This window comes from Scomber scombrus, chromosome 14, assembly GCF_963691925.1.
Source record: "Scomber scombrus chromosome 14, fScoSco1.1, whole genome shotgun sequence".
Classification (NCBI taxonomy): domain Eukaryota; kingdom Metazoa; phylum Chordata; class Actinopteri; order Scombriformes; family Scombridae; genus Scomber; species Scomber scombrus.
Genome location: NC_084983.1, coordinates 11165750 through 11287645, shown reverse-complemented (window position 1 = coordinate 11287645; position 121896 = coordinate 11165750). Strand labels below are relative to the sequence as shown.

The 121896-nt window shown below is 39.5% G+C and overlaps 5 protein-coding genes across 5 annotated transcripts in view; 3 read left to right on the top strand and 2 right to left on the bottom strand.

The window, feature by feature from the left end:
- Positions 1-4144: 4144 nt before the first annotated feature.
- On the top strand, positions 4145-29326 carry phldb1a (pleckstrin homology-like domain, family B, member 1a). The gene is made up of 24 exons (XM_062433188.1): positions 4145-4237; positions 4934-5057; positions 6145-6315; positions 7608-7733; positions 9041-10143; positions 13114-13350; positions 13513-13632; positions 13791-13928; positions 14583-14711; positions 16082-16237; positions 16343-16453; positions 16535-16624; positions 16739-16873; positions 17254-17376; positions 17568-17708; positions 17935-18075; positions 18827-18946; positions 19033-19111; positions 19404-19548; positions 19886-19976; positions 21581-21727; positions 22535-22754; positions 27475-27560; positions 28295-29326. The coding sequence occupies exons 1-24, from the start codon at positions 4178-4180 to the stop codon at positions 28433-28435; spliced, it is 4134 nt and encodes a 1377-aa protein (XP_062289172.1). The 5' UTR covers positions 4145-4177; the 3' UTR covers positions 28436-29326.
- A 7966-nt stretch (positions 29327-37292) lies between these two features.
- Positions 37293-41037, top strand: atf5a (activating transcription factor 5a). The gene is made up of 3 exons (XM_062433262.1): positions 37293-37454; positions 37771-38962; positions 39054-41037. Exons 1-3 carry the CDS (start codon positions 37313-37315, stop codon positions 39238-39240), a joined length of 1521 nt encoding a protein of 506 aa, XP_062289246.1. The 5' UTR covers positions 37293-37312; the 3' UTR covers positions 39241-41037.
- A 1071-nt stretch (positions 41038-42108) lies between these two features.
- stk36 (serine/threonine kinase 36 (fused homolog, Drosophila)) lies at positions 42109-47821 on the bottom strand. The gene is made up of 20 exons (XM_062433394.1): positions 47669-47821; positions 47454-47594; positions 47259-47336; positions 47021-47151; positions 46681-46930; positions 46416-46509; positions 46138-46325; positions 45878-46050; positions 45665-45770; positions 45440-45571; positions 45181-45357; positions 44983-45074; positions 44826-44889; positions 44628-44738; positions 44468-44542; positions 44250-44367; positions 44041-44167; positions 43748-43928; positions 42585-43526; positions 42109-42255 (listed from the first exon to the last, which is right to left on the bottom strand). The coding sequence occupies exons 1-20, from the start codon at positions 47750-47752 to the stop codon at positions 42160-42162; spliced, it is 3360 nt and encodes a 1119-aa protein (XP_062289378.1). The 5' UTR covers positions 47753-47821; the 3' UTR covers positions 42109-42159.
- Positions 47822-49228: 1407 nt separating this feature from the next.
- adamts15a (ADAM metallopeptidase with thrombospondin type 1 motif, 15a) lies at positions 49229-61218 on the top strand. Its single transcript, XM_062432734.1, has 8 exons — positions 49229-50264; positions 54357-54489; positions 54629-54796; positions 56509-56789; positions 56898-57075; positions 57178-57350; positions 58335-58510; positions 58642-61218. Exons 1-8 carry the CDS (start codon positions 49329-49331, stop codon positions 59432-59434), a joined length of 2838 nt encoding a protein of 945 aa, XP_062288718.1. The 5' UTR covers positions 49229-49328; the 3' UTR covers positions 59435-61218.
- A 57076-nt stretch (positions 61219-118294) lies between these two features.
- snx19a (sorting nexin 19a) overlaps positions 118295-121896 on the bottom strand; it is a 7663-nt gene continuing 4061 nt past the window's right edge. The window contains exons 7-13 of the mRNA XM_062433266.1: positions 121392-121510; positions 121053-121143; positions 120804-120948; positions 120413-120545; positions 119302-119486; positions 119110-119197; positions 118295-118886 (exon numbers count right to left, since the gene is read on the bottom strand). Coding sequence (XP_062289250.1) covers positions 118757-118886; positions 119110-119197; positions 119302-119486; positions 120413-120545; positions 120804-120948; positions 121053-121143; positions 121392-121510 — 891 coding nt within the window. The 3' untranslated portion in view covers positions 118295-118756. The remainder of the gene's footprint in view (positions 118887-119109; positions 119198-119301; positions 119487-120412; positions 120546-120803; positions 120949-121052; positions 121144-121391; positions 121511-121896) is intronic.

Below are 121896 nucleotides of genomic sequence, written 5' to 3'. Positions count from 1 at the left end.
GCTGGCAGATCTTCCAGTAGTCGTAGACATTTATCATTCTCACCCAGAGCTCATAACATGTGCCAAAGCTGAGGCCTCACTGCAGTCAGTTTCTCACAGTTTTTGATACAACCATCACAAAGACTATTGAAGAGAATGTGAATAAAATTACAGCACTGGCAAGAAAACAAGATCAGATGGCAAACTCAATTTGATATTGTTCACTAATCAAGCTAGATTTTCAGCATAATTTAGCTGTAAATCTGTCCAAACCTCCAAAGCTAAATAAAAACCCTTTTATGTAGTCCAGATGGTTTTAGCTTGAAGCATTGAACCATTCCATCACCTTTATATTTAACTTGATGTTACTGTGTTGAAGCATTAATGTGATTTGTTGCCTTTTTGTTATGAAAATGCTTCAAACTCAATTTTTTCAGTTCTCAGTGTTAATAATTGTTCTTTATTTTTTAAGATGATATTAATAATACTAATGCTGCTTGACACAACATCCTATTTTTTAACTTTAAAAAGAAAGAGTAGAGCTGCAAAGACCAGTCGATTAATCGATCAGTTGATCAAAGTTAAACGAATCAGCAACTATTTTGATAATCTAGTAATTGATTCAGTCACATTATTTGCTTCTAACTTCATGAATGTGTCGATCTGCTGTTTTTCTTTTTCACATTTGACAGTTTGTTGAATATCGTAAGGCGTTGGATTGTTGACTTGACAACAGAGTCAAAGACATTACTGTGGGCTCTTAGAAATTGTGAATATCATTTTTGCGTGTTTTTTTCATTGACTAAAAGATTAATAAGGAAAATACATGTCAAACTAATCAATAATGAAAATAATAATTTGATGCAGCCCTAGCAAAAAGTTAAATGCTCCAGTGTTATATACTGCAATTAACAAGATAAGATGTGACACAGTAAAAACTCAATTGCTTAAGATCCTGGTGTAGAAACGCATTGTGATCGTTTTGGCTGATCACGCATATTTCATGACCTGTCAGGTTTAATGAGCTTATAATAACATTCACCACAGTGTATTAATATGTATTAATCAGGATTTATATTGTTTATAATTATTCACTTGCTCTGTTAGTGTATTTGCGGCAGACAGTGCAAGTGATTAATCTACATTCAAAATAAAAACGTTCAGGGAAGCTCAGCAACTTTTCATCCCTTCAGCTGTAAACTCCAGATTATCACTGAAGGCGGCTGACTCAGATCATGAACCCTCACTGCAGACTTTGCTTCAAGACCATCTGGTTACTTAGCTGCCTCTGTTTGTTTGTTTTTATTTTCCTCAGTGACTCATCATCTGCTTCATTTCCTCCATCTCCCCTCTGGCCCAGACCATGGGAAAAGCCCTGAGAGATCAATAGTAGAGGTCTTTCTCCCACTCTCTTCCACTCTCTGTCAGTCTCTAAGCCAAATCATTCCTGTGGGACATCTGAAAAGATGGCTGACATGTGTTCGCCCACTTCCTGTGGAACATAGTATTTCTCTATCCCATCATCACTAATGTATCAAACACAGTGGATGCATTATAATGCAATGCTTACTCATATTATCATAAATGGCCATTCAACAGTTTTCCAGAGTGGAAATACCCTTTTTTTGGTTACATCAGCAGCACAGGACTCAGAGCAGGAAGTCAAAGGGCACAAGGTCTTTTCCATCTCCTGCTCCTACACCACATGTTATTTCTGCCATGGATCATGGTTCTAACCTGTTAAACTGTTGACACCTGCTTTACCAATCGACAACGCTGAGGGGACACACAGCATTGCATGGATTTGGTTTCCAGTTTCCTTTGATCTTCTGGTGCGGTCCATCTGATCTTTCTATCAATGAAAGTCCTGTAGAAGGGAATTCATCTCAGGGTCTCTCTGGGGTGGATCTGAATTTTCACACAACCCCTCTCTCATATTGTAGGGTGTTTTGAAACTTAAGACTTCAGTCCTTTACTAACAGGGATCACACAGATTATTTGCCAAAAAGAGAGAGGAAGTCAATAAAGAGTTAGAGGGAAGTAAAAGCACATTTTGGAGGGCAGTGCCGGTGCCGGGTCCCCCTCTGCTGCGTGTTGGGGATGTAACTCTGCACCGGGATGGGGAGGAGAAGGGGCTGGGAGGAGGGAAATAGCAGAGGAACTCAGAGAGTGAATGAAAAAGGCAAGGAGCAAGACATAAACAATAATGTGGACAGTGCTCTATGCAATAAAAATCTACAGACGAAATCATGGATCTAGCTGTTGTCTGGACTTTGTAAGAGAAGAGAGATGGTAAGCGTTGTATTTTTGTCAGTGAAGTAAGTGAACTGTTGACTGTGTTTTCCAGCACTGCAGTGTTTGTAAACTGACTATTTTTATGTCCCTATCTATAAAATATCACTCTCCTTTATTTATTCATTTTCAGTGTACAATTTTCCGTTTCTTCCTCTGTTTTGTCAGTGTTCAGTCTCACCAGAAGTAATTTCTCTTTAAAAGTAGCAGCCCAGACTGTGTGGCTGGCGGTGTCTATTTTCAGAAGCTCATGGCAGCTCTGCAGGGCATAACTGCCCCCATAATCACAGGTTACAGTGGAAGGCCATGCATTTGCGAGCATTAAAACTATTCTCCGGCCTGGGTGTGTACTGTATGTTAAATCAGTGAGGCTTGTGGGAGCAGGAGTACATGTGTGTATATGTGTGTGTGTGTGTGTGTGTGTGTGTGTGTGTGTGTGTGTGTGTGTGTGTGTGTGTGTGTGTGTGTGTGTGTGAGTCAGACAGATGAAGACACATTACCCTGCCCACTCTCCTGTCTTGTATCTGACTGCGTGGCTCAAAGAGGGCAAGTGTTGACAGCCAGTGGGCTGACAGCAGAGGCGTCAGGGGTCCAGTGTCAGTGTTGAACAGAGGGGACGGTCTGTTCTCTGTGTCACTGGGTCCACTGAGACACACACACACTGGACGGGATTGTCATATAGTGTGGTTTCACCCGGCAGCCTCAGACACAGATAGAACGCCCTGTTGTCTCAAACAGCCAGTGCTAAACTTGGAGTGCAGCAGCTGTGGGTGGTTTTTGGCTATTTTTTGTTAAAAATTCTAATTGATGAGTGATGTCAGCACCAAGCAACAAAGCCCTCACACGTTTCTGTTTGATGTAACAGTCATGTGTTGTTGTGTGAATGGGCTGATGTGGTCATTTCCTGAAATATAGACGCTGATATATAGACTGGTGAAAAATCACAAAGAAGACACAGAATAAATGAGAGACATAACTTAGACACTCAAGGTGTCTCAATACATACTAAGAAACTTTATTTGACATATTTCTATAATTTGTAACCGATTCTGTGATCAAATCTGTGGATTGACAGATTATTCAAGTAAATATAACTCTATTTTGAAATGTGAAAGTGAGTCAAACGTACAGTAATTTAGGTTTGCTCCATATCAGACAAAACAGACACTAGATAGAAGGTAGTTGTGTCTATTTAAGTTTGACTTAGAATGCTGATACAAGCAAGCAACACATGTGGGTGAGAGACGGGAATATCAGCCATGGTGATATAATATGGGCAGTCATCTGGGCAGCTTATGTGTCTACGTGTGACTGTTTGAGGCATGTGTGGTCCGCGTGGGCCGTTGTTTTCCTCTCGTCTGATGTGAGTGTGATGTGCAGACAGCTGGATGTAATCTGCAGCATCTGTCTGCAAACATACAGTGTGTGTGTGTTTGTAAGATCTGAATGTGAGTCATAGTGACTCATCAGAGGAAGTAGATATGACCCCTGATGTCTGAGGCACTTGCAGAGCTCATTCACACCTTCTGCTACATATCAAAAGTGATGCTACTCACATCATAACAGGCATCTTTTTAAGCAGCCAGGTTTGTTGTGTTTATTCTCTAACATGTAAAATCAGTAATGTCTCTTAGATTTAGGCATAAATCAATGCCAGCTTTCTTAATGGATCGTTTTGTCTGGTTGGTTCTGCAGAAACAATTACCCAGTATAATAGTTTGGTCACATGGGCTTATAACTAGGGCAGCAGGGTTTGTAAGGAAAGCACTGTTCCCATTGTAGTACAACTGTAGTAGCAGTATTCCCAGCACTCCCATTCATCCCCTGCTGCTCTCTCTATCCATGTGTATGTGTGTGTTTGCTTCAGGATCTTCATACATCAGATCACCCTGACAGCTCAGCCGACATGGACCGTATGAGCAGGAATAAAGTGGAACATGGGCGACAGACGCACCAGGTCTTACAGGTGAGTCATTTCTTACTTCGGGGCCAGTGTCAGTTTGCAACTGAAACAACTGAGGTGCTAAATCAAGTGTAACTGACTGTATTAGTCCTGAAGGTTGTTTCAATAAAGATTTTAAATCACTCAATCAGCCAATCAGCATTTGCTGTTTAAATAGGCTTTAAAAATATACATATTTAACTTAGTACTTAGTATTTATCAATTGTGCATCTTGTAAATGTTATTTCTATGCTCTCAAATATGGACTGTAATTGTTTTTAGTGTTTCTGACTTTTTATGAAAACATTTTCAGAATTAAAAAAATGTCATTCAAATCATACCACACCACTTCCCTACCAGTTAATTAGCAGGGTACAGCTACTGTATGTATTTGATAATGTGTCACCTCATTCACTGCTGTAGCAGAACAGACACAACAGCCCTTCTGTCAGTGTTGTATCATCAGATTCATATTTTGTATCTTCAATGTATGCATGTATCTTATTTGATTTTTTTTTTTTTTTAAATGAATATGTCAGGACCTGAATCAAGTCCACATAGTGCACTTGTCATGTGATAGTTATTTAATGCTGGGATTCTCTACAAAACTGTTGTGGGAAACCTAATTTACAGGCATCCTTTACTGTTAATACCTCAAGAATGGGTTAAAAAATCACATCACAAAACACTGATGTTTTTCTATTCATTTTGTTTTGACAGAGTACTCCTTTAGACCTGATTGAGACAGGCAAGTCCCTGAAAGTCCAGGCAGAACGCCCCCACCTGGTTAGTTTGGGAAGTGGACGCCTGAGTACAGCCATCACCCTGCTACCACTGCTGGAAGGTGAAGACCTCTGTGTGTGTGTGTGTGTGTGTGTGTGTGTGTGTGTGTGTGTGTGTGTGTGTGTGTGTGTGTGTGTGTGTGTGTGTGTGTGTGTGTGTGTGTGTGTTGGGGGACTGTTTATGAATTAAAGGGTGTCAGGTTCATTACAATAAGAATTTAATTAGGAGATTACTCATCTAAACTGTCAACAATTCTCACTATCTATTGATCTGTTTTTCTGATATTTTTTAATGTAGTTGTTGAGAAACCTTTCTCAAGTTTCTGTTTTGCCTAATTTATGTACAAACCACACTTCGCTAACATCTCTTCATGGTTTTGCCTGATCATGTAGGAAGGACCAAAGTTGCAACTGTATGACATGCTGAAGATCAGTGGACATTTTTTTTCTTTGACCAACATGGTAAAATACAGTGTGTATCAGTCCAGACATCTTTGTACTGACTGTATGATCAATAATCCTTGTAACTGTTAGCATCATTAGACATGTAGACATTTCTTTAATCATTCAAAATAAATCAGTTGGGTAAGTGGCACCAGTGTATGGGCACTTGTCATGAACTGCCACCTTCTAATCTTATAATCACTCATACTGTGCCACCATTGCAATTTCACCCTTGTCTGGGATTTTCTTGCATCATTTGTCTCGCACTGAAGCCAGACACCACAGAGGAAGTGAAAAGAGACATTAGTGCCTCAGAGAAAGGCCTTCTGGGATGCATTTTCTTTATGCTATCAAATGTGTTTGTGTTGGGTTATGTCTGTTATGTACCCCTCAGGCAGCGACAGAATATGACTGATAATCAAATTACAAGACAGTAAATAGTAGATGGTTATATTAATTCCCACTGACAAGATGCCTTTCATCTGCCAGGCAAAGCACATCTCCTGTGACTAACACCTGTCGTTCAACGTTTGACCATGTGCTGACTCTGTGTGTGACTCTGCCCCATGTGGCCTTGACCTCTGAGATGATTGTCCATCAAGTCTGGCTTTGAACCGCGGACCTAAGAATACTTCACAAAAGTAGTCACAGGTCCACACGGATCTCCAGTAACTGACACTGGGAAAATGTTTGTTGTCATTGCAGGGAGAACCACATTAGGCAGCGGGGTGACAGATATCCCACTGCAAGGCCCCAGCATCGCAGCTCAGCACTGCTACATTGAAAACCAGGCGGGCAGCATCACCTTGTACCCATGTGGAAACCAGTGCTCTGCAGATGGCCTTCCCATCACCAAACCCTATCGCCTGTCACAAGGTAAACACAGTCACATGCTTAAATGGCTGACATTATAAGCTTGTTTTTCTTGAATTTTCTATCAGTTATGTAATAATTTATGCCATAAAATCACCAATGACTGAGTTCTAGGTAGGACAGTAGAGCACGCCATGTCCACTATAGGGAGAGTCTAATTGGAAGTTTTTAAACACCCCAAAATCTGTGAAATCACACTGATGTACAGTCAGATGATTTATCATTATGGTAAATGCATTGCAGTATTAAAATACGAAGGGCTTTGGAAGCTAAACTGGGTTCTTTTGAGTGTTAGATATCTACATTGGCTGCAATGTGGACATAAAACAGTTTAACGTCACAGTGGCTAAACAGTATGCATGTCCTTCCAATAACATGCATGCTTGCCGTAAAAAAGGCATAACAGTCCCACCCCCTCAGTCCCCTCTCCATGGGATCCTGGCCAGCAGCTACACCAGAATGTCATTTGAAGCCGGGTGTGTGTGTGTGTGTGTGTGTGTGTGTGTGGAGGCAGCAGCTGCTGAGCAAGAATATTTAACAAGCTTTGCTTCATTCAAAGGACAATCATGAAACTCTGAACAAAACAACTCAAGGATGGAAGAAAACTGCATTTATAAGGAATAATCTTGCAGTAATGCTGTATGGATCTTTAACTTCTCTTTGAAGGATTTAATAAGTATATAACTCCCGGTGGAATATCCATAGTTGGAAAACTTCAGAGTGTGAATCTCAGGAATATATCAGGCAGCAGCCAGATATGAAGGGAAAAGAGAAGCAGTTGATTTCACTTACTGGTTAATCACACGTGAGTTTATTTATTTAAAAAATCAATGGGAAGATGAATGTACAGTATTACCATCAGAAACAAGCAAATGAGAAGGAAACTTTTTTTAAAGTCATAATTGATCAAGTTCTGTAATTGACAACATATATACTGTATGCATACTTACTTGAACTCCTTATTTTACTGCATGTCAAGCTGAAATGTGTTTTTCTTTCCAGGATTGTTAAAGTAAATGCTGTTGTTCAACAAATCAGGGTAGCATTCTGAAATTGTATACAGACACACAGCACATTATAGACATATGAGATGTGTTGAGCCATTATCCGGGGGATATTGTGTCAAAACTGAATTGGAATAAGTTATAATAGTTGAAGTTAGAGATTAGAAAAAACATCACCTCACCAGTTGAATTTGTTATAGCAGTACATTTATGGTAATGTGATGGTATTGCCTCTCTGATGGTGACACATCATGGTCAGCTTGCAACCCACATGCTCTTCTTTCCTGGCAGGGTGCATGCTGTGTTTTGGTCAGTCGGCTTTTTTCCGCTTCAACCATCCAGAAGAGGCCCTGAGGATAAAGAGCATGCTGCCTGGAGGGAGCCACGGACTGAGCACCGCAAGAACTCATCCCTCTGGTAAAGAGCCTGCTTTGATAATTAGACACTATGGTAAAGCAACATCTAAACTCCAAATTAACAATGCCTGGGATTCAGAAATAAGAAGGCCAGTGACAACTGTGTGTACGAAGCTTGTTTCCTCAGAAGCTATTCTGGGCAGAGCAAATGCTTTGGCCTGATAGATATTTAGTCACATAAACTGTTCTAACCACTTTGGGTTCCTACCATCTTATTGTAAAATCAACAAGTTACATGACAATGTTCCTGTTAATGCATAGCAGGGATTATACGATTGGATGCAGTTTAGATTTTGACCTTTGAGTAGGATGACATACATGATTAGTACAAGATTAGTTGTTTAAAATATCCATGTTTCTGGGCTTCTGTCCTCACAAATGGTTAATGAGATACAGTAAACATAATAAAAGTAACTCTTGAGTAGTTTGATAACTTAATGACAACCAACAACTGAATGACGTAACGTTCATGTCATATGGAAATTATACATATTTTTGTGCTTCTCAACTTTGATGGACACTAGCTCTTGATTTTCATATCTCCAAGCTGATTGGTCCTGATGTTGGAATGAAACATTGGGCATGATGCAGAAATAGCTTGTTGAGAGCTAATTATCTGCGGCCTACATTGTGATCTGGTTCACTTAAATCTCTGGTTTGACCCCGTTGTGAAAAAGGATTGTTGTTACACTTACACACAAGTGTGAAAGCTCAATACAATGTAAAAGTAGTCATTTTATTATTCTTGCAGTTACATTTACACGTTAAATTATTCTGGCCCATCGCCCGCTGGGACTGTTGCCTCGTGCTGTCGATGATATTTAGACTCCATTCTCCTCTGACCTTATTGGTTTGGCTGTCAGTGCCTGAGCAGTACAGTAAGAGCCGCCACACCCCACACAGTGTGTATGGTCCACTCTTTCCTGACCAGGCCCTGATTTCATCTGCCCTGAATGAGCCACAGGGCTGCAGCTTTTATATTTAGCAGCACCAGATCCCTGAAGGATTACGACACAACTGAGGAGCACAACATCCCGACCTCTGGGCTTGGTTCATACAGTAGAACAGGAGCTCGGAGACATTTATCACCATCTACGCCACCTGAGCAATGGTGTGTGTGTGCAACAACATGTTCAGGCATGTGTATTTTTCCTTTTATGGGCTTTCCCCTTTGTTGTACAGCACTGACCTGAGGTGTAGTGGATGTCAAAAGGACAAAGGTGACACAGGATGCATTCCTCCCACTGTGTGTTTGTTTATGTGTGTTTTTGCAACTGTCCATTTAAGTGTGTTTGTCCTCCTCCTCAGACTCCCATAGCACCCTGAACGGGAACCATCAGTCTTTTTCCAGTAACGGCGAGTCCAAAATCAACAACATAGCAAAGGACCTACAGGAATCTCTGGTGCTGAAGGCCACATCATCATCACCAGGTTCTGGTAAACAGCCTGTTCCTCAGACCTGTCCTCTTAACACACTCAATGGGAGAAACGGCTCCATGAAAGAGAGGTCCATCAGTGAGAACAGCAGCAGCTCTCTGGGGCAGAACCTTGGCAACAAAACCCCTCCAGTACCTGTCAGGTCCAACATTCCTGTCCCCCATCAACGGAGTTCACTCTCTGTGGCATCCAGCAGAACTAGTGGTGGTCAGAGGGCCCAGGAGAGCCCAAAGCTTCTGAGGAACGTAAGGGCAGAGGCTACGTCAAGCCCCACACCCCCTGGCAGGGGGTCTGGACAAGGTTCAGAAAACTCTAGTCTAAGTCACAGACCATCCCTTGTCAAATTTTCCCCAACAGCTCCATCCAGCCCTCGAGCAAGAGGTTCCTCATTACAGAAGAGATCCCCCAGCCCCATGAGAGATCAAGGTCAGCAGCACTCTCATGTAGATGTTCCTCAAAGGCTCAGGACACCAGAGCCTACTGGATCCACCAGCCTGAGAGAGCTTCCACCTCTCAGCCCTTACATGTCCCGCAGAGGGACTCCAGGATCACAGGGCTTGGCTTCCTCCTTCACAACACAAAGCTTCACTGCTATACCTGTGCCTGAGAGCCCCCAGGGCCACCACAAACTCATGGCTCCTTCAAAAGCAGAAGCCATGAGGGCACTGTATGCCCAGAATCCATCACCAGTCTCTGGGCAGGAGAAGCAGTTGAGGCCCAGCGCCGGAAATCCTCTCATCTCAGGCTCGAATCCCCTGTCTGGTTCATCTCCTCTCTCTAGCCCACACAACCAAAGAAAGACCCCTTGTGTGACCTTGACAGGATCATCTAGCAAAGAACCAAGTCTTATGAAACCATATACCCGGGAACGCAAGAATAGCATCTCTGCTATCAGTGACAATGAGGATGAGTTGCTGGAATACCACCGCTGGCAGAGAGAGGAGAGGCTGCGTGAGCAGGAAATGGAGAAGCTGGTAAGTCAGAACTTAGTCGATTTGAGAATAGACAAATATTTCAATATGATTGACATGGTTCGGTCCAAATCTGCACACTGATGTGAACTTGGCACTGCATTTTGGATTGCTCAGGATGTAATTGGCTGCCTTTGGTTTATTTGTTCTTGTTCTTTAGTATGAGTAATATTTGTATTTACTTTTAAGCTTCAATGATAATGTTTGGCCCAATGGCAGCTAGACTGAACTAAGTTACTTATTTAGTTGGGAACATTATCATCGAAAATTTGACAAATTATCTTTAGCTTCACTAAACAATATTAAAAACAACAAAGGCAATTGATGTGAATTGATGCAAAGAACACAGGGCCGACAAACAAGATGATTTTAAAGGATGTTAATACTGGAGAAGGCACTGACACTGCTGGCACCGTGTCTGCATTCAGATATCTTGTTTAAATCTCCTGGCATACAGCCGCCAGCTGATCCCATGTCGCCTGGGTGACCCAGGGGAACATTCTTGCACAAGTCTTGAGGTCCAGAGCAGAGGGTGTGGTTGGTCATTGCTCAACACTATATTTACCAAAAGGACGAGTGGTATTTACTTTCAAAGCAGCCTCTGCTTTACTGTAGACTCTTTTTTACTTGTACCCACACAAGATCAGACTGCATACTTGTTATCCATCCTCAATCCACACCCACCAAACCCCCAACCCTTCTTCAGCCCCCACACCAGTCTGCTTCTAACAGCTGAAGGGACCACAGAGAGAGAGGGCGGAGGGTGGGGGGCACTGTCGGCCTTCAGCGTCCACAGACTATTTCAGGAACCAAAAGGTTTCTGGTAACAAATAAGATAGTTACTGACAACGTGTGTCTTAGCTGAACTGGTACAGGTGTGACAGCAGTGGATACAGTATGCACATGTTTGTGTCAAAGCTCCTCTAACCTCGCATTGAGTCAATGAAGGCGAGTACAGACATTTGTTTGCCTATGGGTTTGTTGTTTAGATTTTGATCCATATTTGGGATTTCCTCCATAACGTGATTTTTACCCACTGGTATGCTGTATTCATGGTGGTAGGAAAGTGACTCTAAATAGCAACACATGCACATGCTAATTTTGCAAGTCCACCATATAATCCACATTTTTTCATTCAATATGAAGCCAGCCAGCCAGTTAGCTTAGCTTAGTTTAGAGTAAGACTAGAAATCGGGGGAAACAGCTAGTCTGTACAAAGGAAGAAAACAAAACAAAACAATTCAGTACCTCTAAAACTCACTACTTAAGTTATAGCTTGTAAAACATTTTTACATTTTACATTTTTTTATGTGGGTTAAATAAACAAGATACACCATGTTTTTGGTTCATTTTACTTCTGGAAGGAGCCACGTTAGCTGTTTCCCCCTGTTTCCTTTATGCTAAGCTAATCTAACTATCTCCTAGCTTCACATAGTCTACAGACATAAAAGTAACATCATTCTCGTCATCTAACTCTTGGCATGAAGGAATTTTCCTTCGAAAATATTTTCCTCAAATGTCAAACTATTCCTCTGATTCCTGTCTGTTGCTATTTTAAATACATTTTAATGAAAAATGAGCTGCATGTACATTTTAAGGGTCATGTTCTTGATTTGTTGGTGTTTCAGCCTTGAAAGAAGCAAACAAACCTGATAAATTGTAAACCTATAGATGAAAGGGACAAAGGGAGGATTTCCTCTCAGTGAAATGAATACCCTATATTTGGCATTCTGCTCTCTTGGCACACTTGGCACAGTTGTGCAGGATTTTTTAAAATAAAATTCACGTCATTGAATCCAACCTACACACGTGGACGTAGCTGCACTTTATCTCTCAATAAAAGTAAAGGGCATAGCTGGAGAGGAAGAAGTGTAATAGAAAAGTTAATTTTAGGATCAGTTCCACAGGGAAAACGCCCAACTGCTGGTTTGAGTCTGTTATTGAGAGGATTCTGGTTAATTGAAAGGGTTTCCTTGGTGATACATGAGACAATAATATTTTCACTGCCATTTCAACAATAATAATCATAAATAGTAAATAGAGAAGTTTATTTTAGTGTATAATGATTCTGTTATTGCAAATGACCTGCTTTACAAGTTAAATGTTAAATTTTATGACCTATTAAATCAAAGTACCTGGTTCAATATAGATATAGATTCAGACTGTTATGCCTAAATTTACTTAACCTTTTAGTTCCCAACTCTTAAGTTCAGATAAATATGGTTCAGGTTGGTTGAGCTGTAAATCTTGCTTTTGAGGTCAATGTTCATGACAGAGTTGGAGTTGTTATTTTCACAGCCTGGATAATTTAAATACCAGACAAAAGTAGGCTGTGTTTATTGAAATAACAATGCTGCAGCATCAAGCACAGTTATTCTAAGCCCTACCAGATTCCTAATTATTGTTCAACAGGAACGATGATTACATATTCTGGCCTGTTATTCTGGTAGATTAAAGCAAGTATTCTATTGTTTGGAGTGATGAAAAACAATAGACTGGCCACAAGCTAGAACCATATGTCATATCAAACAAATACACAAACTGGAAAATCTAAAAAAATAAAATAAAAATAAAAATAAAAAAAGAGCAAAATTTAAAACATCTCTGTACAGAAAATAAAAACCAAATGACAACTGGTGTAGAATTAATAACAGTACTCTGTAATCTGAGACATTTCCAGTCAGAAAACCAAAAACTGGTCAATGTTTTAAATGTATTCTTCTCACTGATATTTGTGTCTGTTAGATTCTGTTTTCCCGATCAACTCTATGACAGTTTTTTACTGTGAATCCCCTCCTGAGAGACAACTACATTAGCTTCAGCCACCCTGCTATCAGGTTACAGTTGTCCAGTGTCAGTAGCAGAGGGACAGCTGCCTAAATGGGACAATGTCACACAAGGACACTTGGAGCTAATCTGCAATATGATCTATATAGTACAACACCCTCTTAACAACTTATATCTCTTTTATAGGAGAGACAGAGGCTGGAGACCATCCTGAATCTTTGTGCAGACTACAACCATGAGGACAGTGCTGTGGAGCTGGCTGAAGTGGTGAGGCGTGGGCTGTTAGAGGGCGCTAGAGCAACCTGCTCAGACACAGGAGGGGTGATGTCCCTCCAGGGTGTAGACAGACCCCAAAGGATGAGAGAGAATGATGAGGAGACCCAGAGAGAGGAGTCTAGCAGCACAGAAAGCACACATCAAGAGGTAATAAACATTTTCATTCATGCAGGCATGCATTTATATATATATATATATATATATATATATATATATATATATATATATATATATATATATATATATATATATATATTTATACAAGTATTTTATTCTGTCTTTTAAAAAAACAAAAAACAAATCTGACAGTGTGAAGAGCAGGAGCAGATCTACATGGAGGAGGAGAGGAACAGGATTTTAGCCAGGGTTGATGACTTAAAGCACAGAGTCAGTGAGCTAGAGCAGCAGCTACAAGAGACCAAACAAGAGGTAACACACACAGTGACACACACACACCCTGATGAAATACTGTGTGTACAATTGGATCAACTCACCCTTGTAGTTACAGGAGTTGAAGTTGTTTTTAGAGCGTGAGTTAACACCTTTGCATGATGGTTTGTGCTCTCTGACTCTATATCTGTATCTAGGTGGAAATGGAGCAAGCTCTGCTGCAGGCAGAGAGGCAGACAGAGCAGGAGCAGGTGGAGGCTGAAAATGAAATCATCTCTCAGCTGCAGCTTAAATTCAGTCAGCTGGACAAGGCCGCCCAGAAAGAGAAGGAGAAGGTGGGCACCCAGGACGAAACTATGTTATCCAGAATAAACACTTGATATGTCCATTTACTCATAACAATGTGTCTTACACGCACGCAGTAAGTGTATGCACGTGAATGTTGGACATGTTCTTGATTATGTTTGAATATATAAAACCTCACTCACCAAATGTGCAAACAGTAAGCATATACAGTATCTATAGGTCCCTTTCTCAGATCTCAACTGACTTGCACTGCTTACTTAGTAGCTGCCTGTCCAAAAATACAAAACCCAAACTGTCTTCTGTCTCCAACAGTTCTTGTGTTTAAAAGGACAACAGTTGTAATCTGCGTTAATGTGCATTAGGCTTTTAGCTGGATGTGACACTAAAATGTTGATTCAGACTTGCATATACCTTTTCGTTTTCCTCCCATTTTGATGTTACCAAAATGCGTGAAGCCTTGCTACCTCTAACACTACTACAAACCTAACTTCTGCTTTGATATAACTTTAACTGCCTTGGCCTGTAAGCTTCAAAGCTTGGCTGCATGGATTTGAGTTGTCTGTGATTTTTCTTTTTTGTTTCTCCACGGGGTGGTGTGTGTGTGTGTGTGTGTGTGTACATGTGTACATTTGTGCGAATGTGGATACGATTGTGCGTATGTGTGTGTTTTTATGTGTTTTTAGGGGAGGGCTAATGTGTCGGCTGAGCGGAAGGTCCTGGAAAAGCAGAGGAATGAGTACAATGAACTGAAGAGGCAGTTTGATAAGTGCCCCTTGTCTCTAAGGGAACAGTTACAGGAGCAGCTCAGCAGGGTCAGTGTTCTCACGCAGCCCACTGGCTGGCAACAGTGAGTTATAATATACTGAATACCACAGTATTGTATGATCTGCACAGGAACGGCCGCAGACATAACACTGACTCTGTTTTGAAGCACTCATAAGTCTGCAGACTGTGCATTTCCTCTTTTTCTGCTGTTGCCCCTCATTACCTACACATATTAGATTATTATGTTATTTTCATTATAAATGCATTTTGTAGGTATGACTTGAGCAGGCGAAGCTTTGCTACTCCAGCAGTAATTTCATACTCCTGCTTAATCTCTGCTGTTCCCTCATTCTGGATGCTTGAAGTGTCAAATGCAATTAGTAATAATCAATAATGTTATTAACAGCTTCGCTCTAAAAATGTGCATGCATTTTACCATGAATGATTTAAGTCCACTTCACTGTTTCCATCAGAGCATTGCCTGATTTGATGGCATTACATTTTAGATACTTTATCACAGACATTTAAGGATAAGGCTGATGTTTTTGTTTATTTTTCTTATTTTAAACAAATCCCATGAAAACACCAAAACCAAAAATGTGCTTGTCCATAGCAGCTATAATCAAAAATGTTCACAAAACAATAAATGTATCAAAGCTGTTGTTCGTAGTGATAAACCTACAGAGAATTATCACCCGACTCTCCAGCTCCTCTCAGCTTTACAGAACTTTACATCGAGTTTCAGCTCATTGTTTACCTGTCTGGCTGCAAAAGAACAATTTTGACTTACTCTCCCCGCTCTCGCCATGTTGTTTAGCTGCAGCAGGCAGATGTTTGCATAGAAAACGCTCTAAAATCCCTCTGTACACCTGGTCAGCATGAAACTGTTGAACATATGGTGCATTTAGCAGTTAAAGAGCCAGATATAACCCTCAGGAAGTGGTAGAGAAAAACCGAGCAAAAAGCTATAGGACTTCTTTTTTTTTTTTTTTTTTACAACATATCTTAATTTAAAAACTCACGTATTAATTTGAGAAGAAAAAAGTAATGCACAGTTTACTTCTAGTTGAGTGATGTTTACATTGCCCAACTGTTTAAAAAAATTCCTTTTCATTTTTAAAAGATGAAACTATATATTTGTGACACATCAACTGATTTTCTTGGCCACTTGGGGCCACTTGAACACAACATGACATATTATCAACTTTTAACATGGGCACTAATTTGCAAATTTCAACCGGAGAAACATTGTATTGCTTTCATAGTTTTATAACACTTTTTACTTATATTTGTTTGTCAGGTCAATTCATTGTTTTGGTCTTTTCGTGGGATTTGTTAACAATAAGAAAACAATTGAATATTACCAGCTTTATCGTTTAACCACTCTGTTTCTGTGATTTCAAACTTGTGTGGACAGAAAGCTGAAGCTCTGGAGTCTGGGACCAAGCAGTTTGAGGAGCTGGAGTTCTGCCAACTGGAGGAGGAGAGCAGTCTGGAAGAGAAGAAGGAGACACAGAGCTCGCAGCTTCTCCAAGAGCGAGCCGAGTATCACTGCAACGTGGCCAAGAGGAAGGTGAGGTTACATGTAAAGTATGGAAGAAAACCCATAAATGTAAGAAAGAAAATATAATGAGATTATATAGCATGACATTAAGAAAGTGGACATTTTGATTCTAAGGAGAAGATGACTGCTCTGGAAGCTCAGGTGAAGCAGCTGGGCTTACAGGCAGTTCAAGATTGTGAGAGGATGGCTAAAGACAGGACGTTGACTGTGCAGCTGTTACACAAGGTAAGCCTCTCACTGTTAATGGACCCAGTGTGAAATGCATTGTATGTAATTGGTATTAATCATGGTGGTTCTGCCTCTTAGGAGCAGGACAGGTTATGTGCCCTGGAGAAGAGGTACCACACCTTGACAGGAGGGAAACATTTCCCAAAGCCTAACAGCAGCATGAAAGAGGTGAGCAGGATCACGATAGACATGATTTCACAATATCAACCACCTGGAAGAGAATCCCAGCAAAAAAAGAAAAAAGAAGTGGATTTCTTTAACTTAGATGAACTTTTTAAACAGAACTGGCTTCACATCAGCGAACCTGATCTTGCTCATGTGGACGGTCCTCCTCATAGCTCCTGTCCCTCCTCTGCCTCCTTCTCCTCTTCCTCTCACATCCCTTCCCCTGAACTCTATCCTGTTAGGCTACAGGAGGTAAATCTCATCAAAATCCTCTTTGCAACAATACCTAACAAATCATGAAATGCTGGCAGTTTTTTTTTGAATAATAAAAAAATAAGGCATGATGGTGTGTTAGCAAATACTGAAAAACAACACGCTTGCAGTGTGTCTGCTGGTAGAAAATTTCTGCGTCTCTCTATATACTGTAGCTTTATAGAGGTTCGTAATTTCTCTATATTAGTGGTTATGCCTTTGAGAATTTAAGCATCTGTGGAGAGTTATTAAACTGCGAAAGGACTGCCATCCATATCAGTTAAAGTTAAGATGTCCTCGTGTTTCGTTTGAAATCTTTGCATGACTTACTATAAGTGTTGCCATTTTCAGCTTATCTCTGTTTTTGGCTGTTGATGCAGGAGTACCTCAGGCTGTCTGATGTGTATAAGATGTATGGAAATGCTTCCATGCAACCTCACTCTCCTTCCCCTGCTGCTCTCCACTGCCTCTCCCTTGCTGTAGCTCCAGCTCTGCCATGTGAGGTAGAAACCTTGCCTGCTCTCTGCCATACTCTCTGATATATTTCTGACTTCTCTATGTGATAAATTGACGTTATTTCAATGATCTTTCTTATAGATGCATCTTCTTAATGTTCTTTTCCTCTTTCTGCTCTCTCCCTGTTCTGTACATGTATGTCTCTCTGTTTCTGTGTCGGCTGGTTGTCCGTGTGAAGGAGTACATCACAGTCAATCAGTTAAGCCAGATCTTTGGGATGCAGAGAGTTAATCCCTCCTCTTCCTCATCTATTCCATCATTCCAATTTGCCTCCTCTGAAACCATTGCATGTGGTCCTTCCTCCTTTCATTCTGCACAGGTTTGTTATTTTCGTCGTTAGGGTGCCAATTTTAAGGCCTGTTATTTTGTAACTGACTCTCCAGTCAGTTTTGCATCCCAAAGTAGATCTTTGCAATCTCAGCTTGATATGCCTATAAGAACTGGTCCATGTTAATCTTTCCCACCTGCTTCTGATGCTTCTGACACTGATTGTGTTGCTTCACTGCTCCTTTCTCCTTTTGTCTGAATGCTTTTCATCATGTCAGAGCCAGCCTGAGCTCAGCAGGAATGCATTGCCTCCTATTAACCTCGAGCGTTGGTACCAGGACATCATGGCTGCTGGTGAACCTCAGTCTGGTCCTCCACCACTGCCTGCCAAGTCTTTTTCTGCACGCAGACACGGGCAGGTAAAGTCTTCAGTCTTTCTTGCTCACTGCTTCCTGCTGTCTTGGTTGCTAGTTTTCAGTGTGAGAGTTCAGTGTTTTGCTAAAGGGCACTAATGGCCGGCCAGATGCAACATGGTGTCTTGAACCCCTGAATATAGCAGATCTTGTCACTCATACCATATTTTTATGACTAGGAAGACCTCTAGTGGATGAAAAAGACAGGGTAGTTTGTGAACCGCTCCCACTGCCAGAAAATGTGTAATGGCACAAATGAGAAGCAGAAAAATTTGAGGCTTTTTAAATAAGAATATGCTGATTAGAGATTATCATGGTGGCACCCAATGAAGCATTTTATCACATCCTGAAGAAAATAGTGCAAACATGAACCAGACCAGGACAACAGCAGTGTTACATATATCAGAAATCAAAAAACAAAGTCAAGCATAACCCAGTACATTTGCCCAGATTAGTCCAACATTTCTAGAATTCAGACTGTATAGGTAGTTTTGGTGTAACAAGTCATAAAGCACAAAAAAAAAAAAAAAATAAACACAAATTATTTAAGAGTCTTCTGATTAAAACCATAAGACACATTAATGAAATGTGTCATGGGCAGAAAACGGGTGCATAGGTGAAGAGTTTGTGGAGCCACTAAGCTGTGAAAAGTCTCAGAAAGAATCTTCCAGATCCTGGGAACAGAAAAGGTTTAATAAAAGGCAACAACCTTTAAATGAAAAACAAACACTAAAAAGATCTGTCTTTATTCACTCAGCTGTTGAAGTCCAAATCAGATGGTGAGGTTGGGCAATCAGCATTGTGTCCTCCTGTCAGCAGTGCTGCAGCTCCGGCACACTCCAGTGGTGTTGCACATGACAAAAATGCATCCACCAAGGTGAGAACATCACTTTTTCACACATGTAAACTGTGATGAAATCCTCTCAGTAGTTCACTGTGTGATGGTTTTCATGTGATTCTCAGGGGTTGCACTTATTGCTGAGGGAAATGTCTAACCCATTAGACATGGACTCCAGGAGGCTGTTAGCTCTGCAGAGCAAAGGTACTTAGGTCTATCTTACCTGGCATGACCTCAGAACATTTAGACAGAAAAAAACTCTGCATAGGAGAGCTGTGCTAATTTATTCTGAGACATGGAGAGGGCATATAATCTCTTTCTTATAAAGTCAATGGGAACAGTATGTCACCAATGTGTCAGGTTAATTTACAGTACGTTAAACCTGCTCAGTTTATAGTGTCTGATTAGATTCAACTAGTAGCAATTACTGAACACTATCAGTAGAGGGCACTGTGAGTCTGCCAAAGCTGTGTCTTCACCATCTTTGCCTACACAGATCTGTCTCCCACGGTCCATCACTCCATCCTGCATCATCAGTCGCCACCGAGCGGCAACCAGGCGTACGACACTCTGAGCCTGGAGAGCTCAGACAGCATGGAGACCAGCGTCTCCACTGGCAACTCCGCCTGTACCCCAGAAAGGTGAGAGGCTGGAAAATGAGCAGTTGGCTCTGTTTCCATGGGAACACTCAAGTCTGCCCCGTCTCCCAGGAGAAGGGTCACTGTGCTTTGTTTCCGTGACAACATGTTTTGTTACATGGCTGCTCCTGTGACTGGTACACCGGCTGTTGCCATGCCAACCCCTTCAAGTTTCCAGTCTTTCATGAAGTTAAAAGACTCTGTTTACTGGTGTTCATGAAGAAACCTTTGTCTTCTTACTGCTTTTAGAGTTTGGTTTCCAGGCATGTCTGTTGACTTTTTCATCCCGAACCTTGTTGTATCCGTGTCATCAGACGCTCCTTCCCTCTGTGTGTTGTAGTGCCAGTGGGTTAGAGGCTCAGAGGATAGAAGAGATGGAGAAGATGTTAAAGGAGGCACAGCAGGAGAAAGCCAGGCTGATTGAAAACCGAGTAAGTTTCCAACTTGAGTACATGACTGGACGACAGTTACGACCTTTATCTCCTTCAAGTTCATTCAAAGTTTCAACTGGTAATCCTGAAGTTATTGCCTCCTCACTTCTGGCATAACTTTCACTTTACTAGTAGAATGTTTTATGTGGTTTTCACCGAGCATAAAATGGATTTGTGTTCTCAAAAGTAATATTTATGTTTCTGGCAAATATTAAAAACATGGCATTGCAGCTAAGGAGACCTATGAAAATGTTATTTTAATGGTTTCCCCTTTGGTTTCTGAAGTATGGGCTGGGCAACAAGGATAAAAATAAGTGCCAAGTTATTAACCTTTTACTTAAAAAATAAAAAAATATTGCAAATCACATATGAAATAATCAAACTGATATTCAATGCAATTAACCACTATATCACTTCACTTTATTTAGTGACCTATTAACATCAATATGATGTAAATAGGTTAATTCATAATAGATTTATCTATTAATTTTCATCTGAAGTCCTTGGGCAGGTTGATGCTATAGACAAAACAACATCAAAGCACTATAAAAGCTTTGATACAGCAGAAATTAATAGGAAACCTGGTAAAAAAAAAACATTACAGACACAAACAAGCACATATAACAATCAAAACCGTACAATAAACCAGACAAAAGAAGCACAAAACTATAATCATCAAATCAAACAAATACCAAGGACACCATGGAGCTCACACAGATTCAGATACATCATGGCCACTGATGGACAGTGTAGGATGAAAATATATAAACTATCATGTTAGCACTGTTAAAACTTCAACAGCTACATTTTCAGCTTTGTAGCAAATATATAATTGGCTGTTAAGTCTCTCAGATCACTTGCGTTTCAACCACTTGATGCTTTAGTTTAGTTTATTACATTTATTTGTCTGGGACCATACACAAAAGAAAACAGTCATCTCACACACAAAGAAGAGATGTACTATACCAGTTAGCTAATAGTTCATTTCAATCTCCATTTATACAAACATTAATATAATTACTGATTAATACAAATACAAGTTCAGAATACAATAAATACTAACTACTACATTCAAACAGATCCAGCAAGCTTACAATTAACTACAATTTGATTGAAATAATTAACTTGGACTACAGATTTTGATCAAATGTTACAATCATATCGTCATCATACACAGCAACTCCCCTGAGAGTTGATCAACACCAACTTTATCAGAGGAGTCTCACATTTCTCCTGTTCAGTGGATAGAAAACACAAAGTGATCCATCAGTTTAAGGTGTGGTGAAATGATGCTGTAAGTACTTTGTTTACCTTTGTATTATTTCCACATGTTGAAACAAAGCAGACTTGTATGTAAGTGTCTGAAAGCTGCAAAGGATCATTTTACATCAGCAAAGCTTACCCTTCTATATACAGACTTAAGGGATATATTTTACAAAACCCTGAATTGGGACTTGAATTCTCATGTGCCTCTTCTGACAGTCATTCACTTTGTATTGCAATATTTGCCTACCATTAACATATTCTCCCTGTCTCCTATTTCCCCCTGTTTTCTTTTCTCGTCTCTCCATCTGTTCCTCTTTCTCCTCTCCCGACGCTCCCAGGAGAGGGAGGTGCTGGCTCGGCGGCAGATGTTGGAGGAGGAGCGGAGGAGGCGAGAGGAGGCCGAGAGGAGGCTTCAGGACGAGACGACCCACAGGCAGAGGCTGGTGGAGGAGGAGGTGAAGATGAGAGAGAAGCACTTCTCCCAGGTCAGTGGAGCAGCGGGAGGAGACAGCGGCGGGAAGAAGAGAGAAGGAGGGGAGGAGGAGGGGAGGGAGGCTTGGGGGAGAGGATGAGAGGCAAGACACTAAAGAGAGGCTGGGTATAAGGGAAGATCAAAGATTGTCAGAGAAGGGAGAGAACAGGGAGAGAGTGGAGGGTAGGCTGGATAGTGTGAGAGGAAGAACAGAGAATAATGGGCGAGGGGGGGCGGGGGCGCACAAAAATATAATATACACATAATTCCTGCTTTAATCTTGGCTGATTGTATTTAATTGCCAGCTTCTGTGGTATAAGTACCAAGAGAACACAAACAAATATTCTCAAATCATCAAATACATTTATCCCAATTATTATAACTCAAACTTGACATTTTGAGTCTGACTTAAAACTGATATAATCAATATTTGTATATTAACAATGGTTTAAATAACTATGTGTAAGGTGAAAGGTGCTTGAAGTGACAAGCCTACATAGGCTTACTGTATCATCCGTCTTTTACGTGCACAACTTTTACTGTTTTGATTCACTTTTTCAACTGCACCAGGCAGCTGTTTTCTGCCAAAAAAAACCCATGTGGCCAAAAAAATCTGTTGATGCAAGTTTAAGTCTTGCCTTGGATTTGAGTGTTCAGACTCTCACAGGAGACCTAAATGTCCAAAGACAAGTAAAAAAGCAGAAGTCTCAAGTTATGATTTGTTACGCAATTACAAAAAAAAAACCTTTTTAAATAAGGTGCGATAATCCTTCCCTTATCTCAAACCTCTTGGTAAGCAACATAACGTCTTTATTCACAGGCCCGTCCCATGACGCGATATCTGCCAAACCGTAAGGAGGAGTTTGACCTACGTGCCCATGTGGAGTCGTCTGGCCACAGCATAGATACCTGCCCCTACATCATCCTCACAGAGAAGATGTGCAAGGGCCACCTGGTGAAGATGGGTGGCAAAATCAAATCGTGGAAGAAACGCTGGTTCGTTTTTGACCGTCTGAAGAGGAACTTCTGTTACTATGCGGGTGAGGATCTGCAGCTTAAAGACACAATTACATTTTATCTATCATATAAAGTTATATCATTACTGGCTAATACACATGGCTGTTTCTATTCAGGAAGTCTCACTTGGATCAAAATCTCTTTTACAAAGTACGGCCTCTTGACAAATCACACATATTCAAGATCACAGCAAGTCACACAAAACCATCAGAAGTCCCTCAGGGGAACGAGTGTCTGGAACTTGAGTTTGTACTTTAAAAACCAACATGTCATTTGATCTGCTGTCATGGTTATAAGCTTTTTTTTTTTTACTTGATGATGATTTTCATTTAATATGACACTACAACATTTTTTGATGTAAACTGAGGTGAGTACCTGTCAAGGGAAGATAAATTCAAAATTAGCTAATATTCCTCTAAAATATAAAGAACTTTGGCTTGTGGTTGAGCTTTTATGTCTCCTCCACTTTGGCTTCCTCATGCCTTTGATGCCTACAGTTACAGCCTCAGTTAATTACTGTGCAAAGTCTTGTATACTGCCAGGTCTGCACAAGATAAAGAACTAATAGCACTTTTATTAACTTTTGTGGATTCCCCGTAAAGGATCCCAATATAGGCACATGTCCAGATTAAAGTAATCAAACCTATTCGGTCACATATCATTCCATTCATGTGTAGTATTTATAAACTGTGAACTTCATGGTGAAAAGTTCCTAGCTGCACCTGATTTATTTAATTCACCCGACATCAGCACCAAGGCTATTACACTTCGCTCACTTGTTATGTTTTGCAATAGTAAACCTGATTTCTGTCCCAACCGGCATTTATACAACTGGAACCAAACACTAATTAAAGCTGCACCGAGTGGCATTTTCCGCCTTGTTCTTGTGTGTTCAAACTGGAGTCAGTTTGTAATTCCCGTCTATCAGACTGTCCCCTGGATTTTAAATGAGAACAGTTAGTTTTCTGAATAATTCACAAGCGTGTTTTTGAGATGTTATTTTACAATCAAGTTCCAAATAGGTTCCAAGTATATTTTCATTACTGACACCCCTGTTCTCTTTGCTCCTCTCTCTCCACTCACTTGCCTAGCCCTTTCACCCCCTCACTACTGACGAAGATGATGGTGATGATGGTGATGAAATAAGATGCAATACTTTCTCTGGATGTGTTTTTCTTGGGGAGGAGGCTAGCTCCTGGCTTGTTCGTGACTAATAAAACGAAACTCACATTTCAAAAACATTTATCTCATTACTAAGCAGTTTTGACTTATGGAAAAGGGAAGGCAAGAGAAAGTGTCGGACATATTTCAAAAGACTGCCTTTAATTGTTGGTGGATGTTTGTCTCTTAGCCAGGCGCTCCAGTGTGCATGGAGGAGACGAAAAGAAAAGACCACTGTTTATTCAAACGAGAGTGGAATCCAGAAAACTCTTAAAAGGGATTTGATTTGAACAAATCTGATCTTAGAAGAGAGAAAGTCTCCTTCACCTTAAACGTTTATGGTTTAGCCACAAACTACAGAACAGCATAAGTTCAGTAACTGTGTCTTCCTACAAGCAACCTCATGTTCCACTGAAACACAACTATCAAACTCTTGAGTATGAAGTGATTTTAAAATGCCTAAAGGTATTCTGTGAGTAGGGAACAACAATCCAAAGGACTGGACAGAAGGTCTGACCTGCTTGAAGGCAAATGTTGAACTGAAAGATCAAATCTGATGTGTACAAGAGACATTTCTTTTTAAGATTTACAAAAGATCTTCACCTCGCCAGCAGGGAAAAAAGGCTACAAAAAACCACAGAGACAATCCAGAAAGTGTGACTGAAGAAAACAAGTCAAATTAATAGGATGGTAAAGACTTCAGGCAAAGCTTGAAATAGACTTGCACTTCTAATTAAGTTTTACTCTGATACAGCACTGCTCATACCTATTCATGGATTATGTGTTGCTGGGAAAAATACTTAACACCTTTCTTCTTTACAACTGCTTTTGTGTCTGTCTTCTCCATCTGGAATAAAGACGTAAAATACTTTTATGGACGAATTTGAATTTTTAGAAACTAAAAAGATTAAGAAAGAAAATTAATCATTTTTAAAATGACTCATTTAAGCCACATAAACTCAACACTCCCGGACTTGCTCAATCCAATTACATATTGGATCAAATTACATTACATATCAGCAATGTGACACTTAAATGAGGTGTTATTGCACTGATTGACAGCTGATAAAAATGTGTTGTCTCCGGCACTCTGCCCTCGCTGTGTTTTGGCCACATAAACTTTAGCCGTATCTGGCAGCTGCATGTTTGACTGAAAGGACACTGCTTTACCCATGGTTTCCCATTTGCGGACAATTTCAATGCATTTTGCACATTTACTGGCGATTGTTGACATCTCAACAAAAAGGCAAATGACTCCTAGCCTGTAATTTAGACCTAAAGCTGAAATTAACTAATCCCTGCGCATCAACCGAGGCAACCAGATGACTAATTACTGCACACAGCACAGACTTGGTTTCAAACAAGACCTCTGTATTAAAGTGTTGCCAATCCTGTCAGGACTACTTCAAGAATAAATCAGCAACATTCACAGCTGTCTCTCATGACGCCAAACTTTTTTTTAAAAAAAGACCCTGCAGCCTACTGTCTCCTCACCACCTAACTCTGAATCCACCTCACTCTGCCTAGATAATCCTGTACTTTTACTATACTTTTAAATCCAGAAAAGTGATTCATTTGGAATTCTCTCATTTCAACATAGGAAGTTTGTGTCATCAAGAACATTTTGATCATTTAAACATATTGGTAGATCCTGATAGTTGTTTTAATGTATATATTCTGTTTGCTGTTACTGTATCTAAATGCTTTAAATGTATTGCCCTGAAAATGTAATTTGTTTATAACTCTTCCCCTGTGATGGCAGGGATCAATAGGCCTCCTTCATCCAACTTTTGTTCCATAGCTAAATTGGAGGACATCCTCTTTCAATATGTTAATTGATAATCCTGGAGGACTTAGATCTTGATCGGTTATCTAATGCCAATTGTGCAGTAATTTGAACATTTAACAGCTGCTTACTGACCCTACCAAGCTCAATCCAAAAACTCATGACAGATCCACATTAATAGTTCTTAGAGATCTTAACTTTACCAATCGAAATAATACAATTGTAGCTGTTAATCAAAGATTTAAAGAGTATAGTGTTTAGCTTGATAAAACATTTACATTTTAACATCATATTGAAAATCTTATCATCGAACTGTGGTCAAAATCCAGCTTACCTTTGAATATAAAGTATTATTGAGGCAGTATTTCTGTCAATCCTAGATTATGGTGACATAACCTGCAGACATGTTGCTGCTTCTAGTCTCAAACCCCCAGACTCAATTTATCATCCTGCCCTCAGATTCATTACCGGAAATCTCTCTGACACCCACCATTGCTTTCTGTATGACAGGGTCGGTTGGTCCTCTCTGGCACAGACGCATGATAAACTGTATCTTTTCATCCATAAATCCCTTATTGGACATTTACCACCCATAACATCTTCAGCACATCCTTAAGATTGACGCTCTGACTACCCCCGAACAATTCAAGACTAGGATCTCAAACCACTTCACCTCAATGTGCAGTATTGTCCTCTTCTGATCTAATTAACCCAACACATTTCGTTTTCAACTTGTCAATGCCTTTCGAGGCTTAAATAAAGTTTTGAATGAATGAAGGAAAACAAGATACAAATTCCCCCTGTGAATTAATCCAATTAAACTACAACAATCCTCATCAATGCAAACATACCTGTTATTCATTACTAAATTGCTCTGACCTTTGGGCAATTTAAGTCTCCTTAAGTTGTATTCAAGCCATGACTGAAAGAAAAGGTGGAAAAGTTTTTTTAAAAATACAAATACTAGTGTTACATTAAAAATGAGTGAATCAAACGTAAGTCTCTCATTAATTTAAAGTAATACCAGTAAAATTAACTTGTTACTCACTTGGAAATGTATTTTGGCCAACTTCCTGGGAAAGGTTACATTTCATCTGTGTAGTTTGTTTACAGAGACATCTTACGCTGGATAAGTTACCTGATTATACAGCTTTTATGTCCCTGGATCCCTTATTCATCAGGATGTCTACTGGGCCTCACCAGTGTACTGTATGATCCTGTCCATTACATTACACAGCATTCCACATTAGAGGCAGGAGTTCTGCATTTTATATGTACACAGACTGACAGTTTTTCCAGCAGGAAGCTCAAATATATATCCCTCTCACCTTTGCGGTATGCTGTCTTTACCTACTCAAAGCTGACATAGCAGTTTAAAACAAAAAAATATATTTTTGTGCCTGACATTAGATTTTTGGAGTCATTTATTTCTAAACAGATAATTTAAAGGCAATAGCTTATTTTGTTGCTTTAGATTAGACATTCTATTGTAGCCCCTGTTTGATGTCATTGTAAATATAAGGCAAGATGTTTTGAGGCAGGATACTGTAATATGAAATATACCGTAATATATAGAATATGTCTAATTTACTTTTAAAATAATAAGAATATCATTTTTAAAAGACTTTTGAAATGAATGTATTATTATTTGTCAAAAGCCAAACCCACACAAACATGTATCCCCACATCACTGTCTGGCTGTACTGTCTGGTGCTTGGGCTGGCAGATGTCTTGCATCAGTACAAGACGTAATGTATTGTATCTTAATATTTTGTTTCCTCTTTTTCTCCTCTCAGACAAGCATGAGACCAAGCTGAAAGGACTCATTTACTTTCAGGCGATTGAAGAGGTTTATTATGATCACCTACGCAGTGCCGCCAAGGTAACCAACTCTAATTGTGTCATTACTTCATCAAGTATTTTATAATGTTCTGCATGGATGTTTATCAACTTTAATTTTATCAGTCAACTGGATGAGATCAAATCTGATGGGTTTAATTCAAAACTGCTATTTATTCACAATAGAGAAAGGTGTGCTCAGTATTGCAAAACCACAAATGACTCTGTACTCAAAGCCATCATTTAAAAGGGAAAGTCTTGAATTAGCTCTGACTCAAACAATCGCACATAGTAAACTTTCATTTTAATAGCGCGTATCCTTTTGTTTGATATGTCTTATTGGTCGAATTGTAGATATACTACATTCAATCACTTTGTTTTAACAGTAACAAATATTGTCAGGTGGTGAGCGTGTGTCAGTTCTTAAAATGTCCTGCTGCCAAAGTGTCTGTTACATACAAATGATCATATTTTCAATTAGTTATTTTTAGGGTTAGGGTTAGGGGCATGTAAAGGATCTAAATTAACCTGAATAAAGTTTTTTTTCTAGTGCTTCTTAATTTTAATTAATCAGTTAAAGATGCACATTGTTACAGCAATGTCACAGGCTCTAAAAAGTCTATTTTAATCTCCCAATTATGTTTTAACTGTTAAAATACACTTTCACATATTCTATTGTTCTGACAAAAGTCTCTGAGGAAAATGATACAACAGGTGCAGTTTGCTTTCTTTTGTTTAAAAAAAAAAGTCTCCCCCTCTCTCCATGTGATCCTCCAGAGTCCCAATCCGTCTTTGACCTTCTGTGTGAAAACTCACGACCGCCTTTACTACATGGTGGCCCCGTCCCCGGAGGCCATGAGGATCTGGATGGATGTCATAGTAACGGGTGCTGAGGGCTACACACAGTTCATGAGCTGAGGGACCACTGGGTGACAGATTTGGAGGATGACAGGGACCGGGCGAGCACCCAGACACCTGAAAGTCAAACTGAGCTGCTCTCTGCTCTCTCGTCCGTTGAAGCGGAGCTGGAGCTGAAATCAGTAACACGCAGCTTGATGGTGTGTGACGGATGGACTCTGAGGAGATGAATAATCCGCGGGCCCTCACAAAAAGCCTCACGCCTTCAAGCAAATTAGGGCTTGGTAATGAAACAGGTGCTTTTCAAAAAATGTATCTTTTAGCCAGTATGAGAAGGAAAATAGTTTGAACAACCTGCCAGTGGATCGATGGAGGGAGCTCTCATCTAGATCAATCACATTCTGTCACCAAAACACATTTTTAATAATTACAATATCATTTCTGGGGCTTCAGGAGAAATACTTTGAAGATTTTTTACTTCATATAAGCTCGAACTGTTTACACCTCTGAAGCTGATCTGTGTGTGCAGTGTTATCATTCTAACTGATGCCTTTCTTTGCCTTTTTGATACATTTGTACTTTTGTCAGAAGAAAAAATAATCTCTTAATCTTTCAAAACAATATTAAGTAAACATATTATATGAGTAAATATTCTAAAAATATTTTAAGAGTCATAATTATGTTACTTATTCAAATGAAGCATTACTTGGTGCCAAATACTTTACGTAATGTTTTGTCAGGCTGTTACAATACAAATGTTGGTATCGCTCTATATATTGTTCTAAGGGCTTTTCATTCAAATAACGCAGCATTAACATGTCTGTATTTTACACAAAATATATCAAAGAGAACCTTTTATTAGTATTTTAACAAAATTCATAAATTAGATTATATTAAAGTCCTATAACATTATTGTAAACCTACCATGTACATCTAATAAATGAAACTATATGATGCAATATATGATGCAACGGTTGGTTTGTTTTGTCTGATAAACTGGCAGTTTGTTGCTGACAAATGGGCTAAACTGAACACACACACACACACACACACACTTACAAACTTGTTCTTGCTTCCTTAATTAGTCTTTCCTCACAAACAAGTCAATTAATTACCAGCTTTCTTAAAACAATTTCATGCTCCCTAATGAGCTGCTCGCATTCACATTTACATGAAAACACACAATAAAAGGTGTTCCCCCTTTAAGAAACTGCAACTTGTATATTTACATAACAACAGTCAGGTGGTTTAATTAGTTAATTGGCTCATTAACTCCGATTTATCTACAGGAGCTGTTGCAGAAGTATTGACCCCCACATGCAGCGTGTATTTCTGGCACAGTGTGTTTGATTATACGGCTCGCTCTGCATTAGGTAGGTCACATAAAAATAAAACCAGGCTAAAAACATGAAATGAAATTACATGCAACTTAACATGCATGATTCAACATAGAGAAATTTGAAATCATGTAAAAGAAAAAAAACAAACTCCTTGCTAACTTTCCCGCTTTTTTCCGGTCAAGCAAAAACAGGTTCTTGTAAGAGTTTCTGTAGAAAAATATTTAGACGGTGCATCTCTTCTCGTGCCCGTGTTTCAAATCAGTCAAAGAGAGGTGCATGTACAGATGGATAATAATGTATGACTGGTGTGTGTGATTAATTTATTGCAGGGATCACTGGAATATTTAACAGACGCGTAGGTAATCACGGAAACACACCTTACCCCTGACAGGTACCAATTATATTCAGCGCTTGAAATGTTAATTTTTAATTCTCCGGTTCGAAGAGAAAAACATGTTATGTTTAGTGATATTTATTAAAATGAGCATCCAATCCTCCTCCTGCTCAGTACGGGTAAGAGTTCATACTAACTCTGACACTAGAGAGGACTTTATCAACGAGCAGCTTCACTGACAGCGTTCACACCATTTGCGCTTCTCTGACCTTAGGAAAAATGTTCACACATCCTGTCGTTCAGTATCTTTGAGTCTCTGGTGCACCCGGCTGAATAATAAACAGATATTTAGCATGTGAGCTCATTAGCGTGGTGATGAGCATGAGTGACACCTAGTCTTATTATTGGTGAAATATTAATTAGCCAAGAGTGATTCCCCCCCCCTCACTTTCACACACACAGACTGGCCTTTCCACTCCATCCTTTAGAGCAGAATTAAGATAGTCAGGCTGTGAATTAGTAAAGGTTTCACATGATTTTGTCAATATTAACGGGAGATATTAACCTTGTCTGAAAACAGCCTGTAACATTCTGATGAAATGGAGATATCACTTGGCTCAGAGGGCAAGTTTATTCCATCACCTGTCAAAGAAGTTCCACTCCCACATCCTTCACAACATTTCAACACAGACATGTGTAATTTATAAGTTCTCATATCCACATGTGAGTTCAGAGTAATTTAGGAGATTAAAGAGAAATATATCTCCTGCCCAACATGCCCTCACACTTACATGCGCTCGTAGTAGACAGAGACATAGAAGATGAAAGCATCTTTCACTAAATGCATCTGATACACCAGTGAAAGTTCCACGCTCACTGTTTACAGCTTTGAACAAATCATCTTCACTCTCTTTGAAGGGAATGCGAAATGACAGTCATTAATTCAACACAGCGTACACGATACACAAATCATTAAATTACAATAAAAAGAAACATGTTTTCGAATTTCATGGCAAGCACAACAATAATATCTGAAAAATATCCAGAGGGGAAAATAACTAAAAGCGCCAGCGCTGACCTAATGAGGCCAACAAAAACATCTATATGAACACTATAGCTGCACCCCAGCATAAGGATGGTGTTTTTATTTTATTTCACTGACTGCCGACCATGAAAGCGAAGTACTTTTCAATGTCAATACCGTCTGAAAACTTCATGTAATGTCAAATATCATACTGCATGTACAGTATTCAGTCCTTGTTATATTTGTCAAATGGTAAATATGGTTACACAGTGCATAAAAATGAAAGTAAATGTATCAGAAAATAATGAGGTTATTGCTTCATCTTCGTGTCAGTTCTATCCTGTTATATTATTATTTTGGGGAACATTGTTGTGGTACCATGACCTTGACCTTTGCCATCAGTATATTTGTTTGCTGGTAAGTTCGCTGATGAAGGAATTTGATTCTGTTTAATTAATGCTCTGAATAAAAGAATCAGCTACCCGCCTAAAAAAATAACAAATAAAATGATAATGATGATGAATCAAAATGTAATGGCACAGACCAGTAAAGCTAGCAGTTTGAATTGCTGTACTTAAACAGATTGATTTAGTCTAGAATTTAAAATCCAGTGTCAAAACAGAATGAAATCTTATGTGGTTATGTTAAAGGGTAGTTTGTTTTTGGGGGAAAAAAATGTATCTTCATTCACTCGCATATCCGTGTGTACATAAAAATAAAGTTTTGGAGACCCCCACCTAAAGCCGTTTCAAGTGACAAAACCCACAGTCCTCATCCAGTGTTAGTTAGGATGAAACTGATGTGAGGTGAATATCTTCCAGAGATTTTAGTTTTAAATCCCCCTTTGTGCTTTTTCAGACAGTGTTTGCTTGCTGAGCCGTGGCAGAGAGACAGTAAATGAAAAGCACTGTGGATTTTGTCCCACATCACTTATATGGAAACTGAAAAATATAAAAAGTGATCACTTTCTCGCCAATGTGAACACGAGGAACAAATACAGCAACCAATCATGATTTCAGTGTCCAATACATATGTAAGTATTGTTTTAAGACATTCAGAAAAAAAGTGAAACTATTCTTAACTTCTAAAGCGTGTATTAAGTTATAAGTTGTGTTATGTGAATGAAACATGTGGCCTGAATAAATATTGGCTGTGTAAAGCTCAAAGGTGACAGACGTGGAGCCTCTGGGGTTTAAGTAGTTCTGCAAAGCAGCATGACACAACTTAAGTGCTGTGAATGACATTGAGAAACCATTTGGGATCCATTTGTCATGTTTGCTTAAAGAGCTAAAATTTTGCGGAAAACAAGTGAGGCACGAACACTAAGTCTAAGTAAAAATCTGTGATCGCAGTTATTCTGTTATTATTGTTGTTCTGCTTTTCCTCACTTTAGGTGTAATTTCTGTAAATTCTATAACTTTCTCCCCCACAACTTTTTGTACAAGGCTTTTCATTCTTTCTAAACAATTTTCCATTAAAAAAAACACAATTGCCCATGATCTGTCCTCCTGCTGATATTGAAGTGAACTTTTACACTATGGGCTTCAATTTTTATCATGCAAGGTCAATTCAGGCTGAACTTTGTGTGTCATGCACAGCTTTATTCAGGATGCCTTTAGGAGTAAGTTAGCAATGGTCTCCTAAAACCCATGACATCCCAGAGGAAGACAAAACAGGCGCTGCAGTCCTTTACATCAAACACCTCAAATTTACCATGGAATCCTTGAGGAGCAGTAAATAAACATAAACGTGTGACTGGCTGGTTCAGATCTGTCACAGTTGAATGCAAATGAAGCTTAGTTTAAACATTCATGATTGAAAAATATATTATGCTTGTCGCTTTTTTAAATAGATTTGATTAACAGTTTTTATGCCAAACACAGAAACAAATGGGTGATTTGTAGGTTACACACACACACACACACACACACACACACACACACACACACACACACACACACACACACACACACACACACACACACACACACACACACACACACACACACACACACACACACACACAAAAACATCCACAAATCCCCTCTGAGATGCTTCCATTCACAAGTTGTAACTGAATTCCATGTTTTCATCGTATGTTCAAAGAGGGGCAAAAGTTAAGGACAATAAATTCTGAGAGAGATGATGATGAAATGATGGTGTAACCCTTACTAACGTGCCATACGTGTACTTGGCATGCAGCATTGACTTTTCTGACTTCTCCGCTCATACACAATATTCAGACAATGAATTTGGGTATCGATGGGCAACTTAATCTCGCTACAGACAATGATTACAAATAACTGAAATACACCTAAGTCCAGTTGGATCCAAAGTTGCTCATTTCGTCTCACAGGCTTTCCTTAATTAATAATTTGTTAAATTTGGTTATCTTGTTTTAACAACCTAGAAAATTATAATTATCCATATTATGTTCTGAGACACTGTGCCTATTTGATTATCTAAAGCAAAAATGGAAAGGTAACAGTATTTTGCTGGGTGATTATACCATTTTATATATGTTACTGGTGAATGACAAAGGAAATTGTAGTTAATAGCAGAGACAACAGGGAAATGCAGCAGCAGCGCTGTCATGAGCAGCACCTTGGATTTCTCTTATGATGCGCAAACAGAAAGCCCTCAGTGGACCAATTAATACAGACAGAGAGAGCAGTCAGCGATTTCCTGGGAGACCCTCCAACTTTACCAGCTACCACTATCTCAATCTGGTCTCCATTACGACCACATTTATCTAGATTGCATCAGGTAGCCTTTCTACAAATCTCTCTCCACTCATATGGTAGCTACTGCATGGTGGGCATTTTGCTGAACAGCTCTTCTGTAAGAAGGCTGTCCCTTTAAGTGACTCAGATTAACACAGACTTCTGGATGTCAGAACACTTTACATTTTCAGTGAAGCAGACAGACTTGTTGTTTCCAGTAGTGTTCATTGATTCTCGTTTTTTTCAGTGAAGTAGAAGCAGTGGCAGAATTTTTAACTTGTTAAATTAACTTTTTTGTGTGAAAAAACCTTATCAGACACAAATTATTCTTGTCAGCACAGTATGTTTATATGTCTTCCAACATGACTGGAAGGGATCTTTAACTTCATTTAAAGGAAATGTTTCATTTAGCCATTGTGGATATATGTGAATATTTGCAATCAATTGAAGTTGGATGTTTCTTGACTTCCATTCAACACACAGACATAAGTGGACAGATCTATTAGAGGCTAGACGAGAGTGTCCTGTGAATATGAAAATTCAGCAGAAAGGGCAGTAAGCCTGTTGGTGTTGGAAAAATTATAATGTCACAGAGATGCAAGTCAGCAAATGAAACGAGGGAACAGTTGGACAGAGAGGGGTGCAGAAACAGAGGTGAGGTGGGAGGAAAACAGTGGGTATAAAGGGAAAGAGAGAGAGACAGAAAGAGAGAGAGAGACGGAGATGCAAATCCCATGGCAACAGCAACCAGAAAACAAGTCTAAAATAGGGGGCAGTGTCCGCTATCGCTATAGCAACAGGAGAACACCACATTCACTCAGCTTCGGGATTTGCTGAAAGGGGAAAAACAAAGCTTTATTCCTAACATAACTGTTATTGACAGTCATTGCCAGTAAATTAATTTAGTTCCGCCAGCTGCGTCTCTCTAAATTAACCATAAAAATAAGGATTCTCAAAGTATATTAGGATGACAGTTAACAACACGGGGTGAATCATTTATCTTCCCTTGTTAACTGACTCACTGTCATTTCATTGAACAATTCACCAGTGAAGGTGATACCAATGTGAGCTGACAGCTATTGATTAAAGATGTTAATCCAGTAAAAATGTAATCATGATTAAGAGTAATTGCAAAATAATATAAAGAGACTGTTTGCCTATGACAACATACTAGAGTCATATTATTGGACAACTCTCACTGAATCCTGGAGGAAAAGTCTGAGTGATAATACATTACATTTCAGTTTGCTTAACTTTATAGACAGAACTTTTAACAAAAGACTTGATTACCACAAGCTGCTCTGTTTTAACAAAATGCCAAAGCTTTTCTCAGCTTTTAAAAACTGCATCACTCCTCTCCACACCCGGTTTGTTTACGTGAAACATGTGCACACTGCACTGCAGGAGGAAAAAAAGACAACAACAAAGTGATGCTTTGCCTTGCCTACCGTCGACCAATCAAATTTCACATGTAGCCGATTCCAACCAATCACGGCGCGTCAGTCTGAGCACGCACAGCCAATCGCTCTGAGCCTGGACCACTGATGCAACAGAGATGCAACTGCACACAAGACTTCTACTGAACAACAAAGTGTGTTGTAAATCAAATAGTCCCCTTCCAAAACAATACCATGCCATATAATACGATACACTCTCTGAGCTGTGGTGCAGGTGTGTATTTGAGAGCCGCGTTCACTTAAATCAAGCCTATCAGCAGGTTATGGACCTTCATTTCAATGAGCTGTCGACGCCCGTCGGTACTGCCCCGTCGCTATAGCAACAACCTTCTATTGGAAACAATGACAAGGCGTAACGCGTTACAAGTAATGTGATTACTTTTTGAATTAGGATTTCAACACTAGAAACAAAGTCGGAACCACTTGTTTTTGCTACACTTCGAAGGGTAAATTTCATTAATTATAGACGCTGACTCTAGTAGTCTTTGTCCTCTAAAATTATGGTTATTTTCTTGAAACCTTTGTAAATATTAACTCCCTCTCCATGGAAAGGTAACGTAACCTAATTTTGCAAGTTATGTTAGATTTGCTGCGTTTTAAGTTTCCTGCTAGTTCACTTTTATAACAAGCAACAAGTAATAAGTAGAGTCGTTACTTTCACAAAGGCGCCCAGCTGTGAGTTTGTGGGATGTCCTTCGGCGAGGCGCGAAGGGCGGGGGCGGAGGGATCTACACACAACTCGGGTGAGGCGGGGAGGGCGGGGGGCGGAGGGATCCACGCTCAGCACGCGTTGTCCCGGTGACGCAGTTGGTTGCTAGGTGTGAATGAACTCATGCTTTCTCACAATTAAGCTGCTCCTCAGTTTACAGGTCGACCACAACAAAGCAACAACTCTTCCTTTTGCGCTGTTCTGGATATCACGAGCTTTAAAAAAAAAAAAAAATGATGGCTCACTAAATTCGTGTACAAGTTGGGACCCAAAAAGAAGTCGTGCTTTGCTTTTTGCAACGCACCCAAAAAGCTCTACAGTTTTCTGCAAGAATGGAGTAAGTCACACTCTCTCTACTATCCATACAGCTGTGGGAAGTTTGCTACTCTGTTGTTATTGTTGCAATTTATCTGCTTGTTGCACATACAGCTGCAGAGAGGTCTGTTCTTGGGCTGGATGTTCTGTTTTATACAATTTATTTTATTTCAACATCTTCAAATAGTCTATTTTGCCTTGATATATTATGCTTCTTTATTAATTTTCCTCTCAAGGTTTGTTAGATAGCTGTGTTACTATATGTTATTTAATTATACAGTTGGTATAGCTGGTATCCACATTCAGTTGAAAGTCTTGCCAGGTTTTTTATTTAGATATCACATTATATTAATTAATCTGCTAAACGGCTTAAGTGATCCAAAGAGGTGATTATTCCAAAAAGAACATGTGATTGGAAATAGCTAATCTGCCTTAATCCAATTTAATGATCTTTCTCAGAGAGATAGAAAGAGAGAGATGCTGAGGTTAGGCTGGTGTTTATTGTCAACAGCTGGGCCCTTGACAGTGTCATAGGTCCCATGTGTTTTGAGGGTGTCAAGTGCATTTTGCTTTGAGTCATTTCAAAGCTCAGAGGACACAGGTCTCTGTTGTATAACTGCGCCAGTTCTGAGCACTTTGGGTTTTGGAATAGTTTATCTTTTATTCTCAGTGTTTTCAGTGATTAACATTTGCTTTAAGTGTAGTTGTTCATGAGAGTTAATTGTGAATTTTACTAAAGCCCATAATTGGTTCAAGAGGACTTGAAGGTGATTTCTTCATTGTTGCCTCTCCATCAGAACAGACTGAGTCATGTTGAGAAACTTGCTGAGGGCAGCAATCATCATCATCAATCAGCCACCATCTGACAGAACGAGTTGGGTCATTTTAGCTGGACACATTTCTTAACCCTGTTTCTTTCACCCTCTAGGTTTCATTATGCTCACCCAACCCTGCTCTCTGTGGCCCATCTGTCAGACCCTGTTTGCTCTCAGCATATGCTTGGACTTGGACTGAATCAAAGCACCAGCAGACAAAATGATGGCAACATCAGCTCCTGTTTGGAAGATTCTTCGTGTCTGCCCGGCAGACCCCCTCACTCTCTCTCACCCACAGGCTAACCACAGCCAATCACAGGGGTGCAGGGGGGAGGTGTCAGAGGAGAGTCAGCACTTAATTGGTGAGTTGCAGCGAGTACGCTTTTTTATATTTTTCCCCATTTCAGGTGGGCTCGGCACTGCAGCACATTCGTCCTTCTTGAACAGTAAGTAATAAAGTAGCTACGCCTAATATATGCTGCAACTTTATTCTTTAAAAAAATAAATACTGCTTTGCATTTTCTGCTGTCGATCAGAGTATGCCTTTAGGAAACTGCGACATGCGATGATGGATGACTGATATTTATATAATATTTGCATGAACATTATTATTTAGCTGTAACTTTTTCCTTCCTGTATTAGTTTGTAACGATTGCAGTATTTTCCCCTCCTCAATAGGTGATGGTCTCACTGACTGGATGACGGAAGAAGTGGATTTCTCCTCGTACCTCCCGAACCCTCCTTCCCCTCCCTCCTCCACCAATGCCTCCCTTCCCCCTTCACCCCTTCAGAATGATATCCAGGTGCCCTCTGACTTGGAGGTCATGACCTCTCTGCTGCAAGAGGAACTCGCCCAACTAGAGGACTACTTCCTGTCTGAGCCACTGCCAGAGAAAGGACCGAGGTTAGGAAAATGCGACAGGGGTGCACTGCCGGTGGGTCCTCAGCCTTTCAGTCAGCTGCCATACGCATCATACTCTACATCCAACCAATCGGAATCCAGCCCACTTCTTGTTACCCTGGCAACCGGAGAACTGGACTTGCTGAGTATCTGTGGTGGGCCCATTGGGCGATCCAAAATTCCAAGACACGCCCCGTACAGCTGCAGTCGCCCCAGTGGGTGTGGTAGGAAAAGAGTTCCTGATGGTGTGAGGGTCAGCGAAGGCTATGATAGCAGTTTGTTGGGCTCCAAAGGAAATAACTCAGGTAACTCAGCCGTGACCCTCACAGGCAACTACGGCTGTGTAGAAGAAGAACAGCTGGTAGGGAAAAGCTACTGTCTGGGCAGCGCAGTTGAGGTCAGAAGATGTTCCGTTTTACCAAAAGAAGAGAAAAATTGCTGTTTCAGTCAAGATGCCATAGGTGGTGCAAAGGGTATAGGTGTTGGATTTGGTTTTGGTGGATCACTTGATGCCCCACATAAGAAAGAGGATCTGTTGATGTATAGCATGAGAGAGGTCAGCGGAGGCGCTGGTAGCAGTGAGGTGCTCAACAGTATCAAAACTAATGTGGAGGTGACAAAAGCCACGGTTTCTTGGAAGACCCAGAGCAATGAAAGTTGTTATCTTCCAGCAACACCACAGTCTGAGGCCTACCATAGCTTCTTAGGCAACATCAACGAACACGTCAAAGCGGAAAGTCTACAGATAGGGCAACATGATTTACACTGTAATTTCCTTGAAGATCAGGGTCCAGAGTGTCTTTTAATGGCTAGGGAGAGTCTGAACTTGGAGTCTTCAGGGCACAGACAAGCATGCAGGTTGAAGGAGGACCACTGTGCTATGAAATTCGAAGAGGACATCATTCCAGCAGAAGGCGGGGGGGAGCGAAAACAGAAAAAGAGAGATCAGAACAAAACTGCCGCTCACAGGTAAGTTTTAGTGTCTGTTTCACAAAATACAACATTGGACACAATTTGACAGGTAAAGACCTTCATTCAGTCTTTCTTTTTTTTAATGCAGGTATCGCCAGCGAAAAAGGGCAGAGCTCGATACTTTGGAGGAACAGTTGCATTGCCTTGAAGGGAGGAACCGAGAGCTCCGGGACAAGGCAGAGTCTGTAGAACGTGAAATCCAGTATGTCAAAGACCTGCTGATTGAAGTTTACAAGGCCCGTAGCCAAAGGCTCAAGCAGGACACGACAGCTTAACACCAAACTCCTGCAAGTACATTTAAAGAGGGAATAACAGGGAAATTGTGGAGCTTTTTGTGTCTTTATGATTGTCCAAAATTGAATGTTTAAATTTTGTTTCATGGCGGGCGGGGTAAATGCATGCTTTGCTAATGTGAATTATTTTTTACATTTTAAATCAACACTCTATCCAATGCTTCCATTGCTTTCGCACTCGAATCACTTGAGCCTGCACTGTGGCATTGTAATGCTTTAAATGACAATCATTTTTAATAGATCTCACACTGCGTGAATCTACTAATTGAAATAGGGTTATTTCTGAAGAAGTAATGTTATTCATTATGCAGGTTTAATATTTTGAATAGCCTTACATTCGAATTGATGTCAGCAATAGAACTTTTTTTTTAATTTAAAATGTTTATTTGCAGTAACTGTATCACTCTTTTTAATGTATGAAGTAGTCAAATACTGTATGTTGTGTTAACGGGTGAAACAGCATCATTTCATTTTGAACACATCTTTCAATCCAAATACTTTTATAGAATAATTTCTAACCTCCCTTGAACAGCACGATATTTCAGTTGCTATGAATATTTTAAAATATTGGAATTGTTGTTGAATATGTATTGATTTTTACAATTGTGGAAAGAACCGTTAATAGCGACAGAGAGAAAAATAACTTTTTGTTAATTTTTTAAAATCATTTTAATAGTGTTGGTGTTTTTTGACAAAGCATTTAATTGACTTCAGGTTTATTGAAACCCAAAATATTTATTACTTAGTGGAATTTGTATGTTTTTAGTACACAATACACACAACCCTTTTTCTTTTGGATAAAGCACAAATGTCTACATTTTCACTTTAGTAGCATTACATTCTCTACTGTATTTGTTTTATTTTCCTCATACATTACTTTCTAATGTAACAATCAATTTTTCCTTCAGCAGCAGTTGCAAATAATGTCCAAAAAAATCTAGATTCTGTCACCAAAATAGAGCTGATTTATCTCAAATCGTATGTGGAAATATTTTATTATGTTTGTGGCAATATTTTTCACTTGCATATTGCAAATGATACAATCTATTTTGCAGCTCAGGATATGCAATATGTCCTCCAGATGATTCATAGCAGGAGACCACAAACTTCTGACCTTCATAAAGATTCACTGACATGCAAGTTTTCCTTTGTAAAAAGAAAAAAAAAGTTTTTTTCTTATGAACAAATATTGTAATCTGTAGAGTTTAGCAGCTTCCCTCTGCATGTCTTTCCATAAATGTTCTCTCTCTCTCTCTGGAGTAGAAAAATTAGGATTTCAGATACAAGTCTTTCTCTATCTGCTTGTTAAGGCAATACGTTTTATAGGCCTCTGGCTGATCTGCACTAATTTGTAAAAACTTTTGTATGTTCAGGGAGTGGAGTGTGATAGCCTTTTCTTTGTAGAAAATTGACTGAAAAAAATCTCATTAGATTATTGGTTCAAGCTTTTGCTGTTAGCTTTGACGTGAGAAAAAATATTTTCCAATTCATTTGTTGCAAAGCAAATACTACTGTCACTGTTAAAATGCCTACAGTCTACTGAGGATCATTTTTTCTATGGATATTTATTTTAAGACAATCTTGAATATGAGCGCTGATTTACAGGAATTGATTTATATTGTTTAGACTCTTGTTTGCCCCCCCTGCGGTGTACTATCAACTCTGGCTGTTTAAACCAAAAAATGTTTAATGACAGCATCATTTTAAATAATCTGAACTCGCATTATAACGTTTTGTAATTTCAGTTTCATTTAATCACCGGCGTATTGCCTTTGTGTGTCGTCGACATTTTCATTTCAGAAATAAAGTGTGTCATCAACTCAGTCCGTTGTAAGAGTTTTTCTCTCCGAGACCGTTCGTTGGAAATTATTTCTGCTTTCACTGCCTGATGCAAAAAGTACATTAGGTTGTATAAATTAATTTGATTTTAAAAGAGGTTTTGCTCTTTGGGATATATAATACAGTAAATGGCTTATTTTTAGGGTTAAAGTAAAGTTCAAAGCTGCAGGGCCCGATGGATCCGACAAGCGAGCCGGGCCCCGCCACTTCAGCTTTGTTACCGAGAGGGAATCAGGTGAATTATTATTAGAATTAATAATAGTCTTTACTGAGCCCTTACTATTTAGTCGATGTTACGTTCAAAATGAACAATTTTGATGAAGACTGAACAATTAATTAAACGTCCAACTCTCCGAAAAATGTTTCTGTTTCAATCTTCAGCGCACTGCATCGGGATTTATGTCAATTCTATATACAAAGCAAAATCATAAAGGACAAAATTACCTTATAGATCTTTAAAATCCTCGTTTCGGGTAATAAAATCACCCCTCCAAAAAAAACCCAGCAATGATGTCTCCGCTACATTTAATAGAACCCAAACCACCTGCGCTGCTGTGACATCTACTTAACAGAAACACAACTGATGCAGAAGTTAATCCACCCTTCTATTTAACGCTCTTTTAAAGACAATGCATTATTATTAATGAAGAGTAGGAAAAGTAAACTCAGTAGCTAAAGGCGAAATGTTCAAAAGAGAATCGATCCATAAATTACAAAAAAAAAACCTGCTGTTGTTTTGGCAGAATTTCGATTATAGTAATACGTTTTCTAAAGAAATGAAACATCAGATTACATTTAAAACAAACTGTTCACTTTCAGCAGAGCCAACAGATATTCATGAAGAAAAGTCACTTTTTATTAGCACCATTATGACAGAATGTATATTGCAGCCTACACTAAAGAGTGCTGAGATAAACAAAACAAACAAACAAGGGAATATGATGATTGTCAGTAGTTCTCTACCATTGTGCTTACAGAAGGAGGTAGTAAAGTAAGGAAGGAGAGGATGATTTACACAACATTTTAATCCGCTATCATTTTTAGTGAACTGTCTGGACTCACTCACAGCTGTCCAATGAGCTGATGATAGTCACACTCTGGAGGTGCATGTTGTGAAGCTTGAAGAAGTTTCTTACTGGCATCAAGGGATATCAGGACCTTCAAATAAATACAAAATAAACTTAACAACTTGAACATACTTTAGAACATGTTGAAAGTGTCATCATAATCATGCACATAAGTATGGTTGACTGAGAGAAAACTGTCTTAGAATTTTTCTAACCCATGAAAGATTTTGCAGTGCTCTTTGAAAAGAATGCATGAGCTCAAGGCAAATAGTGTCAATTGTTTTCATCCATAAAGAAACTAAATATATCTTATTTATATTCTTAATAAATATTTTTGTAATGAAAATATTAACAATTAAAACAAAAAAAAAAAGAAACAAATTCATCATCTGGTCTCCTGTAACCTGTGCATTTCATTACCTGATGTATAGCGTCCTGCTGGCTGTACAGGCATAGGGTTGCTATGGCAGCTTGTCTCACTGCATTATGGGAATCTGTGCATGCAGTTCTTAGAAGTAAACTGGACACGTCCTCCTCCAACAGCATGGATACAGCACCATCAACATTTACCAGGTTACCCAGAGCTGCACAACAGTGACGACGTGTGAGGGCGTCAGGGTCAGTGATCAGAGATGCCAGCATGGTTGCCGTCCTCCTGGCTTCCTCTGTCCACCTCCTCCTTTCCTCATCGTCCACGCTTTGTTCTACTATAGTAGCCATGTCGCCTCCTGCCTCACGGTGTGAACATTTGTGTTTATCTCTGCCCTTCTCTTTTCCCCACCCTGTCGTGTCACTGCCCTTTCCACTGGACAGACTCATATTCAACCCTGCCTGCACTGCAATATGTCCCAACCAGTTCCCAACTGCCCTGCAAGCCATCCGCCGGACCGGCATGCATGAATCATGAAGACAGTCTATCATGGTTTTGAAAATCTCAGGTAGCAAGGTGGACAGTGTGTGAGGCCTAAACGGATCCAAATTTCCCAAAAGTCTGCAAGTGGCAGCCCTGATCTGATCATAACAGTGAGCCAGTGCCTGGTGCAGCACTGAGGCTTCCAGGTAAAGCTGAAGGCAGGTGGGGTGAGGGGAGCAACGGGCTACTTGGGATAATAGAGTTATGAGCTCTACAGCTGGATCCCACAGCACATCCAAGTGCAGCAAGTCAGAGAGCAGAGAACTGGCAGTTCTTGTTGGTGCAGTCTGATGTCTGGAAGCAGCGAGCTGGCTGCCTCTGGGTGGCGAGAAAAAGCCAAGAGCAGCTTTTCTGAGGCGGGAAACAGAGCGCTCGGGATCACACAAGAGCAAACGGCTCAGCAGGGAGAGAGGCAGCTCTAGCAGAGGAGGAGGATGAGTTCGAATCACCTGTCAAAGAATAAAAAAACAAAATAATCCAGACACCTCGTCACAGATCAAACAGCAGACAACAGACAACACAATCTTCTCCCAAAAGTACAGAGACATTAAGAGGTACAGTAATATGTGCCTGATGAGAGCATATTGCAAGAGTTATCCTGTGTTGCATCAGAGAATTGTTTGCCACAACAGTCAACGGGTTGTAAATTGGAGCATGGGAAGGCCCTAACCTGTAGGAGGCCTGCAACAATATCACAGCTGTCATACAACTGAAGAATCCTGGACATGGTGTGTGAAGGCAGGTCCAGGGCAAAAGGAAAGCACAGCAAGTGGCAGCTCAACACGGACAAGCTGTCATGACTCAAATCCACCTCAAGTCTCCCAGGACTGCCTTCAGCAAACAAGTAAAGGCTGCAGGGTAGAAAAGATGTTATTGTAGTGGTACAGCTTTGAGATTGATGGTAAAAATGAAACGGCAGGATAATTAAAGAAATCTGATGCTTAGGTAAGCATGAACACAAACCAGTCAGTGCTCAGCAGCCAGCCGAGAGTGTACACACTTTTTGATTCGCTCTCAGAAAACAGAGGAATACATGAGTGTGGATCCTTGGTGAAAACGAGCAGCACAGTAGACAGAAAGGAATACAGCCCTGATGTGAAAAGAAAAAAAAACTTTTTAACACCTAAAAGTGAGTTTAGATAGGTTGGGCTTCATAGGTTATCTATGTTTACCATTTGCTGAAAAGAAGAGTGTGTCTGGTGGTGTCCTTGCAATTGAAGTGCCTATTCTTTTCCATAGATCCAGAAACATCACTGGATCTAAACAGGTAGATCTAGAGCCGTTTTCATGCTATTTGAAGGAAATACAGGCAAAGCACAGAGGTTAACTTCAATTCTATCTTTTAAGTCCATTCAAGCAAATATGCGTTACATTTTTGTTTCTGTCTGACCTCAGAGAGTGTGTGTAGAAGTAAAGACAAGAGGCCATCACAGAGTCCCCAGCCAGAGGGTAGTGAAAACTGGAGCTAACAAGGTAGATGAGAAGGTACCATCTCAGACAAAAGCAAATCAAAAAAAGTCAAATTATTCCCAAATACACAAATTACTTACCTCGTATGAGTCCACAAGAAGATTTTTCAGCAATGAGGTTAAATTGTCTACATCAACTTCGACATCAACCTCATTTTGTGTGAACATGGATAAAACAGAGGCGGCCAACGGCTAAACAAGAGACAGCAAAATCAACTGTGTCACACAACTGGAAAGCTAATCAAATATAAATTTGTACTCATTTCAATGTGTACTTACTGCCAAAGGATTGAGGTCTGTTCGTTTGAGAATTGTGATGAAGGGCTTGGTGAACTCTTCCAGTCTACAGTAAGAGAACAGTTGATGAGCTGTAATAGTTTAAACAGCTGTGACATTCAACAAAGTCAGTTTAAGTGAAGAACAAGAGTAATCAAACCTATGTTGTTCTTCCACCCAGTCACTGTGCTTCTCCCAGTAAGTCAGCAGCACAATGATCATTTCTCCAAGTGCTGCCACACTCCACGGTTGCTGAACAGCAAAAAAAAGTGGGAAAAGGTAGCAGAAAAGTCAAAATATGTTGTATAGATGCCTGACTAATGCGATGCCGAATATGGTTCCATTCCCAAACAATAACCTTGATAAAATGCGAGTATTCCACAGTATCTTGGACCAAGTCAAAGAGGAAATGGGGTAGTCCAATCTCACAGCCAATGTGGTACGAATTCTCCAGGTCAGAGGTCAGAATCAGGTTGTGTAAGACCTTCAGCGGTCTGCAAATCTGCCACGCTTCTTTTGCAACGCCGCCTGTGAGCTGACCCAACAAAAGAGACTAAATGCACAATTGTTTCTAAGTAGAGTCATTTCACAATCAGTTGAAAATGGCAACCCATTACCTGAGCTTTAAAAGCAAGAGTCTTGGATTTTAGTTCAGGAATAATGACACTGTAGTTTAATAAATCTTTCTGCTGCCTGGTTGGATCTGATTCTTGTGCCAGTTTGTCCCAGTACTCCTCACTGTCAAAATCCTGAAAGAACAAGAGATAACCGACAGCACACTTCTATAATGATTTCTTAATTACCCAGGCAGATGTATGACTGGAAGAGAGTACATAACTGACCTGTCTACATAGTGTGGTCTGACTGTCCTCATTGCATTTTCGTAGTAGTTCTGGTCCAACTTCTACAGAGGGGAACTCCTGTTCATAGTCCTGGCTGATCTGACCCCTGCAGAAGAAATACACATAATTGTGATTACACACCTCCGTTTGTATTGGTGCTGTATATTTAACTGCTGTCTCTCAGTCTTTTGTAACATTACGTTCTATAAATACCTGTGTTTTGATCTCACAGGGGCTTGATTATTGGGATTGAGGGTTTGATCAGCAGCTGTCCTGACTGGGTGACCTGAGGTAACAGAGACGTCACTTGAGGGAGGCTTGGCTCTACGGGATGTTGCTGCTGGTGCAGAATTGGCTCTTTGACTTTCCGCCCCATAAATCTTTTTCTGTAAATATACACAGGACAGCTTAACACTCTTCCATGAATTTACATGTGACTAATTCTGCTGATGAAAAACACATTTTTGGCTCACTTTCTCTCCATCGTTGCTCACTGGTTTCCCTCCATTACTGTTGTCCCTTTGTTCCCTGACCTTTCGCAGTAATCTGCTCTCTCCAGAGGTTGGTGCTGTCTTCGCTGCCACTTGTTTACGTTTCAGCGCCAACAGGTCTGGGCTGGGTGTGACCGTCAGAGGGCTGAAAACGTTTGTGTCTGACAGTACTGCAAACAACATCAGACATGTCAGTAATTACAGAACAGAGTAATGCATATATTGAAAATTCATATTAAAATAGATTTCTATGTCATCACCTAGAACACCATCAGCAACAAAAGGGTGATGCAGGAGGTCTGGCCATGATAACCGCTTCTGTGGATCTTTGGTTAACAAACCTTTCAGGAAATTCTGAAATGTTATGATAAGGTTTGAGTGTACACAGTGAAATGAGCTTGCTAAGTGACAGCAGTGTTTGAACCAAATTCTTTGGTCAGCTTCTTCATGCAATGCAGATGTTAGTTTTGATCCACACATGGTACAGTATGAGTAGTATAACAGTGTAGCTGTGCTGTACTATACCGTGCAGGTATCGCTCATTGTGTCTGGCCATCTGACTGAGTCTCTCACAATAAGCTGCACCAGGTGGAAGATGGAGTTAGTGTAGAACGGAGGCGCCCCCGTGTGGAGCTCATACAGGATGCAGCCCAGAGACCATAGATCAGCTGTATGGTCATATGGCTTCTCTTCCACTAGCTCAGGGGACATATATAGTGGTGTTCCCTTGATAGAAGTCAGCACCAAGGTGGAGACACTCATGGCCCTGGCAAACCTGGTCCAAGATTGCATCACATATCATTTATACTGGTGGAAAATAATTGATACAAACAGATTTTACCTTGAGGGGTCAACATCCACCTACCCAAAGTCACACAGTTTCAACACACCGCTTTTCCCCAGCAGTATATTTTGTGGTTTCATGTCACGATGAAGAATGCGATGAGAGTGCAAATAATACAGAGCTGAGACCAGCTGGCAGGCAATCTCACGGACCTAGGAAGAAGGAGATAGTCAGTAAATGTTGATCATGTGAAATCATGATCTCAAGTAATCAGTTTGAAACAAAGTCTGATGTCTGGTACAACACTGGAAATGAATACCTGACTTTCTGGTAAACTCCCATCATCCTCAAGGATCTGGAACAACTGACCTTCTGCATACTCTGTCACAACCACAACCTATTACACACATATAGGGGAATATAAGGATAATACAGTGTTAAAGATACTAAATCAATGTTTTGTGAACTAAGATGTATTCCGGGTGTTTTAAACAGAAGATTATGATATGCTGACATCAGTTTCAGTCTCAAAGCTGTCAAACAACTGGACAATGTTTGGGTGTTGGAGACCCCTCATGATGTCTATCTCCCTCTTGAGACTTCGCAGCTCCTTCTCAGAGCGGCCCACCTTTGGCATGAACTTCAGAGCCACCACCTGATGATACACAGACACGGTGTGAGGATAAACAAACCAGTCTAACAAAGCATGTTCTTACAAAAGCTACTCACTTGGCCAGTAAATCTTCTCCTTCCCTTGTGAACTCGACCAAACGAGCCCTCTCCCACCAGCTCCAAAACGTGATATGAATTCATATCGAGGACGAGCTGAACTTTTCTACCCGTTAGATTCGGTCAGTCATCTGCTAGACAGTTGTTTCATCCTCCCTGAGCAAATATAGATAACTTGTACTTGTGAATTCAAACTTTTACAACCCACAAGTTATGGTTTGTTGCCTACAGTGTTCATTTAGAGCGCTACAGCTCGGGCTACTGATGCGTACCACTAGTTTGTCTTTTATTTGCACTTTTTGCCTGTGGTAACGACAAAGCTGCTGGAAAGCAAGTCTAACTGCCGCTTCACAAAAATAACGAAACACAGAGCTAGATTTGACTTGCCACACAAACACATTTAGTATTTGTACCCCATAACTTTTAATAACTTACATCAACAATAAATACTTCGGTTTAATCATTTATTTACGTTGCTAATGCAAAAGTCAGACACTGGCATTTCTACGGACAGAATGTACGCAGGGGTCCTTAGCATAGCAACCGCTGTTGCGGTCCTGGCAACGGGCTGGAAACTGAAAACAAAGCAGGCAGGCGGCTCCCTGGATGATCCACTAATTATTCAACACAGAATGCACACTATATAAGTGACCAGTGTTGTCTGTGCTCATAGCTATCAAACTAAACACACTAGCCTGCATTATTGTTTTTCTTTCTTCACCTCTGTGCCTCTAAACCTCTTGCTATACCTCTTTTTTACATGTCTCTCACATGTGGAAGAATACTCACCGCCTTGCACTTCTGTCATTGCCCTATTGGTATATAAGTGGTCACCCAAACAGTAATCAGTCACAACTTGATCAGGATTGATGGGTCCAAGTTCTTTTAGTTCTCCACCAGATGTCGTACGCGATTTACACACCAGATCTGACCGTGATATGAGAATTGAGGAAGATTCACAGTAACCTATTATTCCTTTCATGACTTAAGCTGTGTAAGGGATATCTTATTATACTGACTTGTGTTATGGTCACTGTATTTTGATATATTTACATCCGTTGATCCATTGATGTTCCAGTTAAACCAGTGTCTGTAAATGAAAGTGTCATTCCTTCTTCATTCATCATTCATTCATATGATGATAGGGAGGGAGGATAAAGCCTTTTTACACTGCTCTGACTTGTTGAAGTTATGTCGATTTTTGTGGAGTCAGGCGGCACATGAAGCTCTGGAAATGGAGGATCTTACAGTAAATGATCGCAGTGTGTTGGAACATGATGGGCCTGCCGTTTGCTATATTTCAAGTGGCCGCAAAGAAAGTCTTGAGCTGAGACGCGCATCCAATGAGCGTTTCAAGACTGCCCCCTCCAAAAAGAGAGGTAGAGTTTCCATATTTTTTACACATGACGAAAATGCATAAAGTCCACAGAAGGCAGCAGTCGACTCAGCACACACAGGTGGAGCATGGGAATGGGTCATGACCAGGAGGAGTTTGCATTGAGTGGACTTGTGCGACCTGCATTGTTTTAAAATCCTGCGCATTGGATTATGCTCTTCATCTTGATCTGTGGCTCTCACCGCTTCTATTGATCCAACAGATTAAATACCGTCTGGTTTTCTCTGTTGTCCATTGCATTCTTTACTGAATGCAAACTTCGTCATGTTTATCAGAGCAACTTTTCTCCTCTACTTTGTGGTGTCACTGTCAAAACTTGTTCGTTGCATGGAAAGTGAACTTTGCTTCCCGATTAGACTGGATAACCACCAGTATGACAGGGGAGATTTTGACAACGACTTGGATATCCTTAATGGAAAACGTGTCCTAAAAATACAAGCTTTCCAGCAGGAGTTAGTGATCGATTTACACCAAGACTTTAAATTCATTGCCCCCTCAATTTCTAACCAAGACGCATTCTGGCTGCCCAAAACCGATGTCACCACTGACTTGAGCCGGTGTTTTTACTCCGGGTACGTGAATGGTGACCGCTATTCTTATGCAGCTTTGAGCCTCTGTAAAGGTTTACAAGGTGCATTTGGCTACCAAGGCTGGGAATATTTTATCAGCCCGGCCCAAAATGACACCAAAAGCGCGGAAAGTGCGCACGTCATCCGGCGCAGAACCAGCAACAACCTGAAGCTCAATTCAACCTCTAGGTGCGCAGTGAAAAGCGACATAAGTCTCCAGGTTGCGCAATCGCTGGAGAAATACAAACAACTAAAAGATTACAGCAATGTGACCGAGACCATGCTGAACAGGATGGGGAGAGCCAAAAGGTTCGCTTCAGTTCCCAGATACGTGGAGACGCTTGTAGTGGCGGACGAGTCCATGGCTTTGTTCCATGGAGATGACCTAAAACACTACCTCTTGACACTGATGTCAGTGGCAGCGAAGCTCTACAAACACCCCAGCATTCTCAACTCCATCAGCATAACAGTTGTGAAGATCGTGATTATATCGGAGGCGGATAAAGGACCCAAGGTGTCCGGGAACGCAGCCATGACGCTGCGGAACTTTTGCACCTGGCAAAAAAAGATGAACAAAAACAACGACAAGCATGCAGACTACTGGGACACAGCAATCCTGTTCACCAGACAGGTAAAATGCTTTATTAGAGGTGACACTGCAGGGTCTGAGGTTGCATCTGGGGGTAGAATGCGCAATTACGCACAGAAATGCGTAAATCTGTTGATTTTCTTTCTGTAAATATATATATATATATTAAGTTGAGATAAAAGATATATATATATATATATATATATATATATATATATATATATATATATATATATATATATATATATATATATATATATATATATATCTTTTATCTCAACTTAACAATAACAATAACAATAACAATATTCATATCTTCCTGTGTACCTAAGGTATGTTTATATTTCCTAGGACGGTAACCTGGTTAATGCTGTAGACTTAACATAACGGGCTCCCCCACAACCACTCCTGCTGTGTCAGTTAATTGGTTTGCTCTCAAAACATGCTCTCCACCTCTGGTGAATGCAGGGAGCAGGCGCTCAGTGAATATCCAGTTCACCAACACCATCACAGCTTTGACACTGAGGCTGGGTCACACAGGAAATAACTTGAGCCAAACAGAGAAATGGTCTTGATTGCTCTTCATAGATCCTTGGAGGATAGTTTTATAGACTTGGAACCCACCACAGATTTCTGCACTCCCAAATATTTAGCAGATGACACAGGGTCAGAGATGAAGTCATTGCTCACATTCATGTGTAACCAACTGATCTATGAGCTATCTGCCTTGTAGACTCTGGCCTGTTTGATTTAAATTGGGTATTTAAGACTTGGCAGCAGAGACATGAAATGTAACCTATAATGTTTGAATTACCTGTTGCTCAGTAAAATGGTCAACTACAGATGCAATTACAGTCTCAAAGAGTTAAAGGTAACTTAATAAGGTGATAAATTTCCTTTGGTCAAGGTCATTAACATCACAGGACACATGATCGCATTATGACTCAAACAAGCGCATGTTATACCTGCAACTTTACCAAATATGATCAGTGTCAGCACCCTCAGGGATGCGTTATAATCGGAAGTGTCTTGTTTCTCTCAGCCTTTCCCATTCCTCCTCCAGCTGTGGGGTTTCCAGCCCTACCCACCACCTTGCCTGCTCCTCATTAAACGGTCCCCCGAGGGGGTAGATGGAGGGAGGGAGGTTGATGTAGGAGGGGTTCCTACGTTCATGTTACATGTCACATGTCAGATGTGACATCCCTCCATGTTTATGCCTCACCTGCTCACTCCAAGTCTGAAACAAGCTATTCCAGAGGGGCAGCTCTCCAGAGGGGCAGCTCTCCACAGCTGCAGTCAGCCTACACAACTGCATCTTTACAAGACATTCTTCACTCTGTCATACACTTCCTTTCTCACTCATTAGTTTCTTTTTCTTTGTAAGATTCCTATGCATATACAGTATGCACTTCCAATTTAGGTCATTGCACCTCAGAGATTTTCCATATTTCAAATACAAAATCTTGGGTGTTTCCAGGTTTTGGGATCACAAGCTCTTTGTTTAAATGCTGTGGCCAGTCTACATGACCCTATTCAAACTGAACTGAACCCTGCCTACAGACAGTGAGTCATGCAGTTGTAATCTGCTTTATAAAACAGAAAGACAGGCTTCACTGTTTGTGTTAACATTATATTACACTGAATGAGTGACCTAAGCTGCTTGGAGCAGTGGCATGATTCTTGGTTTCACAAACTGTAACGAGTACAGTATTTCAACTGTACCAGAAGTGTTTCAACAAAGACAATTTCTTTATGTGTGAAAAACAGCTTCCTCCTGATGGCGATTTGAGGCGAACTAAACAAACAAAGAATGTAAATAATCTTTAAGAAGCTTCAGCAGCTCATTTATCACCATCTGTCAAACCAAGCTTATGGTTTGATACAACAGTAATACATAAGCTACACTGCAATGACAAACATTTTAGCTTTATTTATGAACAAAGATACAATCGAGTCTATCACAATTAACTTTCTCTCCTATTGGCATATACAAAAGATTGCCTTTGGCTTGCTAATATAATAGGAAAAACGACCAGGATATAAAAATTTTAAGTACACAAGTATATCTTACTAGTGTATACCAGAGCCCAACTAACATGGTCATGAAATTGCATGTAAACCTGCATTCTGCTCTTTAAATCAGCAAAGATTGTCAAAAATTCGGAAAACAGTCCATCGTCTGTTGATTCATGATATGGTGACTCAAAATTAGTCTGGTGGTATTGTTTTACTTTATTTGGCTGTCAATGTGCATTTGAGGCACATCCATTGTCTGGTGTTTACCAACTCACAGAGTAATTTGTAGGTTTTATGAAGACCAACTCGGTGTTGTCCAGAGGCAAACTTGGATGTCTTCAAACTCTGTAGCCAGCATGATCGTTGTGTAAAGTATGTTGTAAGATTCCTCAATTCATTAAGTTACACAAAAAGTTCATTGTATATGTGAACTTTCGGTCTCCAAAACAGTTAATCTAACTTTAAGTCTGACAAATGTATGTTTCCCCAGGGAGAGGGGTGGTTGTACTTTACGTATATGATAGATAATGGGTTGACAAGGAAAAGAGAACACCCAAATATTTCCACATTTCATAAACTATGTCTGTGATCTTGCTGTATCAGACCCATTTTTCCAGTCCGTGCAGTCTTGAGTTTAGAAAGTAACTGAAACTCTGAGCAACGTGATACTTAATATTGCAGTCAAAACACAAACTGCTGTAGGCCACTGTAGTTAAATTCACGTAAATCTGCACACAAAGTAAAATGGAAATATTTCTTTACTGAGGTAACATGCATGTTGTTTTTAAATTGCAGTATGCAAAGATAGATGACAGATGTGGGAAGTAGGTCATAGCAGAGAACAAACTCATTGGCACTGCTGTTTCTTCTCCCCTGTTCATCTTGCAGTTTTTATTTTTTGCTCATAAATGGTCCAAACTTTGAGATGTCGTCTGCACACATGAGCACATCTGGACTAGATTTGCACTGGCCAACAATTGTGGTTTTGCGGTATATTCTAGGAATGATTTGTCACAGCGCTCAAGGTCTTCACTTGGCACTGTGTTTTATGTGTACATTCACTGCAGCAGAGGATTGTGTGATTAAAGCAGTGCTTTGCTTTATCTGTAATAGCTAACCAGAAGTATTTTTCTGTGTTATTGGGTATGTAGAGACAGTGCTGTTCAGGGACCAGGCAGATGGGCGGTTCTCTGTGGCGGTTGCTGCAGAGGTTGTCCCATGATTAGGAGGCTCACTCAACTGCTCCAAATGGATACTCACTAAGATTGGGGTTTAAAACCTTGTGGTGGAGAAATAGGTCATTTGGAAACTCTGCTCTGGCATGGAAATGTTATGATTGGGGACAGCTACATTACCTCATAGAAGAAGGTGTGCTCTAAACACTGTTGCCCACGGACAACACTTAAAGACTGGGTGGTGGAAAGCCTTGCTTAACAACACTGAATCTTTTCACAATCCCTGGGAAACAAATCCTACTGTAATAACAACAAGACAACTTAAAGGATCATTCTAGTTTATTGCAACCCTGGTCTTATTTTCATAGTTTAGTAATAATAACATTGTACTCACCAAGTTTATTGTGGAGGTCTGGGAACATGGTGACTTAGCTGAAAAGAAATCTGACTGGGCAAGAAACACAAGAAGATGGATGATTAGTTAGTTAAGCATTTTTGTTAGAGAAAACAAAGCCGAACGTTAAATTATCATCCAACTTTTTGTTGTAAACATCACAGTTTACAAATTGACTTCCTAGTTCACTTTTGACCTACTGCACTTGCCATAGTTGTGTGACAGTTTTCTTGAACAGTGAGGAATACCTATCAAAGTTTCTGGAGTTCTTACTTTTGATTTACTTCCAAAGAAAGTGCTTTAATCTGGTGAAACATTCAGTTAGTCTATAACCTGTTTCTTCCTATCTGAGTTTTTTTAAGCAATTTCACTGTATTCCCAGATCGCAGCAAATTACTTGGTACAATTTGAGAAACAATAGCCAAAGTATGAAAATGAGACTTATATTGTAATAAACTGGAATTATTCTTCAAGTTCATGTTTTGCTGGCTTAGTCTTTAATTCCGACCAGTTTAGATGCACTAATGTATGTTTATTTTTGTTGTGCAGGATCTGTGTGGAGCCTCCACCTGTGACACTCTTGGCATGGCTGATGTCGGCACCATGTGTGACCCCAAGAGGAGCTGCTCTGTGATAGAAGATGATGGCTTACCATCAGCCTTCACCACAGCTCATGAGCTTGGTGAGTGGGCCTTGCTAGCATCATCCACCATTCAATACACATTAGCTCTGTGATGATTCCCAGAGTTCCTAAATATGAGTGTTTACAGATAAGCATATATTCATGAAAGACATCTGACATCCTCTTTCCCTCTTGACAGGGCATGTGTTCAACATGCCGCATGACAACGTGAAGGCCTGTGAGGATGTGTTTGGAAAACTGCAGGACAACCATATGATGTCTCCCACACTCATTCAGATCAAACGTACCAGCCCATGGTCCCCCTGCAGTGCTGCCATCATCACTGAATTTCTGGACAGTGGGCATGGTGAGTTTCTGTGACCCCTGACCTCTGTGTTTGACTGCAAACAGGTTCACAGTGTGTTTAAATAGGTGTGAATCCAAAGTTAAGACAGATGCAAGCCGTTACTAAGGGACCACGAGGTGACCCTCTGCTCGTATTGGATAGGCGTTGATCACACTCTTCTTTTGACATTTTTTGGTTTTCACTCAAGCTGTCTTGGTTAACAGCCACTCAATTTTCAATATGACTACAGTCATTTGAGGTAAATGTAAGTGAGAGCATGATTGAATTTCAGCATTCATCTATGCTTCAAATGTGACATCTGCCTAAACTTTTATAGTACCACGCTCATAGAAAGCCAAGCAGAAAGCCAAAAAGAAATTCATTTGGTTGGATGCTGATTGTCTGCCAAGTATGACAGACCACACGATTTGGCCTCAGAGCAACGCTAAACTTTTATTTTAAAACTGCCCCACATTTGTCCCAAATTAGAGGGTTTGTTCTGGGGAGAGTCACCACAGTGGTTTGGACAGTGAGGTGTATCTGCCTAGCGTTTCCCTTGCAGGTTTACTTCAAATAGACCAACTTTTTTGCTTCTTCTATTTAGTGACGGTCTAAGAACAAAACAACACAAACTGGTTGGAAGCGAGACACTGGAGAACATTTTTGACTTGACAGGGTGTGATTTCTATTTAACAGGGTTGTAACTTGGTTTCTCCTTGCTGTCTGTCATAAATCTAGACTTCAAAAAGCAGCGGGGAGGAAAAAAAACCTGTTGCCACATGTTTGAGGCAGTTTTCATGATGTGCTGTGCCCAAAATTATTTGTAACGTGTTCATTTCTCCACATAATGCTAATTATTGTTTTGAATGATCTCTCTTTGGAGAAACAGGGTAGGAAGGAAGAGGTGAGGTTCAGCTTATTCAGTGTAGAGTGACTTGCTTATGCAGCATATTAGTTAATCAGTGTGTTTCTTCTGCCAAATCTGCAGTGAAATGGGAGGAAACAAATTTGCCACCAGTTACAGCTCATTCGTTCACTCCCTCATTATCTCTTGTGAATTCACCACAACACAAATGGCATAATAAACAGCTCAAAGTCAGGGAACCCAGTTTCCTCCCCTCTTCTTTTGGATGTGTAAATTCCTCATAAGGGTGAGAAGTTGTGTTTGTCTCAGAGCGATAAAAACCTCCTCCTGGAACCCGTCTCATCCACTGACATTGATCTTTCATGTTTTCAAGCACCTGCTCGTCAAACTCTTCTTGTCATTAGTCTGTTCCTGGAAAAGTCTCTATGTGTCATTCATTGTAAAAGGAGTCAGCGCCTTCAACGGTGGCCCTGTTTGATAGCTCTATGCCATCTTGGGGAGGTGCTCATGTTTTTGTGCATGTGTCTGTGTGTGGTACGTGGCATATGCTGCATCAAGCTGCACTTTCTGAAGCCCTGTTTTCAAAGAGTTGAAATCACAAGGGCAATGGCTGCTTACTTCCTCCATCCCACAAACCCACAAACTCATGAATCAACCCACACGCACTTCAAGAAAGGGATAATGGAAATAATGATACATAAGTATGAAAAATCATGAAATTTCAACAAAATATTTTAGTGAAATGTTTAAAGCCTCATCTTTAATAAATGGGTTTAAGTGCTCTCAACTGGTAAAGAAATGTCTCAAAAGCAGACATAACAGAGGTTATTGCTTCAGTGTGTTGTTTAACCTAGTCTTCCTCTTCTAGGGGAGTGTTTGCTCGACCAGCCTCAAAAACCGATGGTCCTCCCTGACGTGCTGCCAGGAACGTCCTACATGCTTGAACGTCAGTGTGAGCTCGCTTTCGGTGAAAACTCCAAGCCCTGTCCCTTCACGCAGCCATGTGCTCGTCTGTGGTGCACTGGAAAGTCCAATGGCCATCTGGTGTGTATGACCCGGCACTTCCCATGGGCAGACGGCACCCCCTGCGGAGATGGACAGGTCTGCGACCGAGGGATTTGCGCTGACAAACAGGTCCAACCTGTGAGGGTAAGAGTCACACACACACTGATATCAACATACACCTTAACTGTGGCTGTGCTTAAGGTCTTTGTTGTTATACCTTCTGTAACATGCTGCTGGTTTGTGTACTTCCAGGTGGACGGCCGCTGGGGCAAGTGGGGCCCATTTGGTTCCTGCTCACGCACATGTGGAGGTGGTGTCCAGCTGTCTAAAAGGGAGTGTAACAACCCAGTTCCGTCAAATGGGGGTAAATACTGCCAAGGGGTTCGGGTCAAATACCGCTCCTGCAACCTGAACCGCTGCCCTGACACAGGTAAGAGTTGCTCAAAAACAGACAACTATGTCCAATGACACTTTTCCCCCTAAAGCATTCCCACCTCTCACCTTCTGCACCCCCTCCCTCCCCTCTGTGCAGGTAAGACTTATCGGGAAGAGCAGTGTGAGACCAGCGGCCTCAGTTTCAACAGTAACCGTATTGCACCCTCAGTGGTGTGGGTACCCAAGTACTCTGGAGTGAACACAGATGACAGATGTAAACTCATCTGTAGGGCAAATGGCACCGGCTACTTCTATGTCCTGGCACCCAAGGTAAACAGTGACACCTCAAATGTTTTCCCAAAAAACCATTGTAAATAAGATTAGCCAAAAGTCTGAATACACAAAGGTTAGATATTTCAGATTTTGAGATACATAGCCAAGATAAGAGTGATTTCATGTGAATATGTATGTCAGCCAGCTGCCTCTGGTCTAAGCGAACAGAGTGAAGGAAGGAATGAAGGAGAGGAGGAGGAGAGTTTATCTCTTTCAGATAGCAGGGTGTGGAGTGAGTCTAAGCAGCAGTGAGAGAGAGTTCACACTTCACTCCATCATACTGGCTGAGGAGGGGTAGATAAGAGCACTCAGGGGACACATAGCTCTGAATCATAGAGCAGCTGGATGTTTTAAACACTGAACCATGTAATAAATGTACAGTAAACTTTGCTTTCAGTTAAGTTTAATACTTGAGCTTGATTATTGCGTGGAAACGGTTAAATAACTCTTAGCTTTTAGCTATGATTCGACATGGAATGAAAAAATGCCAGGGTGCACACAACCACACTTAGCAAACTTATCAGCCACATAAAGAGAAGCAGTGTGAAGTTGATCTGGTTGACAGCCTTGCTGGTGTTAAGGTGAAGGTGAGGCTGAGAGGACCAAGGTGATGTTTGTGATATGCTTACACAAATATCAGCTACAGAACATACAGTGTCTTACATTATCCTGGGACCTTTATGGTTTATTTTTATCATCTGTTAATGGAACATTTCTGAGGGAGAATGTAGAGAAAAGAACAGTGCTTGACAACAGTTTTCAGTAGATTGTGGTAAAAAAGAAATTACAGGAAGTGAACCATCAAAAATTCATCTTGGATATAAAAAAAACATTATACAGTTGGAAATCGCTAATTTAATTTGTATTTGCACTCAAATTAATTCCTGAAAAGTATCTTATGGACCTGGGATAAAGTTTGGGTATGTTTGCTTCCTGTGACTTTTTACTTGGCTGACCTTTTAGTGTGTTTGTGCTCTCCAGGTTGTGGATGGCACTCCATGCTCCCCAGACTCCACAGGTGTGTGTGTACAAGGGAAGTGCATCAAGGCTGGCTGTGATGGGAAAATTGGCTCCACCAAGAAGTTTGATAAGTGTGGAATCTGTGGCGGTGATAACAAGGGCTGCAAGAAGGTGTCAGGACTCTTTACAAAGCCTATGTGAGTAAAATCCACATTGTCATAAAGAATATTGCTTGTGTCTTTATTTTTTCTCCCTTACACCAACATGATAGCATTATCAACTCCACTTTTATGGGATCTCATTGACTGTACTATGTTTTGGCACGCAGGCATGGATACAACTTTGTGGTCATGTTGCCAGTGGGCGCAGCCAACATAGACGTCCGTCAGCGAGGCTACAAGGGGATGGTGAATGATGACAACTACTTGGCCATAAAGAACAGCGAGGGTTATTACCTGCTCAATGGGAACTTCATTGTGTCGGCTGGGGAGAGGGACATTGCTGTAAAGAACAGCTTGCTGCGCTACAGTGGCACAGCTGGCCTCTCTGAGACCCTGCAGGCTGTGAAACCCTTGGGAGAAGCCCTCACTGTGGAGGTGCTGTGTGCGGGCAAGATGACGCCTCCTCGCATCCGTTACTCCTTTTACCTCGCCCGTCAGACCAAGGAGGACAAGACTCTGAAGAAAGAGGGGCGTGTAAACTCCCACAACAGTGTTCTGGCTGAGGATGGTGTCAAAGAGAAGGGAAGTGACACCCTGAAGAAGTCTTATAGCAAGGAGGATCCTGTTCTTGGGAAATGGATATCCACAAGCTGGGACGCGTGCTCGGTGACATGCGGCAATGGGATCCAGAGGAGGATGGTGCAGTGTCTGCGACCGGACGGGAAGCCAGGGTTGGACTGCAATTCTTCACTAAGACCGTCGGCTACCAGGGCTTGTGGAGACCCATGTCCAGAGTGGCATATTGGGCAGTGGTCGCCTTGCTCCAGAACCTGTGGGAAGGGCTTCAAGAGACGACCGTTGCAGTGCAATACCCAGATTGGGCAACTGCTCCCGAGGGACCATTGCAAAGGCTTACGCAAACCACAGGAGCTGGACTTCTGTAACCTAAGGCCTTGCTAGTGACTAAAAGCAAACAACAAACTAAATAAACTACAAATCTTTGTCACGTTTTAAATGGACTAAACCGAATCCCCCTGCAAGCATCGCTCAAACTCTGTGACTGTCAGGTGCAGATTTTTCCTCCTGCATTGTGGGACACTTGCTTGGAAGAACAACGAGAATAATAAAAGGAGAGTGAAAGGAGCAGGATGAATGCTGGATGATATTTTTCCCCTGCCATTACTCTGACTTCAGAAGATATTATCCAGGTTGAACTCTGATGGCAAAACAAGTAATCAATTGAGTTTACCTTATGAGTCTGGAACCCATCTCATGTCATAATATTTGAACTGTGCAGGTTTTAGTAAAGCAGGTTAAGTTTTAGTTTGGTCTTTCAAATAGATCAGGGAAGGCTGCTGGCTTTCCAAAAAAATGACTCCTTTCATTTTTCAAAAAGTAAATATACCAGGATTGACAACTTTTTATATACTGGACTGGACTAACACCTGTGTGCCTCACAACACATTATACAGTAAAAGACCACCCAGTTAATGATGATGAACACTTCATTGACCATTTTCAACTGTCAGAAATGAAATAATTTGTGTTGTCGTACAGATGTAGCCTAGTTATAACACACTTTTTGGATTATGCTGTTTTTTTAAAAATCAAATCCAAAGATATATTTTTGAAGTTGTTGGTTAACAGCTGTTGCAAATCAAGGTTGATACAACACTGGGGAGATTCAATTAGAAATAGTAACAACCACATTTTAAACATATTTTACAACTAGAACTTATGCAGAAAAAACACCAATAATGATGTAGCCAGCTTTTCTCATCTTCATGCTACTAGGAAGAAATCACCTGCGCTCCAGACACTGATCTTCTGCAGACCTCACTCAGCACCAGTCATGGAAACAGTTTAAACTAGAATCTGAAGTCACAGCAGTGGCATTCGTAACAGATCTAACTAAACAAATCAGGGCAGGAAACAAAGAGCAGCAGTTTTCTCCTTGTCAGCAGGTGTGGTCGCTAGCTCACATTGATTTCATCAGGCTTCATCCAACACAGTCCACTGCCCATGTGAGATATGGGTTTAACCTGATATCCCACACACACACACACACACACACACACACACACACACACACACACACACACACACACACACACACACACACACACACACACACACACACACACACACACACACACACACACACACACACACACACACACACACACACACACACACTGTGCTCAGTTCCTGCTTTCTGTGTTCAACATGTTTGATTGCTTCCTTCATTTCCTCTATCATTTGACCACAATGATTGTCCTCTCATTTCATAGTGTTCAGCCAGTTGTGAAGCCTGTTAAGTCATGCCTGTCTGGCACAGTTACCACAGATAATTTATTATCAACGAAACAATAAAGCGAAAGAGAAGAAAAAACTGGCAAGCCCTCTCTTATGCTGTACAGAACGTGTGTTTTCCTGGATCTCCTTGTTCATGGCCCCACAGCCTGAGCCAAGCTGTTCTTTCTACACACTCGATGAAACCCTGTAATCCATTATATTCTTGTTTTGTTTCTTAAAGGGGCCACATTGTCCAGTCCAACATCCAACTGCAGGATGCATTCTACATAGTTGGATTATTATTTTTTATTTTTTAATCAGCTTTTGCACTTTGTACAGCAAAAGAAAACAATGACCTACATGGGCTGTACTGTATACTATGTATACATTTATTCAGCTCTGTGCAAAAATTTATGTAAATACTAGTAAGTCTTTTTTACGCAGGCATTTGTAAGTGTCTTTGATTTCAGTATATTTATTCCAAAAATAAAGCAATTAATGAACAATTAGAACTGAAACTTGCATTTTTTCCCATTACGCAATTATTTTATGTCAATTTCAATCATTTCATTTCTTTTGACTACCAAAGAGTCCAAAGTCTTTTTCACATATAATTTCTAAAGGGTTGCTCTGACCTGACCTATTTTTTTGCAAAGAATCCTGAACAATCAAGCATTTCTAAGTTTTCTAAATATAATAAACTTGCCCTCAAGCTACCTTTAGAAAAGATTTGTTTAGTTGGAGCAAAGTGTACTTTTTTCCAAAAGAAGTAGAAAACTTGCAGAATCCATGCTGAGCAAACTTATAGCAATGGTCAGCATTTAAATTAAACAGAAGAAAGAGTGGAAGCAAATGAAGTGTGAACTATAAACACGTGCCAACTACTATGCTTGAGTTCTCTGCTCGCTCTCTATGAAATATCCACATTAATTACCAGCTCTCACATCTGCAGCTACAGTAAGGGCAAAGGGGAGATGGGTGGCCAGCATACCTTGTAGCATTTCACTGTAGCCTATAAATTCCACTTTGCCATGGATTTGTTTCACGGTCAACATTTCACACATGCAGCTACAGATATTTTCCAATGGTTGTGCAGTGATGTGGACTTCCTCTCTGTGTCTGTGACCAGTCCAAGAATGCAGCTGTGTGTGAGAAGGTGGAAATTTTGAATTGTGCGATTGGGACATGATGACTTATGCATGTCTGAAGACTTTGAGAAAAAGGTCAACGTCTAGCACGGGAGTTTTTGTTTCAGACATTTTTTAACGTTTTGCAAAGAAAGTGATATGTCAAAACTAGGTTGAATAGTCTGACCTGCATAAGAGCAGATAGAAGAAAACCTGGAGGAGAGCCAATGGAAATATTTATTTGTTCCCCTAGTTGCCTCATGCCTGGGTTAACAGTCATATCTAGTTGCCGGTTTGATGGCTTTAATTTTGCCAGACTCCTTATCAAAAAGAATGTTTTTGGTTGGGTAAAATAAATCTCATACATCAGGAGGCCCATTTATATTTGAACTTAATGCTATGGGGATTAATGATCACAATCTCTAAAACTGTGTGCAGTTTAGAGCATACACGCCCTCCCTGGAGTGATACTGACCTTTATAGAGGAAGAGAAGCATTGCAGAATGAATTCTTCAGTGTAAGAGGAAAGGGAGAGATGACAGAGAGGCTGTCCCAAGACTGAAATCACAAGTTGGATCTTAGCCATTAAAGACTCTCTTAGTTTGTACAATTTGGGATTAATTTTCATAGTGTCGGTTGTAGTCATTCTTATCCATATTAATAACATTATTCATCGCTGAGTTCGAGGAGTATGGTGACAATGCTGAAAAAGTTAGGGGAGAAAAGAGACAACAAGGCTGAACCATCAAATTATTGGCCAGAATATCCTTTGTAAACATCCATCATGATATACAGATAGACTTCCTGGTCCACCTTTGCCATCCTTGCCTTCCAGCCCATCTGATCATCTAACTGCTTATTTTTTTGCCCAGTCAGGTATTTGTAGTGATGTCAAAGTGTTCCCAGATCTCAGCAATGACGTTGGTGAATACAATGTTGATGATTGACTGAGGGGATGATTGAAATGATGGCCAAAACCATGAAAATAAGAGCCGTGTTTTGATACATACACAATAATGTCCTTCAGTAAAACAATGACACGCTAACTGCTCCTACATACAGAACAATCCTGACAAATAAACAAACAGACAAAGGCTTTGCTTGCAAGCATTTTATTTTATGTCTGCAATCAATAAGTCAGTCCACTCAACACCGCCGCAAGAGCTTGGCCACCAGCGCATCATTTCATTTCCTGTTTAAAAAAAATAACTAATTCCTGACTACAAATTCTTTTGCTCACTTTTTATGGTTCCCCTACCAAGAAATGTCTTACCCTTAATTAGTGAAACCATTATAAACTGGTGAAGAGCTGAGAGCTTCTGGAGGTAATTAGGGTGAGAAGCCCAGTGACGAATTCTCTATGTGGCGTCTTCTGTCTGATCAGCTGCAGATTTTTGTTCTTGCGGCTATTGCTGAGTCGGGTGGACTGCACACCACAGACCGTTTTAAAGATATCCACTCTCAAAGAAGCACTCTGTACATGGTCCATGTGATTCTGAATGGGTACATGCAAAGGCCCGATGAGCAGCCTTATTAATGTGCATCTCTGAGGAGGTCTGCTGACTGCAGCAGGAACTGGATATGTCCCCCAAACAATAGTGATGACAGATTCACAGCTGACCTCTGCTCATGGAAAAATATTTTAATGACTCAGCTTAGTGAATTAAATTGTATGCCACTTTTTTGACACATTCAGGTTTATTGTGTGGTTGTGGCTTTGTCAGACACCACACATAATCTTCAAGTCAAAAGCAATTCTCTGGCATCAATGCATCATTTAGTCCCACACTGTTGAATTTATTGAGTAGCTTAAAAAAAAATCATTTAGTCCTGCGCTGTTGAAATTATTGAATAGCTTAAAAAAAAACTTTATGTCTCTAACCCTAACCCTAACCCTAAACCTAAGATACCGTGTTTTTCCATACTTAAGAATTCATGTCCCAATCTGTTATTCATTTGTTTGATGCTTGTAACAGTTTGATGTGAACATGTGTACACTAGGAGTGTGCAAACATTGCAGAGTGCTTCATGATACTCCTGTTAGTACAGAACTACAGTAAAACTTAACTCTGGTGGCTCAGCTCCAAGTCATACAAATATGGTTTGGTCACCTGTCACTGTGATGCTCACCTTTGACCTCACTGTAGGCATATGTAAGAGGATGAATGAGAAGGAGAAGGTAATACTTTTGTTCTCCTTTTCTCAACGTCATCTGCATTGAGTATTTGGAAATCCAGAAATTGTGTTCATTTTTGGGCTCAATCTCTCATGTTTAAACTAGCTTTTTGGGGGGTAAACTTAAAGCAGAAAATTATAAGAAAGGGCAGAAAACAGTCTGCTACAAGGAGTATTTTGGAGATCTGAGAAGAGATACACCCCTGACTTCAACATGCCATTATGTGATGTGTCTGTGTGAGGATAGGGTCACAGAGGACATTCCTTTGGCCAGAGCCTAATATTTACTAAATCTCAGAGCATTTAAGAGGAATAATGACCACTTTCTGAACCCAAGCATTTAGTGTCAGTGCTCTGAATGCAAAGCTTTGATAGCGGTTTGCACAATGCAGACATTTTATACTTTATCCACAATGTTCATGAAAGAGACACCAGATACTGCAGAAAACAGCCTTTTACCTGTTTGTAGTGGGAATGAATGGCCTTTTCCCCTTTGATGTTAAGCCTGGCATTAAAAAGAAAGAGCTGTTAAACGGACATTTCACATAATCTACAGTGATATCAGTACCACTACATGAACAGCACTGGCGTTTAGTTTCAGCTTCAGAAGAGATGTGAACTGCAGATGTAGACTTCTGTGAGTGTATTTAGACCACAGCATGCATTTTTACTCGACATTGGAGAAAACAAACAAGTGTTGGAGAGGCTAAACTTGTGTGTGGAAACATTTTTGACACTTAGTGTAATGGTCCCAATTTCTGTGCATTATCTGAGTCACTGATTGACATTTTGTCAAGAGGAGGTTAGTCTCACAAGCTAGACAATTTGAGATCTCCACCTACCGAAGTCTGGGGAACTCTAATTGAGTGAACAGCAAACCTTTACCCCTTGTATTTTGTCAAGGACACACCTTACCAGAAATAATGCTGTCCCCTCATTCTCCTCTGTAGTAAACTGCATGTCACACACTAAGGGCCATCTTAAAGACTTTGGATTGGTTCTACAATGCAGGTTTTTTTTTAAAACTCTCTAATTGTTTCCACCCAGTTTTAACAATGAAAGCTGGGAGATTGTCCTCAGTCTCTATGGCTGAAGCATTTAGAGACTGACCTGTGAGTTTAAAAATGGGGCTGTCATAATACTGTTGAGGGGAGGCCCTGTAAGTAATACTGTCCATCTCCGACCATGAGATTCATCGGAAGACACAGAAAATATAGAATTTTTGGGAGGTTTTCAATCTGTTAAAAGAGACTAAAACCTCTGACTATCTGCTTCCAGTCAGGTTGAAGCAAAAGGAAGGTCATTTTAGCAGCACTGGTTTCTGAATACAGGTGGTACAGGAAATTTGATCAGGACAAAGGGACGCTGCATGCACCACAGTTCTTTTGTTGCAGGTTTGGGAAGGTTGCACCAGGGTCTGTCATTGTCCACACTTAGTTTGAGAGTAAAAAGCAAAAATTCCTTTATATGCCCCAAGTGTAGAGAAAAATACACTTCTATTGGAAAGAGACCATTACTAGAAACAAGCTTTTAATTTGGTGTTTTAAATAGACTCATAATATATTTTGTCATGTATAAGAGCAGTGCTTTCCAACCATTTTCACTTGTGACCTACTAAAACAAACAAACAAAAAAGGCCTCTTTTGACCTCTCGTCAGCTGTTGCATACATCTACTGGTTGTGACCGGTTAAAACAATATGATTTTATCTTTATCTTATATTTAGAGGCCTGAAGAGGTTAAAAAAAACAATAATTCCCTAGAAGGGGGTAAAGTATGGAAAAAATAAACAATTTTATGTCATTTCTGGTTCCTGCACAGTTAATCATTCTCTTGTCCCCTGAGATTTATCTTATGGGGGTGCAGAACACCGGTTTGGGAACCACTGTTTTAGAGGAACGCCCTCCACGTTGTCATATTATTTGCTGTTGTTTCACATTAACACACTTTATTTAAGTGGGCCAGCTTTTATTTGAGAATTTAATGAATGTGGCGCTCACTGAAAAACTTACAACACACATCCAGATGCTTATTTTGGATTAAAGGCAGTAATATCTTTGTAATGGCGGCACATTGGAGTATTTCTCTGACATTAAAAGATCCTACCAGTGTTGTAAAACTGTTAACTTGACTTGTTAATTTGTCAGTGTTCGAGTAGTTTGAATTTACTCTGCATCACCCAACATGTAACCTTGACCTATTGAGTTAAAGTGTCACAACTTAAACAGAAACATGAACATTCATGTTTTTTTGTTGTTGTTACATTTGGAATTAGAGGAGCTCCTATGCATTGTATTGACAAAAATGTGAAAACATTCTTAATGTTAGCATTTGGAGAGAATATTGATTGAACCAAAAAACGTTCAAAATGCAAGGTGACTAGTACAAAACAGCATCTCTGATGCGTGTGTTAGATGTATTTTGCTGCACTGAGAGCAGTTATATCAGTTCAGTTTCGTTTTATCTGCTCAAGCTGTGAGTAGAAGGTAAGTTGTTGACAGTCAGACAAGCCAAAACTTGAGTGTCAGAGTGGTCAGTATGTGCCAGTGCATACTTCAATGTTCAAACACAGCGCAAAAGCCCTGTAATGCAGCCAGCCAAACAATGTTTCAGTGCAGCTGTGTGAGAAATAATTTAATGTTTCAGTTGAGTTGCTCATCCAAAGGCACACCATCAGACCTAAATATGAGGTTTCATATTCCATTTACTCTAATCAAGGGGTGTTTAAAGTCCCAGAATGAAGAGAGAGTTTAAGTAAAACCATGTGTGTCTTTATAATAGGGGATATGGTAAGGACCCAAAAGTGGGGGGCTTGTTTTAGAGATCTGACATTTATTCTTCACACTATAATTTGGATCACAAATACAAAGCCAGGCAAATGAAAAATATGGCATCAATCATGGAGCTGTGATCAAAGTCACAGAGTGTATACAGAGCACTGAAAGAGCAGGACACGAGCTGGCTGCTTTGGCCGCTCACAGTCTTCCTCATGGATGTTTTGGGTGGTCTGGCAGCTTTGGGTGCTTTGTTTAACCCGAACTCAGAGCAAATCTGACTTTACTAAAATGTGTCCAGGAATAGTCCAGTTGTAGCTGTAGTTACCCTTTTGCAAATGAAGGCACTCTGTAATTCATTTCCTCAAGTTTCAGGAGTATTCACATCTAAGGTTAAAAAAAGTATTGCCCGTGCATAATATGTTCAGGTGAAGTTTTCATTTGTAGCAATGTGGAGCAAACGCTGTAATACTACTGGGAGTTTCTTGCTGGCTGTGCCTCCTGGTTTCAACAGGGAATGCTAATGATGCTAGTGAGCCATTTTAGGGAAACAGAATGGCAAGTTTTTCCTACAAAGTGACAAGTTCCTGGCAGAGACAAATAATCTGCTGAATTTCAAAACGTCAAGTTATGCCTTTAACCTTGGCCCAGAAGAGAAGTAAAGTCCTGCTGCCTGCGGTTAGTATGTGTTTGGATTTTGGCCACATCAGTCTGGCCCTGCCAGTCCCCAAAGACTGAGTTCACTTCTCATTGGCCAAGCATCTTGAAGGGAGAAGTGAGATGATGAAGTCATATGGTGATGCTATAAATCTATAAAACATAGAGTGTTTAACAGGAGTAAGGCCATTTTATTCTACGGTATCTCTGTCTGAATTAAAATGTGCCATACAATGTGCAAGAGACAACGTGGCAGTATAAAAGTTACTTGTCCAAACCTTAAGCCTTTAATCCCTAAATGAGCAGTGGAGAGCTCTAATTATAAGTTGTGATTTATGAACAAGAGGAATCAAGGCCGGGATCTCACTAATGTAAACCTGCTGTGGGCAAAACACCCTCAAACATGCCTGGAAAATGCATCAGATCTGGTCCTATTCAGAAGAGGCTTTGCAAGGTTATATGCTGCAGCGTGGATAATACTCATATAAGTCAGTGCAGACGCAAAGTCATGTTCTGTTTGTTGAGAAAATATGCAGAGAGGTATGCATGCTTGTTTGAAATTGATACATCTCCATATATAGAGAAACTAAGGTTTGTGTACTTCAGATACATTAATTAGAATCATTACTTTCCTGATTTTAGATAACATTGCGACCGACACAAACCTGAAGCTCAGGTCAAGATGTTTAGGTAAGGATTATGTGCAGATGTGTGAGAGGATGCTTTACTGTGAAACAAAGCATCAACAAAGAATACACATAAGAAGCAAAGAGAGAGACTAGTGTTTCTAGCAGGACAACGTGCAAAAGCAGCCGAACTTCCTGATGACTGCTAATGTTAGCATGGGGTGAACTGGAATTCATATCAGAAAAGCAGCCCCATGTGAAGTCATTAATCATAGTAAGGGATAAATTGCAAATGTCTCCACAGGTCTCTCTTCATGTATTGCCAAAGTGTATGGCAAGTGTTGTCATGTATCTGATCCCATTTTTCATTTTGCTTCTTTTTGTTCAGTTTTCTTGATCAACCTGCCATCAAAAATGAAACCAACATAAAATAAAGCTCTCTTCATACAGTCTTCAAACATATATTAAAAATTTAGCTATTTTCCAGTTGCAAGTGTGGAACGACTTCTAGAAGAACCAGACTTGATAGATTATTTTCAGGTGCACTTCTGTTTGTTGGTGCTCCAGTCTCTACGAGTATTTACGTAGTCCTGCGAGTCCGATTTATCAAACCGGCCTCAGGTCATCATTCTCCAGCTGTGAAACTCAAAGATCGACATGAGTAATGATTCAGATTATGATGATGAATAATGTCTGTTTTCTTTTCTATGTTTCCTATTGAAGTGAAGACGACCAACAACTGTGACACGACTGAATGCCAGAAGCGCCTGGGCAGAATAAAAACAACCTATAAATGGTCATCTCCAGGGGGACAGCGAGGAAGGTGTAGCCAGTTTTTATAAGATGACACAGTTTATTTCATGCACTGAATGTCTGTGTGATAGATTTAAGGAACAATAGGAGTGAACTCTCTAAACCCTACAGAATGAAGGTGAGTAAAAAATGTTTAAAATGCTCATGTTTCTTCTTCCTTTTCACAGTTAGAAATGCTTTCTCATTCTTAAATTAGAGGGCTTTAATAGATCTTTATTCAAAAAACAGCCAACAAAAAGAAGAAAACTCCAACCTGGGTTACTAATGGTGAAGTCCTGCAGTAAATGAGACTAACAAAGGATTTTCATAAATGAAGTTAAGGGTCATAAATGCAGAATTTCTTGGCCATTATAGTTTAGAATTCATTATGTAAAGCAAATGTTTCCACTACAATTATTGAACCGTTCCAGGCGAAACACTAACACACTGACGGACTTACAATACATTTATGGTTAATGAAAAACAAAATACAATAAAACAACATATGGTAATGATAGTCCCTCTTTTATTTTCCTCATTGCAGAACTCATTGCCACTTTAATGTGTGCTTGTGAAGGTAATCATGCCTTTATGTTGTTTTATGTAACATTTTTAAAGAGGTACACAGGCCAAAGAGCCACTTGACAACTGCTATTGCCCATTTTGAGAGAATTAAATCAAGGGCAAACATATTGACTTTTTAAATACTGGTTTGTTAAGCTATAAGATGATTTAAAACAGTGCAGCTTTTTGTCAAACACGCAAGCTGTACCAAACAGCAAGCAGATAGAAACCTCTTCTTGTAGATTTTGTAGACTTAAAGAAGATGTGTCACATTTCAAGGTCAATATTTTTATTCTGGGGCTCTACTGAAATATCTTTGCATGATTTACAGTTTAAAAACTCCTTTTTTAAAATGTATTTCTACTCATCCTTTATGCAGCTACTCAGTTCAGCCTCTGTCTGAAACAGGCCGTTTTAGGAGCTGTCTCTTTAAGGCCCACCTTCCAGTGAGCCCACCCTGTTCTGATTGGCCAGCATCTGGATACTGCATGTCGGCTCAGGGGATCATGTAAATAAACAGTAGTTGAAGGATTTCACTTTGTTTTCTCGCTCCTTACTCTTTATTCAGAGTAGGCTGAAGCCCAGGGTTTTGACTTGCAGGGAGCATTTTTACATATCACTTGTTCACCTCAAGTTTTTGACTATGTTTAACACATATATACGACATTATAACAGTATCAAAATAACAGAAAATTACAAAAAGTATGACATGTCCCATTTAAGGCTATAAGAGACAACTTTAAAGACTTTCCATCTGTTCTGACAATGTGTTAAAAAATGTAAAAGAAATATGCTTTTTACTTTTGCATTTTAAACTCAGAGAGTGTGTCATCTACTGTGCCTTGGTACATTATATGCTGCTTGTTTTCCCCTGTAATTCACATAAGTTGAATTGTCAGTATTACTGACATTTGAGTATTGATTTTTGGCTACTTTCCTGGCACACTGAAGAATTCTTTGACTCAAATGTAGCCTGCAATTGAACTTGCTATGCTCATTTTCAAGCTGCAGCCTGAAATAAATTACAAGTCAAGTAAAGTATGAAGCGTTTGATATTATGTCAAAATATGATTTGCAGGACACACAAGACACCAAATCAATAAGGATAAAAATGACAGGAGACAATCAAAACCTCCAAGGAAAATAACCCATTAACACACACATAACATGGCTTTGGTTGGACAGAGATACAGTATCAGTCAGCTGTGTAATTTATGGAAAGTCTAATTGAAGGGAGTCCCATGAGCTGAATAAGGTCAACCTTTGAATGATCTGAACCAAAACACAATCTAAAGAAGTCAGGAGAAGTAGAGTGATGAGAAAAATAAATCTTAACATTACATTTTCTTAAGATGGCCACAGGACAATAATCTTCTCATTTTTCAATTACTTTATGGCCAAAACAACTCCAAGCTATGTACATTTGTCAGTCTCTCCCACATGTTGATGAGGTTGTGCTGTGTAGTCATTAGAGAGGTCCAAAAGAATAAAGCCAACTGGCCCAAACATTATGAGCCTATTTCTCAAAAGGCTGTCATGAATAGAGGTTGGACTGCCAAATGCATCGCCAAACAGAGCACAAAAGAATGAGACTGTATAAATGATCTTTCCCCAATTTTTTTTACAACTGTAGCACTTTCAAAATTATAATTGGGTGACCTGAAGGGCTCTGGTGGTTTTCCACTTTTAATAAGAAGGTAAGAAAAGAGCTGTACAAAATGATGTATGTTTTACTTCATAGGGAAAAATGAATATGTTGCACTTCATTCAATAAGCAACAGAAGTTTCTTCCCAAATTAAGATGAAGTATTAAAAACAGATTGTAGCCTGCATTCATAACAGTATAAATGCAGGTTAACAATTCCGATGTACTGTATAACAATAACAACAGTGCATGGCTGATGTTCATGCCATACAGGGATTACATGGAGTATTGTGAGGCCAAATGTTAGACGACATGAATGAAATCTTGCAGCCACCCCTACTACAGCTCAGTCTGTAGCCTGTATATTTTACATGAGAAGGCCTCCATTGGCCAACTGATGCATTTGCTGTTTCTTTTGTGTATCTTCTATTTTTTGCTGCTGTTGTCACCACAAAAAAGACTAGTGTTGGCAGTTTCATGCTAATTATGGAAGAATTTATAAGGATCTAAACTCAGGATCATCAGCAGACACCCCCACACACACACATCTACCCTCTTACCACTCCGTCAGTGCTGGTCATTCGTTGACATGTACCATGAACCACCAAATTATGCAATTTCTCTCAAAATACACTTTAATGCACTGTCACGCAACAAGAATAAGAGCCAGATATACTAGAAGTTCTGTGAGGCTAAAACAGTCTGTTGTATTAAATGCTAACTTCAGCATGTTAGCATGCTCATAATGTCAATAGTAGCATGACGACATTTAGCAGGTATGTTTGACATGTTCTCCATGTTGGTTTAGCTCACATTAATGCTAACACAAAGGCTATTCAGTCATAAACCAAAATATTGGACTAAATTGAAATTTGATTCAATGATGGCATTAGATGAAATATAAAGTGAATACCACATTTATTCATGATTAACGAATCCTGATGCAGGCGTGAATGTCTATACAAGATTTCACGGTGATCCATCCAATATTGTTGATATTTCAGTGGTGGATCAACCAATTATCCATAGCCACGCTAGCATGACTAAAACACCATCCAACACCAACACACATCTCCATGGCATGACCAGAGCTGATTAGGCCTGACCAAGATTAGGGTTAGGGTTAGGGTATATATATATATATATATATATCTGTTATATATATCTGTTATGTCTGTTGTATATATATATATATATATATATATATATATATATATATATATCCATATATACTGTATATATATATACATATATATATGGATGATCTATAATAATGCATTTGATCTGCAAAACATTAAATGTATACTACTGAAACAAACAACAACATCTTATTTTCGCTAGAAACCAACAGCAGACCTGTTACATTTGTGGGTCTTCCTCTTCCTGTTTGTTTTATTTTTTTGCAGACACAGTGGTTTTTATGTGGTCAGCATTTGTTGTTGTCCTGGGGCTATATGCTTGGTTGTTCACTGATGAAAAACCACTCAATAACATACTGGAAAGAATGCCCAGCTAATTATCTATGGTGACTCATTTAGGGGGAAAAAACAGTTGGTTGAAACGTAGAAATCAGAATTGCAGCCTATGGGATACTGGAATTCCATGAACTTTTTGCACCCAGCCACTATTCATTTTTGACATTGTGTGGGAGACACACTGTCTAAGATTAAGTACGGTTTAGATTGTTCCAGAGTGTCATGAATATGACAGTTTCATCCTAACTTTCCTTTTAACAGTTTGTTGTTGTTGTTGTTGTTGTTGTTGTTTTTGATCCAATGATAAGACAGACAAACGATAAACATCTGCCATAATTTTACCATCAGCAGTTGTCATGTAGATCATAACCATGTAACACCTGCTCCATAACTGAGAGAAACACATTTACACTGATGTGTTAAAGCTAAAATCATGTTCTACTCTGAGGCTACTGGTTTAGGACACCATGTACAAAGTGATAAGAGACGGTCAAGGAGGACTCCTAAATCTTCATGAGTTTGAGCCAAGTTCCTGCTGTTCGCTGTGTGAAAGTGAGTTTGTGTAACTCCTGCTGATTTTGTAGAGTGCTCTCTGTTTCTTAACCTTTTTGAATCCAGTTAAACTCTCATCTAAAGAATCTCTCTATTTGTATCTCTTATAAGTATCAGTGGATGACACACAGCTTCATTAGTATCGATTTACTTGACTGAAATATTTTGATTATAACTCACCTTGTAGACATTCAGAAACTGCATAACCCGTGACCTTATTTAGAGAAGCTGGTGAAACTACTACTCTTACACATCAAAATTGGAGATTTGGTTAATGTTCACTGGTGTTTTCCAGTTCACTCATGCGTACCCGAAGTTCATTACATCTACATTAATGTTTAGTGGTGCAAAAGGAACACTTCAATCATCAATTGTTTGTCTGGATTCACTTCAATTAAAAGACAAAAAACAAACATTATTTGACAACTATTGCATTTATCTGGGAGTGCAGCTTGTATATCACTGATTTTGCACACAGAGCAGAGTTTAGTCTGCTTTGAGTGGATACACTGGAATTGACGCTCCATGAGAAAGTGAACTGAGATAACATAGACAGAATTTTATCCTTGTATCCCAGAGCCAGTGCTGAGCTGATATTGTGGGTGCAGAGTTTTAATGAGAACTGCTATTGGACACAAATATAAGACATATGTTCTGTTTTACCTCCAAAAAAAAAAGAAAATCTCCTGACCCATGGGTCTCTTAATGTTTGTCTTTCTCTAAAACAGGGAGAATGAAAACGGTCCAAAATAGGCTGCTTTAGTCTCACAGGATGAGATGATTTCTGTTTATTATTCTGAACTTATCTCTCTTATAACATTATCTGGGATGTCAGCAGTAAAAAATCCATTATCCACAAGGAATTAAAGCTGAATCCAAATGCAGATTGCAAAAGTAAAATATGAGTCGAGAAGTGATATTTATTACTAATGTAATATCGTGTGTGACTGTTGGTGGGTCCTTCCCAGCCACATTAAACAATTCTTTATGGTTTGGAGCTTTGCCTTTGCTGGCAAGTCTCCCTGTGTGCTTTCATTGCATTTATGGTTGATAAATGTCCCAGAAGAGTTCAGTCTACTGGTAACAAAACCCACAACTAATTGTCAGAGCTCCTTCAATCCACGACCCTTTGTTTCAAAGTATAAACTATGATTGATGTTCATGTTTTAGCTGATAACCTGTGAATGGTCCCTGGAGTCAAGGTCATGACACAGTGGGCCCAGGAAAAGTTTTGGGGAATGACTTTACTTTCCAATAAACAACATTCCAGCTACATGGTCTGGCTTGTTACAAAGACCAGCATGCTCCTGTAAATCCAAGTGTACAAGAGTTTTAGGGATTGGATTTAAAAACATGTTTTATAATCGGGAAGCTTGGTGCGTTGCTTTGCCTATACATAATTTTTGTTCCCCGCCTATTTGAAGCATGATATTATTTTTTATAGCTTGTGACTTTAAATGTGAAAAAAGAAAATTATAGCACTTTCTTTTTTCTTTTGTCTTTTGAGCATTTTTCAACTTTTCAATTGCCTGTCCAAAGAAATCACCCAGTGCCTGCATGATTTCTGTTTTCAGTTATTTATCACTGACATGATTCGCTTCCAATGATAATAATCTGTTTTGTTTCCTCTAAAAACCGGTCAACTGACTCGATATGGGAGTTGTTTTGAAAGGTCTGTCCTTAAAATGTATAGCGCTGGGTGAATAGTTCACATTCCAGCCTGATACCATCAACAAGTATCATTTCATAGTATCAATATTATTTTGTATTTATTTTGTTATCTTAGCGCACACTTTTCATTTAATTGTTTGACACAGCCTGCTGTGTGTCGGTTTTTATAGCATGTGGTTTAATAAATGTAAAACTATCCCTTCATTCTGCTTTACAATTCAAGATACAAAACAGATAGATATGTTTGAGAAAGGAGGTCTAATAATATATCTGCTGTGCCATGGAAATATTGTGATGACTTGTATTTTAGTTGGCTTCTGAAAACTCAAAATTAAACAAATGGTTGCTTGTTATTGCACTGTTTACATGGTAAAATTAAGATAATTAGGTTGACATAAGAAAAAAACGTAACTAGTTTGACATCAAATGTTTTACTGGGCAAATTCAGTGCAGTAAGTTTACGGTAAGGTACATACATACTGAACAGTAGTGTAATTATGTTAATAAGATAATATTCATCCCATTTTACCCCATCACAGTTTGCTCTTTTGACATGTTGTCACTCATTAACTCATAAGACTGCACGTATGCCTGTATAAGTTCACTTCTTTGTGTGAAAAGGAAAACAACAATCACCAAAGCATATAAGAAGGATTTTTTGCATCATAAAGCTGTTTGCTTCAAGTTTCTCCCAAAAAACAATTTTCTTTCCTTTTGTTTCTTCTTCAGAGTCAGGTGGTCTGATCAACACTGTAAATCCTGAGTAGCAGAAATATGCACAGGCTTCAACCTTCTGCTGCCCTGCACACAAACAAAAATAAAAGGATCAGAAAATGAACAGTGTCATATGGGGTGTTAGACTGACCCTGAGCGGCTGGACGATGCAGCAAAAGAGCAGTCAAAAGGCGATGGTACGGTGCACCAAATCATGGTTTTTTAGTCACCAACACCAAAGTAACACATACATACAATGGTACAGGCATGGCAGCATCACCGATGAGACCTGACCAGCAACAAGGACAGATGGAAACTGGCGCCTTTTATACCCCCATCACTGGTCTGCTTAATTGGATGTTTCCACTCACAGGTTTACTAACAAAAAGATATTATCTCCCAGCTAATCCCCCAAGACAATATCACCCGCCTACACTTACATAATATTTATCCCACTGCTGTACACTCTATCTACTCCTCCCCAGAATAAACAAACCCACTACAATAAATATACATCTATACACACCAACTACCAAACCCCCCTCTTCCTATCCTAACACTTGGTCTCTCCCGGAACCTTTAAATTGGTGTTCGTACCCCCGGGGACTCTTTTGGCCGAACACTGAAGGAGACACCAAAAGGACAGGTAAGAATCCACACAAACAATTTAAATACAGGCAGCAACTTACACTACTCACTTTCACATTGCAATATTAACGCATATTTATGTTGTCTATCAATTATACACTGGAGGTGCACATAGTATTATATAATCGAACTCCCTCTCTCCCTCAGGTGAAGCCGATTATCGCACCTGGCAGCAGACACCACACATCAATCCCAACTCATCATTACCCAATGGTTTAAACTGTTCAATAAATATCAATGTGCAAATATGCAATGTGCAAACTACTAATAAAGTGCAACTATCACAATTAAAGTGTCATGTGCCATTATTAAAGTGCCTAATTAAATAGTTTGGTTAAAAGTGACAATACAAAGACCCAAATGTGCCATCTTTACAAGGCCTAAGCCATCAGTCATTAGTAACGAAGCGCTCTGCGTTACATGGGGCTTTTCCATTATACAGTTCTAGCACTACTCGGCTCAACTCGACTCGACTCTGGTTTTTTTGCTTAGTACCTGGTACTTTTTTAGTACCTGCTCTGGCAAGGTTCAAAGCAAGCTGAGCCGATACTAAAATGTGACGTCAACAGACTGCAGAGAGTGTCGTCACTGGAAGAGTCATGAGCCCGATGTCCCAAACAAGAATCAAAACCCGCCATTTTTAAATACCGGCAACAATAGTTACAGCGAGTTTCACACGAGTTAGTAACAGCGATTTTCATGCGAGTTAACATGGCTCCTATTAGCAAAACTACACTGTGGTCCTTCGACGAGGAGCAGAGGCTCCTGTGTCACGGCAGTTTCACGCAGCCCTGCTATGACGACCCCGCCGATGTTGAGGAGGTACTATGAAGTAATGGAAAACGATGTACCTGGCACCAAACCGAGTAGAGTCGAGCCGAGTAGTGCTAGAACTGTAAAATGGAAAAGTGCCAATAGTGATGTTGCACAGTAGCTGTGCAGTGTGAAAAGGAGTGACAAGGAGAAACATCAACTCAAAGGTAAGTCTGAATGACAATTTATTCTTTCTAAGGACACTAAGGTCCAGGGACACTGCACTCTCGCTTGTACAAACTCTAGACACAGAGAGGCTGATTAGTCATTAGGAACAGGGAAAAATACATTTTTGTCTAGTCACTGTCCTTATTTCCAGAGAATTTCCATCCACTAAGACAAGCCTTGGCTAATGGGGGGAGCTTTCCCACATTAATGTCTGGCCTCTTTTCTTTCCAGCTGTTGGTTGCTCCAGCCAGGATGGCCACCTCCTGACAACTGACCCACTTGGGTCTCCTTCCTTGGACCTTCTCCCACAGCCTTGGCTTCTCAAAGATAATTAATCTATTGTACAATCCCCATCCGCTCATACACAGGTTAATTCCTCTCAAAGTTTGAGAGGTATTAGTGCTCTGCCTGTGAGTGATGTCACAGACAAAAATGATGCCAGTTCAATCAGTGATGTAACAGACAGAAGTGATGTCACAAACAGAAGTGATGTCACAGACAGAAGTGATGTCGATTCTATTAGGTATGTCATAGACAGAAGTATGTCTATCAGTGATGTCATAGATAGAAGTGATGTCGGTTCTATCAGTGATGTCACAGACAGAAGTGATGTCAGTTCTATCAGTGATGTCACAGACAGAAGCTATCGGTGATGTCACAGACAGAAATGATGTCAGTTCTATAAGTGATGTCATAGACATAAGTGATGTCAGTTCTATAAGTGATGTCACAGACAAAAATGATGCCGGTTCTATCAGTGATATAACAGGCAGAGCTGATGTATTCAGAAGTGATGTCGGATCTATCAGTGATGTGACAAGGTGATGTCACAGACATATGATCTCACAGACATAAATGATGAGATAGAAAGGTGATGTCACAGACAGAAGTGATGTGTTCTATCAGTGATGTCACAGACAGAAGTGATGTCGATTCTATCAGTGATGTCATAGACAGAAGTGATGTCAGTTCTATAAGTGATGTCACAGAAGTGACGTCAGACAAAAATTACGCCGGTTTTATCAGTGATGTAACAGGCAGAGCTGATGTCACATTCAGAAGTGATGTCGGATCTATCAGTGAAGTGACAGGGTGATGTCACGGACAGAAATTATGAGATACAAAGGTGATGTCACAGACAGAAGTGATGTCGGTTCTATCAGTGATGTCACAGACAAGAGTGATGTCAGTTCTATAAGTGATGTCACAGTCAGAGGAGTTCTAAGAGTGACCAGGAGAAACATCAACTCAAAGGCAAGTCTGAATGACAATTTATTCTTTCTAAGGACAATAAGGTCCAGGGACACTGCACTCTCGCTTGTACAAACTCTAAACACAGAGAGGCTGATTAGTCATTAGGAACAGAGAAAAATAATGTTTTGTCTAGTCACTGTCCTTATTTCCAGAGAATTTCCATCCACTAAGACAAGCCTTGGCTAATGGGGGGAGCATTCCCACGCTAATGTCTGGGAGTCTGGCCTCTTTTCTTTCCAGCTGTTGGTTGCTCCAGCCAGGATGGCCACCTCCTGACAACTGACCCACTTGGGTCTCCTTCCTTGGACCTTCTCCCACAGCCTTGGCTTCTCAAAGATAATTAATCTATTGTACCATCCCCATCCACTCATACACAGGTTAATTCCTCTCAAAGTTTGAGAGGTATTAGTGCTCTGCCTGTGAGTGATGTCAGAGGCAGAGGTGATGTCACAGAGATAGGTGATGCCACAGAATTGCTGTTGTTTCTAATAGTAAAGACATAAGTGATGTCACAGACAAAAATGATGCCGGTTCTATCAGTGATGTAACAGGCAGAGCTGATGTCACATAAAGAAAAGATCTCACATTATCAGTGAAGTGATAAGGTGATGTCACCAAGATATTTGATACCTCTCTTTGTGATATAATTTCTGTCTGTGACATCACTAACAGAAACAACATCACTTCTGTTTGGGACATCTTTCTGATATGACTTCTGTCACCTCTCTCTGTTACGCACCAATAGAAACAATGCTGCTTCTATCAGGGATGTCACAGAGGTGATTTAGCAGACAGAAGTGATGTCACATAAAGAGTTGAGGTTGTGTTTAAGGTGATGTCACCGACAGAAGTGATTTGTTTAATCTCCTCTGTGACATCACTTATATCACCTTTTGTGATGTCACTTCTATCTGTGACATCAATAATAGAAGTATCACTTCTGGCTGTGACATCTCTTTGTGATGACTTCTGTCAACTCCCTTTGTGGCATCACTTATGTCTGTGACATCACTAATAGAAATAACACTTCGTGACATTACTTCTGTCACCTCTCTCTGTGACATCATTTCATTCTGTGACATCACTAATGGAAACAATGTCGGTTCTGTCCGGGATGTCACAGGCAGAGGAGACAGGCAGTTTGTCATTGTTTCCATTAGTGATGTCACAGACATCTGATCTCACAAAGGAAGGTGACAAAATTGATGTCACAAACGACACAGACAGAAGTGATGATGTTTCTATTAGTGATATCACACATACGTGATGTCACAAAAAATCGAACAACCGATCTTTCGATTAGTGGACTACCCACTCTACCTCCTGAACCACAGAAGCCTTTTGTTTGTATCCTGTGTACGTCACAAGCACAGAGGTAATAAGATACATATTTTCTGCTAACTGGTGGCAGTAAAGTAGTGCATCATAGCATACGGTATTTATTTTAATGCCATGATAATACAGAAAGAGGCAATGTTCTAGACATCTGCATTGCAGATGTTCATTATCCTGTCTCATGTTTACTGACTGGCACAGCCAAATTCATCATGCTTTGGAGGTTATCTGTAGTTATGTTTGGATTTTGTCACTGTTTCATTGTTTCAGTTCTGGTCGATTAAGTGCAGTAACCTCATTCCTCAAAATAATGTGGTCATTTAAGATGTGAAGGTAACCACAGCACCGAGAGAGGATAATAAAGCACATCTATAACCATCAGCTACATTAAGAATCAGCAGAATATCAGTTAGGAATCACACCTTTGTATGAATGTGACTGGATGTTACCAGCTAGCTAGTAGCCGAATGGCACACCTTATGCCAAACAGTTGATATGAGGGATTTTGGTGCTCTGCCATAACTAATGCAAATCCATTACATTTCCACAAACACATTAGGATCAGGCAGACCTTGTGTATGGCTCACACTACTGCACAGGACATCTTCTTCAATTGTAACACACCGTGAATTAAATAAGGCCAGAATACATTTAGTTCTTGCACCCATGCAGGAATAATTGTGAAATGCCTTTTCAGAAAGTACAAAATCAACCTTTTTGGTGACATAAAGGAGATGATCAGAGCACCAATAACTTACACTTGCTTACTACAGCATAAAACTAAATGAATCATCAAATACATGCGCTTTCTTATTTTGTAGGACATTCTTAAGCAGGACATTAACTTCTCGATTATAAAACTTATAATCACCATATTAAAAACCATAAAAATCCTCTGAGAGACACTGGTGAATAGCTGCATGATGCATTTTACAGAGTAGGCCAGTTCAAACAGCTTATCAAGTGCACACATGTCTGGCAGGATATTCATCTCTTTTGTGTCCTTCACTCGACACCCCTGCTGTGCCTTGACCCACAGGCTCTGTCTGGCTGACTGCCAAAGGCGTCAGTCAGAGAGACTCAAGTTTATCCAAAACGGATGTGGACGTCTTGATTATTGCTGGCTGTCACAGCAGCTCAGTTCCCTTTCAGCACACAGACATCTTTGGCTTCCCTTAATGCAGGTGTGGTTTTGGGTCTAGGCCAGTGTGCCAGATAAGCAGATGACATCAATGTGTGAGTTCATGTCAACACAGGATAGAGCAGTAAATCTGTGTCTTTAGTGACATCCTACAAACAGAAGAACTATAGTTTATATCCTGAAATTCCTCTGCTGGGATTTCTCTGAGCATTTTATATTCTTTGATCACTGTTATTCTTCTTTCTTTTTGCTTTTTTATATACTACATAAAAAAGATGATGCATGTGTTGAAAGTTGTAGGCAGAGAGTCTATGCCTGCGGCTAAAGAAAGAATGCATCCAAAGCAGAGCTATGAAAAATTAACTCAAAGGACATGTTTGATACAGAAAATGCAACAAAAAGTGCAAATAAGAGAGGGTCTCTACATATGATGTGCATTTATCCAGAGGATAGTTAGTGCTGTGCAGGACTTAAGAAGAATGAGGACTACAATTACATTTGGTGCATCTGTATTATTATATCATCAACTGATAATAGAAATATGAGAATTGCATGAAGGCCATGACTGCCCTGTCACACCAGAAAGTGACAGTAAAATGAATGAGTGCATCAATAAAATATAGTAAGTGGTGCTTGAAGTTTGGTGACATTTTGTGCTCTCAGTCACAGACTGACCAGTAAGTTCACAATTAATTCAAGGAACTGTATGTTTCACTGTCCACTGTTGTCTTACTACTTTCGAAAACAACGCTCTTCAGTGGGGCGCTAGATGCCCAAAGTTGAACTTGAATTGGAGAATTTTTCCTCCATGAGCAAATATTTGATTGTGGAGATTCTATTAAACCTGACTGATCTGGTTTGCAGTCCTGGATAATTTTGTGCCCTAGAGGAAAACATTCATTCAGAGGCCAATTCCCACATCTTAAACTACACTGACAAAAGACAAGATTTAAGCTGGATGGACAGTCGATGAAAAGGTTTGGATTTCAATTGTTGATAGCAGTACCACAATGCTGGATGCATGTATTTTACATGATCAGGGTATATCATGCTTTAATTATATTCCCCACAGTAACTGTGTACACATTTTTTTAAATTTATTTTGTGACACATAGTGGTGGTGGGATACAGTTATAGAAATGGAGTTACATGCAGGTGGCTTGTAACATTATTTTGCCATGTCTCATTATTGAGTACAAGACAACTGGCATCACTGTGTTTCACGATTGTGATGAACAGAAGGTTTGATGTGTAATATCTTTGCTGTGATGCTAGATGTGAGCTATTGAAAAATAGCTGAGAAATAGCTTGAATACTGAGTCTTTCTTCAATTTCCTTAATCTTGTCTTTACTTTTAAGTCTCCACAGACATCAGAACTGTGTTGGAGAAAATATAAGCTGACCAATAACATTTCATGCAGTCCCCATGTGGTCTCCATCGCCACTGTAGCACCAACATGTGGTTCTGAGGAGCCACATGTCAGCTATGGTGTAGCCTAGTGTGTAACCTTGGAACCTTGGATATATCCACCATTGGTACAGAAAAAACTGTAACACAGAAAAAAAAGTCTGAGTAGACTGAATAGATACATAAATGAGCTTGCTCATGGCAATTGACTGAGCATAAAAAGCACAGCATGGCTGTGTAAAACATATCTACCATGGATGGGAGACCAGGACACTCATTGCATTTTTTCAAATTGCCAGTTTGCAAGTCGGAGTATGGTCATGCAGAAGACCAAGTAAACCTCAAAAGGATGTTTAAGAACAGATTTCTAAAACGTTGTAGAAAGAGTAGGTGAGGGTCTCACTATTCTTTATAAAATATAACATTTTATGTGGTGAACAGTGTTCACCACTGTGGAGGCATCAGCCAAAGAGAAGATCTTTTGCAGCTGTCTTGCAAGAGAAGGACCAATTTTAACACCCAGTGAGAAAAAGGTTGATCCAGATGAATGTTGAAGTTACAGCAATTAGCAGGAGAGTAGCTATGGAATTTAAAGGCAATGCAGGACAGAGATTAGGTTGTCATCAGGCTTCCTCTCGGAGATGACAAGGGGATTTGGGCAGAAAGAGAGAGCAGAATAAAGTAGTTAAAGGGGTTAGAGAGGGTAAAAAATGATTTCTTGTGGTTAAAAACAAACTGTTCCTGGTTATTTTACAGGCTTCCTTACCACGCTCCAAAAGAAGTGGGTCACTTGAGAAGTGACTCATTGACTATATTTGCAACCAGTCCTCAAAATGATTTATCCATTCAAACCCACAATAGCATGAAAACTGGAATTTTTCTCAAACTATTTTGTTTTGGCAGTTGCCTATATGCATGTAGCAAATACTCATCATCCTCAAGGACATCCTGCTTTCTCTTGGGTGTTGATAGTTTGAAAAGCAGCTCAGATAAATGCACAAAGCTCATTCAGCCGCCAATATGGGATGTTTGGATGTGTTTGAATTTGCTCGGTGGTTTGCTTTTAGACCATCAGTCATTTTTGGATTAGCTGATTTCAACAGAACTTTCAATATTAACATTGAAATTATAGCGTAGTCACCACACTGCTATGTAATGATAGATTTATGTAACACAGCTGTCTCATTTACCTGTTTCAGCAGAATTTATTTATAAGAACCTAATGCAACTACTGTTTCTTTAAAAGTGTGTTTAATCATGACCATAGCTTTTTGTTTGACCAGGTCTCTTTGCAAATGTTAAAATAGAAAAGGACAGATTTAACAGATTTTTTCCTCTTCAGTCCTCAGGGCACCAACACCACAACATTTGTCCATAGAGATTAATGGGAGTCCCAGAGTCCTTGCCAGGTGGTTATGATTTTTTTTTTAAGCTCTTTAACTCTTCACTCTTCATTGGCTGTCTATTGGTACATCAAAGCTGAAGACCATGACCCACACCTCTACTAACCCACAAGGCTACAAGAATTTTCCTCTTTTGTTCCCCCTTTTTTTTGTTAACCAGGTTTTATTATTGCATTTTCAGTAACATAATATTATACAAAACTCAAATGACTGCAGAGAAAGGTTATAACAGGTCAAAAATGTTAAGGGATAAAACTAAAAATTAAAAAACAGCATGGCATGTATACACACATTACATAAGACGACATTATACAAATATCTCAGAGCTTGGATACATTACAAGAATCAGGGTGTATACAACCAATGCAAACAAGTAAAATACACAGAAGAGAGCATTAAACATTCCCTGAGGAACTGGAGAGATGCAGCCACACTGCAATGCCCCTTATCTACAAGGTCTGCTGTGCTGTTGTGGAGGCGCAAACAGCTTATCAAAACATATCTCATTTCCCTTCAAAACTGAACTCTACCACTTAAAAGAAAACTTTAAAGATTTCTCCATACCACTGGTTAACAGTAGGAGGTCTGGGCTACAAGAAGCTTATTCAAAAGTTTTTATATGACAAAGATCTTCACCAGAAAAATTCAACAGAAACAAACAGGATTCAATTGTATTTCCTTATATCCAGATATTAAAACATGTTTGTTTAATTCGTTTTAGCCCAACTAGTAAGGTGCAAAACATACGTTCTTTAAAAATAAAATATGGTTAGGCAGACCAGGTAAGCCTCAACTGGATGTTGGAGAGCAGATTTGTAAAACTGAATACTGACAGTTACAAATAAACTGCTAATAAACTGATTGTATACTATCTGCTCAACACCAAATGGCACACAACTCGCAACTAACAGATGAGCATGATGTAGCATGTAAGTTACAGACCTACATAAAGACATGAGAACGGTCAGGTTTATGTAGTTTTACAGATCTTCAGCTGGGTGAGGATGAAAGAGCAATCTTTTTTATAGACGTTTCCTTGTTACGAACATTTGAGGTGCTGTTGAGCTTCTCTGCTTAGTAAGTCTAATAGTAGAGAAGAGCTGAAAAAGAATATGTCTGCTCACGTGAACCTGCCTTGGGTACATACAAGTCAAAATGGACTGACTTCAAAACGTGAATCATTCTTGGATGTTATCATCTTCATTTTATTGATTAAGAATCAGTCTGACTCTTCATCTTGCACTATTGCCATCTTGTTTCCATGCAGTACATCTATAAATCCATCACAATCATTCAGGTTTGGGTGGGAATGTTACGCTTTGTTCTGGTGAAAGTTAAATTAGATTTTCCTCTTACATAAACACACATGTCTGTATCAGGTGAAATAAACGCACATGCACACAACAGTTTAAATAACCATCAAGCATCTGGTCGTCCAGTGCCTCCGCCAGCTGACACCGAGCCACAACTGGACATGAGGTTCAACTGCAACATATAAAATACCTTTTCTGAGGTTTTAAGACTGCATTAAAAAGGGCTTTTAAATGAACACTATTTATTTTGACATGGGAAATCATGCAGTAGGTATAAATCGATTAGACAGTGTATGTTACATTAAGTTTGTATGTAAGAACTACATGATCCTGACATAATTTGAGCCTATACAGTTTAACCTAATAATTCAGAGATGTATATGATTTTATCATGGACATCCATTTAATAAATATTCATCTCAATAAACATGATATGTATGTAATAACATTGCATGATTTTGTCTTTAGAGCTACAGTATTGGCGAGTGCAGTTTTATTCAAATTAAAACAACATTTGCTGGAAACCTCTTTCAAGAGCAGGTGGCTAATTTTTATCATTTGTTCCATAAAAAATGAAACAATTATCTGTTCATATGCTACAGTTTAAGCTCTGTTGGGAGTGACCCCGATCTGAGGACATCTGAAGATCTGCTACACACCAGCAAAGAGAAGACTGAGGTATGTGTGATAGGACTTATACTGAAAAAAATAAAATAAAATCAGGTTGATTTTATTGTTTGTGAGCATGAATGAGATTATTGTGTGGTCGCATGTGTGTCAGCCTGTGCTCAGAAACAACAGCTTGGGTCCAGAAGGCCCCAGTGATCCTCACGGTGCCCCCCCTCCACCCCCAACAAACACACACTCTCCCTCTCTCAGCTGTGAAGACTGGGCCGACATCACTCCGCCCTTTACGCTGTGACTCACTCACAGAATATTCTATTTTCCCCTTCTCATTTCTTTTCTCCCTCTGAAGCTATCCATTTTATTTTGCAATGGCCAAACAGCGGTAGTGTAATACACATTTCCTCAGCACAAAAGTCACACATCAGCAGCATCAGTCCAGCATTCACATGTGTAAAACACCAGTCGTGCATTATTTTCCTACTGTATTCAGCTTCCCTCATGACAACAACATTGTTTAAGTGAAACCAGAATTCTTCTGTAAATATCCGTAAATAAAGAAGATTAATTTCGGATTCGACAAAGAATTTTACACACATGATATATATGTTTCTTTTGAAATCTACACTCCGAGAGAAAACATCTGATCATTAAAACATCATCAAAGATAAACATGGAATCCAATATGCCTGTGCCCTCAATAACAATGCAGGCAACAGTTACCTCAGCCAAACTGCAGTATCTGCTCTCTATTCCCGACTACAGTGTAGCACGCAACAACTCCAACCACCTGCGAAACTCATTAGCTCACAGCAAATTGGTTCCACATGTAGAGATGCACTCTCCCACAAATGGTGTGTCACATAAAATGGAAATCTTGGCATGAAATTGTGTGAAGGGGGGGGGGGAGAAACATTGTTGGACAGCAGCTCACTGAGAGGACCTGGTTCAGTTTTTGTACCTTCTCCATGACAGAAAACAGCCTAATCTATGAGTGCAACATTTCATTCAAAGCATCAGTGGATCAAGATAGAAGCTGTCTTTGTAAAAAAAAAAAAAAAAAAAGCTTTAGTGTGTATGCTGATTTATCTGCACATATAGTACAGGTACAGGTGTTTTACTATGTATACTTATATTGGCTGTCCTCTAATTTTTCCTCTCGAGAAACCTTCAATTTCCTCAATAAAGATATTCTATACACCTTTCCTAAGCCCTTAATCTTCAGTCTACATGGGAGGTTTACTTTACTCTACATGACAGTCTCAATTACAGTTTTACACTTCTAAGCTGCTGACTGTCTTTGGGTCTGGGGGGGGAAGTTTCACCCTCCACCATCTATTTCCCTCCAGGTGTGAATCTGCCAAAAGGCCTGACGAGTATAATTTACACTCTGCCTCCAGTGATGCACAGTCACTCAAACCTCTTTCTATACTGAACGTATTTAATATCATTATGTATACAATCAGAGGTAGTTGTGCACGTGAAGGCCACACACAGACACACTTTCCAGGAGGGATTGGTGACCACAGCCTTTTTCAAGGATTAAGCCATTTTTGTATAATTGACACACACACAATTATTTTAAAAAGAAAATTTATCTTAAACCACCTGCTAACTGAACATTAAAGAGGGTTAGGGATAGGGTTAGGGTATGAACCTGTACAGCAACCAATTGATTAGTTGAACTGTTCCTCCAGCTCTGGATACTGTTATATGTTGAGTAAACGACACACTTGAAATCGAACACCACACAAAGCTTCAAATTTGCTTCCTTTGATCTTTGCTCTGGCATATTGTATCATTTTTCACCCTAACATCCATTCTGCCCACAGAAACTGTTGACACATATAAGATTTATTCTCAGACTAATGAACATTTGCCAGAAAACCAACCTCTGACGGACCAGATGACGGACAGTGACAGTAACTGTTCTTAGTCAGGATGTGACACAGCGGCACAGATAAATAATTAAGTTCTTGTGGTTGGAAAGCAATTCATACTCCAACAGCTGCAATAAGTTTTTTCTTTTACGCAAGCATGAAGTCTAACAGTTAAACAGTCTGTATCTACAAACATTTTATGAATGAGGGAAAATTCCAGTTACGTTTGATGGTACTGTGTGTTCTTGATGTCTTTATGTTTATTTCATGCTTTACTTGTTTATACAGTTAAATTGTTTTTTTTCCTTTTTGAATGTCATGACTTTTAAATGGTGTGAAATCTATGTATCGGTTGAATTTTATTATGCAACTCTGCAAGTGTGAGGGTTGTAACTTTACTCCATATGGAAACGACTGCTAACAGCAGGGGTGGTTTTGCTAAATGTAGCCCAGCAGGGCTTTAAAAATGTAAATTACAATGAGTTAATTTCAAGGAGTAAACTTTCATCACCTGGGAATCTGTAAATGTTACAGGTTGTGTTTACGTTCTTTGCTTTCCGCTGAAGCCTGAGGCCTACAATGCCAAGTTTGATCTCCTGCCTGCAAATCATTAACAGAAAGTCCAAATAACCTTAAAACCAACCAAATTATCAACACTAATTAATCCCATCCATCGGCATGAATTCTAATAGCTCCTACTTGAGTTTTAGCTTCATCCCATAAGGTGGCATTCAGTTTAGGTACTTCCCTTCTGCACAACACAAAACATTACAAGTGTCAAAATGCTGGAGGACATGCACATGCACTGCAGAGGGATAAAAATCACAGATATATTTCCAATAATTAATACATTAAGAACAAGGTGTTGACAGTAAGGCCAATTCTGCTTTTCAGCCCTCGAAGGAGATAACTTCATTCTTCTTAAAGGTTTCCAGGAGAGCAAAGCACTCTGTGGCCACACAGTCAGCAGAACTCAGATGGTAAGTGAACTGAACTCCTTCCCATTAACCTCATCTCCCACATCTGAATACATCTCTGGGTGGTGGTGACACTGACCACAGCTGTAATGGGAACAGCTGTACTGAAGAGGCTGTTTTTTTCAGAGAAGGATTCTTCCTCTGAAGCAAAACCACATCTAGAGATGATCTGGATATGAGAAACATGGTCATGTCAGATGAAAAGGAGGCCTGGAATCATTGCTGTCATCTGCAATCAGTCATGGCTGAGTGTAATGGTCCTCGGGTCCTTGCAGGACAAATTGAATCCTGAATTTAAAGACATGCGTGGAACTACAGGTGTGTGCATGCCTTTATGAGCAGAAAATTCCGTTATTTTTGGCCATTTTATGGACAAGTGAAAAAAAACTTGTAAAAGTAAGAACATGAACAACTTTTGACAAAGCATCCACACAGGAATTAATCTTTATTAGTTCACAAAATTATATTGTTAAAGATGAAACCAGTTAATTCCTCATGATTGGACTTGTCTGTTATCTTCTCTGAGCAGTGGCTGCTGTTATTCCTCAGTTTAACAGTTTAACACAGTATTACGATCTCTAAAAACATTGCAATCTACTGAGCAAGCAGAAAATAAAGCATGTGGAACTCATCCAAGAGTTTCTGCTTTGATATATCCCAGAGTAATGGTTAAACCAGAGAGCAGGTTTTTACGACATGAAGGATAGCAGCCATGGTCTGATTAAGACGAGGGAAAGTATGTTCATGTTAGCTGAGTCTTCTGATTAATCAGAAAATACAATCCCTACTGTTGTGATAGGTCAGGATGTAGCTTTTTTGTGAGCATCTACCAGCATCTTTTTAATAAACTGCAGGGGGTTATATCATGGATAACAAGGAGAAAGGTAATACATAGTTTCATACTTCAGCTTCATCTTGTGTTGTAATAATTTTTTATCAACCTTTTTTTAATTGATTGTGTATGTGTGTTTGTTTCTATGTAAGAGTAAACACCCCCAAAATAAAGTTGATTATACTGGGTTTGTTTTCATAACTCTGTTGGACACTGCACTACTCAGTGATGGTGCAAAATGATGATCATTTCATGATTTAATTTCATATTTTGATGCAGTGCCAGAAATTGTGAATATTAATATTGTCACAGTTATAAACTGCACAACAAGCAAATACCTGCATCATAGCAGATTTACTGTCCCATTACTAGAAATGCATGTACACCTGCTAGCCAGCCAGAGTTAAGAATTTTAAGTGTTTTAACAAGTTAAATATCAATCACTTCTTGGCCTTTTTGGATAAGATGTTATCAGTTTAACAAGCTGAATATTTACTTTAATGCAACATGGCTCAGTTCAATTCAATGACTCAGTCCAAACCACTTCCAATTTCAAACAAATACTCAAACACAAAGTACCGAGCAAGTCATGTTTTGACTTCATGGAAAGCAGAATCACATCTGCCTGTGCAACTTTTTAATTTGTGTGGTTGAAATCATTTCAATGCATCATAAATGTATCATCGTTTTGCATGGCTTTATGGTGATGTTTATAGAAAAATGGATTTACAATTAAAATGGTTTCATGGTCATTGGTATAGATTTCCTCCTAGATGTAATCACATAATTATGTTCCTGTCTGTCAACATTTCTGAAAGAAATAGGATGGTTTATATTTTATGGAAGTCTTTGTTTTAGAAACTGTAGAGTTCAGGGTAAACATTCACACTTACACAAACAATAGACTGCATGTTTAACTTTTGTTTAAGGTCAGTGGCTCCATGTGAAATGAGAGAGAATCTATGCTGTAGATAAAGACAAAAGAAGCTGGAAAAGTTTAGAAACAAGTATACAAAGTGTAAGATGATGTACGTGAACACTATTTGGCTCAATCACAGATGCTGGGGGAAATAAACAGTGGCAATTACAGTGCAGCTTTTCAGGAGCGACACACAAAATTAACGGATGAACTTTCACCACAGTGATTACAGTGAAAATTGAAGACCAGTAGTGAACTCAGTGATCTCAGACACTGTTTAAGATGTTTTTGTCCATTCCCACTATAGTTTATCTCTACATGTAGAAGCCTTTTACATAATCTAACAAGATTATGTAAACATTTTGAGCAGACAGACCAACAGCAGTGTAATCAGTGAAATTAGATCATTCAAGACAGAGCAGAAGTAAATTTTGTCGGAGGATCCAGAGACGCATGTGGTCCAACACACATACGGCTAATGAAACCTGTCAAGGAGGAGCCTGATATGACGAAGGCTGCTAGCATCATGGAAAACTCATCTGAGCCAACAGAGTGCACTAAAGCTGCCCTTGAGCTCTGGAACAATAAAGTGTCCCTATAGCTTTGGAAATAAAATGGTGGTTGGACATGAAATACAGAAAAAAGTGAAGTTTTTTTCTGAATCAGCATGGAGTTAAATCAGATCAAATGACTGGGGCGAAGTCTGCCAAGTCTTCCCAATGGCTTTCTGGAGATATTTATGTCATTTTTGAGGGACTCATTTCTTTCTGTTTTCCCCCTCTGGAAAAAAAAAACTGGTGTCATCTTCATCATCGTCATTAGTGTTGTTATTATTATTGTTGTTGTTACTATTATTATTATCATTATTATTATTATATCATGACATTTTACTGATAATATTAAGACAAACTTTGACTTTATAAAAAAATGTGTGGCTTTTTGATAACATTTCATTTCTATGACATTCATCATTTTGGCTCATATACTCACTATGTTGAGTTGCATAACCCACTCAGATTTAAAGAGCATTACATTTGGCCGCAACGGCACAGATGTGACCATGAATCTTTTCTCTCCTCTGCATACCACTGACATGAGGGATTATGAATGACGACCCACAGTAAAACATGTACAAAGACAGAAAAAAAAATTGTATTGCAGACATAAATAAGCTACTTCACGCTTTATATGAGAGACTGTTAGATTATAAAAAGCATACAGTGATGCTGTGCGGGACACACTTGCAGTGTTGATTTGTTAAATTTTACATTTTATAAAAACATCTATTAACCTCTTCAACATTAAAGGAGACATATCATGCACATTTCCAGGTCTATATATTTTTATTCTGGGGCTCTACTGGAATATCTCTGCATGATTTACAGTTCAAACTTTTTCTTTTTTTAAAAACTTATACTGATCCTTTATGCAGCCCCTAATATAAGCTTCTGTCTGAAACAGGCCCCTGTCTTTTTAAGGCCCCCGTCTCGATAAGTCCACTCCGGAGTTGTGTCTCGACACCAGAAGCTTTGTAAACAAACAGTTAGTAGTTGGATTTAGCTTCTTTTTTCTTGTCCTTTACTCAAAATATAAACATATAAACCTATAAACAATATGTACATCTGTACATGTTCGAGACTGAATCTGATCCAAAATATGCGGACAATACAAACAACTTGTGGAACAACCTTAGTAGCAATGACCCTGTTCACACCTAGTATTAACAAGCATCTTCGGTGATCCGATCACAAGTGGACAGTGCTAAGTACAAGTGTAAACAACCACCAAGACACATTGTGATTTGACCCTGAAACTAAAACCACTTGCTGAAGTGGCCTGGTACACATTTGACCGTACAGTATATCTTTTGTAACGTAAACAACATAAATATATCCCGATGCATCCCCGGCAAGGAAGATACGTGCCAACTGTTTTGGTAAAACCGGGACAATGGTTGAAAAGATGGAGATGAGCACAGATGTACATAGCTGGAGTAATCTGAACAGTTGGAACAGCACAAACATGTATTTTAATTCTGGAAACATTTTCATAGCTCTCAGCTCTTTAGTCCACACTACAAATCTGATGCTTATCTGACTGATGTAAAAACTGTAAGCTTCTGAGTGGCATAGGTAGCAACATAATCTGGACGCAAGTGGTCAGCTTAAGATGCATAATAGAGACAGGCGTGAACAATGTGTCTCGGATGTCTACTTGTGATATGATCACATGTTAATGCCAGGTGTAATCAGGGCCATAGGCTGTGGAATGGACGGCTGTTTGTGGGCACATGCATGATGACTTCCACATTATAACAGTACTTAAATAACGAAAAACCTCAAAAGTCCCCTTCAATAGAATGATGAGAAGCATTCTTGTTGTTTGAAATGGACTCTCTGTTTAACTATCAAACCACACCTTCAGCATGATCCCCCCCTTACTTTGTTTTGAGATGAAAACATGTTTTGTAACTTGCATCAATGAAGTTTGAAAAGATGCATCTGTGGTAAGAACTGGAGAACACGTTCATCTTGTTTTCCTGTAATAAGATTATGTCATGAGTTCTTTTCTGGCACTGAGAAATGAGGTCCGGTGATTTCAGAACAATGTGGAAAAGGATCATAAAACAACACTTTGTCATATGGAGAGCTAAAATCATGATGACACAGATGTATGATTTAATGCTTACTCTTACTCATGTTTAGAGAGCAATTGCTTGAGGAAGATAAATTAAAATGTCATTTCTTTCAACACTGTGAGAAACATGTGTTAGTGTGTTCCAGACAGCACGCTACACCTCACTGCTCTGATTGTAAATAAAGTACTATTATCAGTGCGTCACATGTCATCATCATTAATAGGCTACATAATTACAAGAAAATACATTGAGGGAAAAAAAGATAACATTGATTTCAATTCACTTCTGACACAAATTGAGACACAGGACCGGGACTGAAGACAATAAACAAGAAGCATACGTATTGCTTTAAGTAGAAACACCTGATGGTATTTGTTAAGATAAAAACAACTGGCTTTTTAAATTTTATAGGCTGCAGCCATACTGAAGCAGGAGATGTGTTTAAAGAGGAAGAGGAGGCAGAGCTGTAAACAAACAGACACATTCATTGTCTTAGGTCACCACACATGGTTGTTCAGTGAGACACGTTTTATTATTTGAGACTAAATAATAAAAGGTGGCAACACTTATTCATCAGTGTGGTGCCGCCACCACATATGAAGAGCAGAAGATGGAATTTGGCATTGGAAACTATTTAAGGGTTGTTAAAAAAAGGCAGGTCGTCCAGCCAGAGTATGTGCACAAAACAGTTTTTATTAACAAAAATATTTATAAAACAGGGGCAAAAATGAACCTTGAGAAATTCCAAAAAAAATTGTCGTCAATGGACCAGTGACCACCTTTTTCCTCCTCAGCCTCACCTAATTTGAACGTACCATCTCAGGTGACCACAGGGTGAGCTGGGCTGATAAAATGCTTTAAAACATGCAGAATAATATTGATGTAGGATTTCTGTTACAGCTGACAATCACATTTTCCTCAGGTTACACACTTACAGCCATGAGTGCACCAAATTATACAGACTGTCATTTACCCAAGAGCAGTTTTATCCATCCCACCATCAACTTGACAGAGACTATTGAGTCACTGCTCAGCGCAGCCAAGGATGCACACCTGCACCCATATTACATTTTTGGTGCAACGTGACTGATAAATTAACAGAAACATTGGACTGAAATTGGTTGTTAAACACAAAAGCACTAGTAAAAAAAAAAGAGGAGAAGCCTTTTCATAAACACGCATTCCTGCATCAATTGTTTGACACCATAAACAATCTCAGTCTTCCACTTATTCCAATGTGATTATTTCCACTACTGTACATCTATATCATTTATATGTGATTAACAGACATAAAGATGTTAAGGCCTCCAAAGACGTTTTGACACAAAGTGATGTGGTGTCCATCTTGTACAGAGGAGAGCGGCTTTAATTAGAACCAAAAGGCTCGAAAGCTGCCAGCGTTGTAAAGCTCAGCCTTGCCAAACCTTGGCGCCTGTGAGCTCAGTGTAGCCTGCAATTTGTGTTTCATCTGCACCATCAGAGCAAAATGAGAAACATTGGTCCAGGCATGTCGTACGAATAAAATAAAATAGCTGGCTTGCAAAAAGCTCTACTTGAAAAGACATCCAAAAGGTGAGGTGATGATTCAATAAGTTGCACAATAGATACAGTATAGTTAAAACCCCCTTAAGGAAAATGAGATCATTTTTCTAGAGATATAATGCAAATATTACAGGACAAACTGATATGCATATGTGACTTTTATGAGCATTCATGGGTGGTTTTCAACATATGGCCTCTACTAAAACAGGTGGGAGGTCCTGCTCTTTTTTTCTCTGATCATACCAATTTCACAGGTGGAAGTGTGTAACTTTCCTCCCACATACAACCTGGCATTTAATCACAGCTCATCACTTATTTTTTATAGCTCAGTTACCCAAAGATGACAGAGATCAGTGATCTGTCAGCTCTATGTCACACATTTATGTTTTACACACAAAAAAAGCATCCTAAAATTAAAACTATCATTACCTTTGATTTAAATAAAGTATATTGGCTTAATATTGACAGGAGAATGTATTGTACATAACACATGAGTACATGATAATGAAATTATACAGTAGGATTAAGGATAATGATGTACATAATTCAAAGAAACTGTCACAACTCCTTTATACTGTGTGAGCCTCAACGTGCCAAGATGTGGTCATTTTCAGCACGCTAAAGCTTAGACTTAGATCGAACACCATACAGAAAGAAGACAGGCATTAGCATGTCTGTCCGTGCTGGCACACAAGCATGTTTTCATGGAGATATTTTTTGTTTGATGGATTGTGAAACTATGAAGTCACTTGAGGATGTTGAACTCGAACAAGAAATGATGGCTGATGCAGTTTGACTTTTAAGTTAAACTTCATTTGTTGTGGTTAACCATGCAAGAGGCTACAGATGTTTTCATTGTAAGCATCAAAAATTCATTTTAATAGTAGTATTCTACATGAAGAAATCCAATCTAATAAGAAGCTTTGATCAATCACTTGTTGATATTATTGCCCAATGGAGCCTGTGCGCTAATATGTGTGGTCTGATTTGCTAAATGTGTTCTAGAAAGACTGACCCCTCGGCCTCCTGCCCTATAAATGGCAACCCCACACATGTCTGAGTCAACTTTACGATTTATGACAGGAAGCCCCTCAGGTGATGCACTCGAGGTGACCTGATGAAGCCGCTGGAATTTTACTGTATTGATGTGCGGACTCATTTCTTTGGTGACTCAGTGCTGACTGTTGACACTTTTAATCCTGCCATTCAATTCATGAAAAGTAAATGTTTGTTAATCTTAATCTAAAAAATCCTGCAGGAATTTTAGATTCCCAACTTTGAGGCTTAAATTTAAGAAAACAATAACTTGGGAAAATGAATATCAATCAGCAACACAAACAGATGACATGCAAGTTTATGTTACGTTGAGTAGGTTTGTCTGTTTGAGTAGGTTTGGGTAGTCATTTGATTGTAATGTATAAGCTAACAGAACATTCTGAAGATTTGGGCATGTGGTAACATTGCTACAACAAAGTCCAAAAGGGTAAGAAACCAGCTGTCAGACAATCAGTTTATCCAACTTATCTACAAACTTTTCTTTTTTTCTTTTTTTTTTGGAGCTAAAACCAAAAATGTGTACACCTAAAAAGTCAGTGATGATCTATAATTGGCTTTTGATTTCTCTTCAAAATCAATTTGGATAATTTGAGGGTTTCTGAGAAGCCCCTATTATCGAATGTCCATTCATATTTTTGCCCCGAGAGTATTTTTTCTTAAAACAGCTGTTGGAAAAATTGATGAGTGTGGTGTTTTTATTAACAATAAGAGAGGTAAATACAACTACAAAAATGGTTGCATGAAACTAGATCTTGCATGAAACTAAATTGGCCTGAGAGAGTTTAAACCACCAACAAAAAGTGCTAGCAATCATTGTTTTAGCACAGCATACAGCATGTTGTGTGTATGTAAAATTATGTGAAATCCTTTAAACCAAACAGTGCCACTGTCATGTCTTATTGCCTGAGATAAACTGCAGTACTGTATTTTCCCATTCAACAACAACAACACGTGACTGTACAGCAGCAGGATGGTTTTATCAGAATAAAACAGTCACCTGCATGCCATTTCCTGAATTACCTTGGTAAGCAAGTCAAGTGTGTAAAATCTTTTGCCAAACTCTGGTACTAATTGATCACTTGAAGCCAGGATGAAGTGAAAGCCAACAAGTCGCCTGCGAGGCCTTACACACTCCTGTTAATCCACAGCAACATCAAGGCCAGTTCATGACACAATCTTGAATTCCTCTACCAGCCATTGTGTATTAAGTGAATACAGTTCATGCCTGTTTAGCCACAGTTGATCCACTGACAGATATAACTCGTGCAATGGAAAACACACATGCCTGCAGTGGTGCGCTCTGACCCAAATCCTTTTCCTGCACGTCCTGTGAGAGAGAAGAAAATGAGCGAGGCGCAGCACTCAGCTGCAGGAGGGATGTGAACTACCTCTCACAGGTGTTGACAGAGTTTTGGGAGGGGGGATTAGACAAGACAGAAAAAAGACAGGACTTCACTTGAAAAACTCAACATCATTGAGTTACCTGCTTACATGCTCATGAAAGAAACTATAATCCGTATGCAAGCTCTTAAGTTTACATTAAAAAAATGCTCACATGATCCAGCTTTTCATGTAAGATATTTGAGATGAAGTAGGAGAAGCAGAAAAACTAAGAGGAAGAGGTCAAAGGAATACACACAATATGTTTCTGTAAGGAAATACCTGCAAGCGTACATGTAAGAAAACCCAATGAACTCCTTGCTGGTGTAGCTGAAGTTTTCCAAATCTTTATTTTAAGAGGGAAGACTCACTGCTCGTAGTGAGTCTTCCCTCTTAATTCCTAAGTAATGAACAAAGTAATTAAACCTTACATCAGCAGGAGCATAATGAGAACCAGAAATGTCAGATGTTGTCCTACAAACAAATAACTGAAAACTATAGACCTGAAGCGGCAAACCTTGCAGCAGGATGTTTTCTACACTCTAAGACACAAGTGTCATTGGTTTGGAAAAGTCAAAGAAAACAACTGCTTCTGTGGGTGGTGCAGCTGCAGTGAGAGGGAGGCTTATGTGACCCATTTTATTGCTGTACAATCGCAATGAGAGATTCACTGTTAGGAAAGAGTTCATAATCTTTAAGATTTTTAAGGTGAGTGCCAATTTAAGTTGAGTTTTATACACTTGTGTCTGTGATATCTCTGGACAGGAGCATACAAGGACCGAACATCTGCTTTGGAAACATCTGTTTCTTCACCCATGCTGTTTGCTGATGACGTCGTCCTTTTGGCCTCATCTGTAATCTCTGGTGTGCACTTTGAAGGTTTGCTGCTGAGTGTGATGGAATCATGTTGACAATCACCAAAACCAAATAACTAGCCGAAGCACTGCTGTTTCTATGTACAGCCACAGAGAGCTGCTAGGATAACTCTTTGTCTTGATAATTTATGCAGGTCATCACTTCATTTAATCCTTACCCTCTTCAACCACAAATGTAGCATCCAGCTAAACTATGAGCTACAGTACTGAACCTGGTCTCTGAAGTGAAAGTGACTGCCATCGTCTTCAGAGCAAAATGAACAGCAACTCTGGGTTAATTGGGTTGGCAAGCATGTTTGAAATGAGGAAATGTATGTTTAATATTTATATCTTTTCTCTGCTTATTTGTGTAGAATCACTATATTACTTTTGTGTCATATTTACTATAGTGATTATAATGTTTATGTGTGGTGTGCTCTGCCACTTAGAAACCACTCAGATGAATGGACAGATGGGGCCTCCTGTATAAAACAGTGTGTAGGATCCAAAACAAAAATGTATGTGCAGACAAAAGACAAAAAATGTGCTCCAAATCAGATTTATAACATGAGCGAATGCATGCATTTCCCCCTTTATAAATGACAATTATCTTGAAAATGTGCAGACATGGACAAACCTTATACCCCACTACACTCCTACAATTAACCATAAAAGGTTCTTGCAAAAGTCACCATGAATATTGATGTAGATGTTGTTACTGTGGAGAACGGCACAGTAAGAGAAGAACGTTTGAGAGGCTGGTAATGCTACAAATCAAACAATTCCATAAATTATACAAAGTGGTCAAACATGGAGGTAGATGCCAAGAAGCGCATTGCCACACACTTGCAGGGTAGGCCTGTGGACTAGTGGAGGCACAGGGACACCACCTTGTGTTTATTAGATATTCAACTGTACAGTATACAGAGACAACACTGATGAGATCAAAAACTCAATATCAATATAGTCAATATTGTATTCATTTATTTTCTCCTATTTACACAATTCATATATGTGTGTAGTTGGTCAAGACGTGCTGTGTGTGTGTGTGTGTGTGTGTGTGTGTGTGTGTGTGTGTGTGTGTGTGTGTGTGTGTGTGTGTGTGTGTGTGTGTGTGTGTGTGTGTGTGTGTGTGTGTGTGTGTGTGTGTGTCAGCCACTGCAGTGTCTCCAATGACAGTCATGTGTTCACTACAGTGACATACAGCCCTCTAATCTTCACCCTGGGGGTTGGAAATGTGATGGTGAGAAAGCACATTGTGCTCAATATTTCATTAATAGTTCAATAATAAATCATAAATGTAATTGGGTAAGATTTGAGTTTGCCTATATACTTAAAAACTGAAAAGTGCTTATGGAATAGTTAATGCTAACATGATATGATGATGATGTCTGTGAAGATTCTCAATCATCCAGGTCATCATTATCCAAGGAAGGTTTAATCAAGGACAACTGGTCTTCCTGGCCTTGTGCTGCTGGCTGTTGTTTAAGTTGTCACATGAGGCCAAATATGAACGCTTGTTAAATCTTCTGGGAAGGGATGAAAGGGCAGCATTGTAGGTTGGGGATAAGTGGTGGCGACAATAATAAAGTAGATCTATAATTAACATTTGATGTGAAATGTGTGAGAGTAATCATTGCACAATCTGGCTTCAATTCACCACCTCACCAACGTTAATCTGTTTCCAAAATGTTTGTATGGATGGGTCAGGGTTCCCGTACAGGTGCGCATATTTGTTTTTAGACATCCCAGTTCTTTCGTGGGAAGTGATGTACTTATCTTTCAAGTCCCATTTTGTTTGTATGCAACGGTTATAAATGAGGCCCCTGGAACCTATAAATCTCCAACGTCTAAAAATAACAGCTTTGTCTTTGTCTTAACAACTTTGTTTTCACTTGTTTATGGGAAAAGTGGACCAAACATCTGATGCCAGCCTTATAAAGTCATCACATGGTTCCATTATTTGTTTCCCTTTCAGCCCAAAGCACATGGGACACTGAGAGAAGTGCCACATGTAGTATAACTACTGTGGATTTATCTAAATAAATAAGCGGAGGGCTGTTGATAAATTTTATGTTTATTTTGATATTTTGTAAGAAAAAAAAGAGTAGTACAATAGTCTACAATACATCTATTTTATTCTGCAGTAATGGTAACTTCATTATCAAAAATAGCTTAAGGTGCAGTGTGTAGAATTTAGTAGCATCTATCAGAACAGACAGCAGAAATGGAATATAAAATTCACAAGTATGTTTTCAAGTCAAGTTAGTGTTTAATTAGCTGAAAATAAGAATCATTGTATTGAATGAGCCCTTTATATCGACAAAGGGTGCAGGCCTTCTTACATGGAGGCTGCCATGTTGAACCGCCATGTTTCTACAGTAGCCCAGAATGGACCAAACCAAACACTGGCACTAGAGAGGGACTTTCATGTCTTTTGTGAGTTTCGCGGCCACTGTCGGTTTTCCTACATGCAAGGAAAGGGAGGCTATACAGTTGGTTGCAGTCTGCAACCTCACTGCTAGATGCCACTAAATTCTACACACCGGACCTTTAAGTACAGTGTCATACATTTTGTAGAAATGTGTTCATAGATGCAAATTATTGCAAGAAAAAAATATGCAAAATCCTTAGGGATCATCATCTGTAAGCCATGGACGTATTTTTATGTGTTTTTTTTCTATTTGACATTTTCATCTTTATATACAGTAGTATAGAGTCAGACAGGAAACCAGACCAGAGACATGCATCAAAGGTCATAAAACTGGCAGTTATATCTTCCATCTTCTGGAAAAAAGAATTTCTATACAACAATTTAGCAATCCATCCAATAGTTGTTGTGAAATATAAGTCTGGACCAGAGTGGTGGATCAACTGACAAACCGCAATATTTCTGTGATCTTGACCAAATTGTATTGTGTGTAAATCTGACCCAAACCTTAGAAGAGAAATCAGTTTGATCTTGTGCAATTCTGGAGGAAACAGACCAACTATGTATTTTGTGCTGCTTCATCCTACAGCCATGCCATGAACATGACAACACAAAGAATAATCTGACCGTATGTTGCCCTTCCATGCTGTAAAACCACAGCTGTATGTTTTAAAACTTTATTTACTGTCATTCTGGCAGAGAAAATATGTGTATGTGCCCATGTGCATTTGCACACATGTGAGCAATAGATTCCTGGATAACAGTGCAGACAGGACGAACAGAGTCCACTCCTGGAGTTCAAAGCACAGGGTGTCTCGGGATTAAGCGTTTTGTCATTAAATGAAGGGAGGACTCATAAAACCACAGAACCCTGCAGTGTGTTTCTCAAGTCACTCTGTTGGTTTTCTTCATAAAGCAGCACTTTCTGGCTGCATATGCTTACTAGTGCTCCACAACAACTCAGGGAATAGGTCATGAGGTCAATCTAGTTTCAAATATTTTATGTACACCCACCCAAGTCTAATCCTGCATGCACACATTATTTATACCCTGTCAAAAAAGTAAAGACTGCTAGTGGTTTGTCATAAAATTGATCTCTGAAGTCTGTGTTTGCACTCAGCAGGATGTAAACAAGTCACTCACAGGTCTAATCAAGGAGACTTTTATGGCACATACCAGCCCTTTAGGTCACATGCACCATATAATATTACTATGATCTATCACATGAAAAGCCCACAGAAAGCTACCATATCTCAAATGAAAAGCACACAATAAACCAAAAGGTTCTGTATTTTATAATCATTATCCACTTCTTTGAAGGGGACAGCTGCTCATTAGGCCACATAAAATGCAGCATTAAGACCCCCTCCAGTTCACAGTGCGTTCTTGAGCCATGTGACATGCTGGTGGGATATAAATACCTGAAGCATTACTCTTAATTCCTTTGGAGTAGCACTAGTGATAATAATCCCCATGTTGTGCCATAATTGGTATGAAAACTAACTTTTACAAGCCTACAGTAACATTTTTCTCATGATGTTAAAGCTATAAATCCTGATTCACTTAACACCATCTAAAGACCACAATATACAAAGAAAAAGAATACTAACGCATAGAGTCAAAGAAAACCAATGACGACATTAATGTTCCATATTGCTGTTCACTTGTTCCAGTATTTGTAGACGCTGATCTCTTCAACATTTCCACTGGTATCTCTCACGGGAAAATTGCGGCAGTGGCGAGCTAATCTCTTGAATCATATGTTGTGTTACATAGCTATCAGCCTGTTGTTGTTACAGATTGAGGAGGCCCAGTGCTTCAACCCCGGGGTTCCTGGAGGTTGACTCACAGCCCCGCTTTAATGGAGTCAGCATCACATCACAGCAACTCACTGCCACAGCACATTTCCATGGCTTGGCAGAAAAACAGCCATCAAAGCAGGAAAACCGCACATGAGTCTTCAAGTATCTCTGAAAAACCCCAACTGGAGGTTCCCTTCCAAACTAGCCCCGGAAAGCAAGGGAAAGACCATCCAGAATTTGAAAAAAAGGATTACTGGGGACAGAAAATATTGGAGGTGAAACATCATTGCTGAGCCAGTCATCTGGTCTTTTAGTTGCTCTACTCTGACAGCAGTCTGATTTGGATAACTGCACCCTTGAGAAAGGACCAGTGTTGGGCATTACTTTACAGTAATGTGATCACTGTATTTTGAGTAGTGTAAGAGATTACACTTTGAAATTCAATATGTTAGTCCAACAGTTTTGGTGTTGGCTTGTTTCCTGTCTGACCAGGAGTGTTGTCTCTGCATCCAGTAGACAGAGAAACCAAACAGTATTGTTCTGTAGGTGCTAGCTTGGTGCAGGGAATACAGGTTTGTAGAGGCAAGCAACCTTTAATAAAATAAGTTAAATACATCTACTGGTAATTCCAAAATTATCTTATTTACATGTATCTTCTTAACTTGTTTTCTAACACTGGCATCTCACACTGTGATTCATGCTGCAATGAAGTCAACCAAGGCTGAAGTTAAGCTAGTGTTGGTCAGTAATACCTCCAAAATGTAGTTTAGCTGGTAGTCAAACCACAATATGTTGTTATCTATGATAAATACAGAGACTGAAGTTTTTAAAAGGGAAACTCCTGTTTAAATCAACTTGCCATATATCCCATTAATGGCCATTGTGACTCTGTTGGTCATACTATTGTGCACTATTTGCACTCACCACCTGACTGAAAGTTAGCACAGATGTGACTGTTTATAGGTAGATATACAGTAAATCCCCCTGCCCAGGGGTGGGTGTACCTGCATACACACCACTACAGCTCTGATCCACAAACAGCTGCAAGAACCTGTAAATGTTTAAAAATGTGTCTTTGTTCTGACAAAGATGTTGGTATGTCAGACTTTCTTTTGATAGACTAAGTTCATTTTTCTAATGGACTTTATAAATCAAATTCTTATTAAGTGATTCCAACTTTGTAATTTATTTTGGTATTCTAAGTTTGGTTTTAACTAATGAAACACTCAAGCCAGTAATTTTATGGCATATCTGGTTTACTTCAATAGAATTTTTCAAGTGTAATGACTGTAACAGTTCTTGCTTCAACAATTATTTGAACAAGCAAACACACACACAAATACACATACATATTGCAAGGAGACACACAGTTTCAGCATCTGCAAACAGACACTGACCTACAAAAATGTACAGACACAGAGCAAAATACACATACTGCACAAACATGTACAGTACATTAACACACACTGCTATAGTGTACAGATACAAATGGACATATTGGAGAATAAAAATAGTAAAGAAAGAAAAAGAAAAAAAGAATAGCAGAAAGAAAGAAAACAGGTCAATATGAAAAGAGGATTTAGTCACAAATACATGATCCAAGAACAAAGATACAAGAGCTTTGCACTGTCAAGAGCTGAAAGAGACAACATTAGCATCGGCATGACAACATGAACATCAGCACCTAACCTCTGCTCATTTTATTCTCTTCTCAGTTAAGCCAAAGAGATTTATTCTTTCCACCTGTCTTAATCCACTCTACTTATTCCTATTACTGCCTCTTTCATAATGCTTTATTTTCAAACAACAGTTTTTCCAATTCTGACGTCAGTGTTTAGGATATCAGAATATGAACTTAGCCAAGCTTAGAATACAGTACAGTTGCACAATATTTTGCACCATAGCCTCTTAAACAAATTGAGAAAATATGGATGTTACACAACTATTGCACCTTAAATTATCAGTGAAAATACCCTGGAGATGATTATTTAAGTCCTAATGAAGGATTTGTGGACCTTCTTGTGTAATAGTGGCTTAAAATTCCAGTATAATTTCTAGTTTCTACTTTGCTTCCATATCAGGATATTTTCATATTATGTTGTAGCAATACAGAGTGATGCAAAATATGTGTATGGCTCTGCACCAGAATATTCATACTTCTAATGAAGGATGATCTGCGTCTGAATTAAGTGGACTCTAAACTAAGTGCCACGTTTCTCAAAAAAACTTGTAGCTTCAAAGCAAAACTGCAGACAACATAATAATTAATAACTGAAGGTCAAGATTATCACACAGCCCCATCTGCCCAAAAAGACACTTATTCATTTCAACCTCAGTGAAGACCTGATCCTGCCTGAGTTGGCAGGTCTGCTCTACAGATGTCTACTACTCTGATCAAAGGCCTTTACATCCCTCAGCGAGAGATCAGGGGGCTTTGTCACCCTTCAAAAAACTTGGAAAATGCTCCACTCTTCCCAGAGACACCAGGGATTCCTCCTCCGCCCAATTTCCCACCATTTGAAACTCTCATGCTTAAACTACAGGCTTTATATCCCAGTTCTGGTTTGTGGTCAAATATCTCCATTACCACTAAATTTAAGCTAAATATGTAATTGTAATAATAGGTACATCCAAAGCTCTAGAAAAGAGTTGCAGTGACTGAACATTTATGATTTAGGTGTGTTTGTGGCACAACTTTTACTTTTATTGAAATTACTCTGTAAATATCCACAAAATTGATATTCTCTCTGATAACATTACTTCACCACTGATCTCAGCCTGATTGCAGGGTGATTTCAGGACACAGAGACAATTTAACTGTTAAATACTGGGAATCTGTTTGCTTTTTGTGCATAAAAGGGCAGTGTGAACATACAGCACATGTTACAGGTGTAAGAAGAAAATATTGTGTTACAGCATTGTCTGTTTCATATTTTAGTGTACTGTTTAGCTGGAATTTGAAAATGTTTGTGACACAGCTGCCATCTTGGAAACAGACGTAGGCATGCATGCAGCCAGACTGGCTACCAAAACAAAGAACAGAGAAGCTCCCATAACAACACACACAGAGGGAGGGACTTCATTCACGCATTAAAAAGATTCATGATTTTAGGTAAACAGGAGTGTGCAATAAATAGAAAAAAAATGTAATTGTTCATATTTGGCTTTTAAAAATGTTCATAAAGATTATAGTGTAAAATCCTTACGATTTTAATTTTTCAAACCGAGTTTTGATTCTTTTTTTTGTTGGCATTTATTTTGCTACAGTTTAGCTATTATTTTACACTCTTCAAATTTGTCTCTACACAGTAGTTTGCATTGCAGTAGTGGAGGCACCAGCAGTGCCTCAAACCTCCCTCCCTTCTTGCCTTCAACAAATGTGAGAATCCTGTGTAGATAAAATATGGAAAATGACTTTAACATTCTGAGATTTGAGAAGAGAAGCCTCAGGCGTCTCTTGTCTTTCATTAAATGCACACACAGACACAAACACGCACGCACACAAACACAAACACACACACACACACACACACACACACACACACACACACACACACACACACACACACACACACACACACACATACCTTCATATCTAACACCTGGCGCTGGAACATAAAGTACAAAGAGGAAACCAGAGAGAACTCATGTCCTTGATGTAATTGTCAAATAAATGTGTATATAAACGTGAGTATGAAAGCATCCAATGAAGGATAACGTGTCTTTCCACCTGTCCACATGTGCGTCCTGACCCTGCTAGTCAGTGAACATGCCCCTAGCATTGTTTTATGACTGCAGCTCCACTAGCTCTGAGCCTCCCAACACCTGTACAATAAATCACCAGCCCACTCTTGTAGGTGTTACATAACCATGCAGGGGTTTACTGACGCCGAACACAGAATCGCCTGCGGTGGAGGCCTTACGTGGGTGTGGCGAGAGTTGACACATCTTCTGCACAGATAGGTAGCACTATGGCACGAGGGTGTCATTACAGGTGCTTCACAGAAGAGGAAAACAGTCATAAAACATGTTTGGGATCACAAAACATGTTAAAAAAGAAGAAGAGATCAACGTTCTATCCAGTAACTGTGTGAACGCCCCAAAATGGGAGTAATGACTGTACGCTGAAGAGGGACTGGAACAATTGTTACCCACTGGTGGTAAATGCTTAATGTGGAATTTACTGTATGAATCATTAGAGAAACACTGAACAACTCACTCACTCACTCACTCACTCACTCACTCACTCACTCACTCACTCACTCACTCACTCACTCACTCACTCACTCACTCACTCACTCACTCACTCACTCACTCACTCACTCACTTACACAACACTGCAGTATATTGTAAGTTGAAAATGCTATTTATGGATGCTAATAGCAAGCATTTAAGCTATTCTGTTATCATCAATGTATTCATATTTACAATGGATGATATGACTACTTATATGTGACAGGCGAGATAATTATCATCCGACTTTGCAGTTCCTCTCAGCTCTACAAAGCATGTTTGTGTCTTTCAACTCATTGTTTTGGTTTTCAGTTGGTTTTAAAAGTCTACCTTGAAACGATAGTCAGGTGCCCTAAATTAACTTTGAAACAGGTTTACTTGATATAATCATTAATTCTGTTTAAACTGGCTATTAAAAAGATCCCTTTTAAATGTATTTACAATGTCAATGATGGGGGACATCATCCATAGTTGCTGTATTGAGGAAAAAAATCTACACAATGTGTTTATCTTAAGATAATATGAGGCCTCAGCTATCTGAGCTGATCAAATAAGTGTATATCTTCCACAGTTAGTCTTGTTCGTCAAAATTTCCTCTCTGTGTCTATGTTGTCCTGTTCAACTGCAACTGTAAAGATCATCCGAAAAAAAAAGGGAATTTGGCTTGAAAAAGACTGTAGCTTTGAGAGATTCACTTGATTCAACTAATTTGGATGGCTGAAGCCTCATATTAGCCTCAGATACATTTTTGCATGGAAAAGGGATTATGCAGTTTGTCCCCCATCCCTTACATTTAAAGTGCATCACAAATGGATCTCTTTATTGTCAGTATGGACAGGAGGAATGATTACAGCATGAAGCATGTGTCAGTGTTCATTTGGGGTCCTGACTGTTGTTTTAGAACAGACTTCAAAAATCATGAACATATCCTTTAATATCTTGGTTGGTTCAGCTCTCATCATTGTAATTTTCAGTCATAGCAGGCAGCTGTTTTCAGTTAAAAAAAAAAGAAATCTAAAACCCAACTGTATGCCACCTGAGCAGCATGAAACAGCAGACTGATAAAGTTAGCAACTAGTTGGTGTAGAAAGTTGGAAATGTAGTTAGCTAAAGAGATATTTTCTCAGGAGTTTATAAGGCGATGATGTAGCATTATGTGTTTTAAAGTGTGTTGCAGTTGTCTATGCAAACAAGACATCAATAAATTGGTTTCATGTGATAGTATATTAATCTCATATGTTGGATTTCTAAAACCTGATATGGAAATCTTCTGGTTCAAACTATGAGTATACCACCACAGCTGGGATGTAAACCAGCTGCAGTTTCCATATGAACAAAATAAATACATGACATGCAGAGAGGAAAAAGTGATGTGAACACAACTTATATAAATAAGTGGTGCAGTGGTGATGTGAGCTCACGGAATCCATTCACAGCAATCACAGTCCAATCACTGTGAGATACCAAAGCATCAAAGACACTTAAAGAGTGAAGAGAAGCTGACAACTGTTCGATAACGTGCAAGGAACACGGTCCTAATCTGCGCTTGTGTTCTTTAGTGTTTGTGCCTTGTCTGTAGCAGATTCAGCTCTCACTGCTTTCTTCTGAGAAAGTTCTGAGTCGTGGCAGAGAGCAAACTTCCAAGAGCAAGTTTCAGAAAGTCCCTCTGTGTGGAGCCAAGTGTTAACGCAAACCCTTTGACTCTACAGGATGGAGAGAGGAGGTGAATCCAGCTCTGGCTCAAGAGCAGCACAGATGAGTAATATTGCCTTTCTCTTCATCAGCCCTGGCTGCATGAGATGTACATTTGATCACAATGTACATCAAAAATATGATTGTATCATCTTCTCTCCAGAAGTCAAGCTGAGCTGAGTATTTAATTTGTGGCTCACCATCTTCATAAATTCAAAACACAAGATTGTCAAGGCTTTGCTCTGTTCAGAAAAAATTATGGACTTCAACTTCCTCGTCCATTTATATAGGTTTTATAATAGATAGAAAGACGTGCACCGGATGATCTCAGGTTCTTTTCAAAGTCAGAAAAGCAATGCAAAGTTTCATACAACATAAATTTAGCAAATTCTGCTACATAAAGTTTCAGCCCAAATGCAGAGAGAGAGTTTTGGTAAATGTGCAGTGTCTGATAGAATATTTATTTCTAAAGTCACAAATACCACCATATATATCATCATATTACATAATACAGTACATGTTTTACAAGAGACTATACTATCACTGGCATAAGTCTTCCATTTCATCCCCTTTTCACTGTTGACACAAAAATATGGATGTAAGTGAACTACCCAAATGTTAAAAATAAACAAGCAACCACTGGGACACCACAAAGGAAGTGAGACTCAAAGTATGTATTTCTGTTGAAATGTAAGATCTGCAAAAGTTACTTCATATATTGTTTCTGTATGTGATTTTTTTTTTTTGGGAGAGGGGGGGCGTAAAACAAGTATTGGCTAAAGCACAGAGTTTGGTGAATGTTCCCACTCCACCCACTGACTTTCAGCCAAATCTTCCAGCTACTGGCATGCAGCCCACAAAGAGCTCTCCTAGTTCTTGTTACATCAGTATCAATGGTATGAATGATGGTAGAATTGAATCCTGACAGACAATGAGATGACTGCAGTCCTACATCAGAATTGGCTTCAACGTGGAATTTCTGCTTTATGTCAGCTGTCATGTTTTTTTCCCCCATGTATTCCATATTATAGCAGCGGTTCCTCCTAACCTCATTCCATCCTATACTTTTATTTCAAATCAGACCCATTTGCTCTGAAGTCAAGACGGATGTGTGGTAGTCTGTAATGTGCTGATGTTTTGTCACTGTAGCAAGGACACACACACTCCACACATTCAGTTAATCAGTACAGAGAGACAGATCTGTTTCAGTATGTCAGTGTGATGTCTTCTGAGGTCATCAGAGGTTCCTGAGTTACTTAAGCCACTGCTGCAGCTCATTCACACCCTCTGAATCCCTGCTGCTGCTTCTCCCTTGGGGCACTCTGTTTGGTTTGGTTAAGTTACTTATTTGTTATTTATTTTGCTTTTATGCATCTTACAGCACCCCCACACACATCTCTCACTCATGCACATCATACTACTGACTTTACTGACTGCTGACATCCCCACTGTATTCTTCAATTACTTAAATTACATTTTAATTTGGACCTCAGCTGTTTAACTGGTTTAATTAACTTTTCTTTTGTTGAAGTTCAACATGGTGCGTCTCCCTTTTGTTGTGGCCACTTGAGCCAGGTCATAACGGTATCTGCTCACATCAAAGCCCCCTAATGGCCATTAGGACTAGATAGACCTGCGAGTGTGTGAAAAACAAATGTACTTCACTGTTGTTTTTAATGTATTAAAATAGCTGATACTGTCAGATATAAAGAGGAACTAAAACTAAATCAAATGTTCCAAGTTTTTCCAATAGGACAGACAGCTGAGAGATACACTCACAGGAATACAGAACAGAGTTTAAAAAGGATTGAAACAAGATCCAAAACATCTTTATCCTGGTCTGAAGTCATTCAGCTTTAACAAGGTTCTTCAGTCATTCATAGAGTGTTAATAGAGTTGTAAATCATGCATGCTGTATCAACAAGGTTGCTGGTAGATCAGCCAGGTTGCTGGTATTCGGTGGCTTTCGTCTCACACCTCAGGAGCACAGTCACAGTCTAAATCCAATTACAGCAATTTCCCAAAGTCCCACAGCTCCCGTAAAGCCATCAGACCTCATTCCAGCCAGGTCACTTCACAAACAAATGTGTGAGGACCCGACTGCTTGTTTGAGTTTGATAAAAAAATGCTCTCTGTCATTTTTAGTTATTTTTGTTAATATTGCAGATGGGTGAGAGGGTGAACATCTGGAGTAGAGCATACACATGGACACTATAGAGGTGAATTACGCTGTTTGGTTTTAGTTTCTCAGGATATTTGGTACTTTTTTCTATAACTTAGCACTAATGGAGGTCAGTGTAATCACATGAATCTGGCCTCCTCCACCACAAAGTGGACACATCTGCTGGTGTGTTTGATATGCAAGTGATGTCACTAAATTGTCACTTTAACAACAAGGCATCACGGTCTGGATCACTTAGGATTTTTAATGCTTTTCTAAGTTTATTTCCCTTTTCTTCTAAGATGATAGATATGAAGTTGACTGTCAGGTTCTTGTGTGTTTTTGTTCCTGATTTATCAAGATTGGCTCATTTCTGGTATAAAGGTTTGATGTTGATTTGTCTTGTTGATTTGCCATGTGGGGAGTGTCAACACAAAGTCTTAAGGACATACTGTACCTGGGGAGCAATACAGTACATTTTATTCAGACTTTGACAAAACCAAAGGGTGTTTCTGTATTCAATGTGTGTCATCTGACTGATGACATCATATGAAACTCTTAGCTGGGCCATTTTATTGCAGCTGGCCACCTTTACCATTACACTTTGGTAAAGGAATTTGAATGTGCAAAAGTTTGGTTCTTTGTAGCTTGACGTTTGCTCAGCAACACTGTCAGAGTGCTGGACCTGACAACACTGGTGATAAATTTAAAAAATGTGGGGGTCATGACAGCATGATGCTCTTATTAGCTCAAGCTCCTGAGATATTTCAGTTTTTGGCATAAATGTACAAGTTCTGGCTACAGTGCAGTCAGAGCTGTTGTTTTTCAACAACATTCAAAACATTACATTTAAAAAAAAATATCTTTTAACCTCTGCTGTACTCCTTACATTGCATTCTGCACTACACATTGCTGATATTAAACCTCTTAACTGGCGCAATACATAACTGCATTCTTTCATAATTTTCCCTTGACAGGATTGATTTACACACATAACACAGTTCACATACCTCTGTCTGTTTTCTCCCTGTTTGTAGGTCAGGATAACTAATAACGGCTGGATACGATTCAAGTATGACTACCATCTCTGGACTGGATACAGTATCTGCAACTTCCACATACCTACTGCAACCTCATACAGCCTACCACACTGCAGGAGAAATTACCTATTGGTTTAGATTGAATGACTGTATTACTTGATTTATTTGTTAAGTTAAGTTTATTCCTCAGAACCCTTACTATCATATCTTTCTCACATCCCTGCTGTGATCACCACCCCTGATGTCCTCCATCTCTTGCTTTTTCGGGGACATTATTTCATCTAGGATTGCAACAATTAAGTTGATTGGTGTCAAAATAATGTGTTTGAGCCTTGATCACAATTTTTTTTTAAATACTAATTTATTCACCACTGTTTATTTATCTCATAGACGCTACTGTCATTGTCAGTGAGTATAAAACTTGAGGGTTGTCAGATCATCAGGAAAGATCCCTGATATCTTTCACTTCCTTTCTCCAGCAAAGTATCCTGCTTTTAACAGAAAACACACAAACAAGCTCTTGACATTGGCGGGGACATATCCCTTCTATCCATACCCACATCTACATCTATGATGTACAGCATCTCCAGAGTGTTTACTGTGAGTCCATATAGTGGATTATGGAGCATTTTCAACACCTCCACCCTTTAGGAATACTACTTTTAGTGCTTTGGGGAAAATAGAAAAACGGTGTGTCTAATTTGGATCCACTGAATAACTATTGCAGATCTGTAATCTTAGTAGTTTCTTTATGATTATGTTTCACGCTGCGAAACACTTTCATTTGAATAGCATTTTAAATCACCTTGCACTGTGAGCACATACATTTCCTTATTACCAGGGATGACACGAGTCAGACTGCAAGCATAAACTACACTGCTGGACCTCCCTACCTTGCCCAGGGCTTACAAAGGCTAGTTATTAAAATGACAGGTGGTGTCACTTTTTACATTTCCTTTGAGGTACAGCCTGTAACTACTTTCGTGTAAAGAAAGTGTACAGAGGGAGGGAAAAAACTTTACTAGCATGTTGCATAATGCTGAATTTCGAGAGAGGCACCTTTCTCCCCCTCTCATTCGTTCACAGGTGGAAAGAGAATTCACACTGACATGCTTCATTTCATCACCTTACACAGCTGCCTGTCTCAAAGCTGCACCACAATCTCTGCATGCAAGATGTTTCTCTGTAATACCAATATGGTTATGTCAACAGCTGTAAAAGTAAACATAATGCATGTTGGCAGCTAGGGAACAAATTAGAAGAGTGGCATGAAGACATTGTTCAGATGTTTTAAATTACAGAAACAGTATTTACCTTATATGGCTCATTGAAGTTCTGACCTGAAATTTTCCACTCTGATTCTGCGACTTTGACTCAGGGTTAAGATTTTTAGTTTTTGAGCTTGAAAAAAAAATAGATGCAATCCCTCATGAATCTTAAATAGTACAGGTCTCATGAGGGGAGCTGTAAAGCTGCTCAGCAAAAACAAAAACAGATAGCAGCCCTTCTTCCGCATGCACAGTCCAAACTGCAAAGTAATTTTACTGTAAGAAACACCTTTTGCTAGTTTGTGTAATCATTTAAATGTTTCCAGTCTGTTTGAGTCATTATAAAATTTATGTTTTGCAAAGATTAAGACTTAAGTCCAGTGATAAAGTGTAAGTTGGTATCCTGTTGGTGACAGCATTGGCCAATGTCAGCCAGGCTAATTTAATTATATGTTTCATGTTATCTTACTAAACAAAGATTTGCACAGTATAACGGAAAATGAAAACCCATTTTCTATATCACTGTGACAGCACATTTGACAAATCCAATTTTCTTCCTCTGGATCAACATACCGTCCAGTTTAATCCATCCGGTAAAAACTTTTTTTTTTAACGAAAATTGCAGTAACCTCAGTGAGAGATGTCTGTCAAAATGTGTCGGTCTGTTTTGATTGGAGCAGTAGGGAGCTGCAGTGAGTTTGTACTTGTGACCCCTGTGACCTTACTGGAGTGTCAGTGAGCAAGATGCTGACTCCTCACCTGCTCCGGGGCGACTCTGCACTTTCTGACCTATGAGGAGGGTCTGAGAAGAGTATTTTGCCCTCAGGAGACGAAGAGAGTGCAAAAAATTGGTCAGTCTTTACCTCACTGTTGTCTAAAATTATGATATAGTAACACAGTTAATGATAAATATATACAAAGTTTTACCACATGATTCAGGATTTTGAAGACAGTTAATGAAGTTAACATTTTGATATGCAAGTTAACAAAGCAGACATAAAAACTTTGAAAAAGAAAAAGAGAAAAAATGTCTAAACCTCAACCACAAAAGTTCAAGAATGTCAGAAAGAACAGTGTCAAATGTTGTGAAGGTGTAAGACCATACAGTCAATTAAGTTATAAGCAGAATATTAAAGCTGTAGCTGCGTTGACTGCTTCAAATTCTGCTGCTTAGTTTAAACTATACAATGCATCATATTTTTTATGAACACACTGTATGTTTTTCATGCTAAGTTGTTGAAGAAAAGACAGAATGCACCAATAATAAATGAGGTAGGCTGTAAAACATCATGTTGACCCAGCAAAAACTCTGTGGGGAACTTGTCGAGAGGTCAAGAGTCATTAGAGGTAGGTAGTTACCAGAATTGAGAGTGACTGATGGTCTGAGTCAGACAGTTGTCCCAAGGTGGGGTTAGGGGAAGGTCAACATCACCAATCTGACTCGTCTCAGCCTCCAGGCATCATGTTTTTTCCTCCTGCTTATCACAAGTGAAGTTTTAAAAACTCATTTTACTGTTTGAACGCAAAAGTCCACTGAGACATTTTCACTTTCTGTCTATTAATTAGCAAATGAAATGTTGCAACACAGATGCCTTCTCTTTCTGTCCGCTCTCACCCTACTTTCTCTCTTTGACCTTAAGTACTGGCTGAAGAGTGTAATAAAATAGGACGGAGGGTGGAGTATAGAGAGGGGGACGCAACTGGTCATTTTGCAATTGAAATATGTTGTTGTTTTCCAGAGTTTTCCCAGTATACAGTAAGTAGATGGAAATAGGGCAGTAAGGCGGGATGTCAGAGTTCCTTAAAGGCCTCACTGCACATCTGCACTGTACAACGGAGGACACACCACTAACAGGAACCAGATTCACATCATCTAAAGGTCAGATGCTAGAATCAGCGGTTAGGCACGCTTACACAATGTTGGTACGTTTCTGTGTCATATTCTGACATAGTTGTTGGATGTTAGTGTCAATGACAATACCAGTGATCTGCAAGGATTTAAGAATAATCCTGTTTGGAAAATGGAAAAAGTTTAGGTTTTCCTCAAAATGCAGATGTAATTCACACACTTGTTAACCTCAGCTGGTGCTGGTGGTGGTCAGCTCCTGCTACATGTGGGAGTGCATGCGCAAATATGTACATTCATCTTTTTTAGGTGTGTTGTGAAAACGATGGAATTCCCCGTCAAACTTACTCACCTCTTACTGCAGCTGCTGCTCTGCTTTACTTGGACTGTTAGTGCTGTGGTTTAGAGGTGTTACTCACTGTGGTCAGCTGAGGTGTTATCTCTGGCTGGCACCCTTACTATTGCGCACATACACACAACATCTGCTGTTTGGCACCAGGAGTCGTCGTCGTCATCATCATCATCATCATCATCATCATGTTAATGGGACATGTCTCTCAGCATCATTAAGAACAGCGTCTTGTTTCATCTCTCTTGTCCATTGCTGTGTTATTGTTTGAGCTTCACCCAGAGGACAAACATTTTCCACAGGCTGGACAACTACTTCAAAAGCTTCTGTTAATGAATCTACCAAATATCTTGAAACAGTAGCAAGAAACAATGTCCCTTATGGGCCTGAAAGTAAACTAGATACTGTGATTAAATCAACCATAGTAACTTCTGTCTGGATCAGGGGACGACTGCACGCCCAGTTGCACTCAGTGACACATTACTAACAAACAACTGTAGAACAATGTTAAATTTGCATTTGCAGGTCTGAGCTCCAACTTTTTAAACTAATACATCTTTGTAATGCAAAATTATAACAGCAGCATGGCACTGGTTGCAGTCATGACAGTATTTTATACATGTATTTCCTCACTTCTTTAAAACTTCTGTAATATACAGAGCCTGTTATTTCATTTAATACATAATCTATGACAGACTGTGAACATATCTCAATAGGTTAGCTCAATTGTACTTAAAATAGTGTGAGCTTTCATGGTTCCATTACATGTAATACTAAATCATTTGGCTGTTTATTTTTTTAGAATTAGCTGAGATTTGTGCAAACTTGAGTCTGAAGTTTAAATAAAGTGACATGAGTATCTCTGATGTGGGAAATATCCCCAAATGTTGACATCTGTAGCTGCATAAAAATTAGTCTACAAAAATTATTTCAAGTGCTGATTTCAAGTCACTGTTTCATAAAGCTAATCAAATGTGAGACTATCCTAAACACAGCTTAACTAAGTTAATTAATCCATTAGATTCAATCAATATTTCGCGTGATCACAGTAGTGCACGTCAGTTTAGATAATAGTTGCAGTTTTTTACTGTTGTTTGTTTTGTAAATCATGTTGATTGTGGTGAAGCCAAAGACAATTTTCCACATTGTGAACAATAAAGTTTAATGAAATAAAATGAAACTTTACAGATGTTTGTCCCATTTAGAGATTTGCGGTAGAAAATACAGATGTTTGACTTTGAGACGTATGGGGCCACCATCAATGCAGCTTGAGCGTTTTGTCTTCTCTCATTGCCAGCGAAATCCCAGAGCATGAGACAGGAGGTGGGAGCTCGCCAGTATCAGCCCATGATATCATGAGAAAGGAAGTGAGCTGCGCTAAATGTTCCTAAGACTCAATTTATGAAGTCCCTCTGATCTGCATGTGGAAACAAAGGGAGCGGATTTATATTCTGACATCTGACACTGTTTTTTTTAGATCACCAGCATCAGGAGTCAGTCAGGTGTTGTTTGGATTTGGTTGTATTGTCAGGTATTCTTAATGTTGAGCCCAACCCACATACAGAATGGTATTTGTTGCAGGATAATTGTACAAAGTTTCACTCAGATTTCATTTTGTCACAAGGCACCTGCTGAATCCTGCTACCAGGGAGTGAAACATCACCGTATCTCTGAGGAAAATCAATGAACTTAAAGAAACATATTTTGCAATATTTACAGATGTTTCTGCAACGAGAGTTAAGAGATTAATTGATGGCACTTTTTGCATGTTACCTTTGACAATTTTTCAAACAGTGGGACAAAACTTACTGTTCTCTCTCTCTCTTTGTACTGTTTGTGCTTGTTTGTCATGAAATTACTCAGTTTTCTTTCAGCATTTATTGGGAGCCTGAAAGCAATTAAATATTCCCTCTAAATGGTCCACATGCTGAAGTACAGAACCTGTAAATATGAGTCTGTAGGAACTCATGAAATGAAAAAAAAAATCACTTAGGTTTGACTTCTACTAAAATGTCTGAATCCCCAACACATGGGGGGAGACAGAGCAGAGGGGGGAAATGATCACATTCCAGTCTTATGAAAGGTTCAATCATAATTTTTGGGAATCTCTGTCAGAGTGAATGACTAACAGTACCAAGATGAGTATTTGCGCTCATTTCCGGCACATCATCACATCTCTGCAACAAACACTGTCTGTCTCCTCTCTCCCTCTCCTTCTTTCTCTCTAAACCCAACCGGTCGAGGAAGATGGCCGCCCACCTAGAGCCCAGTTCTGCTCAAGGTTTCTTCCCCTTAAAAGGGAGTTTTTCCTTGCAGCTGTCGCCAAGTACTGCTCATGTGGGAATGTTGACTCTCTGTAAAATAAAGAGTACAGTTTAGACCTGCTCTATGTGAAAAGTACCTTTAGATGTTTTCTGTTGTGATATGAGGCTATATAAATACAACTGAATTGAATTGACCACAGTTTTGTACACACATCTGTGCATATAATCTCAGTCTACTGATGCCTTTTCCACATTTTTCTTTTGTTTGTATGTCACGAAGATCCTGAAGTAGACACACACACAAAAAAACTGTTTGAATTAAATGAATTTCAGAAAAACTTTCAATTTGGTGTCACACGAAAAAAACAACTTTATATTTTGTGGGCTGAAATGTTGTTAAATTGACTTCAGTTGCCATGGATAGACGTCACAGATGCTGGTGATTTTGTTCCTCATTTTTCTTAATTTGCCGGTTAAGGACAATATAAAGGGAACATTTTCCCCAGTGCATTCATAAGTGATGAAGCAAGGTGTTAATCTTATACACTATTACGGCCTCATCAAAGAGTATAATTCAAAGGCCGGTTAGGATCAAACGATCATGGGAGGACTAAAACTGGCTGTACTAACGTTTGTTAAGTCACTTTTATTAATGATATTTAGTCTGGGATCTTCGGTGAATCATTAACAGTGAACGCTCTTCTCATGTGAAATAGTCCTATTAAGGTCTGACTAATTTATTAATCTAAGGACAGCTCCCACAGAACGTCAAGTAAAGCAAACCCAGATGGTGGTCAGTTATTGTTGAAAACATCTCTGCCAGTGTCTACACAAACAAATGCAATTTAAAGATTTACTTTAAACCTCAATATGGAAAGTTGTCTTGCTCGTCTTTTTAGAGGTCTCACCATACAAAGTTTCCTTTCAGTCAAACTTTAAACCAAAAGTTAAAAGTTACAACCAACCCTCTGGAGGCAGGACTGGTTTCTCTGAGAAAATATCAAGCAGATAACACTTTAATCGAAACAGTAAAGCCTTTTTTGAAAAACATGGTCTTCTAAAACATCTTGAAAAGAAACCGGAAACCACATTAATTTTGTAATCTTGGACTGAGTTATACATTATTAATTCCAGTCTCTTCAGTTCGTGTTCATGAATGAGAGTGTATATCTACAAAGCAATGGCCTAAAGCTCCTTATAAAAGTTAGACGGGGAAAAAAGAATCACCATAAACAGACTCCTGAAAACTTATTTTAAAGCCACTACAACAAAACAATTCGACAACAACTCATCATCAACTGATTTATAAATCGTTAAAAAAAATTCAGATGAAAATCACAAATGTACTTGACACTGATGTAGTATCATTTTAACAGCCTGTATGGAAAGCCTGGGAAACATTTTAAGATCTGAACACATGAATAAATAAATGAATACAACAAAAGTTGATTAAAGAAATAGTAGTTACAAAGCACATGTCTGTTTTGCCTACAGGTATGGATGGCATAATTGAGCCTTAACTATTACGTTTATATAGTTTGCACCAGATTCCATGAACCAATGGCACATAATGTAGGAAGAGCAGTTGATATTGATATGTTAGTGAGTCAGCTGCAATGATACTGCTGAAAACATAGACATCACATTTTCCTATTGTTGCATGCCCTTTGGGTGGCTACAGTTGTGGACCAACAAGCCTACTGTATGTATAGCAAATGTTTCAGAGCTGTACACACATTCCCTATCTTTATGTTACAGTAAGTCACGGGGAAGGGAAATTTATTATAAATCCCTAAGGTACAGCCACATGACTGTTGTTTGTGACCATTCACTTAATGACTCTATCCTGCGTCACCCTGGATAATCTAGTGAATACATCACAATCTCCCACAGCATTCATCTATTGCTTACAACTGTGAGACATTAGAATGTCATCACGTGCGGATCACAAGTGAAGACTGTCTCTCTCTGTGTCTTTAGCCAGACTCTGCAGCAGGGACCTCTGGAAGGCCTCATTACACGACTCAGGGATCAGAAACTCCAGCAGCAGGTCACAGATGCAGTAGAGCAGATGCCTGAACAGAGTCACACAAACACAGTTAATGACCCACAACTGTTATTAATAGAGATGATGATAATAATTAAATACAAAATCATTTCTATTTCAGTGTGTTAGGTACTCATTACACAATTCCTGGTACAAGTGTTTGCTCATACTATTTGGTTTCTGAGCCCCTGCTCGTCTTGACATAGCAGGATCTGACTTATGTTTACAGGACAGTTTGGTTGTTGACTCACTTGTTTATCTGATAGTCCTGTAAAGACTCCAGCATGGTCTCCAAGCTCAGCCTGTACTTTTCACTCCCCAGCATGTCAGTGATGAGCTCTGTTGAGTCACATATATATGAAACAAACCAGAGAGGACCAAACTGATGCAGGAACAATGAAAATCAGAATAGCATTAAAACATCCATAATATGAATTTAATACCTGGAAGCAGCTGCATTAGACATTCCAGACATCGCTCCTTGGTTTCCTCTCTTTCTGCCGCACTACGCTCTGGCCTTGGTTGAGCGGGCAGCGTGCCGCCTGGCCAAACAGCTTCCTGAAGCACTTGTAGGTAAATCACCCAGCAGGGGGCACTGGTAAGGTGTGCAACTCCTACATCCAACCATCTGAAAGAGAAATCAGTCAACCAATCAGTTTGTTTTTTTACCAGATCTCCGCCACTGCAGTGTATATTATAAACATTCAGACATAAACACATATACTGTACATGCAAATATGCTTGAACTTCCATTAATAACTAATTAGGAGAGAGGGAAACACGTGTACACACAAACCTTAAAACTCCCAGAGGCATATTCAAGTCCAAAAATGGAAGCCAAGTTAATGACAGCTGAACACTAGAGATTAGACAAGCACAGTTCCCACAGACTGTGCGGTAAAGCAATCCCTTTGGTAATTGTAGACAAGTCCTTGTTTAAATCTGTGGAGTACCCACTAGGGCATAAACATTGCATTTGAAGACCAAAAAATGTTTTGAGAAGAAATCAGGGTAAATATCACACAGAATTCACATCCCACAAACTACTTAGTGCCTCTTAAAACTTGTTGTTTTTGAAAAGGAGTCCGTGTCTGAATGTTGAGCTGTATGGATGAAAAAATACAGCTACAATGCCACAGTGTTACCGCTAGCTAAACACATAAGCAAGTAGTATTAATTACACTGAACTTATAACTGTTGTCTTTTCTATTGTAATGGCTGAATGATTTAAATAATCAATCAGTCCACACATTTTCAGTAAACATGAACACTGATACAAATGGAAAATAAGGCATGTTAATTGTTTAATGGAAAAATATGCCCTGATTCATGGGGTGGCATAAAAGGACAATCATAGGTGGGAGATGGTTAAGAATAAAAACAAAAACATACAAGCTAATGCATTATAAAAATACACCATCTCATACATCTCACTTATCATCTCCAGGGTGTCTCAGGGTGTCAGGCACTGAGTTATACATGTACATGTTCTAACTGTATGTACTATTGACAAATAGTTGTGAAAGCTACTGAGAAGCCAAAAGAAACACCTGCCTCTCAATGAATGTGCCAAAGAGCAGTCTGATGGTCTTCTGTATGTTCTCAGTGCACAGCCAACTCCACTGGTCCTTCATCAGCAGACACAAGATGTTCAAAGCAACATCGGCCACTGCTGTGTCTTCAGTGCACACAGGCAAACATAGACACACACTAAATTTATAGCGTCACAATTCTGGAAACATCTTAAAATATATGAAATACAGACAAAACACACAAACAGTGAGAGGGACTGCTAGGACCACTAATGCTACAGTAATGCCTCTATAATACAAAAGTGGAGCTGTGCTGCACTCAAGTGGCAATGCACTGTTACTGCACTTGATTCTCCGGCCCTAATGTGGCTATTTCATCACATCCTGTTGTTATGGATAAAACTACGACAGGACGTGATTTTTACCTGAAGTTTTCTTGTCTTTTCCAGACTGCCCACACCTCTGCTTGGCAGTCTCCTTCCCATTCAGCTCACATAAAAGTCTTTCCTGCTCCTTGACAAAGTTTTCTAGGCTGGACAGTGACATACCACTGAGCACCTAAAGAGCCAAAAGCAAATGTGTCACCTGTGTCCAGCACCTCTTTCAAACACACATTTATCAATCAAAGATGGTACTGTAAATATATATAACCCACAACTTACAGCGCTGCCCTCACTGAAGCAGTATGTCACTTTAGGATGCAAGTCAGGTATATTGAGAGATGGGGACATTTTGCTTGGGAACATAAGCCTCCTGATGCACAAAACACATAAAAGAAATCACTCATTACAGTCAAGTAACAAAATACTAAACACCCCAAAGTTATGAGACAGAAGAGTGACCAGTGATTTCTAACTTGTGGGTCAGGAGGCCCTGAGGGTCTCAATTAATCCTTGATTGAACTGCTCACAACACACAGGGAACTGCAAACAAACTGAGGGGTCACATTGCTGTAAAATGATGGGGTCTCACACGAGAACTACTGTATTGGACTTTCTCACCTGTACTTCTTGTTGTCCATCGTTCTTCCATCAGGGTCTCCTTCAAGGTCTTCAATTGGACTGAGGGGCTCAGGATGGGGGAAAGCTGTTTTCAATGTGTCTAATGCATTTTCCATCATCTTTAATAGCAATCAAGATGGAGAAAACACAAGACAATTAATAACCCCTTTAAGAAAAAATAAAATGCATGGATCATACTCTATACTGTATCTGCACTCCAAGTGGATGTATCACCACTAAAACTCATGAATTATATTCATTAACCAAGTAACTTCCATGAGTTGCTGCTGGTTGTCTAGCAACTGGTCGGAGCCAAGACATTTTCATAAAGTTACATAATAATTGTTTTTACACTGAAGTTTTTGTACAGTAAAAATGAGTTTAACGTGTTTGGTGAGTTTTTGAGGTGCTACAGCATACCATAGATTCTCATACCAAACTGTTCTCTTTCATCAGTTTGCAATGAAACTCAAGAATCTAACTCAAGGAACAATAAGCAAAACAC

What these genes read in the sequence shown, in the direction of transcription:
- phldb1a (XM_062433188.1), top strand. Translation starts at nt 4,178, where the DNA reads ATGGACCGTATGAGCAGGAATAAAGTGGAACATGGGCGACAGACGCAC. An exon ending in CCTCCTTTCATTCTGCACAG is followed by an intron (nt 17,709 to 17,934) that starts GTTTGTTATTTT and finishes TCATCATGTCAG; the next exon opens with AGCCAGCCTGAGCTCAGCAG. An exon ending in GTTAGCTCTGCAGAGCAAAG is followed by an intron (nt 19,112 to 19,403) that starts GTACTTAGGTCT and finishes TTGCCTACACAG; the next exon opens with ATCTGTCTCCCACGGTCCAT.
- atf5a (XM_062433262.1), top strand. Translation starts at nt 37,313, where the DNA reads ATGATGGCAACATCAGCTCCTGTTTGGAAGATTCTTCGTGTCTGCCCG. An exon ending in GGAGAGTCAGCACTTAATTG is followed by an intron (nt 37,455 to 37,770) that starts GTGAGTTGCAGC and finishes CCTCCTCAATAG; the next exon opens with GTGATGGTCTCACTGACTGG. An exon ending in AACAAAACTGCCGCTCACAG is followed by an intron (nt 38,963 to 39,053) that starts GTAAGTTTTAGT and finishes TTTTTAATGCAG; the next exon opens with GTATCGCCAGCGAAAAAGGG.
- stk36 (XM_062433394.1), bottom strand. Translation starts at nt 47,752, where the DNA reads ATGAATTCATATCACGTTTTGGAGCTGGTGGGAGAGGGCTCGTTTGGT. An exon ending in CTCTTGCTTTTAAAGCTCAG is followed by an intron (nt 45,358 to 45,439) that starts GTAATGGGTTGC and finishes TTGTTGGGTCAG; the next exon opens with CTCACAGGCGGCGTTGCAAA. An exon ending in TGGCTGCTGAGCACTGACTG is followed by an intron (nt 43,929 to 44,040) that starts GTTTGTGTTCAT and finishes TCTACCCTGCAG; the next exon opens with CCTTTACTTGTTTGCTGAAG.
- adamts15a (XM_062432734.1), top strand. Translation starts at nt 49,329, where the DNA reads ATGTTTATCAGAGCAACTTTTCTCCTCTACTTTGTGGTGTCACTGTCA. An exon ending in CACCACAGCTCATGAGCTTG is followed by an intron (nt 54,490 to 54,628) that starts GTGAGTGGGCCT and finishes CCCTCTTGACAG; the next exon opens with GGCATGTGTTCAACATGCCG. An exon ending in GAACCGCTGCCCTGACACAG is followed by an intron (nt 57,076 to 57,177) that starts GTAAGAGTTGCT and finishes CCCTCTGTGCAG; the next exon opens with GTAAGACTTATCGGGAAGAG.